Source organism: Ziziphus jujuba, chromosome 3 (assembly GCF_031755915.1).
Source record: "Ziziphus jujuba cultivar Dongzao chromosome 3, ASM3175591v1".
Classification (NCBI taxonomy): Eukaryota; Viridiplantae; Streptophyta; class Magnoliopsida; order Rosales; family Rhamnaceae; genus Ziziphus; species Ziziphus jujuba.
In genome coordinates this window covers 27,966,082-28,088,337 of record NC_083381.1, presented here as the reverse complement: position 1 = coordinate 28,088,337, position 122,256 = coordinate 27,966,082, and the positions used below count along the sequence as shown (strand labels likewise).

At 31.4% G+C, this 122,256-nt stretch overlaps 5 protein-coding genes across 18 annotated transcripts; 1 reads left to right on the top strand and 4 right to left on the bottom strand.

Annotated features, from left to right (window-relative positions):
* The first annotated feature begins 37,470 nt into the window (after window positions 1-37,470).
* Window positions 37,471-44,160, top strand: LOC107423323 (heat stress transcription factor A-1e). 4 transcript variants are annotated; one of them, XM_016032864.4, is made up of 4 exons: window positions 37,471-37,969; window positions 42,250-42,549; window positions 42,637-43,552; window positions 43,938-44,160. In XM_016032864.4, the coding sequence occupies exons 1-3, from the start codon at window positions 37,727-37,729 to the stop codon at window positions 43,507-43,509; spliced, it is 1,416 nt and encodes a 471-aa protein (XP_015888350.1). In that variant the 5' UTR covers window positions 37,471-37,726; the 3' UTR covers window positions 43,510-43,552; window positions 43,938-44,160. The 4 variants fall into 4 exon arrangements, 2 of the variants coding, with proteins under 2 accessions (XP_015888350.1, XP_015888349.1); XR_007242212.2 differs by adding an exon at window positions 43,722-43,788 and having other exon boundaries at window positions 37,472-37,969; window positions 42,250-43,552; XR_007242211.2 differs by adding an exon at window positions 43,671-43,788 and having other exon boundaries at window positions 37,472-37,969; window positions 42,250-43,552.
* A 1,584-nt stretch (window positions 44,161-45,744) lies between these two features.
* Window positions 45,745-54,674, bottom strand: LOC107423322 (ubiquitin carboxyl-terminal hydrolase 25). Of its 2 annotated transcripts, XR_001581947.4 has the most exons (10): window positions 54,060-54,674; window positions 53,485-53,956; window positions 53,322-53,397; window positions 53,109-53,201; window positions 50,192-50,278; window positions 49,332-50,101; window positions 47,933-48,061; window positions 47,278-47,413; window positions 46,867-47,170; window positions 45,745-46,017 (listed from the first exon to the last, which is right to left on the bottom strand). XR_001581947.4 is itself a non-coding variant. In XM_016032862.4 (9 exons), the coding sequence occupies exons 1-8, from the start codon at window positions 54,238-54,240 to the stop codon at window positions 47,308-47,310; spliced, it is 1,914 nt and encodes a 637-aa protein (XP_015888348.2). In that variant the 5' UTR covers window positions 54,241-54,674; the 3' UTR covers window positions 46,677-47,170; window positions 47,278-47,307. The 2 variants fall into 2 exon arrangements, 1 of the variants encoding a protein (XP_015888348.2); XM_016032862.4 differs by lacking the exon at window positions 45,745-46,017 and having other exon boundaries at window positions 46,677-47,170.
* A 25,411-nt stretch (window positions 54,675-80,085) lies between these two features.
* On the bottom strand, window positions 80,086-87,481 carry LOC107423318 (probable sugar phosphate/phosphate translocator At3g14410). The gene is made up of 8 exons (XM_016032859.4): window positions 87,238-87,481; window positions 85,185-85,292; window positions 85,061-85,095; window positions 83,226-83,338; window positions 82,191-82,452; window positions 81,834-82,102; window positions 80,692-80,865; window positions 80,086-80,431 (listed from the first exon to the last, which is right to left on the bottom strand). Exons 1-7 carry the CDS (start codon window positions 87,334-87,336, stop codon window positions 80,741-80,743), a joined length of 1,011 nt encoding a protein of 336 aa, XP_015888345.2. The 5' UTR covers window positions 87,337-87,481; the 3' UTR covers window positions 80,086-80,431; window positions 80,692-80,740.
* Window positions 87,482-96,091: 8,610 nt separating this feature from the next.
* Window positions 96,092-102,093, bottom strand: LOC107423302 (NAC domain-containing protein 21/22). Of its 2 annotated transcripts, XM_060815570.1 has the most exons (4): window positions 101,630-102,093; window positions 100,702-100,737; window positions 97,644-97,921; window positions 96,092-96,848 (listed from the first exon to the last, which is right to left on the bottom strand). In XM_060815570.1, the coding sequence occupies exons 1-4, from the start codon at window positions 101,793-101,795 to the stop codon at window positions 96,336-96,338; spliced, it is 993 nt and encodes a 330-aa protein (XP_060671553.1). In that variant the 5' UTR covers window positions 101,796-102,093; the 3' UTR covers window positions 96,092-96,335. The 2 variants fall into 2 exon arrangements, with proteins under 2 accessions (XP_060671553.1, XP_015888323.3); XM_016032837.4 differs by lacking the exon at window positions 100,702-100,737 and having other exon boundaries at window positions 101,630-102,087.
* Window positions 102,094-105,257: 3,164 nt separating this feature from the next.
* Window positions 105,258-117,867, bottom strand: LOC107423331 (uncharacterized). Of its 9 annotated transcripts, none has more exons than XR_007241928.2 (15): window positions 117,583-117,866; window positions 117,293-117,388; window positions 117,113-117,196; window positions 115,081-115,155; window positions 114,899-114,979; window positions 114,680-114,819; window positions 113,850-114,086; window positions 112,671-112,845; window positions 111,191-111,274; window positions 109,643-109,826; window positions 109,304-109,506; window positions 108,121-108,330; window positions 107,449-107,516; window positions 105,579-106,519; window positions 105,258-105,470 (listed from the first exon to the last, which is right to left on the bottom strand). XR_007241928.2 is itself a non-coding variant. In XM_016032874.4 (13 exons), exons 1-12 carry the CDS (start codon window positions 117,718-117,720, stop codon window positions 108,148-108,150), a joined length of 1,680 nt encoding a protein of 559 aa, XP_015888360.3. In that variant the 5' UTR covers window positions 117,721-117,867; the 3' UTR covers window positions 105,258-106,519; window positions 108,121-108,147. The 9 variants fall into 9 exon arrangements, 1 of the variants encoding a protein (XP_015888360.3); XR_001581950.4 differs by having other exon boundaries at window positions 105,258-105,775; window positions 106,415-106,519; XR_007241931.2 differs by having other exon boundaries at window positions 105,258-106,546; window positions 107,449-107,545; window positions 117,583-117,867.
* Window positions 117,868-122,256: the final 4,389 nt, after the last annotated feature.

Sequence of the window (122,256 nt, the reverse complement as noted above, 5' to 3'; positions counted from 1 at the left end):
GTTGAAAGGAACGTCACAAGATTAAAGTAAACATAGTTAAGGTTCTGTACAAAAATATTCAGATCTAACTAAGTACAAAAACATAGTCAATTATGCTTTAGAAGAACAAAACATAATTTGGAAAATATGTTTCTGCATACAATATGTGGCAATTAAACATCAATTAATTTCAAAATAGACTTGATAATTTGTCACAAACTAATAGAGATATCAAAGAAGTAACAAGCAAAATTTCAGGAATTTAGGAGTTTATTTGTTCCAATAAAAATAATAAACAAAATCGGCTTTTGACCCCGTTATAAATTTTCTAGTGGATTCACCCAAATTATAAAATATAAGTCCAAAAGATTTGAAATAAATTTCTAAATTTTCCTTAGAATATTTAGATTATGTAGTGAAAATTCCAGATAAAAATTAAATGTATATACATATCAAAGAGATCATTAAATATCAGTAGTTCAATTAAAAAACAATGTTTTTCTAATTTTCCAGAAAGTAAGACAAATTTCAAAAATTATAAATAATTTTATAGAAATTCAAATTCAGTGATTCCTAACTTAAAAGAAAGGTTTTTCAATCTACTTTCAAAAAATAATATAGCCGAAGGTCAAATAGCAAGTTGACTAAATTGAAATCTAAGTCTACAAACTTGGTATATATTTGTTGATAGTGCAGAAAGATCATTTTAGAAAATTCATAACTAAATATAGAAAAATTGTTTGGTAGTGGTTCAATTGGAAAACATTCATTGATAAGTCTAGTTTCTAGCTTAAATGTAGTTTTGAGAAACATTTCGATTAAGGGTTGAAAAAAGCGTTGTAATTGGTTTTGTTCAAGTGAGATATAAAACTCTTTTTCGACTTAAATTTTAAAACCATATTTGAAAAGAATCAAACAAAGAAAAATGTCATAAATAACACATAGAGATCATCATATATCAATTTACATGTTCATATGAATCATATTACAATATAAGTACATATACTAACCAGACAATAATTCTAAATCGATACATCACATAAAAACAAGGTCATAAACATAATAACATATTCTAATATCCTCCATGGCAAAGAAAATTATCTTGATTTTGCTCAGTAATCAAAAATTCCTTCCTATTTTTGATTCCGAACTAAAAGAAACAAATCAGAGAAACCAAAAGCAAAAATAAACTTAATTTCTATACTAGATTAGTTTCTATACTAGATTAAAATATTTAGAACCACGTTAAGAGAAGATTTTACCTTGGTCTTTCAAAAGCCTTCAAGCTTCTCTAACCTTCACTTAAAAGCCCTAGAGAAACTATTCTTATTTTCTTTGTTATCTCTTCTATGAAGTCTCTCTCTTTGCTTCTTCTAATTATATCTTGATAATAAGAAAGAACACTATCGTAAACCTTAAATACTCCTTAAGGTTTCTAGAAAGTTAAGTCAATTAATATTAGAAAAAAAAAATAAATAATAGATATCCCTTCTTTATTATCTTATCCTAATTAAATAAATGAAAGCTTAAAACAAAAATCCTTTTCCATCTAAAATTCATCCACCCTAATACCCACATACCCATGGATCCTTGAAAACCAAACTCCACTCCAATACCTGTTTAAATTGGGTGGACCCATCAGCACAAACATACACTTACTAAAACCTTCATAACTTTCTCTAGAAAACTAAAAAAATTGATCCATAAAATTCTTTGGAAACCTGACTTTTTACGGGCTTTTTCATCCATAACTTATGAATTCTATAATTCCTTCTGTAGCCTTCTAGAGAAGATTATGAATTTGACCTATTTGTATGGGTTTAACCTTACATTACTCTTAGTACTTACTTGGCAGTCAAGTCATCAATCTATCTATCATAGTGAGTCACTTGGTACTCCTTTGCACCTTAAAAAGCCTAATTTCTATACCCAAAGAAATATTTAACAAATAATGAATTCAAAAATAAAATAACCATTATATCCCTACTATATGTCGAATAGATGAAAGCATACCATCTTTTCACACAATGACACATGAAAACCCTAATTTAGTAATTAGTACTAAATAAATTTGAAACATTAAATGATTTTTATTTTAAAACCTACAAGGATGGTGGGTCTTAATTTGTATCCAACTTTTATCCATTGATGTCTCCCTATTAGCATTTGAACTAAAGGTGCTAGTTTGTATTTGTGTATCGAGTTGGTGTCAACCCATTTAATAATCATATAAAAAATGCTTAACGCAAACACGACACGTTTATTAACATGTCAAGTGTGTAAAACACTATGGTTAATCAAAGGTAAAGATTAATAGTTAATCTATTTTCTGAATACACCCCACATGGAATAAGTGTTAAAGAGGATTTTTAGGCTTGAACCTAAGATAACTTAATCATTAATTTTAGGGCTTGTTTAGGACCTTTTATTCATGGATAAAAAACTACCCACAACAATGCCAATCTTCTTACTTAGTGATACGAACCTAGGACGACCTGCTCCTAAACCCGTATTATATTAGCCCAGATCTCAATTAAGTTCAAGTTCTAATGGAATGGACCTCAACCCCTAACCAACCTGTGGTTAGAAACCTTGGTATAATGTAGACGCCACAATAGGGGATGGAAAACCTATTGATAAGTCAAGCTAAAACAACCAATTCTCTAATGGTGTTTTAGGTGTTCTTAAAGAACAAAGAGATAATTAATCTCACAAGTATTTTCTTAATCAAATCAAAGTTGTATTCATCTTGAAAAATAAGCCTTTAAATAGGCTACAAAGCCACGAAATAAAACCCTAGAACATAAAGAAAACCAGCCATCACACATAAAGAAACCTAGTTGGCCGAAACTATACTTCCTTTCCTAATCTAAGTTTAATTAATTAATTCCTTTATATTAAATTAGGAATTAATTAATTTACAATGGAAAGAATAAAATAAAAACCTTCCTAAAGTTATTTGTCCAGAAAATAAATAAATAAAAGCCAAAAAGTAATGGTAGTTTCCTAAAACAAAAAGTAAAAACAAATTAGGAAACTAAAAATGCTAGCCTTTTTGATCAAGTTGACTTTGATCAATCTTTGACCTCTTTGAGCTTCAAATCAGCTTCTAGATGCTTTTTAGGATGCCAAATAAGCTGAATATGAAGTCCCACACGTTGCCCATGCTTGGAAAAATAAGAAAAGGCTAATACAGTAAAATACAGTAAAGCCAGCAAGCAATACAGCAAATTCGGCCAAATTGTTGATGCTGTCCGTACAAGCCCTTTTTGATTGCATTTGAGGCTGCTTTAACTTGATTTCATGACCTCTTAGGCATATGTATTGAACCCATAAAGCATTGGAACCATTTCATGCTTCCTGGACTCCAAAAATGTACCAAAACCGTCACCCGGGTCCGTATCGGCTTCCACCACTTGGATGCTTCGAATAGGCTTTGTATCTTCAAGTATGGACAAGCTCTGTTGAGATTGATTACCCTCTATATAAATACTCCCAGGTTTCCCTTAAATATCTTAATTTGAGCTCTTGTGATTGGCCTAGTCTTCATCCGTGTCGAGTTAGCACCCCAGCGGGTTATCGGTTGAGCGGGCTCGGGCGAAATCACATCATTCCCCTCCTCTTGAAAAGGATTTGTCCTCAAATCAAGATCATCACCTGCAGCAAAAGGAGTTAAATCAGAAACATTAAATGCAGCACTCATGTTATACTCACCCGGTAAATCAAGCTTGTAGGCATTCTTGTTATTTGGCTCCAAAACTTGAAAAAGTCCATCCATAGGCAGCATGAGCTTTGACTTTCTTTGTTTAGGAAACCCTTCCTTTCGTAAGTGCAACCAAACCAATTCTCCTGGATCAAACATTATTACAACAAAATCTAGAAATACATCCTCATTATGGTAAAAATTACACTTTTTAAAGTTAGCAAACAATATTTCCCAAATTTTCAAATTGCCACTAAGTAAAGCTCTCAACAATGCAGATAAAGTTCTATGCAATAAAGACATCTTTAAATAAGTATCTTTAAAATTCATGGTCAGCAATGATTTTTTATTCATAATTACTTTATTAACATCACCAAAGCTAAGATAAAAATTTATATTTTTCCTTTCTTGTCTTCCTTTTCCTTTCTCACTCACGGCCATCTCACCTTCCTCACTCTCGGTTTTTGCACCAAATTTTTCACTCTTGGTTTTATTAAAATTTTTCCACACAACCTGAGTATTAGAAAACTTACCTTGGATAGCAAGCTCACATTTTCCCTCTTGATTGGATGGTAGTCCACTTGGAATTTCATTTGGGAAGACATCTCCAAATTCCTTCAAAAGAGAAATCATTGAACTTGGCAATTCAAGTTCTTCAAAGTTAGTTTGATCATTAAGATAATTTTCTTTATAAATCATGACCAGCAAAGGTTTCTTACACTCAATAACCTTATTAATATCCCCTAAACTCAAATAAAAGTTGCTACTTAACCTTTCTTTTCTTTCTTTTTCTTTTTTCCCCTTGGATTGGCGCAAACCTTCGGATTTCTCTTCCTTCTCCAAGCTCTCGGGTTTACCACTTTCTTTCCCCTCTCTTTCGGCTTTTCCTTGATCTTTCCACTCAATATGGGTCTTAGAAACCTTACCTTGATCAGCAACCTCATTCTTACCTTCTTGAAAGGATGGTGAAGCCGTTGGTGCCATACTTGCTTTTTCCTTGAGCTTTTCGGCTTCTCTCCTTTGTTGCATTTGTAATTGGTCTTTGTAAACCTCTTTAGGAGATAATGGTTCTAGCTTGACCTTCTTCCCTTTGAACCTGAAAACAATACTATTTTCTCGACCAAAATGAGTAGCATCTTTATCAAGTTTCCATGGCCTACCTAATAGTATATGTCCAACAATCATGGGTACAATATCACATAAAACTACATCCTCATATCTACCTATATTAAATTTGACTTTGGCTTGTTTATTTACTTTTATTTCACCACTATCATTAAGCCATTGTAATCTATAAGGTTCTGGATGTTTAATAGTTATTAAGCCTAATTTATCAACTACAATGTTACTAATTACATTTGTACAACTTCCACTATCAATAATCATACTACAAATCTTACCTTGAATTTCACGTCGGGTGTGGAAGATGTTCTCTCTTTGAATTTTATCCTCATCTTTGTATGCAGCAAGTACTCTCCTAGAAAGCAAGTTTAATTCAGCATTGGATGCTTGCAAGGTTTTGGGTTCATCCTCCAAGTCCTCCTCCTCCTGCTTGGCTTCATCCTCACTTTCTTCACTTTTCGATTCTAGCTCGTCATTGCCCTTTAACACCATGATTCTTCTATTCGGGCATTGGCTAGCAATGTGTCCTCCTCCCTGGCACTTAAAACACACAACATCATGAGTTCTAGAAGGTTTAGTATCTAATTTTACCTCATTCTTTGGTGCTTGGACAGATTTGGTTCTAGTCTCCTTCCTTGGCCAGTTTGAACTTTCTTCTTTGACTTTCGGCTTTAGCTTGCTTTCATAGATGGGATTGTTCCTCCAGCCACTTGAATTGGACCTTCCACTATTGGAAACACCTCCAAACCATGATCTTACACCCCTCCTCTTTAATTGGTGCTCAAGCTTAATGGCAACATGCAACATCTCCTCCAACTCCAAGTATTGTTGCAAATTTAGTTGGTTGGCTATCTCACGATTCAAACCACCAATAAATCTTGCCATGGTTGCTTCTCTATCCTCATTCATGTTTAACCTCATCATAAGCATCTCTATTTCCTTGTAGTAATCCTCCACGGACATACTTCCTTGAGATAGGGATTGAAGCCTTTGATGCAGCAACCTATGATAATGTGATGGCACGAACCGTTTCCTCATAGCTCCCTTCATTTGGCGCCATGTAGTGATCAAGTCATCACCAACTCTCCTTCGGGTGTTTTGCTCATTGGTCCACCATTGGAGTGCATAATGGCCAAACTCCATTGCTGCCAATTTCACCGTCTTAGCCTCCGAATAATTATGGCGGTCAAATATCATCTCCATCTTTTTTCCCACTCCAAATATGCTTTGGGATCATTTTTACCCATAAAAGGTGGGATGTTAACCTTGATATTTCCCAAATCATCATCTGTATCTTCCCTCCTATATCTTCCATGGCCAGCTCTATCTTGGACAGCAAAAGTTTCATCCATACCATCCTCAAAGTCTCCACCGAATGGCTCCTCATCAAATTCCTCTCTCGGTCTCTCGCGACCTCCTCGTCCTTGGCCTCGTCCTCCATGGAATTCTTGCCTATTTCTTGTGTTTAGAATTCCTTGGGAAACTTCTAGCCTTCCCATCCTTTGATTCACATGCTCAACTTGAGCACTAACCCGCTGTATTGACTCTAAAACAGCTTTTACGTCCACTTGGTCTCCGCTCCCGGTAGCTCGGGCATCGCCATGGAATGCTACGGACTCCTCCTCATTGATCCTCAAAGGTGGATCTCCTCTTCTCATTCTTGATTCTGTCATGTTAGTATAATAATGCAATAAAAATAAAATAGGACTTTACCAATTTCACTCCCTTATGTGTTTCACTCAAATAAGGACTCGACACTCGTGTTTGCACACTTGTTTTGGCTTTTTACCCTCTTTTAAGCTCACACACTCTTGCCTTTTTCCACTCAATGAGTTATCTCAAAGTTCTAATTAAAACACCTACAAAACATCAATTAGATCACTAGTATGTTTTAATTAAACTTATCAACAAAACAGTAGCAAAAAGTAGGCAATACCGAAAGAATCCAACAAATCCTAAGTTTTCGGCTTTCTAGACAAGAAAACACAAAATAATGGGAAAACGTTGGAATTTTTGAAAACTGCACCAGATGGTAGTAGATTATGAGTTCAAGAATAAAATTCCTGAAAAAGAAATTCAACTACGAACAAGAAGCAAATTGAACAAAAATATAGAATAGTTGTTGGTTGTTGTTCTTTGTAATTCAAGATTCTGTATCAATTCCTTTAACTAATTTTAATCCAAATAATTTAAGCACCCAAAATCCAAATATCCAGTAGCAAAAATAATTCTCCAGCAACTCAAATATTGAATAAATAAGCAAAAAACCAGCAGCTTCAACAAATTTCCAACAAACAAATCAAACTCCAACAAACCGAAATATTTTTCTTTTTTTTTATTTTTTTTATTCGGCTTTACCTCTTCTTCTTTTTTCACTCACAGAACATAAACAACTGCAGTAACAAGAATAATTACCAAAATTGCAATTCCAACTCCAAAACAATCACCAAACCTGTGACCTCCAAATAAACACAAATGTACAGTTTTTTTTTTTTTTTAAATGTTGCCGCAAACTTCTTCTTTTTTTCTTTTTTTTGTTTTGAATATATGAATGCAAATATTTAAGACTAAAGCAGCAAAGAAAAATCAACAAAAACCAAAATCAACAAGAACAATGATGAAAAACAACCAACAAACTAGGAAACAAAAATACGGTAAAACTAGGAAATCCTAATTCAACTAGGAATGAAATTTTTTTTTTTTTTAAAGATGCAGAACGTGTATAGGATGGATGCAACCTTAACCTAATGCTAAAGTTGCAGAATAACACAAAAACAAATAAAGCAAATAAAGATAGATTCAAACTTGAACAAAATTTAGCTCTGATACCAAATGATACGAACCTAGGACGACCTGCTCCTAAACCCGTATTATATTAGCCCGGATCTCAATTACGTTCAAGTTCTAATGGAATGGACCTCAACCCCTAACCAACCTGTGGTTAGAAACCTTGGTATAATGTAGACGCCACAATAGGGGATGGAAAACCTATTGATAAGTCAAGCTAAAACAACCAATTCTCTAATGGTGTTTTAGGTGTTCTCAAAGAACAAAGAGATAATTAATCTCATAAGTATTTTCTTAATCAAATCAAAGTTGTATTCATCTTGAAAAATAAGCCTTTAAATAGGCTACAAACCCACAAAATAAAACCCTAGAACATAAAGAAAACCAGCCATCACACATAAAGAAACCTAGTTGGCCGAAACTATACTTTCTTTCCTAATCTAAGTTTAATTAATTAATTCCTTTATATTAAATTAGGAATTAATTAATTTACAATGGAAGGAATAAAATAAAAACCTTCCTAAAGTTATTTGTCCAGAAAATAAATAAATAAAAGCCAAAAAGTAATGGTAGTTTCCTAAAACAAAAAGTAAAAACAAATTAGGAAACTAAAAATGCTAGCCTTTTTGATCAAGTTGACTTTGATCAATCTTTGACCTCTTTGAGCTTCAAATCAGCTTCTAGATGCTTTTTAGGATGCCAAATAAGCTGAATATGAAGTCCCACACGTTGCCCACGCTTGGAAAAATAAGAAAAGGCTAATACAGTAAAATACAGTAAAGCCAGCAAGCAATACAGCAAATTCGGCCAAATTGTTGATGCTGTCCGTACAAGCCCTTTTTGATTGTATTTAAGGCTGCTTTAACTTGATTTCATGACCTCTTAGGCATATGTATTGAACCCATAAAGCATTGGAACCATTTCATGCTTCCTGGACTTCAAAAATGTACCAAAACCGTCACCCGGGTCCGTATCGGCTTCCACCACTTGGATGCTTCGAATAGGCTTTGTATTTTTAAGTATGGACAAGCTCTGTTGAGATTGATTACCCTCTGTATAAATACTCCCAGGTTTCCCTTAAATCTCTTAATTTGAGCTCTTGTGATTGGCCTAGTCTTCATCCGTGTCGAGTTAGCACCCCAGCGGGTTATCGGTTGAGCGGGCTCGGGCGGAATCACATCACTTAGGATGTATTTGGTACAATGTATTATGAGGTATTAGGGTGGATTGTATTACATAATACCATATTTGACGGTGAAGACACACAAAGGGTATTGTATTACCTAATACTCTTCCGTGTTTTTTACGTGGTTGATGGTGTATTACCTAATACGCCTCTTTTTTCTTGTATTACTTAATACAATGACCCATCTGTGCCGCCTCTCCCTGCTTTTCCTTCCCACTGGTCTCTTTCTCTATAAGTCTTCTCCAATTCTTTCCTATTTTTTTTTCTTTGTATTATTTGTTTTTGTCACATCTCATCTATTTGCAATCTGTCTTCACCAATTTCACCCAATTTTTTTTTTGTCTTCAATAAACCATCTGGTTGATGGTCTTTGTATTATTTTTTTTCTCACTCTCATCTTAAATTTTTTCCTTCTTTTTATCCGTCAATTACAAGGAAAAAGTAGAGCTAGGCCCGATCTATCTTCTCCCAACCTCTACATGTTGATTGCAAGTAAGTATTCTCAATTTTTCTTTCTTTCTTCATGGCCAACTGCTGATTTGTGTGTGTTTTTTGCTTATTTTTATTTTTATGCTTGTATGTTTATTTTCTTTTCATGGCTAATTGGGTTGCAATCAATTTTTTTTTTCTTTCATAACTATGAAAATTAAGCTTCTAATATAAAAATTTAGTAGTTTCTCAGATAAATACTAGGAAAAGAGGCAAAGGCTGCAACGCAACTATGTTGCTTCTTGCATACAATATAATTTGATGCCAACAAAAGTGGTTTTATTATGGAATTTTTTAATATTACTCCCTCTCCCCCCCCTCTCTCTCTCTCTCTCTCTCTCTCTCTTTCTCTGTATGTCTTATCATCTCAAATCGATTTTGCTAGGCATAATGACCAAGATTAATGATATATCCTAATTTGAAATGTTCAAATTTCAATTTGGAATTATTGTTAAACAAATTTGTGGCTTTTACTAGTATATATATTTGAAATGAGAGAATTTACGTACCTAAAAAAAGAAAAGAAAATAGAAATCCTGAAAAGTGAGAGTAACTATGAGAAAGAGAGCATTGCTTACATTATTGTTTAAGTTATATTTTATTGTTTCCTTTTGTCTTTGGTATTTGTTGGGAAGAAGAAAACCATGTAATGTAAGAGTAATAGCAAATTTTTAACATTGCATGCCAATTGTTTGATAAATTATCTATGACAATTCCATGTTCTGCCGAGTGATGTTCTGCCATGTGTGAGAGTGAATTCTGTTTAATTGGCCTTTTGTCGTGTGTGTTTGTGTGTGTGTGTGTGTGTGAAAGAAAGAGAGAGAGAGAAAGAGAGAGAGAGAGAGAGAGAGAGAGAGAGAGAGAGTGAATTCTGCCTTCTGTGTGTGTGTATGTGAGAGAGAGAGTGTGAATTTTATCGTGTGTGTGTGTGTGAGAGAGAGAGAGAGAGAGAAAGAGAGTGAATTTTGCTGTGAGAGAGAGAGAGAGAGAGAGAGAAAGAGAGTTAATTTATCGTGTATGTGTTTGAGAGAAAGAAAGTGAGTTTTGCCATGTGTGTGTGTGTGAATTGGCCCAAAGAGAGGGTGAATTGGGCTGTGTGTGTGTGAGAGAGAGAGAGAAAGAGGGAGAGTGAATGGGGTTGTGTGTGTGTGTGAGGGAGAATGAATGGGGCTGCGTGTGAACTGAGCCAAAGACAGAGTGAATTGGGCCAAAAAGAGAATAAATGGGGCCTTTTCCCCCCATGTGTGTGTGTGTTTATATGATTTATGATTTACTTTAAATATGATTTGCTTTAGTTTTGTCCTTTAGTTGAGAAGAAATAAATAATATTGATTTATATATGATTTATTTTAGTTTTGCCCTTTAGTTGAGAAAAAATAAATAATATTGATTTGTATATGATTTACTTTAGTTTTATCCTTTAGTTTAGAAGAAATATATAATATTGATTTACTTTTATTTTTCTTATGGATAGATATAGATAAAAAAAAAAGTATTTGCATTTCTAATTATAAGAGTGTGGCATGATGGATTTAATGTTGACAATGATGTTGCAGATACTAAAGAGAAGACAAAGGTGTTATAACAATCACATGCTTAGAGATCGAAGCCTTGCTAGGCATCAGATGAGATTGAATTATTTGGATAGTATAATAGGCAGTAATGATTTGGAATGTATAAATCAACTTTGAATAGATAGAAGAATTTTTGAAATATTATGTGAGCTACTTCATATTGATGGAAGGATAAAAAGAGATGGTATAGTATCCTAAAGGAGCAAGTGTATATGTTCTTACATATACTTCCTCACCATATGAAGAATCGTACAATTGGCAATAGATTTAAGAGATTGGGAGAAATAATTAGTAGGTATTTCAATTCTATATTACATGGTGCATTACGGTTGCAAAGTAAATTACTTTATGTTCCAAAACCAATTCCTGAAAATTGTATCAATGATAGATGGAGATGGTTTAAGGAAAGCTAATAAAAGTGTAGAAATTTTTTAACGTATTTGCACTATGTTGTTTATATACTAATTATTTATAATTTACATAGAATTGTTTGGGTGCATTGGATGGAACTTATATTAAGGTTTGTGTGTCCGAACATGATAAACCAAGTTACCGAACCAAAAAGGGAGAAATTACAACAAATGTTTTAGGGGTTTGTTCATATGACACGAAGTTTATCTTTGTTTTACTAGGGTGGAAAGGTTCTACTTCTGATTCTAGAGTACTTCGAGATGCAATAATTAGGCCAAATGGGTTAAGAGTCCCCACAGGTATATAAAAATTTATATAATTCCTTGTTGATGGTGGGTACACAAATGGGGAGGGGTTTGTTGCATCTTATAAAGGAACTTGATATCATTTATTAGAATGGAAAAATGGTGGCCAACCTACTAATCCTGTGGAGTACTTTAATATGAAACATACTTAAACAAAGAATGTTATAGAAAGATGTTTTGGATTGCTTAAGATGCGATGAGGCATTTTAAGGAGTCCAACATTTTGCCTTATCAAAACTCAATGTCGAATAATTACTGCATATTGCTTATTACATAACCTTATTAGAGGTGAAATATCTACCTATCCAATGGAAAATGAAGCAAATATGAATGGTAGAAATTTTAAAAATGAAGAAAGCAAGGGATTAGGCACAATTGATACAGTTGAATCTTCAAATGAATGGTCAACTTATAGGGATAACTTAGCAAGTCAAATGTATGAAGAGTGAAGAGGGAATAGGCACCATTAACTTGTATTTCAATGTTTGACATCTAGTGATGGAAGATTTATTTTGGTATTTTAACATTATGCATATTTTTTCTATTATTGTATATTGGCATAATTGAGGTTTATACTTGTTTGTTTGGTTATCTATAATTTGTTTTAAATGTATTTAAAATTATTAATATGCATATATATATATAGAGGAATGATGGGACAAAGTAGTCAATCAAAATCAAGATGGTCATGGAGTAAGGCTGAAAAAGATGTTTTACTATCTATACTTGAAAATGTAGTAGCATTTGGATTTCGATGTGATAATGGATCTTTCAAACCTGGAACAATGATCCGTATTGAGAAGGCTTTGGAAGCATGATTTCCTAATTCGGGGATAAACGCTAATCTTCATATAGATTTAACATTGAGACATTGGAAAAAAATAATATGGAATTGTTTTTGACATACTTAATACAAGTGGATTTGCATGGACTGATATGCTCAAATGTGTTGAGGTGGATAGTGATGAGGAATGAGATAATTATGTTCAGGTTTAACTTAAGGCTATAGATAAATTTATTTGATATAATATTTAGAGTATAACAATATAAATTAATTTTAGTTTGTGTTGTAGCATAACAAGAATGATGAAAGATGGAGAGGAAAACATTTCCCTACATTTGATAGATTGACCAATATCTTTGGAAAAGATAGAGCAACTAGAAGAGCAGCTGAAAACCCCATTGATATGGTTGAAGAGGCAAATAAAGAAGATGATAAAATAAATGCTATTTACATGGAAGAGAGATCTCCAACTTCAGTGCAAAATAGATCAATTGCTACTTCAACCCATAAAAGGAAAAAAAGAGCATATTCTAATAATGCAGATAAAGTTCTATTGGCTTCATTTAAGTAAATGTTTGACAAATCCATTGACCAATTGAAGGTGGTAGCAGATACCCTCGTGAAAGGTCATGAAGATCTATCTGATGTTTCTAATGAATTAAAAAAAACATGAGACTATCTGTTGAGGATCAACTGGATATGTTTAGTGTTATAGTTCAGAAACCTCATTATCTTACTATGTTTAGGTCCATTCATGGTCTAGTTAGGGAGATGTTTGTGAGTAGGTTACGTAGCCAATTGAGATGAGGCTCGTCAAGCATGGATGACTAACTTTGTTGTATTGCTTTGTGGTTGCATTCTATGAACTTTATTTAGTTGTAGTTTAGATTGTGTGAACCTCATTTGTTAGAGTGTTTTGTGTTTGGTATGAACTATGATATGTTTGAAAAATTATATAGAATATTATTATGTTGTGTTGTTATAACTATACATATATATTAAATTGTAATGTATAATTTTATTCTTTATATATTTATAGATTGCATATGGCTTATGCAATTGTTTATGTTTTTTTAAAGGTTGAAGGATAGGAATTTATCACTCATAGCCTGAATATCAAGAGCAAATTAATGGATTCAAAGGAAACATATATAAATCATATTCTTCACTTGAAGAAGCTTAGGAGGAGTATATATTATACCTTGAACATTAAATAAAGACTCCTTCAAATATGCATTAAATGAGAATGATCAGTCTCACCCAATTTATGAAAATATTTATAATGGATGGAGAATCTTTCTTATTGGGTGCAGTGTAGGAGTAATAGTCATGAGCATAGTTACAAAAATATTAAACTAATGATATATTGTTTGATATGTAATATATATTGGAGATATTAGTTATTAGATATGAGGAAAGACTTTTGTTTTTATTTAATTGCCAATTTAGTAATTTTTAATTTTTTTTAAAGATTTATTTTATTTTTTTCTAAAATGGAAATAATATGGAAAGAAGAATATAAGATATTTTTATAATGTTTATTTTTTTAATGGCAATAATTTAACAAATAAAAAATAATACAATACAATAAAATGTTGTACCAAATAATATATTTTATATAATCCAGCACCAAACACAATATAAGTATACTATAATACATTCTAATACAATCCAATACAATACAACTCATACCAATACAATTCTGTACAATCCAATACTGTATATTAAACGTACCCTTAGTGTGTTATACTAAATATGATAATTTATACCCGTGGTATTCCTTTTTATAGGCTAGAAGTAGCACACTTACACAAGACACATTATGAGTATGTAGACAAGTCAAAAGGACAAGTGTTAGGCATGTAGACATAGTATCTTCACAAGTATGGCACGTGACTATATTACAGTCACTTATTAAGGACATGTGATACTTTACTGACACAACAAATGGTCACATGGTAAGTAAGTTGCCAAAACAAGGATATGTTGACACTTTTATAGATATTATAATTCCTTTTCAAATGCTTGTGCTTGTAGAATATATAACTTTTAGACTCTAAATCTTTGCCTTTACAAGCTAAGGGATCCTCCATTTTATAAGCTAGAGCTAGCATACTTATATAAGACACATCACAAGCATGTAGTTATGTCAAAAGGACATGTGTCAGGCATGTAGACATGTGAGCTTGATAAGTATGCCACGTGGTTATTTTACAGACACTTATAAAGGATATCTGATACTTTATTGACACATCATATGGACACATGACAAGTAAATTGCCAGAACAATAACACATGGACATTTTTATAGATATTATGATTCCTTTTCACATGCTGGTGCATGTAGAACATAGAACTTTTACAGACTCTAAAGCTTTGCCTTTGTAATCAATGGGTTCCATCCTTTTATGAGCTAGAGCTAGCACACTTACATAAGATATGTTACAAGCATGTAGATACGTGAAACTGACAAGCATCAGGCATGTAGACAAATCATCTTGAATAAGATACGTTACAAGTATGTAGATACATCAAAATGACAAGCGTCAGGCATGTAGACAAATCATCTTGATAAATAGGATACATGGTTATCTTACAAACACTTGTTAATAACATGTGATACTTTATTGATACATCATACGGACACATGGCAAGTAAATTCCTAGAATAAGGACACATGGACATTTTTATAGACATTATCTTTTATATGTTGGTAGAAACATCATTGAAAAAAGATACTATGTGAAGAAATAGTCATAGTCATACATGGAGACATCATTTTGCCCAACTTAGTCCCAACCATCATTTAGGAAATAGTCATAGTCATACATGGAGACATTAGAATGACACTTTCTGAATCTTAGCATCTAGGTACTAGGCTGCTTTATCATTATTTGGTGAATCTCGTGGAGTAAATATTTCTTACTTAAGTGGAGGTTTGTCGTACAAGGGGTCAATATCTTCTGAAGGGTTATGAAGGCTTTAAATTCATCCTCAGAAATACCAAAATGACTTCGACGTGGATGGTGGTTGAATATAGGGATAATTATTGGAGATAGTATATTTCCTCATATTTTATTAAGCTTAATTATTACAATAATGGGTTGCTTTATGTCGAGCCTTGTGGTTAGGATTAGCTTTGCCATCTAAGGGTTTCTATATACTAATTTTTATCTTTTTGCATTTTAATTTTGTCACTTTACTGCTTTCTATAATACCATGTTGAAGCATCAAATTCTTGAATTCCTGCTAGGGATATTGACAGCCAAGCACCCCAAACTTTATCGAGATTGACACATTGCACCATAAATTTTTTCTTGGCATTTTGCATCCCAAACTTCTTTTTGCTTGCATCGTTAGTTTTTCTATTAAAAATGTATAACAAAATGATCAAGTGCCTCACAGGTGTTCATCAAACGAGGGTAGATCAAGTAATTTTACAACTTTTAGGCTCTGTTTGGAACTTAAAAAATGTGGAGGAAAAAATTTGAAGGGAGCAAAAGGAGGAAAAGAAAGCTTTGATCCATTGCTAAAATAGAGTTTTGCTTTCCTAAAATATCAGTTACAGAGAGAGGAGATAGATAGAGAGAGTTACAGAGAAAGAGAGAATACACAAAAAAAGAAAAGAACAAAGAATAGAGACAGGGAAAGAGGAGAGACAGATAGAGAGATTTATAGAGAAAGAGAAAGTACGTAAAAAAAAGAGGACAGAGAAAGAGAAGAGAGAGAGAGAGAGTTACAGAGAAAGAGAGAGTACACCAACAAAAAAGAAAGAGAGAGAGTTACAGAGAAAGAGAGAGTACACCAAAAAAAGAAAAGAGGATAGAGACAAAGAAAGAGGAGAGAGAGAGAGAGAGAGAACTTCATTCCTTCGTAGCTTTGAGATTGTTGGTGTTATTGAGAGCGGTGGTTTGAAAGAAGAAGAAGAAAAAGAAAAAGAAGGGGTTTTAGGTTTAAAAGACCAACTAGGAATGAAAAAGGTGAGGAATGAAAGAGAACAGACATGGATGTGAAAGGAAGAAGAAGAAGAAGAAGAAGAAGGAGAAGTCATATCGATGAAGAAATTTCTCGAATGAAACCCTAATTTTGAAATTGAGAACAGTAAGATTACCTGATCTACCCGCATTTGATGAGCACGTGTGAGGCACTGATCATTATGTTATGTATTTTTAGCAGAAGAGCCAACTGTACAAGTAAAAAGGAATTTTGAGATGCATAATGCCAGGAAAAAAAAGTTTAGGGTGCAATATGTCAACCTCGATAAAGTTCAGGGTGCTTGGCTGCCAATATCCCATTCTACTATCATTTGTGAAATTGTAGTTTAGGGGTCATGGAAATATAAATGAAGTAGTATAAGCTCTAGTAGGTAACTTACTAATAATTAGCCAAAAAGTTTACTAAAGACCTATACGACCCACCCTTCAAGGTGCAAGTCAGCACTTTCAAGATTAATTGGAAGCTGATTTTGAGAATTACCCTTGCCTTTTTCCCACAATAACATCTTTTGTTTTTTAATTTAATCATGCCTCCATTAACTTCATAGCTAGCACTTGATAAATGTATTATGTGCATGGATTGTTGTTATATGAAGCTGTTGCTGTTGTTGTATATGACCAAGTTAGTTTGTATATGACCAAGTTGGCTTGTATATAAACCAAACTATATAGTTGCTGTCATTGTTTTGTAGATGAATATGACCAAGCTGGGAGCTATTATTGTTACTTTTTTTACATGGCTAAATTTTGTTGACGAGAAAGCTTTGTAAATTATGTGAGAGTAATCTTAATTTTATAGGTGTAAGAAGCTTTGATAGTATGAGAGGAAATTTACATAAATTTTACTAGTTAGAGGGTGTGAATGATACTTTTCATTTCTAGTCGTTGGACATCAATGGTAATTTCCAACATTCAAAATTGTTTTATTATTTTTTTATTGTATTATTCCAATGATAATGTAGTTTCAAAATTCTAAAAAGATACAATTGATATTGTCGATTATAATATTGCTGAATTTCAAAGATAATGTTTATTTCAAATAAACTTATGGTATAATAGTTTTTTTTTTTTTTACTATGCCATGTACAAAAGATAGTGTTTATTTGAATGGAAATTTAATTGCAAAAACTATTTTTAATATTTTTAAACATTGAAGATTTATTTATATAAGGCAAAACCTTAAAAGGCCTTGGCGTGATATTTCCTAAATATGAAGAAATCATTTTATTGGCTACTATTGGCATCTTAAAGTCATGTCCTTAGGAGATAAAAACAATTGTAGAAGATATTCAAATAGTAGTAGATATCTATGATACTAGAAATTTAGCCAATATCTTGAGATGTGCTAATAAAGCTGCTAAATGGAGTGCTAAGTAATCATGTGAACGGTAATTTTCTTCTTCTTCTTGGCTTTTCAATTTTCTGTCTTTTTGCTTTTAATATTGTTATTCTTTCATTGCATTCATGAAAATGTTAATATAAATGATATGATATTCAAACACTATAAATCACATAATAAATTTCCCTGGAACAAATAAATATATAATAGAACTACAAATCTCCAAAAATATCCATTGATAATCTTGATCTGTGATATTGCAAAATAGAAAACACATGATAGCAGTACTTTAGTGGCTGCTCTCTAACCTTATCTCTTACATTCAATAGCGATCTCTCAAAACCCTAAAAAAATATGCCGTACATATTTCTCTTTAACTTGCCTTATCAACAAAGCCTTAGCCTTTTAAAGACTAAAGTCATGTCCAAGTCACATGCCTTACCTATTAATTTTAACATACACTAAAATAATAATTTATCAATAATAATATATAATAATAATAAAATATGGATAAGCCTAATAGACTTTAAAAGAGAGTTAATCCTCTAATCCAATGGATCAACTGGAATATTATACAGAGTGTATGCCCAAGGATTCCATTGTATAAGTCAGTCTCGTTAATTCTACAAAAGCTCTATAAGTGAGTTATTGATTATGGCTAGTCCACATAATATATATATATATATATGTATATATATATTTCTCCCACTTAGACTGCATAATCATATATACAATATTAAAACTCACTTACTACAAAATCTCCCAAAATAAAATGTCATTTCATCTAAGTATATATAACATGCCAACAAGGCATAGCAATATATTATACTTGGTAGTAGAGATTCTCTTACTAAATCTTCCAAAACTATATACCATTTCAATTGAGTACTTTACATGCCATAAGCTCAGTTTACATAGTAGAAATTTGCTTTAAAATGTGCAATACCCCCAAACACATAATACAATTTCATTTACGCACTGTGTATCGACAAAATATATCAACGTACTCAAATTAGATAGTAGGGACTCAACATGGAACCTATGGCACATACATATAAATAGAATAAAAGTCTCAAAACAGGCCTCTAAATATAAGGACCAATAATATGTGTAGTAAATATCTCATAAATATATAATGATCTATATACATCAATATATTTCTCAAAAATACAATACTTAAAGAAATAAACAATACTCAACATAGATATTATTATATATTGCATAATAAACTTAACTCCCACTAACCCACTGCAATTTTTCAACAATCCCATGAAGGATAATGCTCTTCAAATATGTCTATCGGTAAGTCTTTAATCAATAGATCTGCCACCATATTGTAAGTTGGTGTGTAAACACAATAATGAGGTCCTCTTCAAGTTTCTCCTTCACTACAAAATATTTTACATCGATGCATCTTTCCCTAAATATACCTTTTAAATTGTTGGAGAAAGGCATTGTTGCAGTATTATCACAGTACATCATGATAGGCCTTTCAATGGAGTCAACCATGATGTGATTCCGCCTGAGGCCGCTCAACCGATAACCCGCTGGGGTGCTGACTCGACACGGATGAAGACTAGGCCAATCACAAGAGCTCAAATTAAGAGATTTAAGGACAAACTGGGAGTATTTATACAGGGGGTAATCAATCTCAACAGAGCTTGTCCATACTTGAAGATACAAAGCCTATTCTAAGCATCCAAGTGGTGGAAGCCGATATGGACTCGGGTGACGGTTTTGGTACATTTTTGGAGTTTGGGAAGCATGAAATGGTTCCAGTGCTTTATGGGTTCAATACATATGCCTAAGAGGTCATGGAATCAAGTTAAAGCAGCCTCAAATGCAATCAAAAAGGGCTTGTACGGACAGCCTCAACAATTTGGCCGAATTTGCTGTATTGCTTGCTGGCTTTACTGTATTTTACTGTATTAGCCTTTTCTTATTTTTCCAAGCATGGGCAACGTGTGGGACTTCATATTCAGCTTATTTGGCATCCTAAAAATCATCTAGAAGCTGATTTGAAGCTCAAAGAGGTCAAAGATTGATCAAAGTCAACTTGATCAAAAAGGCTAGCATTTTTAGTTTCCTAATTTGTTTTTACTTTTTGTTTTAGGAAACTACCATTACTTTTTGGCTTTTATTTATTTATTTTATGGAAAAATAACTTTAGGAAGGTTTTTATTTTATTCTTTCCATTGTAAATTAATTAATTCCTAATTTAATATAAAGGAATTAATTAATCAAACTTAGATTAGGAAAGGAAGTATAGTTTCAGTCAACTAGGTTTCTTTATGTGTGGTGGCTGATTTTTCCTTTGTTTTTAGGGTTTTATTTAGTGGCTTTGTAGCCTATTTAAAGGCTTATTTTTCAATAAGAATAAAACTTTGATTTGACTAAGAAAATACTTGTGAGATTAATTATCTCTTTGTTCTTTGAGAACACCTAAAACACCATTAGAGAATTGGTTGTTTTAGCTTGACTTATCAATAGGTTTTCCATCTCCTATTGTGGCGTCTTCATTATACCAAGGTTTCTAACCACAGGTTGGTTAGGGGTTGAGGTCCATTCCATTAGAACTTGAACTTAATTAAAGATCCGGGCTAATATAATACGGGTTTAGGAGCAGGTCGTCCTAGGTTCGTATCAAACCACTTCCAAATCACAAATAAAATTCTGAAGTCAAACTACATTATGAGTTGCCTCATAACACGTCACATACTCTACCTTCATAGTCAAGGATGCTATCACAGACTACTTAGTATTTCGCCAAGATACAGCTTCTCTTGCCATGATAAATATATATTCAATGGTAGATTTTTTATCATCCACACAACTTTTATAATCTGCATCACTATAATAAACTATATTAAGAGAATTGGTGTGCTGATATGTCAACATATTATCTTCAATATCCTAAAGATACTTAAAGATCTTCTTACCTACTTGGTAATGAATAAAACTAAGATTGCTCATCAATCCACCAAGCACACCTACTACAAAAGTTATGTTAGGCCATGTACAAACTTGAGCATATATTAGACTACCAACTGCAAAAGAGTAGCAAACGTTTTTCATTGTCATCCTTTCTCTATCATTTTTGGAACATTGGTCCTTAGAAAGCTTTTAACCATTTGTAGCTAGTACACCTCAAAGATAACAAATATGCATATCAAACCTTTTAAGAATCTTATAAATATAGATTCTCTGAGACAACTACAACATGTAATTAATCATATCTCAAACAATCTTAATGTCGTAAACAAAAGAAGCCTTACTAAAATCTTTCATATCAAAATGGTGACACAATATTTACTTTGTTTCAGTTAATAGGTCATTATTATTAGTAGCTAAGAGCATGTTATCAACATACAATACTAAGAGTATGTCATTAACATATAATACCAGGAATATAAAGCTGCTTGACAAAACTCGCCCAAGGAACCCTCTTAGGATCTCCCGGGTGGTCCCGTCTAATGAAGTCCTACTGAAAAATCCCTATAGAATACCACATGGAACTCCATTTAAAATATGGATGAATGAATACACACAATATTAAATAATACCTCAATATAATGATAGAGCCACAATAACATACAAATCCACAACTACAACTTATCATACTACAGGCAATAACTACACATATATAATAGGGTCACTATTGTGTTCAATACTTATGGCATAATATTCTAAGAGTATCTGTAAAATTTAAAAGTACGTCTGATGCAAATAAGTCTAGAAATATAAAGATAAATGAGAAAGATAAGTATTGCTGCCACTGTGGAAAACACGGAGTAATGGGCGATGTGCAAGATAATCTATCAGTTAACTGCTTGAATCTAGGAGAATGAATTTAAAAACAAATCAAACATGAGATAAATATATTTTAGTGAATGGCATAGTACGACAGAAAAATAATATTTTATTTATTTATTTACTTTTTTGTAAAGCTTTCTCTCAAGATTTCTCATTCCACTCTTTTGAAAGACTTCCTGTTTAAAATCATTTCACAAAATCCAAACTTGTACCGCAAAACAATATCATAACATCGATGCTCAAAAAGTATAAAATGAATGATCATTAAAATATTATAAACTAGATTAATTATGATATAAATATTGAGTATAAAATAATATAAACATAATTTTTGAAAATAATTATGAAAGTGCAGTATAAACCATAAATATCATAAAACCAATAATATACCCTAAAACATAAACAATGTACCATACGATATACCTAGCGCTGTCAAGTGGTGTTCGGTGTCTTGGAATACCATTGGACAGTAAAAGAAAGAAACCTGCAGAGTAAACCCATTTCATGAGCCTTAGCATCCTAAAGGTATCGCATCAATATAAACATGTGAAATGAACCCAACCTCACGATCCTTAATGTACGAAAGATATTGTGGCAATAATGAACTTGTGCGATAAAGAAATACTGTATAGTAAAACATAATTTAATATCTAAATCCAACCATTTGTTTAAATATTCCAAAAATTCCAAATCATCATAAACCATTTTTAAACACATAAAATTATAAAATACTTAAACTTGCTTAAAAAAATATACTACTTCCAATCCGCTTTCTCAAAACCAATTAATTTCTAAAACGAATAAAACCTCAATTCAAATACCAATAATATTTAAATATCATGATACACAATTTCACTATGAACTCATTAGAGTTTGAAACTATTTAAAATCTTGTCAAAAGTCACATAAAATGATAATATATATATGTAAAAGCTGATATTTATATATGTATAAAATAAACATTTAATTCAAATGATATATATACATAAAATAACCAAACCATATATATTGTAGTAGCATGCCTAAAATTATTTCAAAAAAAATATAACCACTCACTATACTATCGATGCTCACTCTTACTTTTCTGTAGGATCACTTGCAAGCTCAATATGAGTGCCTAGAATATAATAAAATATTCTCAGGCTCCAACAACTAAACCAAAGACGTTAGTGTGTACCAAATATCTTAAAATAATTTATACAACTATAAAATTACATAAATTGAACATAGAACGGTCCAATTACACTGCAAACCCTCTGGACCCGGTATCCAAAACTGGAAATTTTTCATCCAAAGGCCAATTTTATGAAATTGAACCTCTAAATGGGTGCTATTAATATCTAATTACACTAATTCAACCTCAATTTGCCCAATTTAACCAATATCTATCCAAACATAGTCCAAATTTATCCAGTATTTAACTAATTGATCCAAAAGTTGAAAAATCACCAAACAATGTCCAAAATTTATAAACTTTTTATTAATGAAAAATCCAAAAGATAAGGATTACAATGGTGTGCTCATCTCAGTCCAAAAGTGTTTTAGTGGCCAGAAAACTCATTGAAAAACTTGGCCAAACTCTCAGTTGATGTTTCTCTCAAACAGTGAGAAATCTTGGTGAAGGAAATGGATTTAGAGGGTCCAAAAATGGGGGAGAAGTGTGTGGATTGGCCTAAAAATGCATAAAAATGGCCAATTGATCAGAAAACTCCCAACGGTCGCTTTCGGATTCAAACAGTCGATCTAGGCGCCTTAGCCGGTAGTTCGCCATGAAATTTCATAGTTAAGGTCACATTGAGTGGTTTTCCTCTCTGTGCAGCACATGCAGGTGAATGATAGCCAATTTGGACAAAACAATGGCAACCCAGTTGGGCATTAAGCATGTTCGAGCCAACCCAGTTCTGACCTGTGGGTCTAGGGAGAGGTTTCTTAGGTTTGGGGATAAAACGGATATTTTGAGATTTGTTCATTGTTGGGCATGTTTTCCAATATTTATATAGAGTTTTGGGTCACTAACAGAGAAAGAATCGAGGCTGGTTTGGACACTGATATAAAATTGATGTTTAAACTTTTCAGAAGCATAACTTTTTATCCACAACTCGGAATTTGGCATGTCCCCAATCTATTAACTTGTATCGACATGCTCTGTACAAAAGTATGCTGGTTAAACTAAAATATTGATCATATATAAAAAAAATCAAATTTGAGACCCACCAATAATCTAGTTGGTCAAACTCATTCAAAGTTTTAAAATTTTGGATATTCTATATATATATATATATATATTGGACAGGTTTATACTACTCCCACTAACTTTCATATATATATATATGCACTTATCAACAACATTCTTCTTAAAACTACTCTTGGTGACAACTTCATCAAACTTGGAATACCACTGCCTTGAAGCCCATTTAAGACTATAAATAGACTTCTTAAGCTTGTAAACTAAATTCTCATTCCCCACTTGCTGGAAGGGAACTATTTTAACCATATGCACATCCTCACACCAATTACCATTCAAAAAAGCAGTTTTGACATTCATTTGATGCAACTTCAGGTCATAATGAGCCCCAATCACCATAATGATTCTAAAAAAATCTTTTGTGAATACAGAAAAGAACGTCTTTTTGTAATCAATTTCCTCTTTCTAGCTAAACCATTTGGTAACAAGTCTAGCCTTATACCTCTCCACTTGACCATTAGAGTCTCTCTTGATCTTAAAGATCCATTTGCACCCAATAGGTTTGCTGCCTTCTAGTAACTCAACCAAGTCCCATACACCATTTAATGCCATGAATTTCATTTTATCTTTCATTGCATTCAGCCAAAAATTTGAGTGTGAACTATTTATGGCCTCCTCATAAGTAATTAGATTCGACTCATCAATTATGTCAACCTGATGCTTCTGCAGATAAAACTTATAGTCATCATGTATAACAAATCTCCAAACCCTCTCTAACCTTCTCAAAGGCACATAAGCATTTATAGCAACTAGAACATCCTGCTTTTTAATAGTGGGTTTGCACTGATCAATCGTTGGTTTATCAATGATCAGATTAGCAGTATCTTTGTTGAGAACATTAACACTAGAAATGAAAGCACCTTTTTCTCTAAATTGGAGCTTCTTTGGACACTTGCTATCATCAAATCCAAAATTATCTTCAAAAGAAACTACCTTGTTTGACTCATCAATCCTGGTGGTCTAAGATGGATAAAAGAATTTAGAACCCTGGATCTTATACAATAGTCAACAATAGCCACTAACGGTTTTAAGATCCAACTTCTTGATTTATTAATTCTAAATCTTGACCTTATCTTTGCAACCCCACACTTGGAAATGGTGTAGGCTAGGCTTTCTCCTTGACCACAATTCACAAGAAGTTTTAAGAACAGATTTACTTGTCATTTGAATCAAAATGTAAGCCATTGTCCTCAAAATTTCTCTCCATAAGTAATATGGTAAATTAGAATTTGCCGACATGCATCATACCATATCTAACGAAGTGTGATTTCTTCTATCAGGTATGCCATTCTGCTGAGGAATGCTAGGCATTGTATACTACCATCAATGCTACACTCAAACAAATAAATTGTGAAGGGCTTTAGGTTCCATTCAATCTCTTCATAATTGCCATAAAATTCATCACCCCTATTAGATCTAATAGCCTTCAAGTTCTTATTCTTTTAAAGCTCCATCTTTATGTTGATCTCCTTAAAGAAAACCAAAAAGCCAAGTTTCTTATCAATAAGCTCAACATGTCCATAATGAGAAAAATCATCAATGAAGGTAATGAAATACCTATAACCACCCAATGCAGTTGGTGTGGAAGGTCCACATATATCAGTGTGGATTAACTCCAAAACATCTTCATACTTAATCATATCCTTCCTAATTTTTGAAGTTAGCTTCCCTTTCATACATTCAACATAAGTTGACAAATTGGAGAAGTTAAGATTAGAAAGTATTCCATCATTCACTAAGCTTTCCATTCTGTGCCTAAAAGTATATACCACAATATAGAAGAATAATCATTACTTATTGGATGTTTGGAAGTAGCAATAGGAGTAACAACAGAATTAATAGAAGAATTGAAACCATTACCAAATAAAATAAGTTGATATATATTGCCACATAAAGTTTCAAAACTAACAAGTTTACTATTCTTTTAAAGTTCAACTTGTTATTAGCAAACAAAAAACTATAACCCTGACTATTCAAAAAAGAAATAGATAACAAATTCCTTCTTATTTAAGTATATAAAAGACTTTTTGCAACTCTAAAACATATCTTGTGGCAAACTTCAACTTGATTGTTCCCAAAATATCAACCTTCACTCTTACGCTATCTTCTATATATACATGTTGGTCAAGATTGGTTAGTTCCCTTTGACTTATCATCCCCTCTTTTCTCTTGCTTTCCATTCAGCCTCCAATAATTAGCCTTCTTGTGTCTAATCTTATTGCAGTAGTTGCACTTTCTATTGAAGTACTATTTCTTCTTACATGAGGAAGAACCACCATTCTTATGTCCATTGGACTTCACATTGGAAAATTTCTTCTTATTGGGCTTGAATCCTTGTCCTTTCTTTAGAAAAAAAAAAAACTTTTTGGATTTGTCCCCTTAATGCAATACCATAGCGATGTACCTTGACCTGTTCAACTTGATATCATCCTCTTCCTTGATAAGAATGGTAGTCAGCTGCTCTAAGTTGTGTCATTCCTTTTTGATATCCAATATTCACCTGATGCTATCAAATTAAGACGGAAGGCTCTTCTATAGAATAGATCAATAACTCCTCTCCAATGTCCATCTGAAGGCTTTTAAACTTACTCTAATAGGAGAAAAGTAACATATTATGCTCCACCACTCCTTTAATCACATCATACTTGGTATTGCTTAGAACATTCAAGTAATGATGCTTCTTACTTATGTGAAACATAATAAATTTCTTTCCAATTTCTTTAAGAAGCGTTTTAGCAATGTTCACTTTTGGAATACTAGCATATATGGATTCATTCATATAGCTTTCCATCATCATCATGCAACATTTATTAGAATACTTCCAATCCTCATAAAATTTTTTGGCCGCACATTACTCGCGTTATTTGGCATATCTAGTGGATCTATCTTCAAAGTCATATCCAGCTTCATAAATGTGATATTCATTACAGAGTTTTCTTCCATTTCTAGTAATTTATCACATCCTATCATGGTAGTCATTAGCAGAATATTCGGGGTGCTACCAACTATGAAAATAGCAAATACAATAAATCATTTAAAATATAAAATAATGCAATTAGCATTTTCCAGCCCCTCAATATAAAACACAAAATATAAATATCGCTAGGGTCTTTATAATTCTAAAGGTACACATGTACTAGGTAGGTACAATCAAACAAATCACTACAGTTTAACGCATTGAACTAAATCACCGATAAAACAACTTTGAACCTGCGATTCATGGTATTCAATCAATCTCCACTGTCATTTTAAGTATCTTACAATGTAACTAAAACTACCGACAAGGTAGCCTAATCACTCGTATAGATATTGGTTCACAAGTGGAACAAAATAAATATATTGGCAATTTTATGAAATAGATAAATACCAAAACATCCTATCCACTATGTCAATATTATATTTACACCCATAAATTGGATAAAATTAGGTCCTACGGTAGATAAGAACCTAAAATTTCATTTATTATGTCAACATATATTCCATTAGTACCCATAATGTAGATAAAATAAATTCCATGATAGGTGAGTACCTAAAATTTTGTATTACTATACCAATTAGGTAGAAAGCCTCCTTAAAAAAAGTGAAACACATTCAATTTTAACCATGAATATTTTAAAACTAGACAAATTTTGGAAAGGGATTTTTTTTAATTAAATAAACAAGGAAGTAGAAATAAACGAATGAAGAAATAACAATTAATAAATAATCCAATTTTTTTAAAAATGGGTTGCTAACATCAGCATAATGACGTCACCAACCGAAATTTTTTTTTTTTGAAAAAAAGGTTTGTTGACGTTATCATACTAACGTCAGCATGAATGCACATCATGCTGACATTCTCACCCATCTCATAAAATGCCATGTAATGTCATGCTGATGTCAACATGATGATGATAGCACCAACCAGAGTACATGTATGGAGCTTTTTATAGCTCCAAGTAGGGTTTGCGGGTCGACTCATTTGCAGCAAAACAGGTCGCGCAAGGGTTCAATTTAATGGAAAATGCCTTTTCCGACCATTCCAATGGTGGACAAATTGTCCAGTGCTAGGCATTCAAAATCCAGGTCCAATTTGGACTAATTTCAACCCAAAACCAATGCCCAATCACATTGGATATATCCATGAGATTCATGTACTGGGTATTCATGTGTTTTATACCAGAATTATGAGTCAAATACATTCTATTCCACTTAAAAACCAAGATTTTACAATGTCGGGTCTTAAAATTTTGGCCAAAACAAATTTTGAACCAAAGGTGTATGTCATGTTTAGTAGTAATAGATTTTTAGATTCTCTAGAACAAAACAATGGCCATTAAACAACTCAATCTGAAAGCAAAATTAATCTCAAACAAAACCGATAATTGAAAACCAATTCTAGATAATTTTCGAATACAAAAGCAATTGGTTTACAAACGAAGAAGGAAAAAATAACTTGGATACTTTTATTTAATTTGGCAAATAATATTTAATGGAAACCAAAAATAATATCATAGATCATTAACTAAGATCCAAAAAAGTGGCTCTCATAAATCAAATTACATGATCCTCTATAAAATAATAACATAATTCATAAGTAGGTCGTGGGATTTTGTTATGTATGGCTCTAATACCATTTATTAGTGTAAATAATATTCAAATACTATAAACCTCATAGATCATATACACAATAAATTTCATGAGAATAAATATATAAATGATGGAACCACTAATTTCTAAAAACAACCATTGATAATCTTGATCAATAATCCTGTAAAATAGAAAAATACATGATAGCAATGTCTACATGGACATACTATTCTTTAACGTTCTCTCCTATAGGTCAGTAGTGATCTCTTAAAACTCTAAGGAAATACATTGTATGTGATACGAACCTAGGACGACCTGCTCCTAAACCCGTATTATATTAGCCCGGATCTTTAATTAAGTTCAAGTTCTAATGGAATGGACCTCAACCCCTAACCAACCTGTGGTTAGAAACCTTGGTATAATGAAGACGCCACAATAGGGGATGGGAAACCTATTGATAAGTCAAGCTAAAACAACCAATTCTCTAATGGTGTTTTAGGTGTTCTTTGAGAACAAAGAGATCATTAATCTCACAAGTATTTTCTTAATCAAATCAAAGTTTTAAAGTTATATTATTAATGAAAAGTAAGCCTTTAAATAGGCTTTGAAAGAAACAAAATAAACCCTAAAAACCCTAGGAAAAACCGGCCACACAAAGAAGAATTCTACCTTGGCCGAAACTTTCCTATTCCTAAACTAATTTGGATTAATTAATTCCTTTATTTTGAATTTAGGAATTAATTAATTTACAATGAAAATAATAAAATAAAAACTTTCCTAAACTTATTTATCCAGAAAATAAATAAATAAAACTAAAAAGTAAAGGTAGTTTCCTAAAACAAAAAGTAGAATAAAATTAGGAAACTATAATACTAGCTTTTTGACTAATTTGACTTTGACTATTCTTTGACCAAATTGAGCTCCAAATCAGCTTCAATATGCTTTGTAGGATGCCAAATAAGCTTATTGTGAAGTTCCCCACGTTGCCCTTGCTTGGAAGTATGAGAAAAGGTTAATACAGTAAAATACAGTAAAACCCGCGAAGAAAAACAGCAAATCCGGCCTTTCCTTCCCTTTGTGCGCAAACCACCTTGTTGGTCGGCTTTGAAGCTGATTTGGCTGGTTTCTATGACTCATCCTCCATATGAATTGAACCCATAAAGATGGGGTTCCAATTCATACAACCCGGCCTCTTTATTGTTACCAAAAATGTCACCCGACCCCGTTTTGGCTTCTATTGCTTGTATGAGTAACACAGGCCTTTGTTCTTTAGATATGGCCAACCCCTCTTGGCTATGACTTATTCCTTGTATGAAGACAGCAAGATTGTCCTTGAACCTCTTGGCTTGGGCCCTAGTGATCGGTCCCACCTTCATTTGTAATGGGTCAGCACCCCAGCGGGTTGTCGGTCGAGCAGTCTCGGGTAGATTCGCATCAGTATGTATATCTCTCTAACTTACCCTATCAACAAAGCCTCAACCTTTTAAAGACTAAAGTTATGTGTTAGTCATATGACTAACCTATTAATTTTAACATACACCGAAATAATAAAATATAATAATAATAATAGTAATAATAAAATATAGATAAGTCAAATGGACTTCTAAAGAGAGTTGGTACTTCAGGATAACAGGCAAACTGAAGTATTAAAAAGAATGTTTATCCAAGAACCCTCCTGTATAAGTCAATAAATAAGCCAATCCCACTAATAACATAAATAAGCTTTGTAAATAGGTTATTGACTATGACTAGTCCACATAATATATATCTAACAGAAAGATTATCTTTTCTTGCCAATAATAATAATAATAATAATAATAATAATAAAGTTAAATAAATATAAAAAAAGGATTAATTATACTTTAGTATCTCTAGTAAAATTACATTTTTAGTCTTAAATTTAAAATATTCCAATTTAAACTTTTAAATATCAATTTGTTGTATTTTGGTTTGATTAAATTTTTTAGCTAATAAAGATTAATTATTCGATAATATTTAATTAGTATTAAAATATAATTTATTACATTTTCAATCTTTTAATTTTAATTTGTTACAATTAAACTTTTTATTAAAAAAAAAAGCATTTTACTAACGCAAATCCTTAATTGTTAAGATGTAATAAATTGAAATTGAAGGCCTAAATTGAGAGCTAAAACTACAACTTTTATATACAAAATGCTAAAAATAATTCTAAAAAAAAAAAAAAAAGGGAAACCGAACTCGACCCAAAATTTTGGGGCCTGTTTGGCCATATTTTCTATTTTCTATTTTTGAAACATTGTTTTCAGAAATGAAAATAGAAAATGTTTTCTCTTGTTTTACGAAAACAAGGAGTGTTTGGCCATTGATGTTTGAAAACAGTTTTCAGCACCAAAAAATAGAAAATATGTTTGGTTACATGTTTTTAAATGGTTTTTTTTTTTTTTCTTTCATACAAAGAACCTTATATATAATATATGTAGCTATAATATATTTATATATATTTCTATAATATTAATTCATTCCCATATTAATGAATTATATACATAGATAATATAAAATATATATTGAAATATAATATAACTTTTTTTTTTCGTTGAATTTTTTTTGTTTATTATTATATAATAAAACATAATTGATAGTGTATAATAAAATAATTGGTGCTAATAGGAAATTAAATTTTATAAGTCTAATATAAAATCTCCAACTATAAATATCCATTAAATTACTAATTTTACATATGAATAACATAGTCATGCCACATTTGTGAAAGTTGATTTCGATAAGTTGCCATAGTTGTTGCTGCTTCGTATGACAAATCTATACTATTGTGTGATCCACTTGTACTAGATTCTTCATCTTCAATCTCTTGTTTTTCTTCTTCCTATTGTGTAAACATAACATCATTTTGTGCCCACTTTCGAATGAAATTATGTAGTGTACAACAAGCTATAACTATCAAAGGTTGTCTACTTTGCTTGTAAGGTGGCATCATTTTCAAAATTCAAAACCGCGCTTTCAACACACCAAAGCAATGTTCAATAACATTTCTAAGTGAAGAATGCCTATAATTAAACAATTCTTTTGGTCCTCTTGGTTGGCGACCTCTACCATGATATTCTTGCAAATGATATCTTTAACCTCGAAATGGAGGAAGAAAACCCACGGTACATGGAAATCCAGAATCAACAACATAATATTCACCTAACAAGATACAAAAAATGAACTCATGTATGGAAATCTTTTATACTAAAAAAAATCAAATAACACAATAATTTTTTTATGTTTACCTTCTTTAGGTAATGAAAATTTATTCTCAGATCTTGTAATTGCATCAAGAAAAACTCTTGAATCATTTGCAGTGCCCTCCCAACCAGCATAAATGAAAGTAAACATCGTGTTGAAATTGCATGCACATAAAACATTTTGAGTCACTATAGATTTTCTACCTCTATAGCTAACTTGCTTTTCAGCAGGACCATGTGCGCTTATGTGTGTGCCATCAATTGCACCAATACAATTCTAAAAACACCAAAATATTATAGTATTAGTTTTAAATAAGTAACTAAGAGTAACAAAATTCATAAATTATATTTACAAAAGCAAGTATTTACCTCAAACCATGGAAAATATTTTGGATTGTTGACGATATGAAGGCAATGGAGAGTTTGTATGACATATCAATTCTTTTCCAAGTCTACATATTGCTCTTAGTGTCAAAGTGAAATATCTATCCACAGTTTTAAGGGAATGTTGAAAACGATCCGCTATAAGTCTCATTCCCACATTGTGACCAATTATTATAAGAAACATAGCAAGTGCTTCTTCAACTCTAACTTCTTTAGTATCTTTCAAATATTCATGCTGCTTCAAACAAGTACAAAGAGAAAGAAAAGTATTTTTGTCCATTCGAAACAACTCATAGCATGTTTTTTCATTCCCATTCAACAATTCTGTTATAAAATTTTGACCTCTCAACATTGAAGTTCTTTGAGGTATTTTTTCTAGAAAACGTTCAGTGTACTCACATACATCAAGAAACATCATAAAGTATTGAAGCTCTTCATCTGAACTAGAAGAAGAGGAACTATTTATATCATCCATAGATGAGTTTTACCTATTGTCCTTCCTGCATATAATATTAAAATATAAATATATATTAAGATGAAAGAATTAAAAGATCTCAACTTCTAAAACAATTTAACCATCCAATAATCAAGCACACCATTAACCAATTGTAGGCAAACATAGCATTCATTTGAACATATCATCTAAACATATAAAGTATAAAAATCCAAACATATAAAACATACAAAAATCTAAAAAAATCTAAACATATTATTCCACAAACATTAAACCGACAAAATTAAATCCTAATATATCAAATCCTACTACAGATATAAGTATGATATAGGATAATCTAACTAAAGACTATCTAACCAAGCCTTCTTCCTAGGCGAAGACATATGGATAAATATCTCTCTCCAATCTGCCTCTCTCAACTTTTCTACTGCTTTAAGATAAGTAGCATTGTCAACTCCATCTATTGCTTCAAGAAGGCTCACACATGTAGCAATGGAACAATCTTTTGCATTACCAATACTATTATCATCCACACTATAGGAACTTTTATATTTTTCTGCCTTAGCTTTAGCAACTTCTGTCTTTGCCTTTGCTATCTCAGTCCATGCTTGGATTGCATCACTCATTTGTTGTGACCTAGTTTCCTTTTTACTTCTACGTTCTGAGCTAGATGATGCAGTGCATTTCCTCAAATTGCTTGTTAATTTATAGAAAGTAGAAAAGGGATCATCAGGACTAATGTTAACATGTGCACTCTCAGCCTCCAATTCCATCTCATCATCAGTATTGGGTGGATCATTAGTAGATGCATGACGAAACACTCCAATAGCAGTTGACTGGTTAAATATAATTCCTAATAGCTTTTAATGCTCACATCCTTTCTTTCGAAATTGAGTTGCTTTAGGATGCACCTAAAAGAATAAATGGTATATTCATCAACGTATAATAATAATAATAATAATAATATATTGTATATACTCAAACGAAAGTACATATACCTGTATATAGTTTTGCCACATTTCATCTATAGCATTCACAGTATTAGTTTCAGCATCCCAACCAAATCCAGTTTGTTGCAATAGCTCACTAAACTCATGATGCTTACTTTGAAGCCTATTGAATTTCTGTTTAATTTGCTTCATGTTGTAGTTTCTTTTAGACTTATTGTTTAGAGCTTCAAGCATATTAGTCCATTCCTTTGAACTGAACTGACCATCTTTCATACCACCTTTATTTATCAAATCTACCATAACATCTATATAAATCTTTTCATTGGTAGCACCCCATAGAGTTGAATCATCACCACCATCATTTTCCATAGTTGACATCGTACAAATATACTACAGAAACAATAAACAGCAAAATTGAAGCAATCATCATAAACATTTCTAGGAATTTAAAAGTTTCAACAAAGGCAATCATCATAGAAAGTGAGAGAGACAAATTCCATGCTGACACAAAGACAAAACAATCAATGAAAAGGCAAGAAAGATTATCAACGTGAACATATTGAACATGTGCAACTTTACATGAATTTTTGACCAAAATGTCGCAGCCTTACATGATTTTTGACCTAAACGTTATAGCCACATGCATTTTGTCAAACTAATTACACACATGGAGGGTATGGAAGATTAATCTACATTCATATCTCTAGCTCCTATTTCCTATCCATTTCTTTGCATGTCTTTGTTAGTCAATTCTATATGCAACTCTTTTTTTTCCCCCACAAAAATGGCCCACTTCTTAATTTATTTCATCAAACTCTGTGAAAATCGAAGTTTTTCCAGTTTCTACAGATTCTTTTTTTTTTTTTTTTTTTTGGTGCTGCTTATATATATATCTAAAAGAAACCACCACAAGAAATCTCCACCTAAACCTTTCACATTTGAATCTGTGTTTTATATAAAAACTATTATCTTCTATATAGCTTTTTACCCAGATCACCAAAAAAAAAAAAAAAAAGGCATAGAAAGAAATTCAATATGGCCAAAAAGTTGCTCTTTATGAATGACAATGTGGGATAGTTTGGAATATTGTCTAAATGAATACAAGCAGCAGTTGATCTGAGGATCAATGAAAATATACATATATGCACAACATGTTATATATATATATATATATATATATGTTTTAAGTCATGTTATTGAAGGTAAAGGATTTATTAAAATGTGTGTATTTTTTTTTTCTTTTTCAGATCAGGGCTTTCCATGCTTTAAGGTCTAAGCGTACTATAGTAGCCTAAAATTTGACAAATAAATCTTTCAAAGATGTGGTATATATATAGCTGTCAATACCTTCTTATCCTGCCTCTCGGCCACTCATTGAACAACAACAACAACCCAAAAAAAAAAAAAAAAAAGAACCCTAACTTTATGATTAAATGAAATTCACAGTTGAATTAGACAATTGGAAGGAAGCTTGGCAGGCTTAGCGGGCTGAGCAGCAGCAGCAGCAGAAGGAGCTATCAGGTTTCTTTGGTTTTTCTTAAAATAGAAACTCACAGTCAAAATAACCAAACAAAAAGAAAAGAAAACTCATTATGTTTTTTTTTTTCCTTCTACTCAATTAAAGTAGGTAGAAGAATTTTTCAAAAAGGAAAGGTTTGCACCCACTTTAAGGGTTGTGAGCAAAGCATAAGAACAAAGGATGCTTTCATTTAAGAAATTTCAATGAAGCTACCACAGACCAAAACACACAGAACATCTGTCTGACTTTTCAACATCAAAACTTTTGCATGAAATTCAATCGCACATGATCTGAAAATTCTGCCAAGTTTCACAGAAGTTAAAATAGTACAAAAATAATGTTAGATATTATGAAGTTCATTTCAACCATTGAATTCTCTAGTAATTGTCACTTTTCTTTTTGTAGTAATTAAAATTTTCCATCTTTAATACTTAAAATTGGTTGGAATTTTATACTTGATTCTTGACATGTTTCTTTATTTATTTTTTTTTTCTTTCCTAAATTTGAATTTATACCACATAACTTATAGAACAAATTTTGATGAACTTATATCTTCACCTTTAGTATACTGCTCTATCTGTGTGTTTCTATAAGAACTCGATGATTATATCATTAGTACCTTAACCAATTATGTCTCTCCAGAAACAAAAGAACTTTACTATGTATCTTTTTCACTTGTTTACCTTTTTTTCGCCATATATGTGATAATAGGCAAATATTTATGCAGGTTTTATTGTTGATGTCTACAGCTTTGAATGTTGCTATACATGAGCCTTCTAAAGGGCTAGGAGATACTGTGACACCAGAGCTGCGAACAAGGCAGCAACTTATAGCACAAGTCACAGACTGATCCATGTCAGTTGCTTAAGAATTTTGTTAACTTTCTTAAATTACCTTCAGAACATATCGGTTCTTTCAATAAGTACAATTTGAATAAAATAGTTGCATGTAAGGTTCTAGATTAGATGATTAATTGATAAGAGTACTGATCTGTTGAGGGTGCGTAATTAAATGGTTTAAAATTACTTTCAATTAGTGCTTTCAACTTTATACTAGTTTCTAGCACTATCACTACCATGTCATTTTTGTACACAATTTGTTGAAAAATATTAAACAAGATTTCAGTGAAGCTTGAATTGGCTTTGAAATTTGGAAGTTCATCCATATTTACCTACATTTTCCTTGGTGCAAAGCTTCTGTAAAATGTTTCCATTTCACACAGGTGACTGGAATCTGTGTCAATGTCTTATAAGAAACAGTTGAAAAAGAAATATGTTTCTAGAAAATCGGCGTAAACAAAGTTATTATATTTATAAAATCCTGCTTAAAAGTTATCACTAGAAATAATTAATATATCAGAGCAAAAAAAAAAAAAAAAAAAAAGAAACGATTAATAGATATATATATATATATATATTATTTTTACAGTAGAATTATACAAGATCGATGACTTCCCTGAAACCTCATTAAACTTGACTAACAAACTTAAAAAACTTACAAAAATGATTTGTTGAGAGGAAACTTGAGGAGCCCCTAATAGACAAGCACTTTATGTACATAGAAATAGAACACTGAGAAGAATAATGAAGAACAGAGGAAGTAATAGCAGAATTTGATCGAATAATAATAATACATCGGACAGAGCCTAACCAGAGTTAACTAATTAGCCAACTAACTATCCGACTCGGCACTGATAAACAAAGATTAGTTTTTCTTTCATTCGTTTAGATATAGTTATTCTTCAACATATCATATTCAGGACTTAAAATTGAATTTGATAACTGGACACCACCCTTTACATCTCAATCGCACATGATTTGAAAATTCTACCAAGTTTCACAGAAGTGTGGAGGAGGAGGAGAAGCAAGCTTCTGAGCAAGTTGGGTTGAATTTGAGCTCCTTTTTTTTTTTTTTTTTTTTAAATTTTAGGAATGGCAAGCCCAACAGAGGTAAAAGATAGAAGTTTCATCGAAGACGTCGGGAGGAAGAAGAAGAAGAAAGAAAGTTGTAGAGTATCGTGGAATTGGTATGAGACTCAAAGGCTAACCAAGAAAAATTCACAATCAATAATAGGCAATTAAACCCAAATCGAACAAAACTACAAACACAATTTATCAACAAAAATACAGAATCCAACTAGTATATCAGTATAACAGTATAGAATGTTGAAAGATTTGAGAAGAGAAGAAAAACCTGATCGGTGAACTTGAGCAGAGATTTGACCAAAATTTGTTGAGGAACGACTGGCTATTTGAGATCTGTTCGATGAAGGTTAGTCAATGTGCGTGGGTCGAAGAGAAATAAACATTTCGAAAGCCAGTGAAGGAGCGGGTCGAGTGGTGAAGGTGAGAGAACAGTAGAGAGGCGAAGGTGAGAGAACAGGTGGAAACATCTTTTTGATATTTTTCCAATTTTTTTTAAATTTATTTTCTAAATTTATTTGTAGAAGCAAATGACTATTTTGTTATTTTGAAAATAAAATTTTATTTTTAAAAATAGAAAACTATTCTGAAAACAGTTGGCCAAACATGCGTTGTTCTTTTGCCAACCCAAAAATAAATGGTGCCCAAACCCACCGAAAAAGAGGAAAAAAAAAAAAAAAAACCCGAAATATGAAAGGTGTCCAGATTGAGAGAACCGTCTTTATGAATGGGAAGCCAAAAGAAGACTTGTTTTTAGGTGGAATTGAATTCCACTCGACTTTTCGTTCCACGTGGAGAGAGTCCGACTCCTTCAACTGATTTCATTATCAATTGAGGATTTTGGATTTTTCTTTTATTTTCTTTTATTTTCTTTCCCTATATTTCCTCCCCACCAAACTTTCTCTCTCCGTTTTTCCCAAACAGCAAAATTCCCGCAACCCCCAAAAATTTTCTCGCTCAAGAAAACGAAAAATGGAAGGAGGGGCTCGTGGAGCCGCATCATCGATCACCAACTCCGGTAGTAGCTCACTGCCTCCGTTTCTGAGCAAAACCTACGACATGGTCGACGACCCTTCCACCGATTCCATCGTCTCTTGGGGAAGCAGGAACAACAGCTTCGTCGTACGGAACGTGGCTTTGTTTGCCAGTGATCTCTTGCCCAAATACTTCAAGCACAATAATTTCTCTAGCTTCGTCAGGCAGCTGAATACTTATGTGGGTTAACTCTCCCTTCTTGCATTTCTACCCCTTTTTTTGTTTTTGTTTTTGTCTGTTGTTATTTTTAGGTTTTATTGCAGCTTCTTCATCTTAAAGATGGATGGATTGTGATTGTAAAAACTGAAGAAAGATGTGATTTTGGTGCTGGAAATGGTTTGTGAAAGATTGTTTAGTCATAGATACATGACCAATTGGAACTGATATGCCAGAATCTATATGCGGTTTAACTGAAATTAGGGAGACAGAGAGGGGAAAAAAAAAAAAAAGAAAAAAGAAAAAAGAAAAAAGAAAAAAGGTTCGTAAAAAATTCTCTGAAAATTTACTCAATTAGCTGAAAATGTTTGAGAAAAGTGCTATTTAAACTTTTGGCAAATATGCTATACACAGTAACATGTCTGCATATAGTAGGGTTTGCTGACATGTTTGTTTACTTGCTTGTTTGTATGAGTTCACAGCTAGGGTGGTTTGCCATTTTAAAAAGGTAAAATGTATGGAATTTCTGATTTATTTCTTCTTTATAGTCTTGCAATTACTTTTTTTAATAATTGTTTAAAATCATTGAATTCAGACTAAAACTGCTATAAAGATTTTTTATGCTATTAGTTATGAGCTTCTGCAAGGCTACCACTTGATTCTAGTGTCACTTTTTTCTTTTTTCTTTCTTTTTTTTTTTTTTTGAATTTTTGAATTTCCGTTTTTGCGCAATACTCTGTGCTTGGTTGCTAGCTCGCTAGTACTATAAGTCATGTATAGATTGTTTTAACTTTTGCTAGCGTAGGTACTTCATTATTTTGCCATATTCATTCAAAAGGAATTTTGTTTTTGGTGATATTTTTTGCATTGATTCTCTAATTAAGTAATTTATGACTCATGAGGACTAATTTAAATTGGAGGATGTTCACATATGAATTGATAGAAAAATGTAGTAATCTAGGTTGTCCGAACTCTTACAGATTACAGGTCTCAAGAAGTGAGCCACTTCTGTTAAGGATTGTTAATTTTAACTACCTTGATGCATTATTACGGTGAATGGATCTGCACTGAGGGTTTGTTATTTTTCTCCTTCCTCACTTTTGAAGATAATTTATTTGGGAAAAAACTTCTTTATTTCTTTTTGCTTCATGGATTCTTATCAAAACTTGTACTATAGAGTAGATTTTATTTATTTATTTATTATTATTATTATTTTTTTAAAAAAATAATATTTAAAAAATTCTCTTCTTTTATATTTCTATAAGACTTGGCAACCGACATATGCCTTTTCCTCGTAAGTTGCATTATTTATATGTTCAAATGTTTGGTGCATTTTATTATTGTTGGTATTTGAATTTGCTTTCTTACTTGGTTTATTCATCATTATATGTGAAAATGCAAACTATGACATGTGTATGAATTATATGCAATTCAATTCAATTTGTATGTATTTAATCATTAATCATGTAATATTAATTTATCACACAATGATTGATCATGCTATGTTTCTATGATCAACAGCATTATTGGTCTAGAATACTTTTAACTATTATTTTATTAACTGCTTTTGAAGAAGTATTTAAGAAATTGTCTGCTACTGCTTTCAATTTAGATCATGTGCAGGTGATTTTAAGCTAGGATTGTTCACCTCCATCTGTTACAATCGTTCAGTTAAACTACATCATTAGTAAATCGTGTAACCTAGTATATTGATCACATTCTGGAAAATTGCAGGTCAGCTAATGCCTTGATTGTTATACTCGACTTGGCCATTTTTGGGTTAACATGGAGAAAAATCATCTATTTAATTGGGTCTGCATTGTAAGATAGAAGAGTACTCATAATTACACCAGTTTATATTGTGAACATATTTTCTCTGGTAAGTAGATTGATACTGAATTTGCGTGGTCTCTTCTTTTATTTTCTTATAAATTGTAATTATTTTAATATTCTTAATGTTAGATTTTTTATTTTTTATTTTTTATTTTTTATTTTTGTCCCACTGAGTATTTTTAGTTGAATTCAATGTTCAAGTTCAAAAATAAAATTTATTTTTAAATGGATTAATAATATACAATTTTGCATTTTAGAACATGATATTTGTAAATTGTAATAATACAGCTCGTTCAGCTGGTAGTTTTTTTTTTTTTTTTTAATTATTTTTTTATTATATTATTTTTTTCAATTTCAAATCATAATACCTGCCTCTCCAATAATTGGTGATTTCAATTTGTATGTTCACTTAAGGTCAAAAAGTGTTTTCAGCAGGCATCTGATTATGCCTTGAATTCTATTTAACTTGTTCTGCCTCCTTTATTGTTTAAATATTTATGGATAGTAGTCAATCACCAATAAGTTATAGAATGATTGTACTTTTCATGGAGCTAGATAAATTTTTAATGCTCTTTTGATAGGAGAAAATGGATTAAAATGGAAGGTGAGCATTTGAAGTGTTTGTTTGGGTAAAAGAAAGTCTAATTTTTTTGACTTTAGATTACCAGGAGAAAATTTCTATTGTTTTAGGGACTATATTGTTGACAGATACAGAAAATTTTCTGATGGGATTGTAGGAGTTTAAATTTTACTAGTTATTTGTGGTTTGAAAAGGTTAAAGTCGATGACTGGAAGTTATAATGAACTAAGAATATGGTCTGTTGGAAATTGTAGGTAATTTAAGAATATAGAGCTGCTTGAAGTGTGGCTTAAACTAGAAAGGTTTGGATTGTAGTATTAGGGGATTGTGATGGCAAAGTAATAAAATAGGATCCACTTCTGCTCTAACTATAGAGAAGACCATTGTTTCAAGGTCGCCGGGATGCATAGAGTCACAGAATGGGCATGGATTGGCTTCAATTATGAGTTTAATCGAATCTAACTAATATTGAAGAACCATCAATTAAATGAGAAATTGTTCTGAACTTCTAGCCGTAACATCTCTGAACCTTCAAATTAAACAATAAGCACCTAGGAATATGACAGAATTATAAAAATCCCTAGAGCTGGATTATAAGAGAAGGGATTAGCCATATTTGTGGGACTTCAAGTTATACCACTTCTCAGTGTTGGAAAAAAGTTGCAATTGAGGTGTTACATATGTAAGTTGAATGTAACTAAGGACAAATGATACTCAAGTTAAATGAAATAAGCAGGGAAAAATAGAGAATGTATAATAAGAATTTTTAGAGGAAGTTTTTTTATTAATTGCTCGTAACTATAAGTGAGATTTCCTTCATTAATTTCTTTAATATCCTTATAAGTTATCAAAATTTATGACAATCAAAGGGTTGAATGTAACAGGCTAATTGTTTTGTTCAGTTTATGCTTATTTGCATGTAAGGTGAAATTTACATGTGATGGTTGACCCAAAAAAAAAAAAAAAAAAAAAAAAAAGAGAAATTTACATGTGATGGGGAGCTCGTAACTATAAGTGAGATTTCTTTCATTAATTCCTTTAATATCCTTATAACTTATCAAAATTTATGATAATCAAAGGGTTGAATGTAGCAGGCTAATTTTTTTGCTCAGTTTATGCTTATTTGCATGTAAGGTGAAATTTACATGTGATGGTTGACCCAAAAAAAAAAAGAAAAAAAAGGGAAATTTAGATGTGATGGGCTTCACTCTCCCCTCCCTTTCTTCAAGACAATATTATAATATCCACCTTTATCTTTGATTTTGAAATTAATTTAATGAATGCACATGAGTGAGTTGGTTCTTGTGGACATAAAACTAGAATTATTCTATATTGTTGATCAAGAGTTAATGTTGTTTGAATTGAAGTCCATGCACTGTTACCTTCATCTTTGTAGTGGAGACTAGAATGAGAGCGGATGTAGTTTGAACCATTGAAAGTTATCAGCGTTATTGGGAGTGTTGCTTTCGGTGTTTTTTTCTATTCTGGTGCTTATGTTGTGGTTAACAAGTTGCTGCAATATAATGTTCTTTAGAAGCTTCTCTAAAACAAGTTATTTTGTGTGGTTTTTCTCAAAGATTAAATTGAAGTCTTTCTCACAAGTTGCAAATTTTGCATTGTTGTTTGTCCCTCTTTTATTTAGTCTGAATATATGTAAAAATTTTCTATTTTGTAGACTCACTGAATAGTCTGTCATCATTATGAGGAGTTTGCTTAATTTTAAATTGACATTATGTAATTGCATGATACTGTAAATGAGGTGATGGCTTGTGTGCTTAAAAGGAATTATTCAAGTTTCAGCTGTGCTTATTTGTATCTTTTGATTGATAATATATTGTTTTAATTGAGTAAAACTAGAATATTTTGGTAACTTTATTCATTTTGATTGAAGGGCTTTAAGAAGGTTGACCCAGACCAATGGGAATTCGCAAATGAAGGGTTTTTAAGAGGTCAAAAGCACCTTTTGAGGAGTATCAGCAGGCGAAAGCCAGCTCATATGCATAGTTATCAGCAACCAGAAGTACAGAGCTCTACGGTTGGGGCATGCATTGAGGTGGGGAAGTTTGGACTGGATGAAGAGGTTGAAAGGCTTAAAAGGGACAAGAATGTTCTTATGCAGGAACTTGTCAGGTTGAGACAGCAACAGCAAGCTACAGATCATCAGTTGCAAAATGTTGGGCAACGTGTACAGGTAATGGAGCAGCGTCAGCAGCAAATGATGTCATTTCTTGCAAAGGCTATGCATAGTCCTGGCTTCTTATCCCATCTTGTGCAGCAGCAAAATGAAGGTAAAAGGCGCATCACTGTAGGCAATAAGAAAAGGAGACTCCCAAGGCAAGGAAAAAATCCTACAGCTGAGCATGGAATTAATTCTCCTGATGGGCGAATGGTGAAGTACCAGCCTTCAATGAACGAGGCAGCAAAAGCAATGCTCCAACAGATCTTGAAGATGAATACATCTCCTAGGCTGCAACCAGGGGTCTGCTATCCTGATGCTTTCATGTTCAATGATGTTCCTTCTTCCAAATTAGACAGTGGGAGAAATTTTAGGCGGATTTCGGAAGTGGCCCATGCGGAGGTTCCACCTTCTGCACAATCCTTTATGCTTGAAGAGACTGGCTTTAGTGTCACTTGTCCGTCTGAAGCTATTTCTGAGATCCAATCTTCCCCCCTTGTGGTTGCTAATGATGCTAAGGCAGCTCAATTTTCAGAAACGAAGAGACAGAGTCCTTCAGAGGACAAGGTTTTGCCTGACTTCAGTCATATGCAAAGCATGAACACACAAAGCACTGCAGAATTCCCTGATGTGAACTTTTTGAGCCCTGAGACTACAGATGCAGAATATATTGATATGTCAGCAGTTTTGGATGGGACTATGCCTTCAGAAGCCGATGCTTTTTCTCCTGATCCTGATGGGGAAATGTTGGATGGGGTCCATAAGCTTCCAGGAATCAATGATGCTTTCTGGGAACAATTTCTCACAGCAAATCATGGAGACACTGATGAAATTAATTCATGTTCTGTAGATGGTGAAATGACCAAGGATCAGGAATTGCAATTAGGGAAGGAGAATGCATGGGACAAGACTCAAAATATGAATCATCTTACTGAGCAGATGGGGCTTTTGGCATCTGGGAGTGCAAGGAGTTGATCTGTCTTTCTAAATGTATATACATCTTTCTAGTCATCCAGAGGTAAATTTTTAACTCATGTTTATCATTACAAGAATGTTAATTGTCAATGTCACTAAAAGGCCTATAAAATGTTCTTTTTGATTATTGCATCCTTTAATTAACATTCTTTTCCATGCAGCATTTCATCAAATTTATGTACCAATGGTAATTTATCTATTTTACAATACAGTAAAATATATTGACAAAGTAAATATTGCATTGTCCTTGATATCTACCAGACATCAAGAAATAACGTGGTAATTTTTTTATTTTTTATTTTCCAATAGATGTGCATTTCTTATTTACCTGAATTCCTGAACCCTAATCTGCCCAATTAAATTATTAAAATTTTCAAGCATATGATTGGTAGGTTCCCATTTTGCATATTTATACGATCTTTACACAGGTTGGTGTTATACACTGCTGAGAAGCAAGCTTTTCTTCAAAGAGAAATGACCAGTTATGATGGTTGAAGTTTTAGAAACCCTTTTGCTCGTATGTATTTCTTTGCATGGTTTAAGACCTATCATGGACATAAAGCTTGTCATAGCAACTAAGTATGCATTTCTTTTTATGGGACTCTCGTCATTAATAATGCTCACCTTTGGCTAAAAGGTGCCTTTTTTTTTTTTTTTTTTTTTCCCTCTCTCCCTCTCTCTCTCTCTCTCTCTCTATATATATATATATATATATATTTTCCTTGTTACTTTAACACTGAATGACAGAATGAGAAGGTTTTGACTGGCAATTGGCTACTTCTCATCGCTTAATTTCTGTAGTTGTGGGGAAGTTCTTCAAGGATTTGATTTCTGGGTCAAGATTATGACTAGTGTCCATTTTCTGACCTTGGCTATTAACCTTGCTGAGATTGTTAGGATCATATATGCGTCTGACTAGTGCAGAATAGGAATATGGGAATATAAATAGGAAAACGAGGCAGACATAGTAATAAGGTGAAAATATGATGAAGGAAGGTAAAGATATGAGAGGAAGTCACGAAGTTAGGAAACAACTAATGAAGCCATTATATTTGGAAGGGTTTTGCAATATGTAACATTGATAGACTCTTGAAATTTCCTGATAAAAGTTGAATTATTCAAAAAAGTTCCTTTATTTTTCTTCCTTCCCTTCGTTTTTACAATCCCTGAGAATCGCTTTACGACATGTTTGGATAAAAGGATAAAAGTAAAGTTAGTGGAAATCTAATTTTTGAAAAATAATAATATTTTTTTGTTTGGATAGTTATTGTGAGGTGGAAAAGTGTAGGTCCATGGAATTAAATTCTCATAAATGTAGAAAAATATATGGGAAAGTTGTTCTCATCTATATATAGGTGTTATTTTGATAATTTCAAAGAAAATAGCTTAAATTTTTTTTTTTAAATACATATTTATTTTTAATTTATTATATAATTTTAAATTTAATTATTTATAAATTTTAACTTTTCTATTATTTACCAAACAAACTAAGAGAAAAATTAATTCATAAAAAATTGAATTTTAAAAAATTAAATTTTGAGAAATCATTTTTCTTTTTAACTTTGATACTTCCCAAATGGGGTCTTGGACGAGAGAAAGACAAGAAGGAACTGAAGGCTGGGAGAGAGAAATGGTGCGAATGCAGGCACATTGTAGGAATAGCCAGGAGATTAAATCGCCTAAAACATTACTAGGTTTCTTTCTTTTCTGGCTTTTTTCACATGCAAATTGGACCAATTATTTTGAAGCTCAGTTCTGTAGGGTTATAATCTAGTGTCATATTGGAACTTTTTTAGAATAAATTGTTTTTGGGTCTGATTACTGGTACTCCCGGGGATAGGTAGATTTTTTCAAATATTGGAACTGAATCAGTGTGTTGGAAATATACCTGCCAGATTAAGGTTGATGTCTCATAGAATTTGCTGTTCCAACCCAGAAAGGAGCGTCGACTACAATGATTTGTACGAAGAAAAAAATAATAATATATATATATATATTAACTATGGTTGGTTTGGTATGGTTTGTACTATTTCATTTTTTATGGGGTATTAAATTCGCAAATAACTTGATATTTGTATGCGATCGAATATCTATTTCCGAAACCGAGCGCTAAGTTGGCAATTGCTCAGAGACTAACGTGGTTGAGCCAATAATGGGATGATCATAGCTTGTCTTATTTACTTACTGTAGAAAACATCAAGCTTTGTTAATTGTTTAGTTAAGAATTTGGGAAAAGATAGAGAATCATCGACCACAATTTTTTTCATTACTCCTTTCACAAAGGTGGTTTCATTTTCTTGGACATCATATCCCAACTTCAATCGATTTTTTCCCCCAAAAGAATTATCACTAATGATTTCGAAATTCTACAAAGATTTTTAGTTGGAGCAGTAATGATCTGAAAAGGCCTTGGTCAATTGCCTTTTGATCTGCAGTTGTCTTGTTTTATCCTCGTTGTTCCCGTGTAATCTTTGAGCATTTCCAAAGCTTTGGTGTAGTCCATTCAATCTTTCGTAATATTCATAAAAAAAAAAAATAGAATAATAAAAAATAAAACATAAGCAAACATTATGTACTAACAAACTCTACCCCCAACACAATTTGAAAACATAACTAACACGAGTAAAAGCAAGTTCATAACGTCTATTAAAAGTACATGGGTTATAAGAAGAGTTGAATATGGCCTGCTCCATACCATTGAGCACTACTTTTGTCAAAATGTGTTATAGCGGTAGAAGAATTGAAATTCAGCCACAAACAAAAGTTCATAGCATGTTGCACACAGAATAAATGTGAACAATTTGCACACAGAAAAAATGTCTTGCTAAAATATGGACTTCCAAATTGCCAAAATGTATGTATAGAAATATATTTAAGAAGTATTTTCAATCAGGATGCACCATGAGAAATCAAGTTTAAAAGATTAATAAGTGAAAAGACCCCCACCACAAAACCACATGCTCAACACCCAAAAAATAAGAGGCCAATGAGAAAAAACAATTAATCAACAAAAGGAGCCACCCTGCTCTTCTCCAATCAACTCCCGCATCCATATACATTCTACTAGCTATATATACCTGCATCATCAAAAGCAGACACAAATGCAAAAACATTCGCCCAAAATCTACCAATACAAATCATATTTCATGTGCTTTACGCGTCACTCATAAGATGTAAGGTAGGGGTTCTATTACTTCACGGGATTGGTGACCCAAAATTTTTTTTAAACTAGAAATGAACTCAATTATAGCATATTTCTATCAGTACTAACCGCCATACTCAGATGGAAAATTTGTAATGCATCCAAAAAAATATTAGGACATTATGCTAGATATAAGGCCAAAAAGGATATCATACAAAATGAATAGAATTTCTGACTTGTTCTCTGCCATTAAAAACTGCACAGCCTCATGTGAGAAAACTTTTGGCAAGATTTTAAGTCAGCAACTTTCCATCTCAATTTGACATTGCGCACCTATAAGTTCAAGAACAGCGCCAACTGAAAAGCATTAACAGCTGACTCCAGCGCTTGCTTCAAAGGAAAAGGAGTTTATAGCACATCCCCATATCCCTCTTATGTCTGGAGGATATCACCAACACTACAAAACCACTTAGTATACAGATTATACACCAGGTCCAGCCAGCAACAGATGTCAGAAGACTGCAAATATTTAAACAACATTAAGAAAAATAATGTTCTTTCCACTAGCTTTTTTATGATCTACACATCTAGAAGAACCAGTAGGAAACAGTACTTTTCCAACTTACCATACTTGAGAGTTGATCAAGAACCTGATGTCACTTCTCTTGGCTAAACAACCGAAGGCGTTGGATTAAGTCCTCTTTCAAAGACTCAGGTATTTGTGATATAAAAGTTTGTTTGGCATCCATGACCAACAACTTCCTGCATTTTAATGCACAACTAGATTAGAGTTAATGCTAGTAAAAAATTAATACAAAACGTAAATTATCAAATATTTAATGATTAAATTGCATAAGAATCTTGACCAAAAAAATTACATAAGAATCCCTTGTGTATAAATTTTTTTTTTTCCCCCCTTCTCTCCTCTTCTTCCTTTCTCGTACAACAATTATCAACATGAATCAAACTCATTCACCAGTTAAAATATTCAAATTCAAACTCAATTTCAGGGTACAATTAAAATTTTTTAGTACATTAAATAGGCATAAAGTTTTTTCAGTGATACTATAGAATTAAAGAAACTTAATGAACTGCCAAAATATCTAGAAAGCTCATGCAAAAAGAAAGAATTTTCACTTACGCAATTGGTGGTACAACTCATAAATAAAAACACTAGCCAGATACATAATTCAGAAGTCTTTAACAACAAAATACATTGTGAAGAAGCTTTAAAAACTTTCTTATGCATAAAAGGTAAATGACAATTAAAGAATTCCTCACCTTAGTTCATTATTATCTGGAGTGGAACCTGCTTCTTTTGTACGTAACCTCTTCCTTGAAGACATGAAACTGTAGATCTTATCTTTCCAACCGCAAGATTGCAAAACTGAAGATGTTTCTTCCTTGAGTCTAATAAATTCAAAAAAAAAATAAGTTAAAACAGAAACAGAAACTGGAAGTTTTGCAAGTAACATATGTGAACCAATTAATTCCAATAATATAACAATATTTGGACATCACTCAGGTGAGCAATGATTAAAACGCAGTGACAAAAAAAAAGGAAGAAGGGAAATTTTATCTAATGACCAATATTCAAAGGCAATATAGGAAAAAGACCTACATTTGGAAAACCAAAAATTTTGTAATGCTTTCATGAGATATTAAATATGGGACTCTGTTGGTAAGAAATCGCATCAGACATTAGGTCCAGGAGCCACAAATCAGATAATTTTAGCAACATAGTTTAGTAAGCACTAAATTGTTGCCAACAGAGATGAAGCGTCTTCTAACCATATTCTCCTAAATAATCCAAAAGCAAAAAAATGTGGTTTTTGTTGCAATCACTATCTGGGTTTCATTGGGGCCTTGTCTAGATGAATGCAAAGGATTTATAGTCTCTTGAAGAGTCTAGAGTTTACAAGCAGGGCTAGTATATTTGGCATTAGTTTCTGTGGGTCTTCAGTTCACATTATAGATTCTGTAGCAAGAAAGCAACAACACGCCTTGAGATTTTTGGAAACTCTTATTTGGATGTCTAAAGAAAATAAGCACTATATCCATTGAGATTTAAGGGAGTCATTATTTAATAGTAAATTCTTTTGCCATTATTTTGTCAAGTAAACTAAGACTGCTTAATCTGAGACATCTGGCTATCTTGTACTAACATCCAGTTCTATTCCTCTTTTTCCCTTTTTTCTTTCTTTTATTTATTTATTTATTTATTCTTCGGCTACATTTTTAATTATTTTTTTCTTAATTATACAAATAAAAAAACAATAATCACAAGATGAACACTATCTCGGCAGCTGAACACAAAATTATGGAAAATGAAGACATAACCAAGCCGAACAACCTCCTACAAATTTAAATAGTTTAGGTAACAATGCAACCCTCTTATTGCTTTTTGATAACCTGGCTATATCCATATGCATACCTGCCTTAGATTCTCTTGTCCAATCAAATGCTACAAACCTTCTGTATGATTCATATCTCTAATTCTCAACCCAGCACAGTGACTAACTTTTTATCTACTTGGGGTTTCATATTGATGATGATGACAACGAGACGACGACGACGATGATGATGATGACGATGATGATGATGTTGACGATGATGATGACAAACATAGGTGAGAAAAAATTTTAAATGGAATGCATAATGAGGGTAATTAAGTACATACACTTCCTTTAGTTCTTCAACTTTTGCCAAAGATTCAGCATCCTGTGCAAACAATATGCAAGAGTGCTGTGGTTTTCTTTTGGACCCAGAGGCCTCAGAGTGGAAGTTCACACCACCATTAACCAGGTTCTTGTGATCAGGTTCTCTCACTTTTGTCAAACTGCCTCTTCCACTATCCTCACAGGTATCTGGTTTTTCTGAACTAACACCAACTTTTGCAATGGTACCATTTTCTTTTGCCAACACAAATGCTTGCATCTTCTCACTGTTAATACTATCAACTTTCTCAGTTTTGTTTAAACCATTTCTGTTTACCATTGTTGACTTAGCCTTCTCTAGTTTCTCCATACGAATTGAGCCATTGACATTTCCGTTAGTTTCAATAGCTTGATTCTTCAAAACAACTTTTCCATTGCCAGCTGTAGCTCTTTTGGAACTAGAATTCCCAGTAATATTAAATTTTATCAGTGGGCTGGAAGGTGTCTTATCAAATTTAGATATTGTTGGGGTATCCTTATGAGAAGATTCATATAGCTTTATATTAGCTCCTTTAGGTGGAAAAGCAGGTTTCATGCTTTTCGATGCTTCATGGCCATTGCAATCACGAGACTTTACACCATTGGAAATGTTGCTAGCTGGGATGTTGGCAGATTCTTGTCTTTGGTTGGTACGAGAGAAGAAAAGAATGTAAACCTTTTCTGACAAAACCTTCTGCACAGTTGAAAGTGAGACAAAAGAATCATTGCAGCAATACCACCGACCCATTGCATCCTGTATAGAAATAGAGATTCTCAGATCAGCAAAGAGTTAGTGCAGATTTTTCTTCAGAATTATTAATTACAAAGAGCATGACATGTATACCTTGATATACGCATAATAATGTCCAGACTCGGGTGAGAAGCCTGAATGAACAATGGTACCAAAAAGCTTATATTCTGGTCGTGGATCCTGCAATGCAATGAACATTTTAAGAAAAGTACTATGAATAAAAGACATAAAAGTATCATTGATTTAAGGATTGAATAGAAATAAACAGCAATCTCAAGATACTTCCAAACACAGTATCTGCATGAGCAAACAGAAACTTTTCTAATAAGTTAAACAACATAACACAGATATCATATAAAAAATTGTAAATTGAGATTTGTTAAGCACTATGGCAGAATAAAGGACAGAAAAAATTTCTAATCTGTTAAAGCAAAAACACAAAAAATGAAACAAAATACAACATACAAAAACAAAAAAACTAAATCAAATGAAGCTTCTTAAGTCAAAGATTTTTTAATCACTGTAACTTGTTCAGGTGTTTAAAGGGGATAGATGCAACAAACGTTAATAAGTGGAATGGCAGCTACAGCTTCACGTTACTTATATCCTTAGCGTGATCTTTTTGCATATTCTAGAAATTTAAAATTTTCTTTGATCAAGTAAACAGCCTAAAAACTTTTTAATATGATGGATCTAATGACTCAATAGCAGCAAACATTAATAAGTGGAATAGCAGCTACAGCTTCACGTTACTTATATCCTTGGGGTGATCTTTTTGCACATTCTAGAAATTTAAAATTTTCTTTGATCAAGTAAGCTGACTAAAATCAGAATTATGCAAACTAGGCATTTCCTAATAATTTTACGCCAACACTAGTTCTATAACTTTGCGGGTAAGCACATAACACTATTTGATTTTATTATATTTTCTCTTCCAATTAATACTTAAGGTTAGGGGAGTAAATTAGCTGAGTCAAGCCGACTACCAAGTACTAAAGATTGTCAAGCTTGGCTCCCATATCATTAAAATAATAACATTTACGTATTACAAGTGTTTTGTATATTTAAATTAATAATATTTTATATATCTATGTATAACCACAAATTCAAGCTACTACTGAGCTACGTCTAAGAAAAAGAAGAGAAGCTACATGAGTCACCGACAAGCTACGCAACATGACTACCAAGTACTAAAGATTGTCAAGCATGGCTCCCATATCATTAAAATAATAACATTTATGTATTATAAGTGTTTTGTATATCTAAATTAATAATATTTTATATATCTATGTATAACCACAAATTCAAGCTACTACTGAGCTACGTCCGAGAAAAAGAAAAGAAGCTACACATGAGACACTGACAAGCTACGCAACATTGGTGATATGCGAGCTTCATTTATCGTCTCAAGATTGGCTCATGTTTTTTGTGAGCTGAGTTTGAATGAGCTAAAATTGAGTCAATCTCAAACAGTTCGAGCCAATTTACACCCCTTCTAATTATACTTTTAGCATATGTATGGTAGGATTTAACTTCCATATACAAAAGTTTGAAACAATCTTATAACTTGGTTAATGTAATTCAGCATGTATTCCTTCTAATCCAACTTTCTTTAATGTTGCGAGTGATATTTTCCCTATTCTGTAATAGAAATGAATTTCTTTGTACTGTTGAGTAAAAAATCTTCTTTAAGACAGTGATATATGCCCATGATTATTTGGTTTGCTATATAGTCCATAAAATCTCTAATATATACCAAATTCAAAGAGAAAGAAAACAAAAATTGTTTGTAATCATTTTTTTCCTCTTTTAATAAGTGAAGCAAAGATTTATATGCGGTCAAATCTGATAGAATCATCCCAAAGCCAATTAATGAGTCAAAAATCAAAGAATTTGATATAATTCTTCATCCGCCAGAAAGAATCCTGATCATAGCAAGCCCTGGTGCTTAGATCCCCTTCTACACTATGTTTAACCTTCTCAAACCCATTAAACCAAACCAATGTTGTCACTGCTTAAAATTAGACAGAAACCTTCTTGTCAAGTTAGTTGAAAGATGTTCACTTACAATACCACTTCTTGCAAATAGTACTGATGCAAGATGGAAAAAAAGAAATGATGCAATATGGAAAAATTCTTTGAAAACTTATCAAAAGAGGGGAAAACCATATTCTAAGGCCCAAATTTTGATTTGGAATTACTAGAGACCTTATAAGGATCCAGGAAGCTTTAGTTTGATTTAGTTTCTTTATTTAATTAGTGTTTTTTATCAGTTTCTTTATGTCTTTTTAGGTGATTTTAATATTTTGGTTTCTTATTTAATTAGGATTTCCTATTATTTTAGTTTCCTTATGTTATCAGGTGGTTTTATTATAAATAGGGTCTTTATATCCCTATGAGACAGTTGATGAATTATACATATATTTTTATGAGATTATTTTCTTTGATTTTGTGTCATGCAAACAAAAAGGAGGTGTCATGCCTAGTGAAAACCAAAACTATGTGTGATGCCTAGGGATTTTAGGAGTGATTCCTAAAATTGTTATGGTGAGATGCTAGAGCCCAAACTATAATTCTCTGTTTTCTTTTCTTCTCTACCTGTCCCACATCAAATACACTACTTACATCCTTTTGGTCCTTATCACGAAAGGACAGAATATCCCAACAAGAAAAATATGGGAATTCTTCAAAGCCATTCCTGCATCCTCTATTTTCCCCTAGGCAAGCTGAGGTCTAAGAACTTAACCTCTGTTCCCATCAACTATACTAAAGCAATTTACAGTTCATAAGTAGAACAGCTAGGAATTAAACAAACTTTGTTCACCAACTTTTTCTTTAAATTGGTAAATCCATGAACAGTCAACCTCTACGTTATACATTCAGTAGTAGATAACAGCAATGCCAAAATATATTATGAACTATGTAGCCAAGCACAATTAAGTCCAACTAAACAACTATAAATTGCCCATGTAATTACTTCATACTTCACTGAATTGAATATTTCACAAACCTGGCTTGCTTTGCACATGAAGCTTGAAAGAACCAAAACCTCTTCAAATGCAATGGATTTATCAATCTTCCCACCAAAAATGCCCTCAAATCTCTAATTACAAAATCCAAAAATTAGAATTTTATTGGAAAAACTGATGCGGCCATAACACAAATGAAACCCAAAAAATCAACAATATGACTAAAAGTAGCCAAAATGTTTAGATAAACCCACCTTCAGCTGGATGACAAGAACATTGGGAGCTTGAAGAATTGACATTTGCTTTCTGGCTGGTACCAACTTCTTGCAACTACACCAACAAAAAAACTCCAATCAGAATATAACAGAAACAACTCAAAACAAGAAGAAAGTTGGTAATAAAAATTGAGTGAGAAACCTTTCGCATTTGTACTTATTGTTGCCATCCAAAACCTCAGACTGGAAGAACCTTTGCAGGGCGTCTTTAAGCGAATTACTATGCAAAACATCAAGACTAATATCCATTATCTCATCAACCTTATTGGAGTCGGTGCCACAGGATAGACACTTCACCTGGCTCTGCAAAGTACCCCCGAAAATCTCCTTCACCACCGACGACGACGTTCCATTGGCATTAGCATTGGCATTCCCATTCCGTCGCAGCTTCTTGAGACGCAGGCAAGTGTTGTGGCAGGCGTCAATGACATACCGCAAGAACTCGTGCGCGTCTTCCTGACGACCGCAGCGAAAATGTTCGGCAAAAATCCTAAGACAGCTCTGGATCTTCATGGGCGCGTCAAGGGTAAGATCCAAACTCAAAGACCGCACTATCCGCTTCTCCAATATGCAAAAGGGACAGTCACGCTTTCTTTCTGCGTCCGAAGAATCGCCTGGAAACCAAGGGAAAAAAAAAAAAAAAACCAAAAATCAAAAAAATTGAAAAATTAGGGTTCAGAAAGAAAGAAGTAGAAGGAGAAGAAAAGGGTATGTTACAGAGAGAAGAATGGAGATTGCGGAGGCAGAAATTGGCGAGAGGAGGAGTATATGTAAGGCACTGTAGAACGCTGTTGAGGTAACAAGAATTGCCGAGGTTCTTCAAACCCAAAGGTGGACCATTCTTCCGCTTCTGACTCAGTAAACTCGGCTGCCAACTCATCTGCAATTGCAGGCCCATCAACGATGACCTCCCGCTGATGATGTTGATGGAGACGATGATGATGCATCGCACGACGTCGTTTTTATGCTCCCACTTCCCCAATTCCCCCACCAACACCTTCTCAATCGCATATCGTTTTCTCAGCTCCCAAACAATAAAACTCGAAAAATCAAAAATGAATTCCAAAAATTCTTTTTCCCTGCTTAGCGGGTTTTATTGCAGTGTGCATATCTATATATGCAAATATATTTGATGTATTTTTTTACATTTTAGGAATTGATTAAAAAAAAAAATAACATAAATATTGAAGAAGAGGAACGAAGAAGAGGAAGAGGAGGAGGAGGAGGAGGAGGTAGCGTTTGTTAGAAAACCCCAATTCCGTTGTCTGATTTACGAGCTTTCATTCCTCTTTCAATTTTTTTTTTCTTTTTTTTTTTTTTTTTTTCCGCTGCCTCTCTCCCAAATTCTGCTGTCTATGAGTTTACAGGCCGATCTTATATGCCATGGGCTTTCTTTCGGCCTCTTTTGTCTACTGGACTTGTACTTGATTGAGCCCATTACCTTTTTTGAAAAAACACCACTAGTATTAAAAGTGTATTTAAAACAGTTCTAATTGTATTACCAAAATAATTCTGTACTGTCCTCAAATTTTAAATTTTCTAAATTATTCTTTTCTTTCAGAGTGTTTTTCTTCGAAAAAGAAAACGAAAAAAGAGTTATATGCCACTTTGCTAAAGATGCAATTATGATGATGAAAACGATAAATGGTGATTCCAAATTGATATTTTCTAATTAAACTCAATCTATACTTTCACAAAATAGTTATATTGTTTTTAATTAAATAATAATAAAAGAAAAAAAAAAACTAAAACCAATTTCAAAAAAGCTTCTTAATCTCTTTAGCCTCACTATCCCTTTGGTTCAAAACCAAGAAAAACCAAGAAAATTTATTTTGTAAACATAGAGAATGAGAGTGAAAAAGATAGATAAACATTTTGTTTTTGCTTTTGAAGGTGGCTTTAACTTTTGAAGGGTGCCTTTTTAAAGAAAACAAAGAGAGTTTTAGAATAGTAAATGCTTTTTGGTTTGGAAAAGTGTATTGGTCATGGTCATGTGAATCACTATCTATCCTCCAATGACAATGATTGTTGGTTTTTTTCTTTCAAACGAACAACACTTTATGCCATTAAAGAAAAGAAAAAGATAAAAAATAAAAAATAAAAATATAAAAAAGACAAAAACCTATCCTAATTTAAAATGATAAAGAAATAAACAAAAATAGTTTACTAAAATTAATTTTTATGAAACTGTATATAGTTAGTTTAGAATTATAAAAAAAAAAAATTTTGTATTACTTGGCATAAATAATGATTAATTATGATCAATATCCATTTTATAATTTGTTTTTGAAGACATTTAACTTTTCAATGCAAAAGACAGTTCTATCCATGTTGCAAAATGTATTAATGGCATTGCAATTTTAATAATTTTTTAGTATTTTAACAATTCTCATGGATAAAATGCCTTAAATAGCCTAAAGTATTAAAAAAAAAAAATGGTAGGTATTCTTATATCCTTTCAAATGATGGTTAGATTAATTCAAACCTCCTATTAAATTACATGATTTTAGGGCAAATAAAAAATAAATAAAAATAAACAAACCAAATCTAATAAAATCTTCATTTTCTTTTAAACAAATAAAATTCTATATCATCAATAAATTATAGCAAGGTCTTCTTGAGCAATACCATTAGTTTTTTTATTAAAGCTTCGTGATAATGGTGGAAGACTCAGGTTTTAATATTTTATGTAGAAGTTAAGTTAATGTCATAGAGTTGTGAAGTATAATTTTAATTTTTATAATCCAATACACGTCGCTCTCCTCTTCTCACTAATCCTCCACTTCCCACATATCAACGTTCAAAGAAAATTAAAACAAAAAAGAAAAATAAAAACATAATCAAAGCCATTGATGAACAAGCCAAAACAACTAAAAAGAAAATTGCAAAACATTAAATTTTAATGTGGATGTTCATAAAATATAGTGCAGTTAGCATATTTAGAGCAGATAGAACTGTCCTGTCGCAAAACATTAAATTTTTGTCCATATAAATTTTTGATGTATACAGTGTTTTCCAAAGAACCTTTATCTTCAACCTCGAGTTCTCTTTTATTTCTCTCTCTTTTGATATTTCTCCTACTTATACTCTCTCCTTAGATATAAACAAATAAAAAAAAAAACCATTTTTTATTTCTCTTTCCTCTTATAAATGATTGCAGTTTTTTTTTTTTTTTTTTTTTGAATCATAAACAATTGAAGACTTGTAGATTATCAAACTAAAATTCCATAGTTTGTTTTGGGTAATTTTTATTATGTAAAACCATGTATTACAAGGAATATAATGAGATACATTGAGTGAGAAATAAGGAAAATAAATTAATTCATGATAGGACCATTTTGGATCCTTCCCAAACACCTGAAGTTATCCCACCTAGGGATGTCCTACTGAGTTTCTTATCAAAAATTCAATAAAATCTCCTTGTAATTGGATGTAACCTAGCAATACAAATAAAATAACATAAATATTTTTTATAGATGTCTCGTAAAATCATCAATTAGAGATAATATAAGAGTTATACATCTTAGGTTAATCTACCAAAGCTAGAGATGACAATTTAGGTCATGATACAGTGATACGACTCGAAAATGACACAAGATTAATGGGTTTGAGTTTATTATAAATGAGTTTGGATCAAGTTTAGATCGATCCGTTTAACACAATTAATAAACATATCAATTTTGGATTGACCTGTTTAACTCGAAATTGATCCAAATTGACATGTTCAATTAAACGTACCAATTTCGGGTTCATCCATTTAACTCGAAATTAACTTAAATTGATCCGTTTACCTAAATATGTCAATTAATGTGTTAATTCAATCCGAAACGATTATAACTAGTTTAAATTATAATTTTAATATATTAAATTTACCATTAATAAAACTTTAACTAATACTTTTTATTACTAAATATCAAACTTATTTAAGGTTGTATTATTAATTTTTTTATTAATTAAAAAAATAAAAAATAAAAATTATTAAAATAATATTTGTTTACTTAAATATAATATGTTCAATACATATATGGATTTATGGACGTTGAAAAAATAAAAATTGATATGCATAAGTGTATTGGAGATGTAGAAAATTAAAAACATAATTATTAATAAAGTTATTTTTATTATTTTTAGAAGTATTTGGTTTATTATGTATATATATGCACGTGTATATATATATATATATTTAGCTATTATATGAGATTGTTATACATTCATATCATATGTTATATTATTTATAACTATAATTATATGGGTTTTGCATATATATTTTAATTTTGGATTAATTAATGACTAAATTATTTTTATTTTATATGAAATAATTAATTTAAACAAGGTAATTTAGTTAATTGGATAAATTTCATGTAAACGGATTAATATCGTATAAATGGGTCAATTTCGTATAAATTGATCAATTTCATGTAAAAGTGGATGTCAACTTTGATTTAGCTTGCTTACATTTAATATACTTGTCATAAATTTTCTCTACATCCTTTCTCATGCATGACCAATATAAATGTTCATAAAATATAGCTAATGTCTTAGCTACATCAAAATATCCCATTAAACCGCCACAATGAAATTCGCTAATTAGTAATTCATGCAAATTTTAGATAAGAATGCATAATTTATCTCCTGTAAAGATGAAACTATCAAAAAGATAAAACTTACCTTCAGTATGCATTTTACATTGCAAATAAATTTTAGCGAAGTCTTCATCACTTGCATAAAGACTTTTGAAATGTTCAAACCTTAACAACTTAGCATGCAAAGTGGAAAGTAATGAATGCCTTCTTGATAATGCATCAGCCACTACATTATCTTTACGTGATTCATACTTGATCACATATGGAAAGGTTTGAATGAATTTCATCCAACGTCCATGATGCCTATTAAGTTTACTTTAACCTTTCAAATGCTTTAAAGACTCATGATCAGTATGTAGTACAAATTCTTTTGACTAAATGTAATGCTGTCACATCTCCAATACTCTAACCAATGAATAAAGTTTCTTGTCATACGTAGGATAATTCAATGTAGCTTCACTCAATTTCCCACTGAAGTAGGTGATGGGTTTACCTTCTTGTATAAGAATATCACCTATATCAATACCTGATGCATCATACTCAACTTTAAATGTTTTAACAAAGTTAAACAAAGAAAGTGAATGTGCATTAGTAAGTATATCTTTTACCAAATTAAAAGACTTCGCTTGCTCATTTCCCTATTTAAAGCTTACATTTTTCTTAATCACTTCTATAAATGATGCTATAATGATACTCAATTCTTTCATGAATCTTCAATAAAAACTAGCAAACCCATTAAAACTTCTAACATTGATTATAGATGTGCAAACCCATTAAAACTTCTAACATTGATTATAGATGTAGGGTTGGCCATTCCCTATTTACCCTTACATTTTCATTGTCAACCTTGATGCCTTGTGCACTAACAACAAACCTAAAAATACAAGTTCAATAGTGCAAAAAGTACACTACTTAAGGTTGGCATACAATTTTTTCTTTTTTTTTAGAACATCACACACAACCCTAAAATGCTTACAATGTTTCTCTAAATTTCAACTATATATTAAGATATCATCAAAATACACAACAACAAATTTTTCTAAATATGCTCTTAAAACATAATTCATAAGATGCATAACTGTATTAGGTGCATTAGTTAAACCAAAAGGCATAATTAACCATTTATACAATCCATATTTAGTTTTAAAAGCTATTTTCCATTCATCATCCTCTTTCATGCAAATTTGTGATATCCACTTTTATGATTAATTTTAGATAAAACACAAGTACAATGTAATTCATCAAGTATATCATTTAACCTAGGTATTGTATGTCTATATTTAATGGTTATGTTATTAATGGCCCTACAATCAGTGAAGCAAAAATCACTAAGGCAGGCAATATATATGCGATAATGTCGTGTTTTGGTCATCGGTGATACCGATAGGGGGGTTAGAAGTTTCTGTAAGCGGTGCCAAAGAAATATTCACCAGCGTCGAAAGATGTCGCTTGAATCGTCAGAAATCGGTGGATAATGGTGGAGACGAAATGAAGAAGCCGGTTGTTGGTGGAAATCTCGGCCGGTCCTCTCTCAAGATCCAGTTTGAAGGTTTTCAATGGGCTTGAATTGATCTACATTGAGTATTGTCTAAGAATTGGTTTCTGGAAAACAACACTTTGCCACTTTGTAGAATATATTCACTTGGTGGGTCTCCTAGATTTGGGGTTTATGGTACAGATTTTGGGTGGAATTCACCTAGAAAAGTGGATATGATTGGTATTGATAGGAGTGGGGCTATTTCGCTTCAAAACCGTGGAGATGGTGATGGAGGAGTTAAGATTGGATTTGTTGTGTAGAAAGATTTAATGGAAGCTTTTATTGCTCTATTTGCTGAAGGACTTGAAGACCACCCATTTTAGTTTTTCTTGGGGATATCAGATTTTCTTCTTTTCTTAATATTATTATTATTATTATTATTTAATACTTTGTTTCTTAAAATAGTACACATAGGAAATAGAAGGAAAATAAAATGGGTGTTTTGGATGGTTGTGAGTAAATGATGTTGCTAGGTTCTAAGTCACTGAAGCAGGTAAAGGTGATAATATATATAATTAATATTATATAACAACCTTAAGGGTGTAGGGAGATAGAACTCTGTTTAAGGTGATTCAGCAATCAAGAAAGCTATGTTTGGCTGGATATGTATCGATGTTGTATCCTTTTTTAATATAATAATAGATTTTATGTTGTTTTGTTTACCAAAAAGTGTTATTTTCATGCAAGTTCCATGTATTTGAGAGTCTCATTTGATCTGCAATTTGGTGTGTTTGTGATTGGAAGAGGAAGATCTGGTGTGTTTGTGTGTTTAATATTATCTCATATGTAAAAATTTATATTCTAAATTAAAAATTTACAGTTTTCGTAACTTTATTAATATTTCCATCAATATCAATATTTCCACAAAATCATACCCTTGACATTTTCATCGATATCGATATTTTCTTCACTACCTATAATCAACACATATTCTCTATGATCCATTTTTTTTTTAGGTACTAATAATACAGGTACAACACAAGGACTCATGTTTTCTCTCATATAGCCTTTATCAAGAAGTTCACTTACTTGAAGTTTCAATTCCTCTTATAGAGGTAATCTTTTAGGAATCTCCTCCGAAAAGATATCTTCATATTTCTGCAAAAGAGACATAATAGAATTAGGCAAAACAAGATCATCAGGGTTAGCCAAATAATTCAAATAACATTCTTTATACATTATTACAAACATTGGCTTCTTGTTAAAGAAAGCTTTCTTAATTTCACTCTGTTTTGCATAAAATGTATCTCTTTTCTTTCACCTCTTTCCCTCTTGTTTTTCTTTTTCTTTCCTCTCACTTTCATCCATGGATTTAACACTCCTTTCCTTGGAATGTAGATCGGTCTCATATGATTTATCCTCTTTTAAGTTATGATTTATCCTCTTTTAAGTTGTTATTCTTGGCTGAAGGAGGAGTCATTCTCTCTCCCTTTTGATTTTTGGCCTTTATTGCAATTTACTTTCCCATTGACTTTTGCATTGCTATTTGATCTTCCCATACCTATATAGGAGATAATGGTGTAAGTACAACACTTTTACCTTTAAAATTAAACTCATAGTTGTTAGTTCGACCATGATGCAAAGCATTGTTGTCATATTGCCAAGGAGGGCTTAATAACAAGTGTCCAGCCTCCATAAGAACTACATCACACAAAACTTCATCAATTTAGTTCTTGAAAGTAAAGGTACCCTAACTTATTTAGTCACCTTTACATCATTACTATCATTCAACCATTGTAATCTATAGGGATCTAGATGTTTAACAATAGGTAGACCTAGTTTTTCAACAAGCAAAATACGAGAAACATTTACATAACTACCACCATCAATTATCACGCTATATATCTTATCTTGGATTTTGTATCTAACATGAAAGATGTTTTCATGGTGTATACTTCCTCATCTTTGTACAATGCCAATTCTCACCTCGCCACCAAATTCAATCCTTCATGATATGGCAGCTCATCCTCGTTTCCACAATCATCGCAATCTTATGAAAGATGGTATCTCATTGTCATTTAAATTCTCTTCCTTGGACTTTACTTCTCCACTCTCTTATATGATCATTGTCCTTTGATTTGGACATTGGCTAGTTATATGTCCCCGCTTTAATATTTAAAATACATTATATCACGATTACAAAAAGGGGCCAGATAAGACTTATTTGATTGGAGTGTTTAGAACTTTTAGCCTTAGCTTCTCTTTTTGGCGTTAAAGTTGTTTCTAAATCTGGTTGGCTTCCATGGATTGGTTTTTGATTTCTGAGGGCTTCATGCACTAGATGCACATGTGAAACCCTTTCTCTTAAGTTGTTGCTCTATTTTGATCGCCATATGCAACATCTCCTCAAGATCCATGTATTGGTGAAACAAGCCATTGTACATTCCTTGTCCTCCACCATATCAATTGTAAGCATTAGAGACTCCATCTCTTGATAGTACTCCTCTACACTCCTTGAACCTTAATAATAAGTTTGTAACTCTTAATAAATATTACGATAATAATGGCTAGGTACATACCTCTTTCTCATTAAAGTTTTCATCTCTACCTATATAGAAATTGCTGTTTGACCAGCTTTCTTCCTAGTAATGCATCTCTTATCTCGCCACTTTAGAGCATATTCAAGAAACTCCACCTTACTAGCTTGAACTTCTTAGATTCCGAGTAATTATGATAGTCAAAAATCATCTCAACTCTTTTCTCCCACTCAAGGTAAGCATCGAGATCCATCTTTCCATGGAATGAAGGCATTTTAAGCTTGATACACCCATTGTCTTCCCTACAGTTCCTCCTTCTTATACTAATTGAATCTGCCTCTCATCTCCCAAGCCATCTCCATCGGTTCTACTAGTACGGTCATCTCTTTACACACCCTTTCACCTATTTGTTCTAACTTGTAGGGCTGTTTGTTGTATAGAAGCATCCATCCTTGATTTGACTTCATTAGTTTCTCCCCTAAGCTCTTTTGTTTCTATCTTAAATTCAGCCTTGAATTTCACTTCGAGCTTCTTCATCATGTCACCAATTAGAGCTTGTAAAAGTCTTGGATCAAAATTAATTTTTTGTGCCATTTATTCTAGAAAAAGATTAGTAATAAAAGTACAATAATATAAGAGAGCACAATAATATAAGAGATTTTCACAATTTCACTCCCTCATATGTTTTACTCAATTAAGATCTTAACACTCGTATTTGCGCATTAATTTTTACTTTTACCCTTTAATGAGCTTACACTCTTTTGCCTTTTTCTTCTCTTAGTCAAATTTATTGGCTCTTTGCAAACTAAATCCCAAACAATACTAAGTTCAAAATTAAGTCCGATTAACTTATCAACAAGATTGACTAACTTAAAAAAAACAAGAAGCAAGCAAAAATAAATTAGAGAATAGCTAGTTTTAGCCAATGAAAGAAATTGACAAAAAAATTTAAACAAAATGACCACAAGAGCAACTTTGGAAATAATAAGTAATTTAGATAGTAAAAAGATAATTCAAGATGACAAAAAAACAATTAAACCAAAGAATTGAGGAGAAAAAAAGCAATACCTTGAATTTGACCTTAATTGTTTTTTTTAATCCTAAGGCTTAGTACTTTTTTTCTAGCCAAACCTAAATCGCTTAATTTGTAATATATATCTTAACCAAAACCAGCAGCAAGATCACAATAATCTTCACAATAGACTAGGCTTTCATCCTAAATTCTAACTTATTTCCTAATTTAAATTTAGCTAGTCAATTCCTTTATAGTTTAGGAAGTGAAAACAATTATAAAATATGCTTATTAACCAAAAGTAAAATATATTGCAACAATATGACCCTTTGCAACATATCTTATTCACAAAAACAAGGATTTAAATGAATTAAAATCTATAACTAGTAGTTTGGTAGATATACCTTAAAATCTTGGAGATTTTGAAAGGGAGACTGAAAGATGTAGTAGAGATAGTCATGACTATTATTAGTGTGGAAAGAATAATGGTGTTTGTGATGGTGTTTATGGTAGAAGCAAATCATCAACAATATCCTCCTTGTGATTTTTCTCTCCTTTTTCCTCTTTCTTCTTCTTCTTCTTCTTATTCTTCAATGGATAAAATAATTCAAATTCCAAGCATATTATTCCATCGATTTATGTCTGCATGGAAGAAGCTTATAAAAAGTACAGTATTCCTAAAAACAAAGAAATGTGAAGAATGAGATATATTATTATGCTCATGTACATCATAATTTATAGCTCTCTCTAGGATATAAAATTGGTAATAAATCTCCTTAATTAAAAGAAAAAAATAAAATCAATTCCTAAATAACTGTATAGCTCATAAATTTCTTAACTACCTAAAATAGCACATAACAAATATATAACTACAGAATCTTCAAACACTCCCCTTCAAGTTAGTATGAATATATCACACATGGAAAGCTTGCTAAGTAAGTTCTCATACCGCGCGCTAGGAAGTCCTTTGGTAAGAATGTCCGCTATGTGGCTCGTGATGGGTATGTAGGACATACATATCACACCACTGTCTATCTTTTACTTGATGAAATGTTTATCCACTTCTACATGCTTTGTTCTATCGTGTAGAATTGGATTGTGAGCTATAGAAATAGCTGCCTTGTTATCATAATATATTTGAATAGGTGTTGGCATAGGAACCTTTAACTCTTCTAGGAGTGATTTGATCTATAACACTTCACAAAAGCTATGCACAACTGAGCCGAATTCTGCCTTTGGCATTACTCCTTGCTACAGCACTACTCCTTGCTACAACACTATTTTTTTATTTTTCAAGTGATCAAATTCCCTCCTATCAAAGTGCAGCAGCCTAAAGTAGATCTTCTATCATTTATATCACTTGCCCAATCTGCATCTGTGTAGGCTTTAACTTGGACATGACCCCTATTTTTGAATGAGAGTCCTTTCCCCTGAGTTCCTTTCAGATATCTCAAAATCCTAGACACAACTTCAAAGTGAGTAGATCCAATTGAATGCATAAATTGACTCACTACACTTACTGCAAACACTATGTTAAGTTTTGTGTGTGACAGATATATTAGTCTTCTAGCTAATATTTGATAATGTTCTCGATCAACCACCTTAGTTGTTGTGCTGCTTTAACTTCATATTTGGGTCTATTGGAGTTTTTGCAGCTTTACAACCTATCATCCCTGTCTTTTTGAGCAAATCAAGAATGTATTTTCATTGGTTGATGAAGATTCCCTCCTTGGACCATGCAAACTCCATCCCTAGAAAATACTTAAGCTTTCCCAGGTCCTTAATGTCAAATTCATCCTAAAGTTTATTCTTCAACTTGTTGATCTCAAACAAATCATCTCCAGTTATGATAATAACATCTACATAAACTATCAAAATAGCTATTTTTCCTTTGGTGTGTGCTTGAAAAATAAAGTATGGTCAGCTTAGTTTTGTGAGAAGTCGTGCCTCCTTACTACATCTCAAATCATTTAAACTAACTCTTGGTGATTGTTTCAGCCCATATAGTAATTTTTTTAAACTGTAAGTTTTGCCTCTTTTAAGACTTTCTTCAAATACGGATGGTAGGTCTATATATACTTCTTCCTTTAGGTCTCAATTCAAGCATTTTTTACGTTGAACTAACGAAGTGGCTAGCTAAAATTGACTGCAAAAGAAAGAAGTATTCTGATGGAGTTAATCTTAGCAACAAGAGCAAAAGTTTCTTAGTAGTCTATACCATGAGTTTGAGTAAATCTTTTTGCTACGAGTCTTGCTATATGTCTCTTAACATTTTCATCAGCTTTGTGCTTCACTATAAACAACCATTTGCTCCCAACCATTTTCTTGTCATGAGGTAGATCAATAATATTCCATGTATTATTTTTCTCAAGAGCATTCATCTCTTCCATCATAGCTAACCTCCACTTCGGATCATTTAATGCTTCCTAAACAGTTTTTGGCACATACAAATTAGAAATCCTATATACAAATGCTTTATGAGTATGTGATAATCTTTCATATCATAAGTACTTTGCAATGGGATCTTTTGTGCAAGCTCGGTAAATTTTCTTAATGCAATTGGAAAATCAATATCTGAAGAGGACAGATTAGGCAAATTATTAGATAGAGATGGAATATGAGTAGAGAATTACTCTTCTGAGTTGTAGGATCTTCACTCGACAAATTGGACTAGACTTCTACTGAAAGAACAAGTCGAACAGTAGTACTTTTATGAAACCTTTTCCTAGTATAAAACTGAAACTCAAGATGAGAATTGTGAATCATTTGAAGTAATTCTCCCCTTATCTTTGATAACGTAGTATCTGGAAATTTAGATCAAGAGTACTATCACTAGGTTCCATTCTTTCAACAATTGTTTTCTAAACTTGTTTATCAAAATTAATCAAAGGTATAAATTCTTCTAGAATAAGTAAAATTTCCTACAAATTATTTTCCTCTCTCATGTTCTCCCCCTGAAGAGAATTTTTTTGAAAGAAATATTGATCATCAACAAACTGTACATCCATACCCTCAAAAAATTTCTCTATAATTGGATTAAAGCATTGTACCCTTTTTTATTATATTCATAACCAAGAAAAACAAATTTTTCAGCTTTTTGGTGCAATTTTGATCGAAAAACATTTGGTATATACATATAACAGACACAACTAAACATTTTTCAACGAAGATCCATAGATATCCGAAATGTGGGAAAACAATTTTTCAGAATTTGTTAAGGTGTTTCATAATTTAAAACTTTAGATGGCATTCTATTTATCAGGTAACAAGCAGTTCGGAGTACATTTTCCTAGAGATATTTAGGTACATCCATAGAAAACATGATGCCTATAGCTATCTCAAGAAGATGCCTGATTTTTCTTTTAGCAATTCCATTCTATTGTGGTGTATCATGACAAGTTGATTGATGAATAATACCTTTTTTGGTCAACAATGCTCCTAAACATTTATTGAAGTATTCAATCACACTATTAGATGTTAGAATACCAATCTTGGTTTGAAACTGATTTTCAATCATTAGGACAAGTTCTTTAAATCTCTGATTTCCTTTCTAAGAAGTAAACTCAACGTACCCGTGTATGGTCATCAATAAAAGTCACAAACCATTTTTTGCCAGAAAGTGTGTTAATCTTAGAAGGAAACAAATAAAATGGAAACGAAATTCGATGATCTTTAGCCAAGCAACAAGCCTCACAATGAAGTTTTGAACAATCAATTCCTTTAAACAAGTTAGGAAACAAATGTTTAAGATATGGAAAACTAGGATGCCCTAATCTCTTATGCCATAATATAACTTGATCATAGACACAGTTTGAACTACGACTACTTAAACCATGAACTTTTTTATTACCAATAGCGGTTTCATCAAAGTAGTAGAGCCCATTTATCTCCAATCATCTTCTCCGAGTTCTAGTCCTAAAAAATACAAACAGAAGGAAGAAAAACAATGGAGCAGTTAGTATCTTTAGAAAATTTTGCTGACACAAAGAAGATTGCAGGCAAGTTTTGGAATACGTACAATAGATTTGAGAGTAATTTTTTTTATGAAAATTTAAAAATTTCATTTTCTTGTAATAGATGCAAAACTACCATCAGCTATTCTCACTTTTTCGATATCAAAACAAGGATAATAGAAACTAAGTAAATTAGAGCAACTTGTCATATGATCAAAGGCCCTTGAAGCTATGATCCAAGGATCAAATTTTTCTAGAGCTGAAAGTGTCAAAGAATTGCTACCTATTTATACCAAAGACCTTATAAGAGTATTAGGTGATAAATAGGATTTTAGAAGTTTGAGAAGATGATCTAATTACTCTTTATTGAATGGAGATGATTTTGCCTTGTTTATTGTAGGTAAATTTTGTTCACCAGGTTTGCTCCTCCTACCACTAGATGGTCTACTCTGCAGCTTGTAGCAATGCTCTTAGGTATGGCAATGTTTCCCACAGTAATCACAACGAAGGTTATTCTTGTCTCCAAGCCACTGATTTTGGGATGACTTTCGACTGACTTGGGCCTCAAAAATAATCAGGGCTGACCTTTCCACAAGTTCGGTTATACCTACAGCCTTCTTTATAAGCATCACTTGTCTCCAACTTTCTTCTCTATGTGCTTCTGCAAATACCTCATTGATTGGGGGCAGAGGGTTCCTTCCAATAATCTGACCATGAACCTCATCAAATTCAATGCTTAAATCTATAAAAACTTGAAGACTTGGCCAACATTCACGACCTTCTTGTAGTAATTGCAGTAATGGGCTAACTTCCATTAATAATCATTGAATAAGTCTAGGTCCTACCAAATTCTCTTAACAGAATTAAAATATTTAGTCATAGAGTCCTCACTTTGCCGAGTATCTCCACGTTGTAGAGTTAATTCGTAAACTTGGGACTGATTCTCTAAATCTGAGTACATCTATTAGATATTATCCCATAATTCCTTGGCCATAGAATAGCAGAGATAACTTGTCCCTATCTCTTCAGACATAGAATTAACCAACCATGTCCTTACCATGGAGTTTTCAACATTCCAAATAGCATAGGCTGGATCATTCACACCAGGCTTCTTTGTATCTCCTGTGATATAGCCAATTTTCCCTCTTTCTTTGAGATACTTGCCAACAGATTGTGACCACCGAAGAATGTTGTCACCATTTAGTTGGATTGTAGATCTAAATGGGTTGATTTTTAGGCAAATTCTTGTTAATCTAAGGCTGAGGAGGCTGAAAACTAGATGTGATTCCATACATTTTTATGGACATAAACGCAAAAATAAAACCCTAGGTCTTTTCTGCTTTGATACCGTAAAAACAGAGACATATGAAGAATGAGATATATTATTATGTTCATATACATAAGAATTTATAGCTCTCTATAAAAAATTGGTAACAAATCTCTTTAATAAAAAGAAAAAAATAAAACTAATTCCTAAATAACTGTACAACTCATAAATCTCGTAACTACCTAAAATAGCACATAATCAAATACATAATTATAGAATCTTCCAACAATTCCATCAAATGATTATCCAAATATTGTTATATAAATAGACCAAGCTTGAGAGTGGAAAATGCATTGATTTTCATTCATGCACTATGTTTCCTTGCTTTATCAGATGTACAAACTGCACAATCAACAAAAATCCCCACTATGGTATAACGTTTTAAGCATTCCCTTTTTATTTTTAGTTTTTTTTTTCTTTAAATTCCTTTATTTCTTATTTCTTTAGTAATGTTTTTAGATAATGTGATATCCTATCAATGATGAATAAGGATAATGACAGAAGATTCGAGTCTCGCACATTAGGTCAATCTGATGATTTTGACATTAGGATAACCTTTATTAGCACTTGAATTGCTTCAAATGCTAAGATTTCAAAATACTTAGTATGAGTTTAATAAAATACTAAAACGTTATTTGAGCAAAAATGATATAGATCTAGGGAATTAACAATGTATTTCAACCTTGAAAGCGATCGAAGGGCTGATAAAGAAAAACCTGAAACTAAAATATTTAAGTTAACCAAATATGAGTTTGGTTATTTATAAACAATTATTTTCCTATTGGGACGTCTTTATGGTATATTTTATAATAAAGATCTTTATTATTTGCTCATGAAATGCTGTAAGGGCTAAAATTGAAAAAAAAATATTTATGAATTATAAAAATTTAGTAAAATACTAAAATCTTAAAAGGGTAAAAGTGAATCATGGACTAACATAAATCTCATATATATCATTTAGCTCTCTACTTTTAAAGCAATTCAAAGGCTATTGAAGGAAGTCATGATGGTTATCCAATTGAACGGTCCTCAAGAATTTTTTTATAAACAACTATATATATATATATATATATTTGATATTATTTACTTTATTTGAATGTATATCATGTGGCTTTAAATTTTTATATTAAAAAATTATACTTATATATTAGATCAAAGTTAACCAGATATATATGTATATACATATGTTGACTTATTCACTTATATAATTTGTTAATATTATTCATTAATAATGTGAATTTTGTTGGTGATGATGATTGTTTTTTGTATGAAAAGTTTTCTGTAATGATATGGAAAAAAACTTGAGTTTTGTTAAGACACTCAAAAACTAGTTATAAGTGTTATTATCTTTTACAGTTAGGATATTTATTATTAGCTTATTAATTTCTTAAAGGCTCAAATTAAAAAAATATATTGATGAACTATATGAATCTAGTAAAATACTAAAATTTAAAAAAGGTAAAAGTGAACCATGGCTAATAGAAATCCTAAAATATATGTTTGAACTCTCTACCCTTGAAGTAATTGAAAGGCTATTGAAGGGTCATGATGGTCATCCAATTGAACAATCCTCAAAAATTTCATTATAAACAACTATGTATATATTTGTATATCATTTACTTTATTTGAATGTATATCATGTGGCTTTGTATGTTTATCTTCAATAATTATGCATTATAGATTACCATCAAAGTTAACCATATATATTATCTTGTTTACTTACATAATTTGTTAATATTATTGATCAATTATGTGTATTGATTGTAATGATGATTTTTCATGTTATGAAAAGTTTGCTGTAATGATATGACAAGAAATTTGAATTTTATTACGACACTCACACACTAATTATAAGAATTTTTTTTTAGTAATATTGAAAATAAAAATATGCGATACTAGAAATTACTTTTAAAGGATATGAATATAAGCTTAAGAATTGCTATATGAGTACTTTTACTTTTTCATGGATAAAGAATTGCTAATTTTAGTGTTTATTTAAATTATTCAGACGAAATCATGCAACATTTTTATGTAAGAATAATTGATCATTTTCATAAATTGAAAATGGTGAAGAATCTTAGCTAATATTATTCAGACTCACTTTGGTCCAAAAGTATCATTAGTGGCCGAAAAACTCATCAAAATATTTGGCAAAACTTCCCATTGATGGATCTCTCAAATGGTGAAGAATCTTGGCTAATAAAGGTCAAAAATGAATTCAGAAGGTCCAAATTAGGGGAAAACGGTGTGTGGGTCGAGCTGAAATGGCTTGAAATTCGGCCAACCCATAAGAAAAAGAATTGGCATTTCAAACAGTCAATCTTGGTGTGTCCAAATTTCCACGGCTGCAGTTATCATAAAATTCCATGGTTACAGTCGCTGTCGAGTGGGCTTTCTCCTTATAAGGTGCGTGTAGATTGCGAGTGGCCAGAATTTGAGAAAATGGTGGTGACTCTATTGGTGTATAAATGGGTTTGAGTCAACCTAGTTCGGAGCCTTATATGTGGAGAGAGCTCTCTCGGGTTTTGGGGATAAAATTTGTATTTTGGATTTTGTTCACTGTTGGACTTGCTCTCCAACACTTATATAAGACATTGGGTCACTAACATATGAAAATTTGAACTAATTTGGACACTAATATAATACTAGTATTTAAATTTTCTAAACCATAAATTTTTATTCGTAATCTAAATTTGGGGTGCCGTCAGTCTATAAACTCGTATCAATGGATTTTACACAATGACATATTAGTCAAATCAAAACCTTAACTATAGAAAAATTCAACCTGGGACCCACATATTCGGTTTATCAAAACCAATCAAATTTATACAACATGAGTATTTTAATACAGGTAATTTTTATATGCATATATGCAAGTACAATGTATATTTATATGAGAATTATTCCCTGAAAACTATCTCCAACCATATAATGGGCAATATGATGATGTAGCAAGCTATAATGGGAACAATTCAATTAATGATTTATTAGGGTGTAAATGAGCCGAGTCAAGCCAAATATTGGCATTCTCAAACTAGGCTCACATGATTTTAAGGGTGCTCAAGCTTGATTAGGCTCATTCATGCAAAGCTCAAGCTCAGTTCAGCTCATTACATTATTAAAATTTAAAAACTTGAATATTTGTTTTCTTAAAACTTAAATTTTAACATTAATAATTAATAAATTACAATTATTCTATTAATTTTATTATAAAATTGATTTAAATTAAAAAATTTATAAATTTAAAATACAAAAAATATAGCTTATGCATTATAAATACTCAATATGCTTAAATTCATAATATAATTTTTTTATTAACACATATAAATGATAAATTTGGGTTACCAATGAGCTACTCACGAACTTAATTTAATGCTCAAGGTCGCCTCACAAGCTTCATTTCTTACTCAAGCTCGATTCATTTTCTTTATAAGTCAATTTCGAGCGAACCAAAATGGAGTCAAGCTCGAGCTTATTTACAACCCTAATGATTTTAAAACTAAAAACCTAAATAAGGATGTGACAACAAATTTAGCACTTGCCACATCATTATGCCCTCTACTATAAGCTGTGAAATAGTTCCCTATAAATTAAATATGATATTTGTATATCGTTTACTTTGTTTGAATGTGTAGAACATATGCCTTCAAATTTTGTATATGTCCTAAAAGTTATGAAATTAGCTAGATTACATCAAAGTTATTCATAATCATTATATTGTTAACAGTTCACTAGTATAATTTTTTAATATTCATATGTGAATGTTGGTGATGATCATGGTATGAAAATTTTCTTGTAATGAAAAGAGAAGAAATTTGAATTTGGCTAAGCAGTCAAATACCAATGATGAACTTGAATTACTATTCTCTAGTGATATTGAAGACATAAATATGTTGTTCTAGAACTTTTAAAAGATATGAAATATAAGCTTATTGTTATACAATTTTATTCTGTTGTGATTGTGGTTTTGGTGGATCAAGAACTGAAAATGTTAGGGTGTTTCTTTGCATTATTCAGACTAAGTCATGCTACATTATACATTTATTTTTTCATTACTTTTATAAATTTTATTTAATTAATTGATTATTTTCATGAATTAAAACGGAGTGGAATCAAGTGAACAAATTATATGGAAACATGTTATAAGGATTGCAAGAAGATCCTTAATCAGTATCCTATACACTTTTCTTTTCTTTTCTTTTTTTTTCGTTTTTTCCTACAATGAAATAGATATGTTTGGCATGCATGTTCAATAAAGTATTATACCTTTTTAATCCCAACCATAATTTTGGTTGAACTATATAATTTTTCTCATCTAATATCAATTTTTTTTTTCTTTAACAGTTATAGCTAGATGTTTCTCCTTGTTGATTGAAAAAAAGAAAAAAAAATGGTGATCATAGATAGCAATAGTAGAAATGAATTTTTTAATTAAAAATAAGACATTTCTTGGTAAAGCTATTGTAAAAATTAGGCCCTAGATTTGCTAAATGACATAAACAAATATGAGCAAGATAAAAAACAAGAAGAGGGACTTTTGTATAACAATATTGATATCCAATTTATATATTTGAATGTCTATGGGATGGTTAATTTAGATGACAATTAATTGTGGCATATGGTATTAATATCATTCTTTTAAGATTGCAAGATCAACGAACACAACTAACCAACTCTTATTAACCAAAAAAAAAAAAAAGGCTATCCGACTCTAGATTTAACAAATGCACATCACAATTTAAAACACCTGCCAAAACGTATTTAAAACTAATTTTCTCGCTCGAAACAAAATAATGATAATAATAATAATAATTAACAAAAAAAAGAGTGAAGAAGATGAAGAAAACCTAGCTTTTGTTTTTTTCCTTTTGTTTTTTTTTTTGGGGTAAATAAATCATAAACTTAGCTTGCAACCAACAATATGACTGTATTCATTTCTCATCGATTAGACACTCCTTCAATATCTCCTGCAAACAAATGAGAGCACCAATTCAAATTAACTTCATTAAAACTCGTAACCACAAAACTAACTTTTTTATTTTGGGTTTGGAAGAAAAGTACCAGGAAAATGAGAATGGAATCAAGGTCAGTTTAATTTCTAACATAGAGGCCATTGTTAAACCTGTAACAGTAAGACAAAATAAAGTCAAAAATCGGTTTCTATTAGCAATTTCAGAATCTTATATGAAAATAAAATTGGAAAAAGCTCAAATAAATGAAAAAGCTTTATGTTCCATTGGCACAGTATAGCAGTAAAGTTACTGTTTTTTGGAACAAAAATTATAAGTTTGAATCTTTCTCTCCCAATATCATAAATAAAAAACTTTAGAGGGCTTCCTTGGTGGGTGGGTGGGTGGGTGGGTGTGAAAGGAAAGGGCAAAGTTTGTTCAGCCCAAGCGCCCCCCCCCCCCCCAAAAAAAAAAAAAAAAAAAAAAGAAGAAGAAGAAGAAGATATAAAGTAGAATATTACACAGACCAGTTCGAATCACATCCTTCTCTCCACTTTAAGTTAAAATATTATGATAATGTTGAACCGCGAAAACAATTTAATTAGAATCCAAATTGATTTCATAATTTGTAATTAAATTTAATGTCTAATGACCCCTACTAAACCGAGATAAGCTATTTATAACTAATAAATAATTAATCTATACATAAAGCCATTACATTTAATCAAAAGAACATACACAACAGCATAAGTCCCAACTATTTTTTTTTTTAAATAATTTCGTGTCCATCTTATCAATTTATGCGAAGGTATATTATGTATAATATTAATAAATTAAACTTTATAAATTGTGAATTTGCATATTATTCAAAATGCTTTCTCAAAGGAAAAAAATAAAAAGTATAGTTGTGGAAAATATCTTATATTATGTTTGGTATACAAAATAATAATTTGTCTAAAAACATAAATAACTAGTGAATTGAAAACGATAATTCCTATTTATATATTTAGTAAAAATATTGGTTTAAAATTAAGATTTAGCTTTATAAATATTTTTTTTCCACAAATGTTCAAATTTGGTAAAATTAATTAAAAGTTAAATTTTATATATATTTTTATATTGAGTGGTTTTTTTTACAATTTTAAAATGATTTTTTATAGTTCTATTCTTTATACATTACTACATAAAAATATAAAAAATATAAAATTACTTAATACAATATTATTTATTTCTAAATTATCTTTAATTCATACCATCTCAAATTTATATATCTCTTACAAATTAAAATTCTTTTTACAATTCTAAAATAACTATATACATTTTTTCGCTAAAATATTCTTCTTTTCTTCTTTCTCATTATGAATTAGGATTGATTTTTTTTTTCTCACCTTTTCAATGACATAAAAGGTTATTTATTTGAGAGCAAAAAACCAATAAACAATGGAGGGTAATGGTGATTGGGTGCTTGGTAGTATGCTTCTGAAAACTTTGAAAATGTTCAATCGTATATTACTGAACGTTTTAAAGTAGTTCAGTTTTGTACTATTTTCTGAATTTTTTTTTTTTTACTGTATAATGTTTGATCGTAAACTTTTAAACATCTTTAAGATTTTCAATCTTGTACTTTTAAACTTTTTTAAAATTGTTGAGTTATATTTCTCAACATCTTGAAAGTTGTAATTTATTATTTTGGAATGTTCGGCCCTAAATTTCTGTACATATTTAAGATGTTTGATTATAAACTTATGAATATATTTGGAATATTTAAATTTGTTCAACCCAGCAATTTTGTAATTTTTTTGTAAAGTATATTTTTAGATGGTTCGACTATATACTTTTGTTAAACTTTGATGTTGTTCCGTTATAAGCTTTTCAAGTTGTTTGGTTGTAAACTTTTGTATCGCTGAAAATATTCAGTTGTAAGCTTTTAAATATATTAAATGGCTTTTACCATCTTAATAATGTTCGGATGGACGCTTCCGAACAATTAAAAAATGTTCAATTTTAAACACCAAATAAAAGATGAATTTAAATATACCAGATCAAATATAAGAATGTTGTTCCGATCTGATCGTTGGTAAGCGATAGAAAAAAAAATCCAAACTAAAGTAATCATCACAAAGTAAAAATAAAAAAATAAAAAACTAAATACATCTTACTATTTTATATTTTTGAGCTTCCATAATTTGTGAATAACTGTTGTATCTGCAACCCTAATTTTTAATGAAATATAAGTTAGATGGATATATGTAATGTATTATTTGAGAGGAAGAATGAGACTGTATAAAGAAATTATTTAAATATGTTTAGTTAACAAATATACTTAACAATAATTTTAAACGGGGATAAAAATATAAATTAATAATGAAACTGTGTAGAGTCCAAATGGTAATGCAACTAGAAATTCTTTTTTATATTTTTAGTATGTAATAATATATGTAAATTTAAACATAGTAAGGATATTTTTAAAATTTATGTAAATTAAAACATAGAAATAGGAATTCTGAGGTTTTAAAAAGAAAATATTATTCTTTTAAATGAAGGCATATCTATTCTTATGGAATAACTATTATCAAATTCAAAAACTTATCCAAAAAAAAAAAAAACTAAATTTATAAAATATATTCTCTATTCCTATATTTATTTCATAAATCAAACATGCCTTTAGTGTGAAAAAAGTTATAGGCGAAACTAAGTTGATTATGATGGGAATGATAATATTAATATCATTTTCCATGATTTATTAGTACAAGCAGATTATCCTCTATCCCACTTTTTGCCATCTCAATTTTCATCTCCTAGTAAAATTTGAACACCAATTCATGTTGTTCACCTTCCCCATCCCATAAAAACAAAGAGTTTTATTTGTGCATGGCGGAACACGTTAAAGAATGCTATGAAATGAGAGACAAAAGGAGGATATTGGTACTTATATGAAAAGTGCTTAAAAGAAATAAATGAAGTATGCTCTAAACTTTTGGTAGAAAAATATATATAAGTACACTTTTGGAAGTGTAAACTACAAGACGTCTTTAAATTTTAAATATATTAGGTATGATAAAAATTTTCTAATCCCAAATATATGCTACAAATCTTTTTATTTTTATCTATGTTAAATAATTGTATATTTGATTTCTTTTTATTACAATTTAAGAGATAAAATATTTTCATCCAAGTTAAGATTTGAACTTCAAAAACTTTGAAAATGTATTTCCAACGGTTTTACCACTAAATCAAATTTAATAGGACAACTTTTTCTTTATATGTATTTATTCACAATATTTTTATTTTGTGACAAGTACTTTTGTAATGGTTTTTGTCATTAAATTGTCATCTTATAGGGCCACTTTTGTATCTTTTAAAAAATAAAAACCAAACATTACAAGGCTACCAATAAAAACAATCATTTCCTATGTACTTTTTCTCTTTTCTTCTTCTTTTTTTTTTTCCCCTTGATGTTTTCATTTTGGAAGTGGTGGTATTGAACTCTGGACCTTTGCATCCAAAGTTAATTTGATAGTTTACATGATTCAAGGAATAATGACCCTACTAATAAACCGTTAAGAAATTATTTTAATTAAATAACTTAAACACAAAGCCATTACACTCGATTATCAAAAGGTCACTGTATATGCGGCAAGGTAATATAATATTAATAAACTAAAGTCTATAAATTATGAATTATTCAATCATGAGAAAAAGTAAAATACTAATGGATAAAATTAGTGTGAAAAAAGAAGTGAGAAAATCTAAATTTATGATAATGGGAATGACGACATCATGATTTTAGCACAAGCAGATTATACTCTCTCCCGGTTTCTGTCATCTAAATTTTCATCTCCTAGTAAATTTTCAACACCATTTGATGTTTTTATTCACCTTTCCAATCCCCTACAAAAGAGAAGTTCTTATTTGTGCAAGGCAGAACATATGACAAAATGGAATGAAATGAAAAAGAAATTAGAAGAAGGATAATCGCACTTCTATGAAAAGCAGAGGGTGTATGCTTCAAACTGATGGTAGAAGATATAAGTGCGCTTTTGAGTGTGTAAACTACAAGATATATATAAATTTCAAATATATTGATAAACATTCTAATTCCCTTCACTCCTTTTTATTTTATTTATATACGTTAAATTTGGGTTTCGGATTAATGCATATATATGATTTTCATATTAGTGTACATAGAGATGGCAATGGTGTTTCCACGGTCTTACCCGGCTATCTCCATTTCCATTCTCGAACAAATTAAGATCCACTTCCTGCTTTATTTTCAATCTAAACTTTGTTTCCCTTCTTGGACAAAAAAAACCACCACTGTGTTTTCAATATAAACGGGAAATTTCTGCCCCATTGAAAATGGAGTTCCACATAAATTAGGTTTTATGAAGTATTTTGTCATCCGTACACGTAAAAACTAAAAGTGTTAATATGTAGTAATTTTGCTTCTTTTACAACAGGAGTAAAAACAATATCAACGAAGAAATTTTGGCTTATGCAAATGGAGACAAGAAGTTTGACTAAAACTGCTGGTCATTGATATGTTTGTGACCATATTGTGACTAGAAATCTGAGGGTTAATTAAAAATCTTAGTTACAATTAGTACATATTATTTTAGTAATGAAAAGTACATTTGCCACAAATCATTTTGTGACCAAAACTTTACAATGATCACATAAATTCTTAACCGTAAAAATTTTGTTTATAATACTCATATATCAAAACAAGTTGTGAACATGTGATTGTTGATTTAGTTACAAAATTTGGTCGTGACCAAATGCAATGTTGATTCACCAAATGTACATTTAATCACAATATTTGTATTTTGTGGTAAAGGGTGTATTGATTATTATTTACTTAAAATCATAACTTTTTTGTTTTGTTTTTATTTATTTATTTATTTATTTTTTTTGGGTTTTGGGGGGTGGGGGTGGATGGTGGCTGAGATATAAGTCATACCTTTGCAATATCTTTAATTTATGCAATTTGTATGAATGCTAATTTTGATTGTTCTAGATCTACCTCAAGTAAATGATTATATGGAAGGTTGCTATAATGGCTGCAGGAAAATTTACTAGTACTACTCTGCCTTGTCATTTTAAGGTAAAAAATAATATGTATATTTTACTTTTGTCTACATTAATTAATCTTTTAAGAGCTTCAATCAAGGTTTTGTTACTTGTTCATAACGAATTACATTAGTTCATGTATAATTACAATTAATTATAGTTTCCCTTCTCAGTCGAAGGTTACCAAATTCCAAAAAGTTGTAGGCAAGTAATAGAACAATGACAGCTCAATCCCTTATTGAAGGTTACCCGATTCTAAAATGTTCATGGATAAACAATAATTGGGCCTTAAATTTAAAATTTTAGTATGCAAAATGATAATATATTTTTATATGGAAGCAGTAAAATTGAATGAACATATCCAATGAATTAAGAATGTCATATATTGGTCAAATCAATGTTAGAGCCATTTTCTTCAACAAAAGAAGAAAAAGAAAGTTAGAATTGTTGTAAAGGTGCTTGGTGGGTGAGCTCCTTCCTGCATGTGAGGGATTTTTCTTAATGGTTTGGGTTATGTTACTTGATGGCCAAAAAAATGATGAGGGAAAGAAAAAAATAAAGAAATAAAGAAGAAAGGGTAAAAAATAAAGAACAATTACTTTAAGGAAAAAAAAAGAAAAAAAAGAAAAGAAAGAAAAATTGGAGGAATGTCAGCAAGCTGCCTAAAAGGTGTTGCTCATTGCATATTCTTATTAAACCAGTAACCGTATAGGTTAAAATAATAAAAGGATAATTACTTTAACTTACCTCCCTAGTTTGTAAAACGCTCCCATTTTATTGTTGCCATTGCGGATAAAATCAAATTATGAAGATGATTTATCCAAAAAAAAATCTTTGTTATGGCCCATGAAAATCATATAACCCAGATGATTTATCTGATTAGAATTCATATCCATGAAAAAGATAAATAAAAATCGTTGGAACTAAGCCACTCTAGATTTCTCAAACCCAGTTAGTGAACTTCTATAATCAAAAAAACAAAAAAAAGGGATATTAACAAACATTTTTATGCTTCCAATAAAAGATGAGATTTGGATTTTGGAGACGTGTTAGAAATTGAAAGGTTATGTAAAGACCCACATAAAGACAACTAAAGGGATCCATTGCTTTCCATTTTGACGGATGGTTTACTTTTAGGGGTTTTGTAATGATTGATTGAAAAATGTGAGTTGGAAGTATTTTCTATCTCCTCAAAACATATTGTTTATAAAAATATATAATATTGAACCCAAGATAGCTATGGGATTGAGATCAATTGAAGCTTTCTGCAGGGACACTTGGGACGTCCTCTGGAATTGGCTAATTGGCTTGTGACACAGCAATGTTGCCAACAACCGTCTTCTAACTAGCAGGCATGAGACCATGAATAATGCTTTCATTGGGTGTTCAATTTTCCTGGATGTACGTGACCTATAAGTTTTGAAATCTTCAATAATTGAAATGAAATTATATACAGAAGGGTATTTTTGTCTTTACACTTGATTATTTTATGTTAAATTTATCTGTTTTATAGTAGAAAGGAACAAACTGCTATATATATGAAATTAGAAAGTAAGTTAATGGAAAAAATGAAAACATAAGGTTAAGTACGAAGGTTTTTCAAACTAGTAGGTAAGTAAATGCAATTATCCCAAATAATAAAACAAAGAAAAGAAAACGACTTGTAAAGAGTTATCTACGTAACTTTTATGTTTTCCACATATTGGGACAGTATACAAATTTCATAAGTTTTGTTTTAAAAGTGAAAACAAAAACATATATAAGATTTAGAAAGCAAAGCCAGGCAAAATTCCAACTCACAAAGAAAATATCAGTTCTGAAATTTAGAATATATATATCCACTGGAACAATATAATTCATTAAGTAAAATGAAGGATTAGCTCTTAGCAGGTCCAGGTTCAAACTATATGGGTTCCCACAGTCAGCATCAAATATGTATGAGATTAGTATTCAACAATTTTCAAAATTCTATTGACAAATAGTACATCACCACTCACTTTGATTCAAAAACTTCCATCTACAAACAAATCATTAATAACTAGAAGTGCCTCAAATTTTGAAAACACCTTCGGTTAATGCCTTTTGTTTTCCGCAAATGATACAATTTAGGAATTTCATCTCTTTACAATTTGATTGGTTTCTGAAACATGCTGTCGCAGTAGTACTACATCACAGAAGCAGCTGCACCAATGAATCAAAAGACATGAGGATCTTACTTATGATGCTTCATTAAAAAAAAATAATAATAAAATAAAATAAAATAATAATAATAATTTCTAAAATTACCATCAAATAAGAAAAAGGTTACACACTAACTGTTACGGTTACATCAACTAGGGGTGCAGTTGGAATGTTAGAACAAGGAGAAGAAAAGCCAAATTAGTTTAAACGATACAAGAACTTTGTGAACAATTTTGCTTTTTAAAAGTGTAAAGGCATACCTCCCAAAGTCCAAAGTAACTTGGCAGAATGCTCTTATTGTAAATATATCTACTTGTTAGAAACTGAGGATGTGGCTATTGGTACAGATGCTGAACTTTCAGCATCATTCGAGCTGCCTCGAGAAGCTTCCTTTTTTAGCTTGTGATTGTTATATGCTGCTACACCTGCTATGGCTGCATTAAGAAACAATGTTAGTAAAAAAATTAGGATTCTATCAAATTTAGCATTGTATGATCAATATTCCAACCTTGCATATATAGGTATATATAAAATTACTTATATACATACGTACAGATAAGCAAATCTATGTATGCATATATATGATCACTATAAGAAAAATAGAGGAAACACCAATTGCAGGCACACTAAGAAAATTTTGCACTTTGCTAATTGTGCTGGGATAAACACTACAAACAAAAGATGGCCGTATCCCTGTCTAATTTTTCTCTTAGGATAAATATAGCAAAATCTGCTTATCAGAAAGTTACAACATATAAATCTATATCACTTTGGTGCATGAGTTGTATAACTCAAAATTAAGGAAGTTTTGCAGCAAGACAGCCTGAAAATAATAACTTCAATTGCAAAGAGTATTCTCAAAAAGACATCTGACTCTCGTAGGCATATCTGTGCTTTGATATTGTTTTGAGTACATAAAAAAGTCACTATTGAAGCTTGAGATTTTATGAATTGCAGTGCTTTGGCATGGCATAAACTATAGGTCCTTCATTCGAATCACTACCTTACCAAATATTCAAAAGTCAGTTCTTATATGTTGGACCTCCTTTCTCAATCTGTGTGTGAACCAAACATTCGGTCCAAAAGATGTATGGCATACATGTCCACGTGTTGGATTCATGTTCAGCCCTTCCAGACATACAATCTCAACATCGAGGTCCATAAATGATGAGAGAGTACTAAGTATATATACAACTCTTAAGTTATATTTGACCATGTATAATTTTTTTCTTGACACATATAATATGGCAACTTCCATGGCACTCGCAACCTTTACAACACACTTTCCAAATTGCTGTCACATTGTCACCCCACAAAACTGATACAACCCATAGAAAAAAAGGTAGGAAGCAGGACCATAAGATAGAAAATTGCAGAAAATAATGTGTTATCAGATACTTACCAATGGCATAGCCGCACAGATTTATCAGTGTCAGCTTTGTATCAGCAAACAAAAGGGCGGACAATAACACAACAACCCAATCCTTGACAACTCCAGCGACACGAATGGTCAAAGCACTTGTATGTGTAATAACAAGGAAAACTGATAAGTTGAGTGCAAAAGTACACAAAGAGTTTAGTGTTAGCACAATAGGTGGAAAGTTCCATGACTCAAGGGCATCCAATTTTGGTTTCTCCAGAAATATCCACGGAATGAAAAGGCAAAAAGCACTGCATGGCAGAACAGAAGTTCAGGCATTGTGTTTAATGTACGAAGAATTGCATTCAGAGGGATTATTGTATAAAAGATAAACCATACCTGCATGGACTAACATAGTACATGACAGATATAGGGTTTAATTTGAGTCCCTTCCTTTTTACTAGAATCTCCATGAAAATAAGCCTCAAAGCTTCTCCTATAACTCCCCCCATCTGGTAAACCACTCCTATCCAGCTGATATTGATTTCACCATAAGAAGCCACTAGAACACCAAAACTTATCACTGACATGATCAATAGCATTCTGCAGCTCATTACCTCAAGTCCAGCAGCTACTCCAAGAATGAATACTGCTACTGGCACTGCATATATACATTGAAAAAGTTGTTGAAGATGTCAAGAGCAATTCACAACTTGAAAACATAATGAACAGTGTATGTAATGACCTGATCCTTTTAAGACAGGGAGCTCATAGAAGAACATAGATTTAGAAGGGAAAATTCAAGTTAGCTTGAATTCAAGACAAACTATATTCAGGAAAACAACAAGAATTTAAGACGGAGCTTATAGAAGAACATAGACTTAGAAGGGTAAATTCAAGTTAGTTTGATCTCAAGACAACTAAAGCCAGGAAAACTACAAGAATTTCAAACCGAGAAGGAGAAACATAAATTTTATTCAATGCACGAAAAAGTTCCCTAATTTAAATAAATAACTCCACCCTTAGATTAAATCTAATCCAGACATTCGAAGACATAGAGAAAACAGACTACCCTAACCAAAAAATGCTACAGTAAATCGACAGCACCTCAGAAATAGCACATACATGAACAGTACCCACTACAACAACTCCCAAATAAATATTAAATAATGAAAACATTTAAAATTAAGTAAAATATCAAATTTCTTTGAAGACCTTTGTTTTGAGAACTGTATGGCAAGAAACTTCATAAGTTAATATCCTACTAGTGAACAAACATACAGCCCACTGTCATAAAAAATATCAGACATTGTTCTAAATTCCTATTCATTCATAATTTAAAAAACCTTTATAGCTGTAGAAATGGAATAGCATCTTTAGGCTCTTACGTTTTATCTGTAGAAAGACAGAAAAACAGGAACAGTAGGGACTTACTGATTGCTTTCAACATTTGCGCAAATGCAACAGAAATATACAGGTAGGCAGTGTTCCCCAGCCAAAGAGTCATAGCAAAAGTTGCCCCGATTGGCACAACTGATGTTGCATATCTGAATAACTAAAAAATTTTATCAGGCTTTGGGTGGGCATGAAGAACCACATAAAAAAGGAAATAAGCTAAATTATTAACATAGTGAATTCTGTTGCTCCCAGCAAATGATCCTAGTGAAACAGCAAGATTATGACAATTAGTTCTTGACCAGTAAGCAAGATTATTCAAGCAAATATCCAGAGCACCAATATAACTTTCCAAGACATCTATTTATCCATGTACATAAACTATGCCAATGATCCTAGTGAAACAGCAAGATTATGACAATTATTTCTTGACCAGTATGCAAAATTATTCAAGCAAATATCCAGAGCACCAGTATAACTTTCCAAGACATCTATTTATCCATGTACATAAACTATGCCAATGATCCTAGTGAAACAGCAAGATTATGACAATTAGTTCTTGACCAGTAAGCAAGATTATTCAAGCAAATATCCAGAGCACCAATATAACTTTCCAAGACATCTATTTATCCATGTACATAAACTAGTCCTGAATTTTTCTCTTCCCTTTATTGTTAATTTTCTATTGCACACAAGAAAAAAATGAAACTTAACAGCTTCTTTTGTAAAGTAACCTCACAACCATTTATCCAGGAAGTAGTACTTTTCTGTGTCTTGTTTGAAAATAATATAATTCTAATAAGGAAAGTTAACTACAAGAAATGAAGAAAATGATCCTTCAACGAGAAATCTTGGACCTTTTGAATGTTGACATTATACTCAATTTCTGTTTTGTTTTCTGTATTACCCAGTTACTATGGGACAATATTTGTCTTCCAAATCATTCAAAAAATCCATGAGACTAACATGTAACTTTCTAAAACATTAAAGTGGCTTATATATAATGTGATGTATGGAAAATATTCTTAGGGTTGCCGGCTAACATAACAAGTGTATATTAAGAATGACTAGCAACTTTTGGCCATCTACTGAATGGGATTAAGGTTTGAAACTTTCCAGGGTTTTCTTCATGGTTTTATGCCTTTATCACTCCAAATTTATTTAATATGCTTTCTTTCCCACAATCTGTTTCATATATTATTTGACTTTCTCCTTCTGCTGCTTTATACCCAACTAAAGGCAATCACTGGAGCAACAAAATTTCTACCACAAAACCTAAAAAAAGGTCATTGGGGCAGGCCTGGACATATTTTCGCTTATTGAAATAAAAAATGAACTCTCTTATTTAGAATCAATCCGTGTGCTTTATTCCTTGACATTCTCTTTTTCTGCATAATACCCATTATTGGGGAACTCATAAACTTAAACATTGAGAGGGCAGATAAATCTTATATCTGAACATAATGCAGCCCCCTACCAATTATCATTCTAAAGAAAGAAAGAACTCACCCCTCAAAGCAGTTTAATATATTATCCTTCACACCATCAAGCAAATAGAAAAAAAGTACGTCTCCATTTCTTCTACTGTCTTTCCTCAGACATACTGAGTACAAACATCTAAATTATTTATCTGAGGCACTAAAATTCTACAGAAATCATATTTTGTTTTTTCAAAGATAAAGCTTTATGGAAGAAACGAACTTTCAGTTCTTAAAAAATGCATATCTGAATTTCTCTTGTAATATTGTTTATGAGTTATCTTTATCATATTCCTTCAGAGGTATATGCAATTACGTAAAACACGACAAATAAAAGGATAACATATCCAAGTAAAAAATATAAGATAGAGGAAATGTAGCCCATTCTTTACTTACATCTCTGCAGTCATTCCTTCCTCAACCTTCATAATCTGTAATGGGGCATAACAAGGGATTTAACAGTCGCACCAAAAAGAATTTGATTTCAAGAGCATAACTGAAAATTTGCTTAATTAAATACCTTAAAAACTTTGGTGAGTAGAAAGCATAAGACAGAGGAGAAGACCATGTGAAGCAGAGTTAACCCAAGTGGATAAGGAAAGTTTATCTCCTTAGATGACAAAACCCACTGCAATTTCACAATTTTAAACAATAAAACCTATGAGGACCCAATAGAGTACGCTTTTACAAAAATGAACAAATGAATCTAATGACTTTTTTTTTTTTTTTTGAAGTTATCTAATGACTATTTAGGATAATAATAACACCGAACATAAACAAAAAATGACATTTTCCAGGCTAAACCTGATAGTAAACTTCTATAATAAGGAATATCATGCAGATCCAGAGGACAATGTGATTATCAGCACTATAATATTGCTCAAACAGTACATGGAGTGCACTTATTAGCTTCAAAAATAGCATACAAGTCATTAAAATCTCAAAAACACAATACCTATATCTTGGGCACATAATTTGATTATTACAATGCATTAAATACAAAGAAATTTAATTATGAAATTCTCTTTATTATTATTATCAGAATCAGAACACATTTATTTGCCAAAAGAATATTACTGGTAATTAACAAACATCGGGTGTAACATAACATGCATGAATGCAAACCAAAACACCAATCAGGCTACAGGACCAACTAGCAAGTTAACTGCACATAGAGCCTGCAATGCACCAGAGCTCAATGCATACCCTATACATAAACACAATGTAATAATAAATATGCTAGCTACTAGTGTATCACTAGATTTTTTTGACAGACTTATCTAGACATTTTTGACAGACTTGTCTAGACACAAGAATTACTAAAGATTCACGTATATTTTACATGCATTAAATCCATATTCAGTTTTTATGGACACATTACCAAAATAAGTGATTGCTGACAAACCAAAAAGGCCTACCAATCTTATTTTTCAATCCAAAATATACCCTTTAGAATAAGCATTCATAAATAAGCCCTATAAAGCATTTATGACTACTTCATTTATGTCGATAATTATTCATAAGCATATTGCAGCTGTCCTTGATCACCCAATATAAGAATGTAAAGGAGTTTTTAACAAAAATATCCTCAGTTGTCACAGACCAGAAACCTATTCTATCAATGCTTTTGAAAAGGTAATTCACTTAAAAATGTATATAAACAACCTAAAATATAAAACATAATTATCCACCAATTTTACAAAAGCCCTGGATGATTCTAAAATTCCAAGTTTGCCTTCCTTTACGATGACTAAAGCATCTCTCCTCTATTCCCCCTTGACCTCAAAGGCATAAATCTGCTTTTATCCTAGATTATCTTATTAATAAAAAAACCAAAAAAAAAAAAAATTAATAAATTATGTTCTACAGTTCAAAGCTCCACTTGCTGGTTCTTGCTGCATTTTCAACTCATTTTGGTCAATTTTTTCATAGTTCATTGATAATTGAGGAAAGGGAAACTATTAACTTGCTTGATCTGTGCACTTTCTAGCCATTGCAGTTTCCCTTTGATTTTTCCCATAAATTCCAAGATCCAAACACAGGAAAATATGTACCATGCATTTTCTTTCTCATATATTTATTTATTTTTGAATTTCATAAAATTTAACTGAAGGTGCCATATTGTCTGTGTAACAAATAACCATATCTGAACTTCATAAGAGCATCATCTCCCTGCAATTCCAATGCACTTGCCCAACGTAGAAACACAAACATTGACTAATAAAACTAACACCGACATTTCAACAAACAAATGAAACGCATTCCTCTTCAAGCTTCTTCTTCTCATCTTCACCTTCATGTCCACCTCCAATAAACAGAGACACAAACAATAAAACTGCGTATCACAGACCCTAAAACCTAAACAATTACCACTAAATTCCAAAACTAAATACGACCCCCTTAAAAGCAAGTAATCCATCTCCATCTGTTGACTTAGAATGTAAAATATCATACATGCAATTAGTCTCAGTCGCACCCAAAAAAAAAAATTTAAAAATAAAAAAAAAAATTCCCTCAAAAGAATAAAACCAAGAATGATGGATCGGGAAAAAAACAAACAAAAGAAAAGGTACCTTGTTGAAGAAGATCTGGCCGCTGGAAAGGGCGATGTAGAGGAGAAGGTAAGCGTAGGTGAGCAATTCGGCCTTCAAAACAGGGTTTCGATCCGCCATTGCTGGAATTCAAGAAATTACCGCAATCTCTCTCACACACACAGAGGAGGACTAGGACTGGGAACGAAGAGTCTGAGTAAGCCAAAGTGAGTGCACGTAGTTGAACAAGCACGTAAAGGGCCCCAATAAAGATAGCAATAACTGGGTGGGTCAAAATGAATACTAAGACCCGTTTTTCTGTCTTTTTTTTTTTTTTTTTTTTTTGAAAATACTTTTGTCTTTCTATGTGAAAAAACAAAAACAAAAAAAAAAAAAATATATATATATATATATTTTTTATCTCCCCACAATCTAAATTTTTGTTTCAATTTTCAAAGTCTTTTTTACGTTTGTAACTCTTGGAAATTAGAGAGGCATATATGCAAAACGAACGACAATGCGTTTCTTATTTTTATTTTCTTTTTGATAGTTAAAAATCTAAAGCAGGCAAGCCAAATGCCCCGCACTCCATGAAAAATCCTTGGCCAATTCCTATTTCAAAATAGCAGACAACTCAGAAATATTAAATTGATCAAAAAGATCATCTTTGGAAAAACCTACATTTACGCAAAATATGAGCTGCATAATTAAAGTCTCTTTAGACACCCACTGAATTAAGAAATTAAAAATAAAAAGTAAAAAATAAAAAAGCATGAAGATTTCTAGCCTTTTCATTGTAGCCCATACTCTCCCAGCAGACAGCATTATATTATCATTTTGAAAATTTTTAGGTGTAGAATGATTATAAAAAAAATTTGTAAAATTTTGAATACTTTTTATGGAAAATGTGAAAGTTTTCTTTAAAAAAAAAAAAGAACAAAAAATTGAAAATGTGAAAGTTAGAAAAAGGGGAGGAGCTAAGAATTTTAGGCGGTGGGGGGCAAATAAAAAGAATTTTTTTTCTTTTAACGTTAACTTGAAAGAATAAATATAAATTAATTAAATAATAATATGTATATATTTTATAGATGTCTTAGTAGATTAGATTGTATTTTTTAGTATTATTCATTTTCAAACTTTTATTTTTTAAATTTTTGCCAAAGTAAATAATGATTTTGACACTTCACCATTTTTGTCATGGAAAAAAATTAAAAAATTATTTAATTATATAAAACATATTGTAAATATTTTTCTGCATTAGCTCTATGTGAAATAATTTAAACAAAACATAATATCAATCATTATATCACTATTACAAATATAGATGTCATTACAAAAGGTGTAACTAGAGATGACAATTTGGATCATGAGACAGCGACACAATTCGAAAATGACACGGAATAAATAGGTATGGGTTTATTATAAATAGGTTTGGATAATAATCGGATCAACTCATTTAACACAATTATTAATCATGTCATTTTCGGGTTGACCCATTTAATTCAAAATTGACATTTTAGTTAGAACTTTGAGTTAATTCTTTTAGTGGAAAAAGACAAGAAAATGTGAGCTTAAAAGAGGGTAAAAGCCGAAACTACTGTGCAAATACAAGTGTCGAGACCTTATTTGAGTGAAACACGTGAGGAAGTGAATTTGGTGAGGATTTATTTTATTTTGACAATATATTACTAACATGGCAATTCAAGGATGAGAAGAGGAGTAGGAGATGGCTCATTGAGAATTAATGAAGAGGAGTCTATAGGATTCAAAGGTGATGCCCGAGCTTCAGAGAGTGGAGAGGAGCACACGGACATGAAGGCCATCTTGGAGCAATTACAGCGGATGAATGCTCAATTTGATCATATAGATCAAAGGATGAACAGGTTAGAAACTTCACAAGGTGGATTGAATTTGAGATAAAAGATTCATGGAGGCCGAGGTCAAAGTCGAGAAGGCCGTGGCCGAGCTAGAGAGGAATTCGGGGAAGGTAATTATGGAGATAATTTGGAAGAGGATTTTAAAGACATTTATGCTCTCCAAGGAAGGAAAAACCGTGGGAGACCAGCAAGGAATGAGGATGATGATCTTGGGAATATTAAGGTCAACATACCACCTTTCATGGAAAAAAGTGATCCAGAGGCTTACCTAGAGTGGAAGGAGCGAATGGAGATAATATTCGATTGTCATAACTATTCAGAGACTAAGAAGGTAAAAGTGGCAGTAATGGCATTTGGGCATTATGCACTCCAATGGTGGACAAATGAGTAAAATACCTGAGGAAAAGTAGGTGATGAATTAATTACTACTTGGCGACAAATGAAAGGGGCCATGAGGAACCTACTTGTACCAACTCATTACCATAGGTTGCTGCATCAAAGACTCCAATCATTATCATAAAGTAGTAGGTCCGTGGAGGATTATTACAAGAAGATGGAGATGGTCATGATGAGATTGAGCATGAATGAAGAAAGAGAAGAAACCATAACACAGTTTCTAGGTGTATTGAATCAAGAGATAGCCAAACAATTGAAATTACAACAATATGTAGAATTGGAAGAGATGTTGCATATGGCTATCGAACTTGAGAATCAATTCAAAAGGAAGGGCTCAAGTACATCGCTTGGAGGAGTATCCAACAGTGGGAGATCAAATCCAAGTGCTTGGAGAAGCAATCCCACATATGATTATAAGGCAAAATCGAAACTAGGTGAGGAAAGCACCAATTGGCCAAAAAGGGAAGTCAAAACCGAATCTATCCAAACACCAAAGAATGAAGGTAAATCTGATCCTAAACCATCTAGAACTCATGGTATTGTGTGTTTTAAGTGCCAGGAAAGAGGACACATCGCTAGCCAATGCTCGAATAGGAGAATTATGGTGTTGAAAGGTAATGGTGAGCTAGAATCCAAAAGTGAAGAAAGTGAGGATGAATCCGAGCAAGAAGAGGAAGAATTTGAAGATGAAGCCGAGATTTTAAATGCTTCACATGCCGAATTGAGCTTGGTGTCTAGGAGAGTCTTGAACGTATACAAATATGAGGATCAAATATAAAGAGAGAACATCTTCCACACTTGATGTGAAATCTAAGGTAAGGTTTATAATATGATAATTGATAGTGGAAATTGTGCAAATATAATTAGTAATATTGTTGTGGAAAAATTAGGCTTAATAACAGTTAAACATCCTAAACCATATAGATTACAATGGCTTAATGATAGTGAAGAAATGAAAGTAAACAAACAAACCAAAATAAAATTCAGCATTGATAAATATGTGGATGTTGTGCCTTTACATGCCGGACATATTCTATTAGGTGGACCGTGGCAGTTTGATAAAGATATTATACATGATGGTTAAGAGAATGCTATTATTTTTAGATTTAAAGGTAAAAAGTTTAAGCTGGAACCATTGACTCCCAAAGAGGTATTTAGAGATCAACTTCAAATACAACAAAAAAAGGAAACCAAAAAGCTCAAGGAGAAAGTAAGCATGGCACCCACGGCTTCACCATCCATTCAAGAGGGTAGATCCGAGCTTGCTATTTAAGGTAAGAATTCTAAAACTCAAATTCAGTGGAAAAACCAAGACAAACCTAAGAGTGTGAGGAAATCTAAAAAAGCCGATAGTGAGAGTGGAAAAGTGGAATCTGTGAGTGGGAAAGAAAAAGAAAGAAAAGAGAAGAAAAATAAAAAAATTTATCTTAGCTTTTGTGATTTTAATAAAGAAATATTGAATAAGAAACCATTGCTGGTCATGATTTATAAAGATGCTTTTATTGTATAAAACTTTATCTACATTGTTGAGAGCTTTACTTAGTGAAAATTTGAAAATTTGGGAGAGATTATTTGCTAACTTTAAAAAGTGTGATTTTTGTAAAGATAAATTGGTATTTCTAGGATTTTTTGTGATAGTGTTTGACCCAGGAGATTGTGTTTTGTTGCATTTAAGAAATGAGAGGTTTCTCAAGCAAAGAAAGTCTAAGCTTATGCCGCGTGGGGATGGACCTTTTCAAGTTTTTAAGCAGATTAACGAGAATGCCTACAAACTTGATTTAACAGGTGAGTACAATGTTAGTGCCACATTAAATGTTGCTGATTTATCTTCTTTTTCTACCGGTGATGATTTTGATTTGAGGACAAATTCTTTTTCAAGAGGAGGGGAATGATGAGAATCCGCCCATGCCCGCACAACCAACTACCCGCTGGGGTACTGACCTGATACAGATAAAGATCAGGCCGATCACTAAGGCTCAAGCTAAGAAATTTAAAGACACCTTGGCTGCTTTTATATAGGAAGTAATTAATTCTCAAATAGGCTTGTCAATACCCGAAGATACAAAGCCTGTTTTAAGCATCTGAGTGGTGGAGGCTGATACAGATCCGAGTAGCTGTTTTCGTGCAAATATGGACTCCGAGCAGCAAAAAATGGTTCCAAATCTTCATGGATTCAAAGAATATCATTAAGAGAACATGGAATCCAGCCAAGGAAGAATCAAATGCATCTAAAATGGGCTTGTACGGACAGCAAGTAAATTTGGCCAAAAATATGTTGTTTAGCTGCTGGCTTTGGCTGTTCTTCTTGTTCAAGCAAGTTTGACCTATTCCAATCAAGGAAAAACGTGTGGCAATCATTATTAATCATATTTGGCATCCTACATGCCATATGGAAGTTGATTTAGAGCCTAAACAAGCTGAATATTGGTCAAAGTTAGCTTACTTAGAAAGATAGTAAATTTTGTTTTCTAATTTGATTTTGACTTTTTATTTTAGGAATTAGTTTTTTATTTGGTTTTTATTTATTTATTTTCTCGACAAATTAACTTAGGAAAGTTATTATTTTATTATTTTCATTGTAAATTAATTAATTCCTAATTCAAAATAAAAAAAATCAATTAATCCAAATTAGATTAGGAAAGGAGGTGAATTTCGGCCTAGCTAAGTTTCCTATTCTATGTGGCTAGTTTTACCTAGTTAATTAGGGTTTTATTTTATAACTCATAGCCTGTTTAATGGCTTGTTTTATCAATAATATTCAATACATTATTCATACAGAAAATTATTTGTGAGATTGAATTCTCTTTGTTCTCTTTGAACACCTAAAACACCTTTAGTGAATGAGTGTTTTAGTTTGATTTATCAATAGGATATTCATCATCTATTGTGGCATCTTTATTATACTAAAATTTCTAATCATAAGTTGGTTAGAGGCTAAGGTGACCATTAGAACTTAAACATAATTAGATCCGGACTAATATAATATGGGTTTAGGCGCAGGTCGTCCTAAGTTCGTATCAAACTGCATAGTAGAGGGCAGAAACACACGGGCTGGAGTGGTAGGAGAGGCATTCGACATGGACTGATTAGTAAAATTGTTGAATACATGCCAAGCCCTTGTGATGGAATCAATAGGAGACAGGTTCACGTGATGAGGAGTCTCAGCTGGAGTGGGTTCTTTGTGTAATGGAGTGACAGCTAGAGAGAGAGACCTTTGAGGCTCAGTTGGAAAGGGTGGAAGCTATGATGGAGGGACAAGTATTGAAGAGGACCTGTGACTAGCTACTGTTGGTAGCTGTAAAAAAGGAACAGCTATTGAAGAGGGCTCGTGAGTAGGTGCTGCCATTGTTGCTGCATGGGACAGAGTGTTGGTCTTAAAGGTGAATCCGTGAAAAGCTGTAGTGGTATTGGAGTCTTCATGGCTGTTGTGAAGGGATCCGGATGGAAGAGAATTCCTCAAAAAAGTTGCAAAGGATGGCTCAACATGGAGTGGGATCACTTTTGACTAAACCTGTAAAGAAGAATTTGGAAAAAACATGGAACAAGATCAGTTGGATTAGAAATAATATTTTTGGGTGTGTGGGGCCCAATTGAAGGAGAGAAAGGATAACAATGCTCATTAAAAATGACATTCAGGGATATATAAATTTTACCAGTTAAAAGACTTAAACATTTATACCCTTTGTGAGAAGAGTTGTATTCAATAAAAACACACCGTTCAGAATGGTAACTAAAGTTTTTATTTCTATAAGGTCTAAGATAAGGAAAAATTCACACCCAAAAACTTTTAAAAAAGAAAAATTAAAATTTTTGGAAAATAATTTTTGAAAAGGGGACTTGAATTTTAATACTTTGTTGGGAAATTTGTTAATTAAAAAAGTAGCTGTAGAGCAAGCATTCCACCATTGATTAAAAGGCATTGAGCTCTGTACGAGCAAAGTAAAAGCAGTTTCAGTAATATGACGATGTTTTCATTCCACATCACCATTTTGATTATGACTGTGAGGACAAGGATGTTGAAAGATTATACCAAAATTATTGAGAACTGATTTTAAGGGCCGATGATACCCACTAGGAAGCTCATTTTTTATTCACAAAAAAAAAAAGTTAAGGATTTACATAAAAAAAAAATTAGATGAATCTAGGTTCTAAAACCTTAATTTCTTAAATTTCAAATACAATTGGTGGTGTTGATTTTTTATTTATTTTGAATTTGTTTTGTTGGTGATAATTTAGATTGAATTTACAATTTCTTTTGAATTTACTATTAAATTGGACATCCCAAATAAAATGAAGTTACGGAAATAGTTTATACTTAACTAGAATGCAATTATTTGTTAAAACAAATCAATTCTCATGGGATGATGCTCTTTCTCACTTCCTTTATTACTTGTACGACCTGTGCACTTGCGAAATCTATCAAAATTTTTGGCATTTGTCGGAGACTTGTATTGTGGTCAGTCAAGTTTTTGGCACTAATAACTTTCATGGAATGTAAAGCGCATTATCAATTCTAAATATTTTTTTTTCTATTTTCCCATAATTAAGCATATAAGTACACATATATATATATATACATTTATATTAGAGTATAGTAAGTTTTTTATCAAAGAATTCCTTATATGAAGGCTTACGCACAAAAGTTTAACCATTGGATAAAATGATAATTAGTATTTGAATTCAAAATCTAAAATCCTAGATGAGATGTAATAACAACTAGTATTTATTACATAAGAATTTCCAATTTTATAAAATCATGAATTCTCTAGAAAGTTTGGAATTCCCTAAGTCAAAAAATTCTTGTATTAAAGTATATGAAACAGGTACAAAACTACAAAACTGCTAATAATAATAATAATCAGAAAAAGATCATTTATAATAATAATAACTTACATGTATATACATAAAATTGCAAATGACCCTAGAATTAACATTCTATTGCTAAAAAATATTGAACTTATTGCTAAAACAAAAAAGTAAAATAACATAAAATAAAAAAGCTCCTTTTGATTTATTAAATGACTAATAATAATAGTAATAATAATTTTAAAAAAGAACAATCCATTAAAAGCATGATTTATTTGTATGACAATTCCACTTTTTATTATTTGTTTGATGCATGTATATTGGTATATTGAATAATTTGTTATGCCAAATATTTAAATAAAAAAATTAAATATTTGAGTAGAAAAGTAAAATCAACATAAGAAACTTTTATGCTTAGAAAATGCATTATAATAACAAAATATTAAAATTTGAAAGAAGATTACATATGTTTTTCAATTGAAATTTGATTTGACAAAAAATTAACAAATATAAAGAAAAATTAAAATCAAGTTAGTACTATTATAATATTTTTCTAATTTAAAAAGACTATATATATATATATATATATATTAGAGAATCCTAGTATGAGCTCAGAAATGATTTAGTGTGTGCACTACCGAAAGAGACAGTCTATATTAATTAGACCAAATCCATTAGTTGTTTTCAGATTGGTGATATATGGAAAAGAATTTTTTTTTTTTTTTTTAAATTTGAAAATCAAAGGCAGAGGAGAATAATCCAAGTGGTACTTCATCCTCTACCTAAAACTTCAATTTTTAATTGGAATAAATTAATGATAACTCTTTCTGTCATGGAGTAGCTAGGAATATCCATCACTACCTAATGATACAACCCCATGCTTTGAAAATTACAAGCTAGCTTTATACAATTAATAAAACATTTTTTTGCTAATTATTCAGTAATTATTTTAATTAATTAATTAACTAATACTAGCCTTACAAATCAAAAACAGAGAAAGAAATTTTCTTCTTACCTTTTATCCATTGTGAAAAACAAGGCACAACTCTTACCCAAAAAAAAAAAAAGGCACATCTTACACAATTATATATTCCTATGCCTCCCTGTCATTTATATAAATATTGTTTTATTCATTTTGTTCCAAAACATGTGCTTATGTACTGGCTGTTTATTTGAATGCTAGTTGGACAATTCTAGATCCAACTTTGATGGAAAACTACAACGAAAAGAATAATTTAACATTCTTTTTTTTTTTCTTTTTGAATGAGTTTAATTTAACATTAGATCATAATTTATGTGTAAACTAAATTGTTAAATAAAAAAATTTAGGATCAAAATTGAAACAATAACTAAATTGTTAAATGAAAAAATTTAGGATCAAAATTGAAACAATGTCTAAAATACATAGTTATTACTTAACATTTAGTTGCTTAACTAACATTATAACTTAGTGCATATTTAGTTACAAGATTTTATTTTTCAATCATGCTACACATACCAAATTGTTTACCAAGCACTACAATTTGTTCTTTTGACAAAAAAAAAAAACATAGCAATAAGCAAAAAGTAATTTTATTTTATAATAGTTCAAAGGCACTATAAAGGGTTTTGTTGTTTGGATGCAAAAGAACTTGAATAAGAAACCTCCAGATTTGATGTGATACAAAGATGATATAAGGACACAACCATTTTTGTTTTTTGTTTTGTTTTTGTGAATAACACAACCATTTTTGTTGGACCTTCTTCTGGATTCCAACATAGGTCCACCTGCTAATGTACCTACATCAATTTCTTTTTTTCTTTTTTTCTTTTTTCAATGGAAACTTTACACTATGTTACTATTGATTAATATTAAAAAGTACAATCAATTGTAACTTATACAGATTGGGAAATTCCTACATATATCACTAAATATAATTATGTGGGAGATTATTTGTTCCATATCTTCTCTATTGTGGTTGGGAGAAGATGTAGAAAAATATTGAAATTACACCAAATTCTAAGTTATAATCGAAATATAGTGTAATATAATATGTATATATATATATATACGTACACATATCAATAGTGGCTCCAAATATTGGACATGCCCACTTCAGATAAATAGCTCTCTGAACTTCCTTCTCCTAAGCTTGGTGACCCTTTCAAACTCTGGCCAATATTGCTTTCCATCTTCGTAAAATGGCTTAAAACAGCTTTTAAAACCTCATTGTCACCGTCATTATTTGGTATAATCCCAGTAGTATTGGTACTACTACTCAATGTGGTTCCAGCTAATTTATTGGGTATGTTTGAATAATCAATATGAGCTTGGAGGTTTTTGAGAATTGGGTCATTGATGATTTGGTTATTATTGTAAGGGAAAATATTGGAGAAGCAGGGCACTTGCTCATACTGATCATGATAATCTATATAGTTCTGATGAGCCGCCCGGCTGTGATCGAAACTTATGTAAGAATCCATCAATGGAGGGAGACATTTTGACCCTGTTGTTTCACCATAGCAGCTTCCCAAGCTAGGTTTAGGACCAATTTCTCTGCTCTTATAGAACACCCTACACAAAACCCAATCCTCCTGTAGAAATATTCATGTTTAGTACAATATTTATACAGAAAAGAAAATTTTATTTGTTCAGTATCTAACATTCAATTATATGTATTTTTAATAATATAATTTATGAATTCCAGTGCTCTAAAAAAGTTGTATAATTGTATAATTAATGTAACTAAAAGACTAAAATAAATTGATGAAATTTGAAATAGAAATAGCTTATAGATTCCTTATGTAATAATGGGCAGCAACCACAAGTGGAGTGGAGAATTCGGGCTTTCCTAGCTAGCTAATAAATTAATGTGTCAAATTGGCTTAAATATATTTTTTACTTATCATTTTTCTTTGTAGGACCCAATTTAAATTGAAATTGGTACTTACGCGAGCTGTAAATCTTAATCATTGGATTTTAAATGTCAGCATAGTTGTCATGAAAACAAAAATAAAGCAAATAATATTGATGCAATGCAGCTTATATATATATTTATATGCTTAAAGATAATATGCCAACAAGGATCTGATTAGGTCATGATGTATGAACAAAGAAAATATGGTTTTGGTACGGAGATATGGACAAAAAAGAAAGATTTTAGTCAAGTCAAAGATGATGATGATGATGATATTAATTACCACTTGTTCCATACGAAATTTTCATCATAGTTTATTAATTAAGCCAATAATTAATATGTTTGTTTACTTTGGGTATAATAATTAGTTAGCAAAATTTAAGGAAAAGTTTTTTGATGAAATCACATGGAAAAACCGAAAAAATAAATAAATAAATAAAAAGTGAAAATTAATGTAAGAAAAAAGATATACCTTGTCAGAAGAAATTAGTTTAGGAGTAGCAAGAGGAGCTTCAAGTCTGAATTCATGCATAACCCAATCGGTTTTCTTGCCCTTTGGAGCTCTTCCTTGGTAGAACACCAAAGTTTTTCTCATCCCAACAAGAGTGCCTTTTAGATGGACTGGTCTGTCTTTTCCTGTTGCTTTCCAATACCCTGATGCTGTTGCTCTGTTTGTTCTTAATCCTGTTGCATATTTACGGTCCCTTTGGCTGTAAAAGTACCATTCTTTGCCTCCCACACAAGCAGTTTCTGTCCACAATAATCACTCATTAATTTTTATAACTATAACATTGCAATTATATATATATATATATATATATGTCCAAAATCCATATTCATGAACGTATTGATCTTCTTTTATGCATTTAATTATATGCAGCTATGAGTGCAAGAATGTGGAACCTAAAAGCTTTAGAATTGAATATGAGAAATTGAATATGAGAATTTATATATATATATATATATATGTGTGCGCGCGCGCGACACACGCACATATATATAAGTATTAAATTAGAATGATGAGAGTTTTAAAATGTATATTTGTTTATCAATAATTTTCAAATCACTAAAATATATACCAAATTTATTTGTGAGATATAACATAGTAATATTTAATTATTTTATTATTTTTTAATTTATTTATTTATTCAAAAGTTTACTCTTTCATATTTAAATTATATAAATATATCAATTAATAATATTTTAACAATTAATAATATTTTAACAAATATTATTTGGTAAATAAAATTGGTGATATTCTAATACCTATAGCATTACTGTTTGTTTTATAATCCTTAGATTTTCTCACTTGAGTCATTTTTTAGAAGCAAATAGAAAAAACAAAAAAAAAAAGGAAAAAGAAATCTAAATTTTAAAACTCTTTGATCCTTCTTAGTATCATATTATATAAAGGCTAATAGAACAATACAACAATCAGTCAGGTTGTCAAATATGAAAAGGCAGTCACACACAAGTCTTGATGATACAAAATGGAATCCACTATGGATTTTGATTAGTTTGCAGGAGTAATTAAATTGTCTATTTAAGGAGCTTAAGTAATTTGGTTTTCATGTAAATTTTATCAAATTATATGTACCTAATGCATGAATATTTTCAATGATTACAATTGCATGGCAGATAAAAACAAAAAAGAGAGTTGAAAAAAACTTAGTAGTTGGTTTACCAAATGGGTTAGTCATCTTATGAAAATGTAATTAGAATACTCGGAAAGGGAAATAACAGCAAACAGACACAAGGAAACAAATTCCCAAAAGGATCCAAAACTTTTTCATCTCAATTTCGTGTCCACACAAATGGATAAACAGGAAAACGACATTCAGAATGAATATGGTAGATCATGTCAGTATCAAATTTGCCTATAAGACCAAAATAGGTTGCCAAGACTTACTTGATTGTATGCATATGGCAAAGATTACTAAAATTATATTATATATACTTGAATGTATGCATATGGCAAAGATTACCAAAATTATATTATATATGTATATATATGGTAAAGGTTAAATCAAGTCAATCAATTGATTTTATCATCAAAAACTTTTTTATTAGCCATTAAATTATTTTAATGATTGAGATTTAAAAATACAATAATATTTTATATGATTTTATGAGTTTTAATAAAATTTATATGGGCAAGATGAATTTATATTAAACTTAACAAATCACTAATACATTTTTAATTTTTAATTTTACAATAATTTAAAAACTGATAAAGAAAATCTTTATAATAAAAACTGTCAGATCAATCAAACATGAATATAGTTTTGTGTTTATGTAAATATATATATATATATATATATATAATGAATAGTTTCTTAAGACTAAATTTATGGTTGATTAGAAGATAAAATCCCATCTAATTGAGTGATCCAACGGTCATAACAAAAGTTTTGATTTTTTTAAACTCTTAGATCACACTAGAATTGAAATTTATTTTATGAGACCCTAGAATTGACATTTATTATAAATATATAAATATATATATATATATATATATATAGCCAATTATATATTATGTAGTTAAGCCATCAACATCTAACTCTTTTAAAAGGAAAAATATTCAAAGTTAAATCATTTTATGCTTTTGGAAAAAGATGAACAAACATTTAACTCTAACTTTGAGAAATTCAATGGAGTTTTGACAAATCAAGCATGGGACAATTTGAAAGTCAATTCCTATATATACCTACACATATATACACGCGTGTGGCAACCATATGGTGGAAACAAGACTTTATGGTTGTATGGAATTTGTAGTTATCCTAATCACTTTCACTAGCTTTTTAGTTTGTAAATGTAATGTCTAGTTCTTCAAAATAAGCAAGTTTTGTCCTGCACACGGAAAAACTATGTATAGACAAAAGGAAATGGGAATTGGTCCCATATTTGAGAGCTTCTAATCTAAACCACTCAACAAAAGCAGCAAATAGTGCTTCACCACCTGCAAGATTTTTGGTAGATACCAAACTATACAACTTTCTTATATAATCACATTTAAGTAAAAAGAAAAAACACATTTTGATAATTTGCTTTCATTATTTTCATAGTTATCTTCTCATTTTTGTTTGTTTTTAAGAAATATCTATCAACTTATTTCCAAAATATATTGATCGACAAAAAAACAAAAACTGATATTCAGAATATGTTGGACTAAGATATCTTTTCGCAATTTCATGTATATCTAAAAAATAAAAGTAAGAAATTGAAGGCCTATATTTTAGATAGTCCACTTAAAAATTATAGATAGTCTAAAAACTACATACATATTGAAACCCAAATAAACTTTTCTAAAACATATGCAGCCCAACAAATTTGATGAATAAAGTTTATACTCATGTAACTTTTTTTTAGAAAACGGTGGGTTGAGAGAGAAGGCCATATTATATAGAGAATTATTAATATTGTTTGTTATTTTTGAACTAAAAAGATAGTTATTAGAATAATAAAAACAAAAACATTAAAGGCATATAGTTGTTGAAAAAACTTGGGGGTTAGTTGAAAAGTGGTACTTTGAGTTTTATGTGGAAATACAACTGGACCTGTAACTGAACAAAAGGGAAATAAAATTAATTAAAGAAAATCAAATAATGCTAAAATGAAATAAATTTTACATGCAGATTTTTAACCATCGCAATTAAAAAGATCAAAATTGAAAGTTAATTAAGTAGACCATTGAATTTTGCTCTATAGCAAGAGTAAAAATGACTTTGGTCTATAGCAATTAGAGAAAAAAAAGGAAAGTCATGAATTTCTTTATCATAATATATGAATTTATAGGAATATGTAGAAATATCAAAACTCTTTTTCTAAAGCAAAAAATATATGCATATCAAAACTGTTTTCATCTTTTGCTGAATAATAGCATGTCCCATCATCTTTTACGAACCACATAAATGGAATACACCAACTCTACTAGAAGGATTCTAATTATAACCAGTCCAGTTGCTATCACATCATCTACAACCCAAAATCAGTAAGAAAAGTTTTCTCCATCCCTAGTAGTTCATATTTTTCAAAATAATTATAAAAAAAAAAAAATCCCATTTATGCATTATTCTCCATGAATTTACCAGTGGCTGGAGAATATACATATTACCTCTTTCAAAGGTCTCCTCTCTCTCTTGACTTCCTATACATGCTATAAATTTACATACATATGTACATATATAATTGATGAAAATGCACAAATTTATGCATATAAGGAAAATGATGAAAACTTATAATGGCCAGGCTAATACATTCATTTGGAATCCTTGTTTGTAAAAGGCAATTTCTTCAAAACAAACATGGAACGCCATCGCTATAGCTCTATATACGCTGAAGGAATGTGTGTGTGTGTGTGTGTGTGTGTGTGTGTATATATATATATATAGAAAAAGAAATAGAAAGAAAACGAGAAGTCATGAGTAAGAAATTAATTAAGAAGGCTAAGCTCACCAGGAATATCCCAAGGTTCACACTTATTGAGGTCAACTTCAATCATGAGAGTAGAGTCAGAATCGGTAATCTTGTTCAATAAATAATCACAAACAAGTTCTTCATCTCTTGGATGGAAACGAAACCCTGGTGGCAACTTTGCCTCCACCAAGCTTATGTTACTCATTCTCACTTCTCTCTCTCTCTCTCTCTCTCTCTCTCTCTCTCTCTCTCTCAATCACACAGACAGATAGACAGGCTGAGAAGATGTTTGATAACTTATAGTTGTTGTATATATATTATATAAGATGATGAGGATTTAGTTTGGGGAAAGAAAGAGAGATGTAAAAACAAAAGAAGGCAAGTGGGTGTATATATAATAAATTAAATATACAAAGAAGAGAGGAGGTTGTGGGCAAGTCAACTGCTAATTCCGTGCAAGAAGGAAGGGGGTTTGAATGTCATCATTCATTTGTTCTTTCCCTTCAATATTTCGTAGGCATATATTTGAGCAAAAAAGGAGTTATGGGGCATGGGTGGAGGGTGGATTTGTCTACGTGTCCTGATGACGTAGCCAGACCCCCTTCTCTTTCTCTCCCTCCACCAACCTGCTGATGTGTACATAATTGAGGTTTTTGCTTTTTATTATTGGTTTTATTTGCCACCAATCCTAAAAATTCAAACTACTAGAAAATAAATTTAATATATAATATCTTATCTAGCTAACAATATTTCACACTTATATATATGTATAAATCCTATATATTCCTGCTGACAAATTCAACTATGGAAAATAAAAATAATTTAAACAAAACTACGAAAACTTAGAATATTATACTGCATATATAATAAGATATTTGGAAAATTGTTTTAAACATGGCCTATCATTGAGAAATAGGAATTTTGTTATTATGAAAACACTTGGTTTTTACCAAAGCTTATGAAATTGTCTTATTTTAAAAGGTATGAATTAACCCTAATTTAGGCTAATGACAACCTTAGCTCCTTTTTTGAGGCAATTTCTTTTCCGAGTATTTGGAATTGGGTGGTGATGGGGATTGAGGGATCCCATCTCAAGAATTAAGTGGGTTCCACAAGATGCATAGGTGATATAGTATTTCAAGGGAGATATATACAAAATTATGCTCAGCTAGGAATAAATATGGTTACAACATAAATTGGAAAGCATGCTAATTGGATAAGTGCAAAACATAATATCTCAATTAATGATTAGTTTAAAAATCTAGCTTAACAAATGACAAATTTAACATTTTATGCTGCCCAACTGACAAGCAATTACATGAAATACATACGTGCAAATTATCAATCTCTCATGTAAAAGATTTTTTGCACTTAATAGAATAAAATTATATATATATATATATATATATAATCATGCTTAGATGAAAATACAAATAGAAGATATTATATAATGTTGCGGGAGCAAAATTAAACCTGTAATATATTCCCATTTGAATCGGGTTATATGTTACATGTGTCAATATATATATATATATATATAGATAAATATGTGGTATCAGCAATTACTGCGGTTTGACACGCATTTGGATAGAGAATTGGCACCTGAACCAGAAGCCAATCTGAATGAATTACAATTAGCCAGGTGGGTCTCACAGTGGGTGACGTACTCAGCTGTCTATTTCCACTTGCCTGCGGCTAAGGTTCGTATCCAGCTGGTCTCAACTCAACACCTTGTACCAATTCCTATGTATATTATCTTTTTTTTTTTATTAACGGTTTTGGGAATTAGTTGTAAATAAGCTGGTTTACATTTAGTATGTTTTAGTCTTGATAGGATATCATATTAAAAAAACAATATATTTACATGTGATTGGAAGAAAGGACACTAAAAAAGTAACTTAAAAATTGTAAAAAAGTAACTAAAAAAATTATCTATTCATGATCTTTAATTATATATTACATTCTTCCCATGGTTCTATTTCGAGGAAATATCCTCACTAGACTTAATAACTAATTTATTGATTAGGAAAATTACATTAATTATAGGAACATCATTTTCTATCTCATCCAAACATCATTTTCTATCTCATCCAACCTCTTAATTTTAACAATTATATTCATGTCTCAGCATAAACAACTTTCTTTATTTGCATAATGATTTTAAATTCCAATCCCTCTTCCTTAAAATAAAAAATATAAAAATAAAAATTATGTTTTTCCAAAAACCATTATTCAATAGTCAATAATTTAGTAACTAAAGCTTATTTTTATACCAATTTTATCCTTTCATTTATACTTTTTATATAATATTATTTTTCCATATTTTATGATGACCTTTTCTGTTGATTTTAATAGACAATAGAAGATATATATTCTCGTATTGAGAAAAAAGGTGTTTTGCAATGGTAACTATATATTCATTCCCGTGTCATATTTATCATACAATGTTGATTATAGTTAAAAATTTTAGGTAAATAACTAATTTAGTAGTCTTTGCAAACGCAACCACTTCAATTTTAAATTTAAAAGTGTAATTTCTTTCATAAATGCTAGATAAGTGAGGTTAGTAAATTATTGTATAATGTTTTTTTTTTTTTGTAATAAAATTATTATACAGCTTAATTAACAAAAATATATATTTTTTAGCTAATGTTTATTTATTTTTAGCCTATAATACTCTTACTAGGTTTTTTCTCTGTCATTTTGTAATGTAATTATTTATTAGTCTTATACCTCATTCAATATGATCATCGTCAGTTGAGATGCAAGATAAACACCTAGCCTGATGTGACATATGATCACGAGCATGGATGCTCTAACTCCACCCAGGAGATATGCTATTGCTAGCTATAAGTCACCTATCAAATTATTATAAAAAACAATAATAATAATAAGTCACTTTTTTTTTCTTTTTTTTTTTTTTCTCTTTTCTCAATGGCCCGTTTGAAAAGTATCGTACTTTTTGGGAAAAAAAATATTAACTCTTAGGATTCAGCTTTTTCGAGAATTGGGTTTCTGTATTTGTTTTGCTTTTGTAAGGTTTAAAAGTAATTAAATTAAAATTTTATGTTACAAATTAAAAATAATTTTTTTTAAAAAAAAATCTCATAATTAGTTTTTGTGAAATTCAAAATAATATGAATAATTTTTTTACATATTTTCTCTAAACTTTGAATAATTTTTTTTACATATTTTCTCTAAACCTGAAAATCTGATTCCGTAGTATCACATTATCCCATTCAGAACTATTCAAACACATGAAAGTCGTTCTTTCACAAAGAATAAAATTCCACTGACTTTTCCATTTACCAAAGATCTTAAAAAAATAAAAATAAAAAGGTGATGAATTTTTTCCAAATTACTTAGATGTCATCTTAAGCATTTCTGGGAAACTAGTTGTGAAGATTTTATAAAAGAACAAATTTATCTTTAATTTGTAATACAAAATTTAATTTAATCACTTTTAAGTCATAAAATTTTTATTACTAACCAAAAGTTTTGACACTTCACAAAATTTATCTTTAATTTGTAATACAAAATTTAATTTAATTACTTTCAAGTCATAAAAATTTCTATTACTAACCAAAAGTTTGACACTTCCCAACGGGTCTAAGCATGAAATATGATCAAGAGAAAGTTCAAAAAAAAAAAAAAAAATACAAGAAGATATAAAAGAAGCTTGTGGAAATGTACAAAACAAAAAAGATGTCTATTTTGCAACATTTTGAGTTGTAAAGTTACTAAGACCTATGGGGAAAAAGCAGAGCATATCAATACTCCCATTGAGCAAAGAGCTACTTTTTTCTTTTTTGCGTTCTATCTAGGTTCCGCTCTTTGGTATGCCTCACCTCACATAGAAGAAGGTTTTCTTCTCTGCTAACTGAGCAAGAGATATCTCTGTGTCAACAATGTTTACAATGCATACCAAGAGAAGCCATAGAGGGATTAGATAAAAACTAAAATAACCATAAAAAGAGTCCCCTCAAACCTGCAACACAAATTTGAAAACACTTTGGCTGCCCTTGATTTGACACCTTAAAAATTTCAGCTTCGATTGCCAAGATTTCTCCATTGTAGTTCCTCCTATAAATACTAAAAGGGTCCGTTTGGGATTTAAGACTACACTAGATTGGACCGTTAAACTGGGCCAATCCAATCCAATGTACTCCATAATCTCAAACAGCCCTAAAATGATATATGACAGCAACATCAAAATTAATCTTGATTCAATCCTAATTACGAAGGGTGCATAATTGAAACTCAAGACCGGGTATGAAATAGATTTTAAGGGTTTCGTCATAGGTAAAGAGGGACACTTTCACAAGGAAGATTGTTTCTAGCACATTCCAAAAGTCAGAATTTCAAATTTGTTCCATACCAAACAATTTGATTTCTGGCCAAAGGCACAAACATAATACTATCTGCTGTACACAAAAATAAATAAATACACATAACTTGAATTAACACCATCTTATATATATATTTCTATTAATGCCATACAACTGAGCCTTTTTTTCTTTATTAAAACTGACCAGTCCTAGTGTTTTTCAGGACATCAACACCACCTAACTTCTTTAGGACCTCCAATAATTGAAAACCCCGTACAAACTTTTCCATAAAGAAAGAAAATCTTTAGAGGTAAAGCAAGCATTTCAAATAGCTTTGAAAAGTTATTGCGTTTTTTTTTTTTTTAGGTAAATTAAAGAGAAAAAGCAAATAATTTCACAAGACTGTATATAGAAATAAGTCTGATAGTGATGAGAGCAGCATCTATTGACCAGTGATGTCATTTTACAAGGAAAAAATTAATAGCTTGGAATATACCTTTCAACAAGTCATGAGAGTGATGGTGCATATCCAAAACTGAATAAATCCTCTTTTGAATGATGGCTACTTTTCATGTCTTCTCCAAAAATCGTCCACATTAATCTGAAAATTCAATGGGAATGTCACTACCTAGTGGAAGAAACAAAAAAGCATTAACTGTACAATAGGACAAAACTCAGTCAAATATAGACCAAAAACAGTCCCACATTCTATGGTAACCTAGCTTTATGGTACAAACCAATCTATGCATGCCCTGTAACAATAATCCAATTCATGTTAGTTTCATAGACATTGAGCCGTGTGAAATTTGTGCTCTACCACAATCACATAGTTCTCAAACACCTCAAAAAAAAATCTGTTTAGCTCTATAAAATAATATTATTCACACTGAATTTCTTAGGTAATGGAACTTTTATGGAGTAATAGTTCTAGGACAATGTCAAAATAGGCATGTCTTCTTCATTTACAGATGACAATAACGACTTATTTACAAGAGTATAAATAATATTTTGAATACAAATCATAATGCTTTAATCACTAGGGTTAAACAACATGGTTTCAATAAAATAACTAATATTTTGAATACAAATCATACTACTTTGACTAGTAGGGTTAAACAACATGGTTTCAGTTAAGGTTTTTAATTGGTTGCTGATTTTGGAAATAGTTTTCTGTTTTCATGAACATGTCACCAAAAATAACAACACAATTTTTCTGATTTCAAAAACTAGTTTTTCGAAACACAAGAAAATAATAATAATAGTAATAATAATAATAATAACAATAATAACGGGATTAACCATTCCCAATCTCGTATTTCTTTTCAGGACTTCCATCTGTCTTCCCTATAAATATGCAAATTAATATTTTATTTAAATTAATTTTCAAGTTTAAAAATTATATTTTTCCAAATTATTTGCCAAACATATGTATCTTCAATTTTTCCAATCATTACAACTTTTTTTCTAAAATAGACATTCAATAAGTGATAATTTAGACATAAAAAGTGAAAAGAAGTCTCTGTAACTCACCCAACTAATTAATTGAACCCTTGGCATCTCAAAAAATAGCTGGATTCATTGTCCAAAAGAAAGCAATGCTGAGTCCAAATAACATAAGAAAGCAACACTGAGTCCAAATAAAATGCTTATCATCAAAAAAACAAAAAAAACAGTCCAAAAAACTGTACAAGCTAATCCTGGCTCTACCATGCAATACTAAGTCCAAATAAAATACTTATCATCAAAATAAATAAATACATAAATAATAAAGTCCAAAGAAAATACTGTACAAGCTAAATCCTGGCTCCACAATGCTCCTGAGATGACAATTGCTTGACTGCGACGTTTTAATGACTAAATGCAATGACACCTTAAAAAATGAAAGTACTTATCCAAGAAAATAAATGAACACTCAAGAGAATCTAGGCCAAGAAAAGATCACTCTGAAAGGTGTTAAAACCCTTTTTTTCCCCCTCTAAAATTGGAAAAATAGCTTATATGACCAGAATGACATCTTGTTACCAAGATTTGGGCTTGTTTGGTCATGTAATTTAAAAACCATTTTGTTAAAATATACAAACATATCCTATTCAACTACAAATAAACAACTACATTTATAATCTTCCACTCATGTATTTATGTGCATGCAGATGCATAGAGAAAGCAAAAGGAAATGGGGTCTAAAGCAGGAAAAAAACTTACCATTATTGTGCAGCGATCACATCCGTGTCAATGCTTTTCAGCAATAATAGCCACATTTCTAGGGGATAAAGCAGGATCAAAAATTGGCAAGATCACTGCTTCAATTGAACTGCCTTGCTCTTGGAGGAACAGCAATCTATCAAGCAAAATTAAAGTTTCTAAAACAGGCCCCAGAGCAGCTCGAAGAGACCAATAGGGTCCAATGAGTTCCTGTACATATGCAACCAAAGTATACACATTATAAATTCGTACTATTCTCTGTAAAGAAAAAGCATATATCAGAATAATATTAGTGCTTGACATCATAAACATGAAAACAGCCTTCCAAACACAATCAAATCTTTTTATTTCTTGATTAAAGAAAAATGAGTTATTATTTCTGAGGAGATCCAGCAAAACAAAATAAGTTCTAACCAGGTGGCTTTTTCATATATCCTGTTACTGAAGGTTATGACCAGCATAAGACTATTGTTTGTAGTAATAACAAAACAAGAGATCCTGTAGAGCAGAAGTTACTTTTTTGCACATATATGGTGCTTTCATCAATTAAAAAGATAACAAACCTACATTTATGAAAGTATAAATAACGGGAATCTCAGTTTTTTAACTAGCAAAGGAAAAATTTATTCACAAGTAGCAAAAGAACAAGAGAAAAACAAAAGCAAGGGTAAGTTCAGCAAAAGAGGCAAAATCTTCAATTGCAAGCTATACCATATACCCTCATACAATCTGAAAACTCTAGGGAAGGATCTAAGACAAAGTACAGCTCCCATTAACTCCAAAAGGACAAACTTTAATGGACAGCTAGATTACATGGACCAATTATATATATACTATTACACTATTCACTGGATAACTAATACAATTAATACAGCACAAAATATTTAATACATTTCATGTAAAATTGGTACTATAGTTACCACCACTATTAAAGATCACTTATCAATTCATTCAAATTTCTGAGTTTAATCAGATTGAATCAACTCATTGAAGGGCTGCTGCAAGAACAGAATATTCCAAAGCATTATGAATGTATGGGATGGCTGCAAATCAAGTGCTTCAATTAATGCAGAATATAGATAACCACCATGTAGTGAACGCACAAGTTTTCAACAAAACAATATAATTAAATATCTTTTAAGCATTAAAATTTTGCAACTGTAGTTATACAGTATGAACATACAGAAAAAGGCTCAACTTCATTCCATATTTCCTGAAAATCTGTATCTTGCAAAGGCTCAAGACCAAGATGACATAATCCAGACTGGCAATACTTCTCAAAAAGCGGATATCGGTCAACAGGTTTGGCCTCTTCACATCTGGAACCAATATGAAAATGTTCATGAGATAAGGCTGCTGTCTCAAATGCTGAGCTCGGGCTGTCATCTGCAGAACATGTTTATAAAGTTATATGCTGAAGTCTAAATGAATCCAAAAGTCCCAGTTTCAATCACCAGAATACAACCAAATAACTTGCATAAAAAAGGTGCATCTTTTTCAAATGCACTGATGACTAGTTTACCTGTCTCCACTTTTGGTTTTACAGTAGGGAAATTTCCATTCATATTGGACCTCGGGCAAATTCTTTCCTTTTCATGCAGCAGGGAGTCCAGGGTCACCCTTTGCTGTCGGCGACGCAAAGCCTTCCCTTGACGGCCAATTGATGGACTTCTTGTAATGACTTCCGGATAAAATCTAGTCAGAAACTTCAGAAGAAACAACTGTTACAAGAGAGACTTAAACAACACCCAGAATGAAAATACAGTCACGACTGTCATTACTTCAGGATAAAATCTAGTCAGAACCTTCAGAAGAAACAACTGTTACAAGAAAGACTTCAAAGAATACTTAGCATGAAAATCTAACGAAGTTCAGCTGCAACCAGAAAACATAAGAAGAGAAAATGCTAATGGAAGCAACAAAAACTAAAGGAAAGAACACAAAGAATGGACAAAATAGTAAAAAAGTTAGCTCCGTTTTCTTCTTTTATATATTATTTTTTATTTATTTTTCTTCCTTTTCTTTGGTGGGGGTGAGAGTGAAGCACAACGTACGTTGACTCGACTTGAAATTCAAGACCCACAACACTGGTATTCACAAATTATAACACAGATACTGGAACCAGACATGTTAGACATGCTTTGCGAATCTCTGAACTCATTGCACATGAAGGTGGTTATATCCCTTAAAATTGAAGCTTTTGAACAAACAATAAGGGTAGTTTAGAGGAGACAAAATGCCTCCACTTTGGAGATGATAGCTAACCATGAAGTCACCGATGGTGGTCAGGCTAGCTGCTAGGAAGTAGGAACCTATTTATAATCACTGTTTTGCCATTAGGTTTACAAGGATTGAAAATCTTGGTGCAGACTTTACCAATATCGGAACTGAGGAGGAAGAGAAGTGTTTTGGTAATTTCTTTTATTATCTTGGGCTGGCCAGAGGGGAACTCACCATTGTAGGAGATGAAAGCTGATGGTGAGATCTGTAAGATTTAAGAAAAGAAGAAACTTAGCACAGAGAGAGCCCCACTATTTGACCATTCAAAAATTTGCACATCCTATTAGGCATAAAAGCAGGCTGTTGGTATGGGCTTATGACTTGGTTTGATCTTGAATATTAGGCTTAATTAAATAAAGGAAGAAGTTTAAAAAAATGTGAATATTGCGTAGTAAACTCCGCAAAATAGAGTGTGATCAAAATTAATTTGTGGACTTGATTTTTAAAAAACTTTTGTCAATCTAAATAAAGAATTATTAATAGAGCGATAGATATTTATCAGAATACAATTGTGCCATGCTGATCTGATTCTGTAATTTGATCACTTTTTAGTTGACTCCCCCTTATCTTAAATTTAAAGATGGACAAATCCAACTTCAAGACACCCACACTCAAGTCCATGTGGTTGAAATTGTCTATTCTGTTAGCTTTATATAAATAGTTGGACCCTCTCTCTATCACCCTTAACTTTTGAAAATGTGACAATGGCACATCTGATGTCAAAACCCAAATAGCAAAACCAATTAAGCATAGTAATGACGCTACAACAAAAATAAAAAAGCATGCATACCATCTGAAAAGCAGCACGGAAAGCATGCAACCAAAAGTTATGCACACCAGAATCATTTTCCATGCATCTCCACCTCTCTGCACTCTAGCAATACAAACAAGAACAATTAATCATATAAATTTTCAGAAAATAAAAGATGAAAACTAAGATATCTAAAGAACAAGAAGGTATGGATTTTCACCAATTTATCAAAATATAACCAGTTTGCAAAATACAACTATTATTATCCAAAATATGAAAGAAAGCAGGTCAATTGTTATTCATGGAACAAGAAATTTTGGAATCCGACCAAATGTGGAGAATATCAGAATCATAAATGTTTAACAGTACAGTGTTATTTGGTGTAACATTGAAACTTTATCAACCATTGCAGACTTGAAGTCTGTTAAATAGTCCCTTCTGGGTAATTGTTCTACAGTGTTATTTGGTATAACTTTGAAACTTTATCACCCATTGAAGACTTCAAGAAATTTCTTAGATAGTCCCTTCTGGGAATTGTTCAAACCAACGACTGTATGATTGGTAACCAGTTGATCTCAGCCGTATTTGAATAGAAAGATGGCAAATTCCAACATTAAAAGGCTGCACATATGCTTATGTGGTGAACAAGGAACTAACCACATAAAGGTCCTATTAAAGAAATATTCTAAAGTTGGAAACTTGCCTGGGGGAAGATAATGAAACTTGAAAACCTAACAGAATCAGTTGATCACTTTCTCCTTTATCCAACACAAATCACTTTTCAATTTCTACATATGTTGGAAATGGTCCACAGGATGCTCTTTAAGACGTTTAAGGTTCATAGGCAGGACTATAATTTTTGGAAGGCTGCCCAACTACTATTATTGAAGTTTATACTGTCAACCATGTAGAAGACTTCTCTTTTTCTTTGTATAATATTTGAACTCCTAACCCAGTTATAGGCTTGAAGAAGGTGGATGGAAAATTGCAGGGAATATTTCAAAACACCCCATATAATTTGATAAACTTTTTTTTTTCCATTTTTAGATTATAAATGCATGTTAACCAATTCCGAATCCTATATGCTTGTTTAAAACTAATTTCCATAACATAAAAAATAAAACTAAATAAAATGTTAAGAATTTAAGAAAACCTCACGCAAGCCGACAATGGTTGCTAGTTTGCTTGTTGCTAGCTGCTTGATGCTGGATTTTCTATCCACTAACAAAGGACCTCAAAGTAGATGCCTGATTCTTTATTTTCATTCTACCTTTTCTTTTTTAGTTGCCTTTTCTATTCATAAGATTAATACAAAAACCTTTCCCTAGACCCTAGTCCAAATGATGCCCTTTACCAGCGTCAGGGCTAGTATGATTTTAAGTAATTCATAAATCTTGCTCTCAAATATCCACAATATTGTACGACAAAAATAAAATCCTCCCACCAATCCCCAAACTATAAAAATGAAAATGAAAAACAGGAAGCAGTGAAAAAGAAAGGAAAACAAGATATAGTTTACCTGGCATGCAAGATCAAGCAAACTTTTCCCAAGTGAAAAGGATGCTGATTTGACACCAAGACTCATTGGAAAACCACACTGTAAACTAACATCGTTAAAACCTTCTTCAGATAATAGGTTGTAACAGCATCCGATGCTAATAACTGCTTTCACTTCTTTGCAATCAAGAAAGGTCCTGAACCCAATGCATATATATTCGTCTACATCAAACCAATTAGATTAACAGAAATAATACTAATAACAGAAAATTACACATAAACCTTTAGGTTTTAATAATTACATAGACTTCTCTTGAACCAAGTAGATCATATTCCCTCAAAAACAGGAAAAAAAAAAAAATATATTCCCATCACCCTTCTATTAGCCAACGAAAAAAATGTTCTGTTTTAACCACTTTGGCTTTCTTAAATACCTTAGATCTTCAGCTCAAGAAGCATTAACGTTTACCACAATAGACCTCCGACTAGCTTAAGCTTTTGCTTTGCATAATTTATTATTATTTTCTAAGAGTCAAAAAATATATGCACATATTTTCATAATTAAAGGCCATCTGCTCCTATGCAATACAAAAATCTTCCTCCCATGATAAAGGATTAGTGATGAAGAAATAAGAGGCAATCCTCGAAAGTAATTAAAGAAAAATAAGATTTTTAAAAGAATTTTGGTTCAAATGCTAATAAGGTAGAGGGGAAAATTATTGGGATGAATTCCAACCAACTATCGTGAGATTTTCACTTCCTAATTTTATCCTTAGTTATCTCTCACCAAGCAACTTAAGTTAAATAGGATTACGATTACAGGTAAAAGACACAGGAGCAATGAAAAAGAAAAATAAAGATGAGAACATTAATTAAATGTTGGTGGTAATAGCTAATTGTGCAGATGATGTTTAAAATGATTCATAAAATATCTATAAAGTAGACGTTCTATGGCAAGTAGTACTGAGCAAAAAGAAGGAATACAGATTTGCCTTTAAGCATAACTTCCATACGGATTAATGCATATAATATGAGAGAGTGCATTTGAAAAAACTTCTCTGCTCCTTTGTCATACTATGCTCAATAAGGATGACGTTTTCAAGACAAACAATTTTTTTACTTCCAATCCCAAAGACGTACTATAGGGAACAATTGCACATCATGTTTCAATGATAGAAAAGACGGATATAATCACACTCACTTGAGCATCATTACTGAAAGATCTCCACAAGCATGAAGCCCAGCAAGAACCAATGAAGCTTCATTGTCTGCATTGCATGAAGATTGTTCCAGATTTGCATCAAAATTGGCATAATTTTGTTCTTGTTCAATAACATTATCTTCATGCACTGCTGTGTAAGCCAAGGCTTTCAACATCTCCTTAGAAATAACATGGCACGTGATTGTCTTAGGAATAATTAAATTTCTCTTTCCTGATCTAACAAGAAAGAAAAATTAAATAAATAATAAAAATAAATTAAAGCATCAATAATACAAGGAAATAATAAACAGTAAAAGAGAGGATATTTCAAAGGTTTCTCTACCAGTTAAGTTTCTTCAGGTATCAAAATTCCAAAGGAAGTGATTTTATTATTAAGATCAATAAAAGCTAAAAAAAAGGGACACGCACACTCTTTGACCTTGACAAACAATACAGCCAACAAAATATGGACGAAAATGGACCAACCATCTTTGAAAAACTTTCCAAAATCCAATCCCTTCACTTCTTCCCACCTTAAATTTAGCAAGACTCCACAAAGCAAGATAATCCTTAGAAATAAGTTTACAAGAACCGTTAAGTTTCACCATTCAACAATACTCGAGTCTCAATTAATAAAGTTAATATCGTATATATTTTTCATAATCTTGCACTTTAAGGAATCTTTTATTTAAGTAACCAAAATAACAAATTAGATTTCATATCAAGATAAATAAATAAAAATGTGTAATTAACAAAAGTATTATAGGAAAGAAAACACTGGAAGGAAAAAAAAAAAAAAAAAAAAGAATTGATTTCAATTAGTTCCATACTCAGATTTACGCATCTGAGCAGCATAATACTTCTTGATTCGTTCAGCACGTGCATCTGTAACTCTTCCATGATGAGAACAAGCATCAATTGCAATTACACGATGCCGGTAGTGGAAAGAAAGAACTTGTGCAAGATAACCCTAAAAAGATAAAATAAATTAAAAACAAACAATTTTAAAGTACAGGTGATGAAAGTTTTTTAAAATAAAGCAGGTATACCTGACCGGCACCAACATCAATTACTGTGTGGGCCCCAACGTTGTTTGTAATCAAACTGACCACAGCGGATAGAACTTCTACCTGTTGAAACCAAATTCTTGCAGACACTCACACACACAAAAGAATAAAGAACTATAGAGCATAAAGTCTGAAGTTCTGAAACTTAGTAAGTAATTACCTACTTCATGCTTTTTCTTCACATTCATGCCCTGGGAAAGTACACTATTAAGTGAACACAAGTTCAAGCCAGGTAAGGCCTACAAGAAACCATAGAAAAGGTAAAAGGTCAAACTGTTGAATGACAAACCCATCTCCCACCCCCGACTCCCAGAGAAAAGGAAGGGAAGCAGAAGAAAAAGAAGCATTCAGTAATAAAGAAAGGACGTATTTAACAATTGGAAGAGATATAGAGTACGCATTAGATCTAATTCTTCACTGAAGTTTTAGTATTTTGGAGATTACAACATTAATGGAAAAATAACATATTTACATATATATATGTAAAAGAACTAGCTATGGAAAGGGTTTAAGATAGCAGTACAGCAAACAAAGATGTAGGACAAAACAGTAATTTGGGTTGTCTAGGATCAATGTAGGCAAGCTTAATCCTCAAAAAGTCTCTATAGTTAGGTTTCCACTTGACGCCAAAGGAAAATCATATCTTAGTGTTATAGAGAGGATAAATAAAAAATAAATAAATAAAGAGAGAAAAACGGCCAAAACAACAAAAATTTCAAATGGATTTATCCTGTGAACTGGTTTCTCAGCAATACATTATGATGCATGAAAAATTACTTGTTACTACAGCCTACTCCAAATCCCAAATTAATCTAAATCCTACCAATTTTTAATACTATTAGCATCATCTAGGCAATCTAGGAATCATAGTTAACATCATCTATGCAATCTAGGAATCATGGGGCTTCTAAATCTTATTAAATAAATATTCAATAACCATGGTTCTGTAATTCATCTGTATATACTCCTTACATTAAAATGTGAACAGAGATATAAAACAACTACCAGATGAGGAATTCATGATGATGAAAAACTATCGAACATACATCTTTATAAAAGCTTAGCAAAATTTGAAAATTTATTTAGCCATTACTTGTAAATTCCGCCGACTTGCTTACATTGGGCCGAACAAATAACAATCTACAGCATATTTGAATAAAGATAAAGTTAGTTAGTAAGAACCTAATTCCCTTGGGAAAGTGATAACCTTTTTTTGTTTGGATATTTATTTTAAGGTGGAAAAATGTGGATTCAGGGAATGTAGGAAAATATATGAAAAAATTATTTCCATCTATATAGATGTTATTTTGAGAATTTAAAATAAAATAATTTTGAATTTTTTTTAAAATACATATTTACCCTTAATTTATTATACAATATTAAATTTAATTATTTATAAATCCTAACTTTCCTATTGCTCACCAAACAGACCAAGAAAAAAAATAATTCTCAAAAACAAAATCTTAAAAAATTAAATTCCGAAAATCAATTTTCCTCTTAACTTTATACTTCCCAAACGGATTCTATAGTAGTAATTGGTCACCGTTAAAAAGAAAAAATAGAATAAAAAAATCTCAACTCCACCATTATTCATGAAGTTTTCACTAACTATAGCTAAAAAAAAAAAAAAAAAATCCCTTCTTATAGAAATTAGCTAGGCAACATGATGCAAGATGGAAACAACCTCTGAAAACTTATCAGAGAAGAGGAAAAACAGATTCTAAGGCCCAAACATTAATTTGGCATGATCTAGGACAAGATGGGCTTATTTGGGATCTTCAAGGATTTTAGTAGATTAATTTAGTTTCCTATTTTTAATTAGAGCATTTTATTATTTAATTAGGTTTCCTATTGTTTTCAGTTTCTTAATGTTATTAGTTTCCTTATTTAACTAGGTTTCCTATTATTTTAGTTTCCTAATATTATTAGATGATTTTAATATAAATAGGGTTCTTTGTAATTCTGGGAGCAGTTAATCAATATTACAAGAATTTTATGAGATTATTTTCTCTGGTTTTGTGTGATGCAAAACAAACTTAGGTGTGATGCCTAGGGTTTTGGGAGTGATTCCTAAAATCAATCTAGTGTGATACTAGAACCCTATCTATTTCTTTTCTGTTTTTTTTCTTTACCTATCTGTCCTACATCACAACAAGTCTGTTTGGCACACAAGGTGGGAGGGAAATGATACCATACCTTGTGTAAGTCTGTTTGTTCTCGAGGAAGTGCCAAAGACCTCGAAGTAACAACAAATTCCTTAAGCGAAGCAGGCCAGTGATCCTTCCATCAACACAATGAAGAAGCAACAATCAGCATATCACAAATTAACCGAAAAAAAAATGTTTTAAAAAAAAAATTGAAAGTAATTCTAAGTACCTGAACTACTCCAGAAGGAATTTGAACAAGATTCTCGACTGGTTCTTTGCGTAAGCACTCAATCCATTCCTTGTCAACTGCTTCCCATTGTCTATCCTGGAAAAAGCAAATTTATATATATTTTTTATTTTTCATAAACCGAATAAATAGAACATTAACTAATATGATCTTTCAACATTGAGAGTTCTACATATAAGATTTTCTTTCAATTTTTAACAGGGTTTTTTTTTCCTAGGGAACCAAAGAGAGGAATACCCAAAAAAACCAAAAAAAAAAAAAAAAAAAAAAACCTGGAAGAAGTTGACGACATGAGCGCTCATTAAGAAAGAGTAAGGACGAAGGAAATCGATGATGGCGTAGATCCATTGCAGTGTCTGAGTGTGTGTCTCACAAGCCCTAGCAGCATCAGCTGCCATTTTTTTCTCCATTCTCACAAAACCACCACACCACCAAACACTATTTCTAACGAAAAAATAAAAAATAAAAAATAAAAAGACAAAAAGGAAAATAAATTACAGGCGAGAATGTATAAGGGCCTGTTTGGGAACAATTCTATAGAAAACGCTTCTTTTTCTTCTTCTTCTTTTTTTTTTTTTTTTTTTCCACTGAATTTTTAAAAATCATCCGACGGATAGTTTTTTCTATCAACAAAGATCAAAGATCAAAGAAAAAACGCTTTGGATATTTTAAGCTTTTCTAAATTGATATATATTATTATAAAAGAAACTATTTCAATTTGATTTAAAAAAAAAAAAAACAAATAGTAATTTCAGCATTATATAGTAATAATTTCAATTTGTTATCATATAAGATAACGTATAGGAATGGTAGCGAAGTATCCCCACCTTCATATGTGACATATGAAGTTCTAAATTCCAGTGATTTAACGATAAAAATTTATCTATATGTATATGGTGAAAAAATCAATTTTATCATACTTTAAAATAATTTGACAGATGAACCAATTTGATGTTATACAGTCTACATAAAAATTTATAAATCGAGTGACTTTCATATATATATATATATATATGTATATGTATTTTCTCTTTTTTATGTTGCAGTGGGCTGAAATTCATTTTATGGATTTTTTTAAATGAGAAAACTAGCATATTTACTAAAAAAAGAGTTATCTTTATTATCTAGATACTTTTTCATCTTCAAATTTTTTTATCAATAATTGTCTTATGGTCAATCTTGTACAACATATGGCTAATAGTGGACATATTGTTATAATATTGGGCCAAATGTGAATGATTTTCCCTTAATGGTCCTTAATGGCTTTGGACTTTTAATTTTATTTTCCTATGGTTTGGCTTTGAGAAATTTGTGGGATTTAATCAAAAATTGAAATATGTGTTTGAAAGTTTTAAGGAAACACGGCCTATGTTAAGAGATGGATGCACACACATTCTTTTGAATGTTGAGAATTTGGAGGACGTAGGAAACGAATGAGAAAAAGATCAATGAGTGTCTTTAATATGCAGAAATACATTGATTTAAAGAGTAAGTGATAAAATGAAAGTATGCTGAAAGTTCGAAAAAAAAAATTTTAAAGATGTCGTGTTCAAAATTTTTACAGTCGTTGTATCCTAGTAGATGATCATTATAAAATATCTGCACCAGCGGACAAAAATCGTCCAAAGAAAACTGTGGTACCACACAAGCCTCAGATAGTTTCATCAAAATTCCTTTGAATTTTTATAAGATATACAGGTTCTAATTTATTTTGATTATTTTTCTATAATTTTGTTTACGTTAATTTTATTTTATCCATATATATTTACATATATATTCTTCCATATATTAAACTAACAATCTTAAGATGATCTTCCTTCTTTTATATATGTTTATATATGTGGAGATGTGGATTTTTTTATTTGTTTATATTAACTTGTTGTTATATATATATATATATATATATTTTTGGATAAGTTTATAATCTGTGTGTTTCGATTTTTTCTACCTGTGTATATTGTTATTGGGCATTTGTATAATTATGTTTCTAAAAATTGTCTTTCAACAAAAATTACTTGCCCATGATTTTATAACATCCTTTTGGATGATTGATATTATATATATTTGTTTATTGAAGGAAAAGAAAAATAATTTTTCTTTTCCCATGGCTTTAAATTTTGTTGGGCATATATTTATTTTGTTTTAATCAAAAATTTATTCCATAAAATGAATTATCCATGTTTTATGAATTTTTTGGCCTTTTTTTTTTAGTGATTTACATCACCAAAATAGTGAAAATTGATTAAAAAAATTTTTGAAACCTTATCAGCTGACCCATTTACCAGGAAAACGGATCAAAATCAACCTAGCTGAAAATTGAAGACGGGTCGATAGATGGGTAAATGGGTCGGAAAAATGAGTAAAGGCTGGATTCTAGGTTAGTGGGCCTAAGATTAAATTATGTTAGTCTTGGTCCAATTGCAAAGCCCAGCCCGTGATTATAACAGACTACTGTTCAGCCCAAAAACCAAGCCCAGATCAAACCCTGACCATGTGAACTTTGACCCAATTGATAAAGGGCTACCATGTGTCATAAAATGATTGGTGCCACATGGCATATCAGCACCGTCAAATGGTGCATAATGCCAAGGCAATATGGCACACAGTCGCGAAATCACATGTCGTCCAGAATTTATGCTATGTGTCAAGCCATGAAAGGTGACACGTGTAGACCTGTTACAAGTGACATGTGTCGGCATTTGATAGCCACGTGTCAAGCTAGGAAGGCTAATATGTGTTGACCTATGACAGGTGACATGTGTCAACTTCTGCAATGTGCTATGTTTTGGCTAGGGATGGCAATTTGGCCCGAATGGCTCGAACCTCGCAGTGCATCGCCCCTAACGGGGTGTTTTTTCCCCGAAAAATTGGGGTTATGGGGCGGACTCGGGACAACCTTTTAAAAACCGAATCGGGATTAGGCCGGGCCTGAAGAATAAAAACACTGGCCCGAACCTGGCCCGATATATATATATATTTATTATTTTTTTAATTTATGTAATTAATCGAAATATATTTTCTTCTTATATTTACAAGCCTTAACACTCACTAACGGCCCTTAACTCCTCTGATCGACATCCTTTTACAAACAGTTGCTGCCGCACCAAGCCTCATCACCAAATTGCCGCCACCAAACTTCACCGCCATCACCTTCACCTTTACAAATAACTACTGCTGCACCAAGCCTCACCATGAAGCTGCCGCCACCAAACTTCACCGCCATCACCTTCACTTCACAACCCTCACAAATGGCCAACCACAAACTTAGGCTTCACCCCTCTCAATAGGTAAAACGACCAGCCCTCAACTTCATTTTTGCTGGTTTGGGGCTTTGACAACAAAAGGAATTAGTTAATAAAGGGGTTGGGCTTTGTTTGATCTGTTCTTGTGCCTTTGTGATGTTTTTTTTTTTTTAAACACATTTATGCTGGTTTGGGGCTTTGACAGCAAAAGGAATTAGTTAATAAAGGGGTCTGTTTGATCTGTTCTTGTGCCTTTGTGATTTTTTTTCTTTTTTTTTTTTTCCTCTTAACACATTTCCTAATTACTGCTTAATTTGTTCCTTGGTCCTTAAATAAGAAATCAAATATTTCTTAACAACCAAACAGCCAAATTCTTGGAAATATCTTAATCTAAAAGACATCACTAGAGCTGAATTTGTCTTTATTTATTTTGATAATTTCATTTTGTAAAATTTTCTTTCCAATTTCAATTTCGATTTTGATTCTCTTCCTTTTTTCATTCTAAAATTTGAGATTGATGAAGAGGATGATGTCGTGGGCATGACTGAAAATTGTATTCGGGTATTTATCTCTCTCAGTATTTTCATTTCTTTTTTCTTCTAAAAAAACTTGCCTTTCCGAATCTACTCTCTGATTTCGTATATGGGTTATCTGGATTTTTCTTGTTCTTTCTGTGGGTCATTTGTTGGCTTAGCGACTTTGGGATCTTTATGTGATTTCTCAGTTTCTGAAGGTGAATTGTTTGCTATTTGGTTCATTTTGGGTGCGAAGAAAATGAAAGCAATTAAATTTAAGATTAAAAAATGATAAGGAAAGAAGTTTAAATTATCGAAGTTTACCTTATTGAATTGGTTCTGATGCAATTGTTTAGCTTCCTTGGGTTGTATTTAGTCTCTTAAATTTAGGGACCTAAAATTTAAAATTCTAGGAGGTATATTGGACTTGGTTATGCCTAATGCAAAATCATGATTTTCCTTAAATTCTTATGAACCAAGCATCTTTATTCTACATTCACGTTTTCTCTTGATTCGAGTTGGTCTTTACACCTGTAATTGGAATTTAATTGTTTCAAGAAAATGGTATTGTATTATTTATGATTCATATGAAGCTTATGTTGTTAGATAATATTTTATTTTTTGTCATACAGAGAATGAAAAAGTTATAGTCTAGTGAGCCATCATAAGAGGGAAATATGCTTAGATTGAGTGTAGAGGATGTTATGGGTTCCAATATGTTTTTGACTTAGACAAAAAAGCCAACCCAGATGACAGGTTTTTTTTCTTTTGATATGTCCAGTGTATTTACTAAATTATATACTTTTGATAACATGTTTTGTTTTGAATTGGAATATGAAGGTCTTTGGTTACAATTTCTATTTGACATTTATCCTCTTGTCCTTGTATTTGTAAAGTTTTCTATAGATTGTCGTCGAGCTCAAAAGATCTAGGATTTTCTGATTTGTGTTCAATTCTCTGGCATCTAGAGATTGGTGCTGATCTGCTGCTTTGATTGACTTAAAATGCAATTTTATTTTACTTTTGATGGAAATATGTTTAGGATTTTGAATTTTCTCATACAAATTGCCCCTTTAATTATGCTTTACTAATCTCTCACACACAGGTAAGAGTAGGTTCGATGAACAGATGAAACTTTGCTAGAGCCAATCAAGTTTCAAGATCTGAAAGTTAAATATCTGGAGGATAA

What these genes read in the sequence shown, in the direction of transcription:
- LOC107423323 (XM_016032863.3), top strand. Translation starts at nt 37,727, where the DNA reads ATGGAAGGAGGGGCTCGTGGAGCCGCATCATCGATCACCAACTCCGGT. An exon ending in TCAGGCAGCTGAATACTTAT is followed by an intron (nt 37,970 to 42,249) that starts GTGGGTTAACTC and finishes TTTTGATTGAAG; the next exon opens with GGCTTTAAGAAGGTTGACCC.
- LOC107423322 (XM_016032862.4), bottom strand. Translation starts at nt 54,240, where the DNA reads ATGGGCCTGCAATTGCAGATGAGTTGGCAGCCGAGTTTACTGAGTCAG. An exon ending in ATTATTATGCGTATATCAAG is followed by an intron (nt 50,102 to 50,191) that starts GTATACATGTCA and finishes ATTTCTATACAG; the next exon opens with GATGCAATGGGTCGGTGGTA. An exon ending in CCAGATAATAATGAACTAAG is followed by an intron (nt 47,414 to 47,932) that starts GTGAGGAATTCT and finishes ATTAAAATGCAG; the next exon opens with GAAGTTGTTGGTCATGGATG.
- LOC107423318 (XM_016032859.4), bottom strand. Translation starts at nt 87,336, where the DNA reads ATGGCGGATCGAAACCCTGTTTTGAAGGCCGAATTGCTCACCTACGCT. An exon ending in GAAGGAATGACTGCAGAGAT is followed by an intron (nt 83,339 to 85,060) that starts GTAAGTAAAGAA and finishes TTAGTTATTCAG; the next exon opens with ATATGCAACATCAGTTGTGC. An exon ending in GCAAATGTTGAAAGCAATCA is followed by an intron (nt 82,453 to 83,225) that starts GTAAGTCCCTAC and finishes GTATATATGCAG; the next exon opens with TGCCAGTAGCAGTATTCATT.
- LOC107423302 (XM_060815570.1), bottom strand. Translation starts at nt 101,795, where the DNA reads ATGAGTAACATAAGCTTGGTGGAGGCAAAGTTGCCACCAGGGTTTCGT. An exon ending in ATTTCCACATAAAACTCAAA is followed by an intron (nt 97,922 to 100,701) that starts GTACCACTTTTC and finishes TATTGTGGACAG; the next exon opens with AAACTGCTTGTGTGGGAGGC. An exon ending in AACTAATTTCTTCTGACAAG is followed by an intron (nt 96,849 to 97,643) that starts GTATATCTTTTT and finishes ATATTTCTACAG; the next exon opens with GAGGATTGGGTTTTGTGTAG.
- LOC107423331 (XM_016032874.4), bottom strand. Translation starts at nt 117,720, where the DNA reads ATGGAGAAAAAAATGGCAGCTGATGCTGCTAGGGCTTGTGAGACACAC. An exon ending in ATGTGAAGAAAAAGCATGAA is followed by an intron (nt 114,980 to 115,080) that starts GTAGGTAATTAC and finishes TGGTTTCAACAG; the next exon opens with GTAGAAGTTCTATCCGCTGT. An exon ending in TGCTTGATCTTGCATGCCAG is followed by an intron (nt 111,275 to 112,670) that starts GTAAACTATATC and finishes TTGTATTGCTAG; the next exon opens with AGTGCAGAGAGGTGGAGATG.